General features: G+C 32.9%; 7 protein-coding genes across 7 annotated transcripts; 4 read left to right on the forward strand and 3 right to left on the reverse strand.

Moving 5' to 3' along the window:
* Positions 1-6,084: 6,084 nt before the first annotated feature.
* LOTGIDRAFT_236975 (hypothetical protein) lies at positions 6,085-16,324 on the forward strand (the record flags this gene model as incomplete). Its single annotated transcript, XM_009068589.1, has 15 exons — positions 6,085-6,097; positions 9,543-9,602; positions 9,808-9,975; positions 10,659-10,820; positions 11,244-11,453; positions 12,821-12,928; positions 13,134-13,163; positions 13,561-13,670; positions 13,916-13,989; positions 14,230-14,429; positions 14,722-14,914; positions 15,049-15,216; positions 15,390-15,477; positions 15,690-15,771; positions 16,105-16,324. The coding sequence occupies 14 exons, from the start codon at positions 6,085-6,087 to the stop codon at positions 15,762-15,764; spliced, it is 1,659 nt and encodes a 552-aa protein (XP_009066837.1). The 3' UTR covers positions 15,765-15,771; positions 16,105-16,324.
* Positions 16,325-25,089: 8,765 nt separating this feature from the next.
* Positions 25,090-25,332, forward strand: LOTGIDRAFT_78920 (hypothetical protein; the record flags this gene model as incomplete). Its single annotated transcript, XM_009068558.1, has 1 exon — positions 25,090-25,332. A coding segment is annotated over one exon (243 nt), but the record flags the coding sequence as incomplete, so codon positions are not given.
* Positions 25,333-27,891: 2,559 nt separating this feature from the next.
* On the forward strand, positions 27,892-35,039 carry LOTGIDRAFT_236976 (hypothetical protein). Its single transcript, XM_009068590.1, has 9 exons — positions 27,892-28,608; positions 28,908-28,990; positions 29,189-29,256; positions 29,497-29,657; positions 31,096-31,255; positions 31,536-31,712; positions 32,286-32,418; positions 32,761-32,892; positions 33,383-35,039. Exons 2-9 carry the CDS (start codon positions 28,931-28,933, stop codon positions 33,458-33,460), a joined length of 969 nt encoding a protein of 322 aa, XP_009066838.1. The 5' UTR covers positions 27,892-28,608; positions 28,908-28,930; the 3' UTR covers positions 33,461-35,039.
* A 947-nt stretch (positions 35,040-35,986) lies between these two features.
* LOTGIDRAFT_134508 (hypothetical protein) lies at positions 35,987-37,454 on the reverse strand (the record flags this gene model as incomplete). Its single annotated transcript, XM_009068591.1, has 3 exons — positions 35,987-36,213; positions 36,811-36,924; positions 37,274-37,454. Coding segments are annotated over 3 exons (522 nt in total), but the record flags the coding sequence as incomplete, so codon positions are not given.
* Positions 37,455-37,965: 511 nt separating this feature from the next.
* Positions 37,966-39,249, reverse strand: LOTGIDRAFT_197928 (hypothetical protein; the record flags this gene model as incomplete). Its single annotated transcript, XM_009068592.1, has 4 exons — positions 37,966-38,029; positions 38,306-38,472; positions 38,815-38,860; positions 39,052-39,249. Coding segments are annotated over 4 exons (474 nt in total), but the record flags the coding sequence as incomplete, so codon positions are not given.
* A 19,626-nt stretch (positions 39,250-58,875) lies between these two features.
* Positions 58,876-96,150, forward strand: LOTGIDRAFT_134519 (hypothetical protein; the record flags this gene model as incomplete). The annotated part of the gene is made up of 9 exons (XM_009068593.1): positions 58,876-58,981; positions 61,323-61,486; positions 66,589-66,696; positions 69,387-69,524; positions 71,260-71,416; positions 71,618-71,646; positions 93,426-93,533; positions 94,427-94,512; positions 95,943-96,150. Coding segments are annotated over 9 exons (1,104 nt in total), but the record flags the coding sequence as incomplete, so codon positions are not given.
* A 26,993-nt stretch (positions 96,151-123,143) lies between these two features.
* LOTGIDRAFT_169964 (hypothetical protein) lies at positions 123,144-138,039 on the reverse strand (the record flags this gene model as incomplete). Its single annotated transcript, XM_009068594.1, has 3 exons — positions 123,144-123,401; positions 124,078-124,143; positions 138,010-138,039. 3 exons carry the CDS (start codon positions 138,037-138,039, stop codon positions 123,144-123,146), a joined length of 354 nt encoding a protein of 117 aa, XP_009066842.1.
* Between the last annotated feature and the right edge of the window lie 6,140 nt (positions 138,040-144,179).

Consider the following 144,179-nt stretch of genomic DNA (forward strand, 5'->3'; position numbering starts at 1 on the left):
ACACGTTGTGCAAAAATATATATGCTTGGTTGTCAAGTGACTTGTTGTATTCTTTATAACCATGTTCCGACCGTTCTTTGTCACAAATGATAGCAGTGCTTGTAAATAAAACGATTGCGTCTTTAAATGTATCATAAACCTATATCAAGACTTATATTGGTGCATACAACAAAAGAGATTATATTTTATTTATCATAAACTTATTTCTTGAATCACAATGGATCACAAAAAACCATTAAGCAATTGCTTTACTCAATGACACACAATATTGGGTTAAAAGGTTGAGGACTTTTATTTTTATGTGCACTATAATTTTAATAAAGTTATGACCTTGACTGTTTTCATAAATTTTCTCACGCTAATCGATGTTTATTTCTCACGTGTAACAATATCATTATAGCTTTATACTATATTATAATGCTAATGGTGAATTTGGCTTGTTGGACAGACAATTTCTTGTTGCACTTTCATTCTGTAAAGACACCTTAAACGTTGTTTAGCTAATGCCATGACTGTCCAGACAAGTCAGATTTTGTTTGAAAAAGTGAGGCATGTAGCTACATTTTATTGTGATGTAACTAAATGATTTATGCGGCTCTAATGCTGGAATTTTAATCGAGGTGTGAGTAATATAAAATTATTATGTATGTACAAAAACTGACTCAAACTCAAATTACTTTTTAAATATTGAAACAGTAACACGCTTCGTAACACGTAAATAGTAACGCATGAGTACGTTAACACCAAAAGCATCAAAAAAGCAACATTCACACAGATTTAAAAATGAAAAACAGCCTCTTTTGTACATTAAATACACTTTAAGTTCCCTTCCCTAAGTTCTTAAGTCGTGTGCAACGAGAACAGAAACTGGGGCAAAGGCAAAATCAGCAACACTTCTAAATACTTCTTTATATTCTGAGGAGACTTCAAGATAGGTTCCCTTATTTTCATTTATGAAAATGAATATGCTAATATTTAAATGAATAGAAAGTAGAGGTCTTCTAATGACTTGGAAAAATAGCAGTTTGTCTCACATGCCCATAATTAGCTTAATTAGAAGAGAATTACCAGCAGAATTCCAATAAGTGACCGATCAAGAAAGGTAAAAAAGTCTTTTTTGTTGTATATCCAGACCGTACATACATGAGCATTAAAACTCTTATTTATATGCAATAAGAACAAAATGATATGATTATGAATACATGATAATTCATTAGAAACATCAATTAATCAAATAGTTTGCTTAATTTGTCACTAAAAAAATAAGAAAACCCATCTTCAATAATGCATAGTGCACGACAAGTTCCTTTCTTCTCTGACTTGCATCATTTGAAGATATAAATATACTATATCGATCCAGACATCTTTGGGTGACTTCGATTAGAGCCCGGGTGAGACTCGAGTTATTTGAGTCACAACCGAACTGTATTATTTCGTCACTCACTATTTGGAGAGTCAAAAACGAGTTAACATGGTAGCATAGAAGGTCTATATATGGTCAAAAGTCCCGCCATATTGCATTAGTGTGTCGCTTAACGCGACTTATTATCTATCAGAAGGGCGAAGACGAAACTTTACAAGATATTATCCTCTTATAATATTGGACATTTTTTCTTAGTCGAAACGAATTGATTATCCCGAGTTTCTTATGATAATTATAGATCTTTTTCTGTCATATTTTTGCTATGATAATATTCACGTTTCACTTACTCTACTCACTTACTGACCTATATTCCGAAACCTGCTGACAGATATCAGAAACCCTAAATATAACTTGATGAAGACTATTTATAACTAAATAACACCAATACACTATTGTGATATCCGTGTGCATAAATTGATGTAATGAAATGTATATTCAAACTGATGCATCTTTGAGAATGATATATAAAAAATCGTTTGGCACAGGACGATTACGTGTATCACAAAATTGTACATATTAGTAAAATTCGTCCCGTTTTAATGTAGATATGAGTGCATATGCATAGAACAGGAAAATGGCCAGCATGGATAACCAAGGCAGGCATAGATGACGTTATAGGCGACCCAAGTTTAATTGCATCAAGCAACAAAAGCGATTCCCAACACTAATTTGCAGTCATCGTAAAGATAATTTAATATTATGTCAGAAAAAACGTATCTTTAAGTCAAAATATTTACCAGAGGCTGGAATAGAGGTAGATGTTTCGAACTAGCATACAAGGCAGAACGTTGTTCACAGAAATGCTTAAATGTGAATCAAAATATGAGAAAATTATTCGGACTATCCATGCTATAGGTGTGGCAATATTATTTCATTACTAACAATACCGATTTATAACAAGTTTAGACTTCAATACTCTTATTCAATTCATTGATATTAGATCTTTCTTATTCATTTTGTTATTTCTTATTAAGCGATTTTATCTTTTCGATATTTTATTTGATTAAATTGAATAAAGAAAATTCGACGAAATTAAAGGGATAACTAGAACTGTGAACAGCTCCGAGCGTGGCAACAAGACCTTAAACTATGAATTTCGAATCTTTTGAAACATATTTCTCTTCAATTATGCGTTTATTTTAGTTTTGTAACAGCTTTCAAAAAACATAATGAACTTTGGAAGTTTACACAAAGTTACGTAATCTTTTAAAATAGTTTTGGCGTTAACAAATAAGCGGCTGTTTTTTTTTGGTTAAAACTCTCAAACACGGGGGAAAGGGTCTCCACTAACCTAGATGAGCCACTGACTGTCTTTATGAGGAAAGGTATACAAATTTTATTGAAAAAAAGTGTACTCTCCAGTGTAAGCTCGACGACATCTTAAAAATCAATGTTAATGTTTTAAACTCTATCTTACAGTGATTCTAGATTTGGTTTTTGCCTTTCTTATTATGACTATAATAATATAAGACAACATTTTCAATGTTATTTTGTTACCCATTATACAACTTTCTTAAAACTGATATTGGATCAATAATATTTAAAGAAGGAAGAATTATTTATTATAAAACTTTTATAACATGTTTCAATAGATTTTCTTTTTTTCATTACACAATTAATGACATTCATGTCAATTGATAGTGATTTCATAATGCAACTCCTTTATAAATGTGTTTAAACTCGATTGCAAAAAAGAATTATGACAAAACATGAAAAAAATACACAATATTGCAACACTTAGGTACATGTACAGTATATCCTGGTCGTGCGCCCACCTTTATTAAATGATCACCTTCAATATGCGACCACCGTCATTACGCGACCAGAAATCACGTATTTACACTTCTGTGAGATCAAAATCACTCAATTAAGCGACCATGACACTTCTTTATTCAGTACGAACTGAACAAGACAAATTTTCATAATTTCGTGTGCTTGTGATGAAATAAACTTCTTTGGCAAAGAATGAAAACAGTTTTGAAAATATGTAAATCTGCTTATTTTGAATTAACAATCATATATGGACATCTGGATGGGATCCTTAAGTTGGGCCTCGGGTCGACCGACAATTCAAGCACTTCATTTGAGCTGATAGTCACGAGCAAAACAAACCGACCCATGGTGACAGATAGCATAGAAAGACGGCAGGATCTAATATTTTCTAGAAAGTATACCATAGACAGACAGCCAATGGCAACTGTCAACCAAGACATAATTAAACCAACAGATTGCAGGCATTATAGAAGTTGACATAGTGAGAGCCCATTACGTGCCATGAGAAAGTGTATTTTCGATTCTACATAAACGTTCATTCAACTCTACATAAAGTGTTATATAATAGAATAATGACACTTAAATATAATATCTGGAGATTTAGCAAATCAATTTCGAAAATAGGACATTGTTTGTCACTTCTAGATATATTGTATGTGTTGTATATTTTGACACCGACCTCTCTCTCTCTCTCTCTCTCTATATATATATATATGGAAATGAATAACGGCGTTTTATACTGGATTGAATTGGTAACCTCTCCATTGCAATCAAATCTGTCGGATGTCATTGTGACCACTAACTTATGTTATAAATCTTTCCGCGTTGACAGTTAAGACAAATCAAGTTCGATTGATTGGGGGATTTGCAAAGTACATGTGTAGAAAGTGGGAAATGGTATAGCGAGTGTCAGGGTCTCACACTCTTGAATACATATTGATTAGCGTTCTGTAGGTACAAAACCAAGATATAAGGCTTAGGCTAAAGTGGCTCAACTAAACAGGGGGTAGACTTAAATGGATCGGGGCAGCCTACCTCTCCTTGGAATTTGGGACATAATGAAAAAATAATAAAACTATTTGTTTAAGATGTAAAAGAAAGCATTATTCGCTAAACACAATTATTGGTCAGCAGGTTATTTATCTATAATATATTATAGTTGTATGTTTATGACAATAATCGTCAGTCAACACATCATCTCGCGGATGTTAACGACGAAAATGCTGAGTAAATTTGGGATTAAATTTTCATTTTTATACGCCCACATGAAATGGGACATGTCCGTCCGTACACAATTGCTCAATGTTTGTTATCACCTAAGGATGAACCCTATTGAAAATAAGAAAAATCGAAAAATATTTAGTATGAATTATTGCCGTTGTTCTTGAAAATGCGTTCAATTTTCGTAAACATTCAAGAAGGCACAATTCTTGATATTTTTTGATGAAACTTGGTAATATTATTCAGTATCCCCCCGAAATATAAAAAGAAGTGTATGACTGAAGGTTGAATATTTCATATTGGGGATTGTTACTGTACTGCCAAATATTTTTGTTCAAAATCAAAGCTGCAAGTGGGCGTATGTTACAATGCCTGGCAAGCTATCTTTTTCTGTCGTCTTTCAACATTTCTTGTGAGCACAATAGAGAACATTTTTATTTGATTTGAATGAAACGCGGTGTGGCCATTTATACTGATGAGATCTTTGTGTTGGAAATGCACTACAGTTTTCATCTGATGTGAATGAAATTGGAGTGATTATATCGATGAAACCGAATTCGAAGATTTTTCGATGAATGGGTTTAGAGGAATTCATGGCCTCTGACTAAGTAATTTGGATTTTGATGAAATTTGATCTGATTATTTATATGAATGAGATCTTAGATAATTTCTTATTCAACGATTTATCAGTGAACCGTTTTTTGAGATATTGCCCTTCACTTAAAACGCGTCACAATTTGATCATACACACAATAGAAACTGCAATTTTCAATTGACTTGAAACATGGTGTGTCATAATTGGAATTATTAAAGTCTTGAGTAAAGAGTTGATTACATTTGAAATGAACTTTTTCTGAGTATTGAACAAAAACGTGACAGATTAATCATTATGATTCATACTGATCTTTATTGAATCTAAAAGTCTAAAAATCTAACAGAGCTACTGTATGGGCGTATCTTTATCTTGGCTGGCAATCGTGACAATGTTTAAAAACTTTCAGGTTCGTGGACGAGTTTTGAAGAAAAGAGCAAGTCAACAAACATCCAGATTACCAATTCAGCTGGTTTTAATATTTTATCATATTATTTCGCCTGCTAAGGTATGTAAAATGTTGATGGAAGTTACTTTAGGGGAAAACCAATAATGGGAGAATATAGATTAGTAACTGTACACCATTTATAAGAGTATATAGAAATAGGCCACACTTTGAAATTTACACGATACTATTTCTGCAAAATCCTGTTAACATTTCATTGTTTCAAGGAAATGCAATGTTTTCTTCTGTCTATATCCCTATAAAAAAAACCTTTTTGGTGAGCTTCTGAGAAATGCGGTGGTTTATCGAAACATTTCTTGTTGGTTGATATCTTGATAATTGACCAACGTTTACTGTAGAGCTGTCATGAGGACTGTCAGTGCTGTTATTTTATAGAGGGTAAATTTATACTTAAAATTTGCATTGCATTTTGAAACGATTTATAAGAAAAATGATGTAGTAGTGCACAATAAATTAATTAGTATTGTACTTTCCAGTGGAATTACAAAAAAACAAAACACTAGTGATTTATCAAACCTTTCCTAAATTTCTTTCACATGATAGGATTGCATCATTGGTGAGTTTTTTAAATTCTTATAAAAAAGTAAAACGGTGAGATAGGCTTATGAAATGTCTACTACAGGTATGTCTTTCTGTACTGTCCATTTATATCAATCTAAACAGGTGTGTCTCTTATTCGTTTAATTCATGGTATATCCTTCAACGACATCAACGAAGCGGAAAAGTATTTTAACTGTATAAGGATTTGAACTGTTATTAATTGTAGATGATGGGCAGAGGAGTTTAGTGGGAAATTAAGCGTATATTATCCAAGGTTGTGTCGTGTCAGTTCTTGACGAAATTGGTAGATGTCGATATAGATAGTTTTCACATTTTGCCGATTAACTCGGAACTCTTTTAACCACAATTTTGATTATTTTTGACCATGCCCTATAGGTCCCTGTCCCTAGACCCGTACAACCCACTTATATTCCTCTCGATCTGTGCCCTGTCTTAATTTTCTACACCGCAAGTCTCGTTCGAAGATTGCATTTGTTTGCATGGCAAGCAATGCAAAAAAGCATGTCTAGTCGCGATGCAAGATGTCAAATTTACATTTTTTGTAACTTTCACTAGCGGACACTGACAGCGGGATACTCAATATAAACAATTTGAAGCATATATAAAGGATAGTCCACCGCTATTATGTTCAATGTAATCTTTATGTTGACTACACACGGTATTGATCCATAGTAGGGCCAAATTTTTACGATTAATTGACTACTTTTGGACTCAAGCGTGAAAAATTGACAAACATACTATAGAGGTTTTAACTGATTTAACCGAATTTCCATGGTCGAAATGTTTCCCATTAGCTTGTTTTTTATTTCAAAAAATACTTAATATTATTAGGTCAACACCGAACAGTAGTGGACTGTTAGGACAACTGCTAACATAATTTAGCTTTAAAATACAAGTTTGTCGTGCGATTTAAAATTTTATTTCAGTAAAGCAAAATATGGAAAAGCATTGTATTTGAAAATCATAACACGAAACACTATGAAATGAAATAAATACGGATGAATATTCGGAGGGCAGAAAATGCATGGAATTTGGTGCATTTTAGCATTTATCAAAACAGATTCAAATAATTGACAACAGGAGCTAAATGACGAATTAATATATAAACAATATCGATTTCCATTTCCTAATCGTTCGATGAGATAGATTTGTAGCCATATTTAGTATAATAATGATGGCAAGTTTCTTGTGTGGCCGAGACCTTTGATAAAGGTTTGATCGACTAGCTTGACGAACTATTTTTGGCTCCGTTGATTGCAGACAGTTTCCCTTTAAGGACTAGATAATGTAAAGCTTTAAGGATGCCAAAAGCAAACATTGATGCTATTTACAATATGTATCAAATTATATACTAGTAAATGTTAAAGCCTCCATTTTATTTGGAACAATTGATAACATGCGTATTTAAGAATTTATTATAATAAAAAATGAATAGCCCAATGTTAATAATGGGTTCAAAAAGTACAGATCTGGTTTTAGGGTCCTTTAAATCGGTGTAATTTCTCTATCTATAATGAGGTGAAAATAAGGGGTGTGAGCTATGCACTGAAAGCCAAAGTGTTTATAATCAAATTTTGTCAATTTTATTGCCACGGCCAAAATCACCAAAACTACAATCGGAATTGATAACATTGCACTGCATGATCATGTGATCAGGATTGTCACAGAAATGTATCGTATCTTAGGATTATTCATAGGACTGACTTACCAACATGATATAAAGCATAATTATATAAAGATTTTTTTAACATTTGTTTGTACACAACCTTTTGGTACACCTTCGCATTCTTTGACAAAATTAACAAGACGAATTGAAAGCTTTTCAATGGGTACCAGTAACCCAGGCCAGGTTTACGTCCGAAGATTGCCCGAATTTCTAACCTAGTTAGTTAGGGGGATTCCTCCTCCCCTCTCCTTTGACTCCGCCACTGACCCAGGCTTCTCAGGAATTGCCAAGGTATTTTAGACAACTCAACATTTTACCCCGATAAAATTGTTGATATGGTGTTTCCACAAAGTTGGTAACTATGGACCATCTGAATTGAAAATAATTGTATCGCGAACTTAAGTTTTGCTATTAAAAAATGCACGTTTGGGTACATGAAATAAACTGTAGAAGCTTGCTCCTTAAATAATTTCTTTTCGCCCAATATGTTATATATTATACTGACTATTATTTGTAATAAAAGAATATAATAAACGCGTATCAAACGTCAAGGTAAACACCATATTTTATAGCCATACTCACATAACAAAACAAATCATTATTGTAAAATATCTCATATTATTTAACCCACTCTACTCCACCCTGGTTGTTATTGGGTAAAAAGGACAGAATTTATTTATCAACAAATAAGGGTTAAACAAATCAAATGAATATAAATAAGCAACATTACTTGGACTAAAAAAGAAAGAAATTAATCAAATAAATAAAAGAGTGATTTAGAAGTAAAAAAGACATGGATTAATATATTTATTATATGACATTGTCTATGAAAACATGATATACATATTAATATATTTCTTACAAATTTCACTTCATTGACAAAATTATCACCTAACGGCCAGGATCGTACACATTTATTGTTCGGTGGGTGTTTGCCATGCTTGAATAACTCCGGCCAAGGTATAACTAACGATAAATGATTCGAATATTGCTCAACTCTTCAAATATCACGGTAAATCTTGCCATTAAGAAATACCTCAAAAAGCTGATGCGATGTTAAAAATGTTTTAAACAAGAACTGTGGTAGATAAGTATTAAGTTTTCTTGGAGTGACCTTTCAACAGATCAAATTCATATCATAATGGACTCAATTCCGAATGGCATGATGCCCATGTCCTTGAAGCAATTTTCACACATTTTTGTGCTTTTACTCGGATTCTCACGCCTTTTTTGTTTCCAAAAATAAAAATATCCATAATTATATATCTTAGTGTAGTTAGGGTACATGAGTGAAAACCACAGATAATACGAAACTAGGAATATTTTATATGACCGATCAAAGGCATTATCACTATTTTATTGTATAGCCCAATCCCACGGTTTCAAATAAAAACTAAACGTTTCAACTTTGTTAGTTAAAATTGGGTGGAGTCGTTTCTATTGAATAGGCACACCTATCCATTGCCTTTTTATTCAATAGCCCAAGCTAATTTTTTAATAATAATGGGTACAAGACTAGCCGTTATCGTGTTTTGTGAAGAAACGATCACGATTTTAAGGGTCCGTTATTATGCAAATTAAGCAGCCCACGTCATTTATCACGCATGCGTATTGACTGACGTTATTTCCTAATTGAATGTAATTAATATTATTTCATAGTGTCGTTATTTTACACTGCCCTAGTAACATTATAGAATGTCCGCTTGTCGTGAAAAGTGTCCTTTAGTGCTAATAATTTCATTTTTGTGTGGATAATTTTGTGGATATGAAAATAAGGAAATTTAACACTGTGTTACGTTATTTAAATATTAATTGGATTAATATTATTTATTTTTGATAGAATTTTCGATGAATTTACGGATATCACTGCTAATAGCGGCTTACTTCGTAAACGTTTTCGGTAAGTGTCATGTGTTTATGTAATATTTCAATATTTAAACCTGTACAAATAAAATAATAATCAAACAATTGAAAACATAGTTTTATATTTTCTTTTAACTTTTTAAAATATATATAAGTTATTACTTAGGAGACGCTAATTTTGAAATGGTAGAAACTCAATCGTTTTAAAAAATTTTCATGTTTTTCTTTCTTATTTTTTTCAGCTGACCAATCTAAGTGGATCATTCATGATGAAGTCAATTCACTCAAGGATGACGTCGAATTCATGTCACAAGAGTTACTCATACCGGTTAAAACAAAGACTATTGCAAAATCGAAACCGGTTAAAGTAACTTCCCCCTTAAAACCCCATATTGACCAATCAAAACCAGGTAAGCATAAATAAAGTAAAGCAGAGTTTGACTTTGAAATCCAGTTATGACTCCCATTTCCACATGAAATAGCCCTACTCACTAAATACGCTTCCGTTTCTGGTTCCGCAACCAATAAGGAAATATTTCTTAAAAACAATTTCAGACGCGTTGAAAATCTGCATGTCAACACACTTCTCATGTCTTGATATGCGTAATAGGCAAACAATATTATGACGAACGAACATTATAGAAGCTTGCAGATAATATACTTGAATCTTTGAAATGCAATGGATAAAACACTTTATATTGAACATTGGTTTTCACGATGCTCGGAATGTGGTGATCGGTCACTCTTACGAAGCCAAATACAAACACATTCTTTGGTGTTAAACGCTTAATAAATGTCCAATTCGGAAGATAAGTTTGACAAGGAATAGTGCGTCCATTATTACGCTTACAATTTACCCCATGTCAAACTTATTTATTGTCCGCATTCATTTAAATAGCAACGTTTTTGCTCCGCCTTTCGTGAAAAAAAGTTTTTCGATTAACAAACGAGATCAATTTAACGATACAAGATATCAATTTGAATTTGACCGTCACTCTGAGATTTTTTAAATGTTGAAATTGCAGAGAAAAGATATCTTGACTAATTTTGCTCATGTCCGTGTATTTAATGTTTTCCGTTTTCTTTTTTTCAGAACTTGTGCAATCTAGTAAAAATATAGACAATACTAACGAAAAGAGACAATCGCCCCCGTCCTTGGAAGATGAATTTTCTTCGAAGGAACTGTTGCCTGTGAAATCAAAGCAAACTATTCCGCCAAACCCAGTCAAACCCAAATCTGTTTCAAATCCTAAAGGTTTGTATGTTACTAAATTTTGTGAGACGAGACGTTTTGTTCGTAAAGGTCATGGTTGGCACCCTACTGTCTAATACTACTCACTACCTACAAGACCACTGCGTCTTGTGTACTCTTGCTTAAGTATGCACGAACAGCTTCTGCCTCATAAACCGATATCATATACATTAAACGGACAATTTGATCTAACCTTTATAACTATCAGCCTACGATAAGAAAGAATGTGAAATTAGCCTTATGTGATCAACTAAATGTGCTTAACAGTAGCACTTCGGGAGAAAAGGTAGCGGCTGTCCGTTTACATTACATAAAATTCAGCATTCCGTTGGGACAACGGTTAGTTTTGGTATGTCGTGAAGGGAGCGGTGATACTTATTTCTCATGCTATGGCTACTGAATACAATTTTTCCATTATTTCTGCAGCTAAACAAAGTCTTACAAAGACAACAGTTAATCAACCCTGCAAGGAAAAAGATGTGAAATGTTTGCTAGCCAAAGAAAACCTGTTATTAGCCATCACTCCAAAATCTCTAGGTGCTGGTCGCCCAGAATCAGTCATCGACAATCACTATATTAATTCTGCCACTCATAACAACGAACTCTCGACCCAACAAGCCAACAGCCACATTCAAGGTAAATTGGATTTATTTAACCATTTGTAGCCTACTGAGTACGACAAGAGAAAATCGAAGAATCCAAGCGATTTTTTATATAATACCCACAATCCCTCACCATTCGCCGAATTCGGAAAGTATACATTATGTTCCCTGTCTATAAATTATATGTTACGGTTTTCAGTCGATAGCAGCAAATTGGAATTTTCACGAAATAAGACTGCCTAAGGTGTGGACCATTGCTGCACTTCGAACACTAGGACCTTTTGGGCGAGATGTGCCATACGTACACGTGTCCATCCCATTTAGTCTGTTCGACGTTTACAGTATGTTCCTGGCGGCTACGACAGCCCCGTTTGCCCGAAACGTAGTAGTTCATGAGATTTTGGTCATTGTTGTTTCAATATCCAAGTTTTGTAAGGTTGTGCTAAGTTTCCTCGCGGTTTATACACCTCTCATGACCACTCGCATCGTAGCAGAACTCAGCGTACCGTAATGTCCCGGCCTGCAAATCGTTGACCCTAGCTTGCAGTAAGAAACGTGACAGTTTAAAAATCTGGCCCCGGCATCCACGGCAATTACGGTCTGTTACGTTTGTCTATCCCGTCTCCCCACGTTTTCTCACGTTCATCCTGTTTTCCAACTGTGACTTGAACCGTGATTGTCGTGGCTGTAGAAACATGGTGTAAACGTCATGATACCATCATTTACGATCTTATATATTTTGTGGTACGGGATAACACGGCTTTTGTATCTTTATACCTACTTAAATATTAAAGTACTTTGAATAGTTTCACTTTATGTCCGTTTGACATTGCAAAACGAAATATATCAATTTTAGATTATGCTGAATTTTATCTGCAAAAGCTTATTGATGACATTAGCATTTCACATAATAACATAATTTTTATCGTCTACGCCCCATATTGTACGCTATTTTTTTTTATTATTTCTTTTTACTCTAACTCAGGCATATATGAAAGTAAAGAGCAATATTACATGGTTGTTTGATTTGTGAACGTCTCCTTATTTACTCAGTATATTAGGGACTTAATTGAATACAGCAGATTGGGCTCATTTACAAAGTGAAAATATACATTTAGAATAATGACACATCTGATGATTCGTGCTTAATTTAACTCGTATGTGTGTGCATCTACCTGATGTTGTGATGAACTCGTTTTTATAAATGTGTGTATAAAAAACATCGGGTATCGTTTTTTTTATAAACATATGTTTAAATGAAAGATATTCATATAAGAACTTTTAGCCTTTGGTCACTTAATGCTTCTGTTTGTATCCTTTCAATCTCCAATTTGACGTATGTGGTTTCTGTAATTTTAGAACGATATTCGCAAAACGTATTATTATTATTATTATTCCTAGAGTCGGAAGAAGAAGAGTCGGATGATGATATATTACGATCTATAAGTGATGAATCTATAAATAGATACAGACGACAGGTTGCCCCATCTGACGGCGGATCCGGGGCCGGTAAGTTAGTTATCTCGTTTAAGTGTAGGAAACACATATATAATACTTACATTTTTATGTAAGCGCTTCGGAGGATCGAATGATCACGAACTTCAGCTAATCGTTCAAATATAAGGAACGCAGGCTCATTAGACAATCATAAATTCATAAAATAGACTATATATTTGTATTTGTAATTGATTTATTTTTCACACTTATATTTTAGGGTTTTTCGAAGAGAGTACTACAACGAACGGTAAGACACCACCAGATATAATTTATGATTGCACCAAATTATGAAAATAATTACCTGTTGGTGACTAGCTATTAAACCTGGCATTGATGTGCTTTCTAAACTTTAATCAACTTGGAACCGGGCTTCAATTCCGAGCTCTGAAACTTATCAATGACCTGGTCACCGACCTCTCGAACTTGACGAACATTGACTATATCATGATTAAAAAGCTATGGAACTTGACAAGGAATGGTTTCGAATCTTTCGAATCTTTAGAACTATTATATTTTTCATTGATATTTGTTTATTAAATAAGAAACTTTGTAATGCTCCATTAGACGTGAGCATTTCGGAATTCCAAGACAAACTACGATAATATCATATTATTCATGGATATTTAAAATATTCTTTACTGCAGAAAATCCCGAATTTTCCATCGAATTGGCCATCACACTGGAAGATTCTGATACTGATGGTTCTTTGACGGATGCAGAAAAACTTAAATTACGTACAGATTTCGAAACAGAGGTAAACAGTTATTTCAGTTGGCACAAATAAAGTGTTAGGAACTTATATTATCAGGATTATTCGACGTACGAACGTACCATATGTTCTTCATCCACTACAGTGATTTCAACAATCCAAATTGATTCTGTCCCAACATAACTTTCACTGTAAATACATTTCAATCGGTTATTTTACAATGGCATCATATAGCATGTCTAAAAATCATAAGTTGAATAAGATCATCATGGCTATTTGTATAATTTCAGTTAACGAAACGATTCAGTTTTATGCCTGGATTTAAATATATCAAAGTTAGTACCGATGATATCACCTTGGACAGGTAAGAATAAAATTTTTCCTGGTGTGTTTACGTACAATCAACTCTATCGGGTCATATGACTTCTGATAGTAGTGCCCACTGTTTTAAATGGCATTGTCGAAGAATGTGGAGAAAGTAAGGACAAATTTTGTTCTTCGTAACATGAATAGTCATTCAACTTCTGTGTCTTGGATTGAGATCGCCCAACACTTTCCAGTTGTTTTTCGTTGTCTACAACATCAATTAAAATATCAATTATAGCAAAAATCGTCCACAAGCTAAGTTTGACATCGTTTTGGATGGTAATACTATTGGTGCTTTGGGATCTAACCCAGAAGAAAGAAAAGAAAATTATACCACCACACTGAGACAAGCTGGAGACGTTTTCAGCAGCACTGATGAGATTTCTGGCAGTAAAACATTACCAATTGATATCAAGGTCGACGACTTCATCACAAAACGTAAGTTCTTCAAAATTATCAGCGTTATCAGTAGCCTATAATTCATAATCTCAGATATTTCGCATCCGACCCCTTTGGACGTAAACCGAATTTGTTCAATTTGAACAATTGAATTGTGTAATTGAACATCGCGTGTTGTACCAGGTCGTAAAACAGAGTGAAACTTAATCTTTGTAGTCATCTTATTATGAAATACCTTCCGAACTTTCCTTATGATGAGCCTTCAGCGGATAAATTTCTGTCGTATTATGAAAGTTTTCGAAGATTTCATACATCTGTTCTAAATTTTCAGTTGACATTCTCTTATCCGATGTCTGTGAGAGTGATCAACCTTGTGATCCTGGTTATATATGTTCTCCCGGCAAGACCACAACTGGAGAGTACGAAGGAAGTTGTGTCCACGCCTGTTACGCCTCCAAATTGAATGAACTATGCCAGAATGGAGCTATCTGTACTCTTGATGGTGACAATCAACCTTATTGCCAGTAAGTGGTCTTATTATTTATTCAAATCAAAATTGAAAGTGAAGTTTGCATATTGATACTTATAAACATAGTATATACACTAGTAGGAAGTGAAAGATCAGTTCATTTCATCAACAACATTGCTCAATTTTCAGATGTGGAACTAAAAATAGTGGAGTGTTTTGTGAAAAAGAAGAACCAGTTACCAGCGGTGAACTATCTACAGCTGAAGTTGTAGGAATAACTGTTGGCACACTACTTGCTATAGCAGCTCTTGCCTCATGTTTCTTCTTCATTGTCTTCTGTAGAAAGAGAAGTGAAAAGTAAGTCAATTTAATATTAAATAAGAATCATTTATCCGGTCATTGTTTAGAGTAATTGTGGGTAATGGATACATTTTTGCTTCTTTTTATTATGTCAACCGTTGACCAACACATCCACTGAAGATGATTGTACTCTTACAGTAAGTTTTTATTATTATATTTATTAATTTTAGGGATATGGAATACAGTTACTACGGTGATGATGATAATCTGATGCAGGGCTACTTAGATCAAAGTTCAAATCTTGGTATTTCAAATATGGTAAGTGTTTGTGTAACCTCACTGTATTCGAAACAGAGGTACAACTGAAATCGAAAGAGGACCACTTCCGCATTTCTCCTGATACCATTGTACATATATTTTACTGGAAATAATGTTTTGTGTCAAATACACTTAACTATATCACATTTATGAGAATAGATACAAATACGACAATTGTTCAAAAATATATTTTCCGCTTTTTTTTAATGTAGTATATCGACAGACCCAGAATTTCAATACAGCCTCTCGATATTTATAACGACCCTGCTATGGGAACCCATGCTTAAATATTAGGTAAGTTTCAAGTTTGAATTTCTTCACAAAAATGTAGTGTTTTCGATAAGCAGACGAATAAATTTTTCTGAATGACAACCTTTGAATGACCATGCATATTTTGACATTAAGGACGAGCTAATCATAATTTTTCAGGGGGGTGTGGCTGTTAAAACTAAAAGATAATGCCGTTCTAGTAATATCATATGTTCGTGAGATTACATCAACTGCGATTTTATGAGAAAAATTGTTTTGTTTTATTCTAGCTTTAATTGATTGGAATAAGTATTCGATAGAAAAAAAACATTAATGTGGGCTTGATTTGATATCCCGAAATTTACCTTTTTATTGCAGGAAATGATCTCAGCAGAATAATTCTACCAAAGACTTTTCAATATTCCCGATTGTCTTCCAGTTTTCCCGGTGTTCCAATGTCTATTTCACTGTTCAGGTGATGCGTCACGCATATTAATTGTGCCAACACTCTGGTCGCAGTAAGGATCACGTTCGGAATTTGAGTGTTAAATAATCAAAGACTGTGATCAAAGAATCAAAATGTCATTTAGGAAAACTGAATTTAAATTATTTGAATGTTGTAAATTTCATCGGCATCTTTAATGCATCTATACTCAGCTATTGTTCTGTGAACACTTGAATATGTTAATTTGGTAAATTCCATTCCATTTCGAGATTCTACGACAATTAGAACAGTGCTCTAGACGATTTAGTGGATATAACTGGAAACTTTGTAATACTAGGTTGCCGTATCTTTCTTGCTCAAAAACGGGTAACAAGTGCTCAATGATTGGTTAATATGTGTTACTATTTATACTTTTCGTGCCATATATGAGGTTTAAGGAGGGCAGCATATTGTAAATAACATTCAACTTTCGTTGTTTATTTTTTTAAAAAAAATAATTTTGTATTATTCACTATACTAATTTTGTTTCGAATTCTAACCCAAGTGCTTTCTAATAATATTTACATTAACAAATTTTCAATATTTGTATTTAACTTTTCATTAAAATTAAGAATTCCATATAATATATGATTTTGATTGGTTCATTTCTACCATGAATTTTTTTTCTCTAAAATTTCAAAATAAGATTTTGTACTTCACTAATATTCGTTATGGGGCTAAAATAATGCTTAAATAATCATTATGTCATTTGTATACTGAGGGATATATTTGGTGCATTGTGGGATAAAATGGTTTAGAAATAAGCTTAATACTTATTTACTTACACGTTGCACTAGTTTATTCAAAATGATAGGTTTAGAATATGAATCGTCAAACCATTCGAATACACCTATTCACCTACACAGAATGTTCATCGCGAACGGAATTTGGCGTTTTGCGAATTGTATCCAATTAAGATCAACATCCGCATATAACAACCAGATTTCATTGGATAGACTTCGAATATGCGTTCTGATTGAGTTCGTGTTGAATTTGGCTCCTTAGTGCATCCGAACATTTTCGATACTTATGTTGTTAATCGTTTTGTGCTGTCTGAACGCAGGCGTTCTTTAAGGACAAGCAATAGTCTACTAATATGTTTGTATCAAGTTATATAATATTGTATTTCTGTCAATAAAATTTTAACTTCCATTGCTAGGTTTTGTGGTATTTGTTTTGTAATCTATATCCCACTTCACAGTAAGCTGTGTTATAACACCATAATCACCATTTCGATTCAACAATCCCAACAATTAATGGAGTTGACACATAGGGAAGTGTCAAAATCAATCATACGGTTTGGCGAATAAAAAACGAGGAAATATCATGTTTGCTTGTGTCGCCTCAAATGAGCTTTTCCGCAATATGTGGTAAGTGGGGTCACTTGGGCATCGACCCTCCCTGGAAAAATGAATAAAACATACAAAATTGAGCATGTATTTTAATAGAGTGGGATGTTGTCTGTTCGAGGTGATGCGCATGACACCAAAATATGAATACTGAGAAGATTCTTTTTATTCATTCTTGGAACATTTACCAGATCTATAACTAATAAAATATTGAAGCATATTTAAGTTAATAAAATCATGTATAGAATTATACAGCATACAGGGGAAATAACTCCAAATTGTTTCTCTCTGTTCATGGACTCAGATCACTATTACTTTTGATGTAAATGATTGTATATGAATCTAGTCCGTGTTATATCTAGAAATCCTCTTTCTAGAAACTAAGTATCGGCCAGGATTTTATGTGACATATTGGAAAGTTTTCAACGAGATTTCTGAAAAAAGTTACAGAAGGTTGAATTTCGTGATTTAACATGGAAACAGATGGCAAATGAATTATATTTACCTGCCTGAGTCCTTCGAGCGAAAAAGTGGAATACAAGATGATCGAACATCAAACTGGGCAACTTACCGGTTTCATCCAATTTCAATCAGTTTCGCGTTTTTTATCGTTTTCTAATAGATCACCTTCAATGTAGGCGTGCACATCTCTCTTTCCAATGGGATCTTTATCCACTAATCCTCCACCAGTCCGTATAAAACGAACAACGCTTTCAGCTGCTCGTCTTCCTCCTCTCCACCAGCTATGTGTCTGGGAAACCAAGATGGCGACAACTGTTAAGAAGATCAGCAGCTTCATTCTAAAACATTTACAACATATTTTTAAACGAGACGGTGAACTTAAGTTAACAAAATTCAGGTTTCATAAACCATTAAAATAAAATAAAAAGGCGTTACTCACTCTGTCTCTACAACGTTAATTTGATCCACTTTAAAAATATTTCCAACTTTATAGTGAACGTCAAATAAATAATTGAATCCTTTTATTATACGCCCACATTAAATAGCTCATAAACATTCTAGAAGGCAGATTTTGACGAAACCTGGTGTGAATGTTTGTTATCAGCCAATAAACCCTATTGAAAATAAAAAGGATAGAAAAATATTTAGTATGAGTTATTGCCCTTGTTCTTGAAAAGGCTTTCAATTTATAGCTCGTAAACACTAAAAAAACAATTTTAGCTAGATTTTGACAAAACTTGGTAATATCATTCAGTCTCGCCCCAAAAAATTCAAAAGAAGTGTATGACTGAAGGTTGAATATCATACTGGTGATTGTTACTGTACTGCCAAATATCTTTATTCAGGAGTAAACATGATAGTGGGCGTATATTATCTTGCCTGACAAGCTAATCTTATAGACCATTATTGAAATGTTAATTGCTTGACACCAGAACCGGATATATCACTGTTTAGCTCTAAACAGATATACTGATGTTGAAAATACCTAATTAATTACTGTTAAATCCTGTTGGGTCAAAACTCGCCCGTAATAAACTAATTTCAATGGACAGACAGGGACGGAAAAACTGCATTTAAGTTTCTTGTTGATCTGTGCCAAGCCTCCAAAAAGGGGAAAAATCGCAATCTCCAAATATCCTTACAGAGGACAAACTGGCAAAAACAGTTGTTCTAGATTTGCCCTCAGTCTAAGAATTTCAACAATTCATTGTGTACGTTCTTCGGTTAAAGGGATTGTAAATATGTTCTCTAGCCCTCTTAAATGTATCGGGGGCACCTTTGACTTCTATTTGGAACATTCGTCCTGTAATTCCAGAAATGACGCAGTTCCGGCAAGAGAATTGGTAATGATGTATGTTCAGTCTTGATAAACAAAAAAGGACTTTTGACCTTTCTTGATCGGTCACTAAAGGAAATTTGCTTGTAATTCTCTTATAAGTTAGCTTATTATGAATTGATTACCGCGTGGACATGTGAGACAAACTTGTATTAACTAGTCATTGGAACATCTCTACTTTCTATTCATATAAGTATTAGCATTTTCGTTTTCATAAATAACAATAAATCATTTTTAAAGGTTTCAGTAATTTCTGCCTAACTTCTGTAAGGTGACAAAACGTTCAATAGAAGAAATGTTGGATTGGGGAATGAAAGATATTTCTCATTCCCATTCTCCCATAAAGATATTCAAACTTTCAGACCGTGATTAACACTCTGAGATTAAATATAAACGAAGTTGGTGACATCAAACGTAACTTCCCTTTTTCAAAAAGGATATTTTTGAAAGAAATACTGTGAAAGTTGTATTTATAGATAATAATATCACGACTTAAAAATCGTGACCATATCGTATATTTTAATCTTCTTGATATATGATATTGATATTCAAGTGCAATTTTGTTTGCAAATAATATAACGTATTGTAATCCGAAAAATAATCACCAACAATATGTACACTATTGTCAGTGGTAGAGTTGTGCTAATCGAGCAAGTAAAAAGCTTTGAATTCCTGTCATAAGCAGACTTTGCCTCATCGTATCACGAATACGGGTTTTGACATGGTCGAGGAAGTATGACGAAGCATTTTCAATGAATGATATTCGGGTTATCATCGAAAGCAATTTACCAGTATATAGAATAGAGTTTAAATAGACATCTTATCGAAATATAGAGATACTACTGATAGGCGTTGGCTGTATGGAAATGACAATATGATTATACATAATGAAATATCATTTTACATCCGTGATCGCCGTCAAGTACACAATAGTATTTGCGTCTTGTTTCACCTTTTATCGGTGATAATACAATGCCATTTAGTACATAAATTTGCAACAATTTTACTTGCGCGCTGAAAGGGACAATATGCAAAATTTTCATTTTCAAAAACCTTAAAATATTTATATTTATTTATATCTTTGTATCTACTTGATCAAACTGAATTTGTTTTAAAAGGGTTAATTACAGAGGGTACTATTTGCTAATTAAGCGGTTTGACATAGGCATCGGACGAAGAATTGGAATGTCCCAAATAGAAATCAAATATGTTCCCGATACACATAAAATGTCCAGAAAACGTCTTTACAATCCCCTTAAAGCCTTACAGTAGTTCGAAAAAGCATCACGAAATTTAAAAGTTCACGTAAATCACATAAACTTTTTTGGCGTACAAAATTAACGGCTGGATGTTTTACTTGAAACTTTCAGATACGTTAAGGAACTCATTTCTCTAGATTTTTGTGTATAGTTTTCACAAATTTGACCAGAACAAAATTTCCACCAACAAAAGAAACGGAATGTCCCCTTAAACAGGAAAATTATTATACGAATATAAGTAACCCTAGTTGCTGTTGATTACTGCGTAGTGTTCAGTTAGTTCGTGTACTTTGCTAAGTACGACCTTAAGTGGTGGACTATTGTCAAATACATGCGAGTCGAATAAATTAAAAATGAATTAGCTGTTATGAATTATCCGTAATATTATCTCTTTGTATTCTATGTAGAAAAATTATTTTTAAAGGGCTGCCTACATTAAAAAAACCTTCCTCGTCTATTTTATTGAAACAGGAAAAATTTCTCTTCCAGGAGGAAATCATAATTAAATCTTTAAATCGGCGTTGTGACCTTTCTCAATAAGTCAATAATACGCAAGAAAGTGGCCAGTAAAGTGTTAGAGATTGTATGTCGGATTATGGGGGCGGCGAAGCTTTAAAATGTTATAAGCAACATTTAATGGATATTACATCGCTATAACTATTCAATATATTTCATTTGTTTCATTATCCACTTAGTCTGAGCAAGTGAATATTATGTAATAGTGTTACATAATACACGTAATAAAAACATACATAGCATAATATAACGATATGTAAATGACAGTAGTGGCGCCAGTGGGTGTACAGGGTCGGCATTTGCTCGCCTAGAAAAAGGTTTTGCATCCCCAATTCTACTCCCATTTTATTTCTAACAAATTTAAAATATGGTTGTTTTACGTTTTTGAACCAAAAATGTACCAGAATGCACAAAATCAATTCAACCTTTGCGAAAATTGTCTTGCCAGAACCACCTCAGACGCTCCATGAGTTCTCCACAGAACTGCCGCATTTTGAATTCAGCCTCGACAGTTTTCCCCCATTAGTCAGCCCTATCAGTCTCTGGAGTCTGGCGCCGCCAATGGAAAATGACCGGTAATGTTCTAGCATTCTGACTTGCATCAATAACAAATGACACTTTTTGTTCACACAATCATTCTGAAATAAAATATATCGAAAGATCTAGAACTGTATTTTGAACACATTTCGTAACTATATATATATATATATTATATTCCTACTAAATCATGAGGATTATAATCAGACATTTTCAATATATATACCGAAATACAAGTATCGAAAATTTGTATCTTATGACAGGTCTGTATTGAATCATTCTTGATTATATCGCCCTGATAAGATATCATAAAATTCACATAAAATCGTCATTGTGCTATTGCCTTTATCACTTAAGAAATCGGAATATTTATACTGCATTAAAGTTAAATCCTCGAAACATGGGCGATCATTTTCCAAATATTGTCGACATTTGTTTGGGTTGAAGAATCGTCTTCAGGACAACTTATGAAATATGGATGAACCAAATGAAGTAATATGAACTGACTGAACAAGTACAAAAAGTCAAATCCGAAAATATTAGGTAGTACGAAGATCATACATTCATACCAAGAGAATGAATTCGGTGACGAGGAAATCAAAATTTGTTCACCAGGCTTCGTCCCTTTAATCTCTTTCTTTATAACTGATATAAATCATATTTCCTTCTTATCAGTAATACCCTAATACCACTCCTTTCTGTCGGATCAGATGTGATATGTTCATATATTCATTCAGGATCTAATACCCAAATTATTGGTAAGCATACTTAACTTTCTGCTTATTTCAAATACATTTCTTTCTATAAAAACGAATGACTATTTTTAAAAAGACTAACAATTTCCTTATTAGAATTTTTTGGTCTGATATTTAATGAATAAGTCGACATGGAGCGAACACACAAATATTACACAATTATAAATGGATGAAACCGTAATCCGTTAATCCAGAGCATTTGAATCTGCTATTTAATTTCCATTGAAATTAGTTCAGTTTTTAGACCCGTTTTTATCATATTGTCAAACGGTACTACGTATCCTATCGAAAATCGAAAAGAAAATATCAAATTATATGAGTTATTGCCCTTGTTTTCAATTTATTTATTTCTTTGTTTATGTATATGCTAAATTTGTGATTTGTGAAAAATTAATGAAATGATTTCTTGCTGTTGGATGGCAATCTATCTGTCATTTATTGTTACGTACATTGGTTTTGCGTCTTCGTGATATGAGCCATATTGGAAATATAAGCTACATAATATATCATCATTTTACAGCATTGTTAAAAATAATCTGTTATAACAGCAGACACAGTAGTCATTAAAGACCTGAAAACTATGTTATACTCTTTTAAGCATTGTTTCGGTCGCCATCATTTTTGAAAAGAATTCAAATAGTGACTTGTTTTTTTTCTGTGTCTGGAAAGAATTTTTTAACACTTTATCTGCCAATATAATTCCCCTTTCCAGCTTTCTGTTTGTGTGGAATTTTGTATAGGGAAATTGTGAACCCGGTATGACAACCTAGATATAAAGTGTAGTTTATTGCTGTAAGCCCTTACTGAGTAAACCAATTCTAGGTTTTATAGTGACATTATCATATCATAATGTAATCCAATATTATATACGTAAATATACATACACAGGAGGTCTTCGAATTTCTTTCTTAGTCATTATCCGAAACAGTCTGTTGACTCTTTTATAACCTCTCATTAATATTTATATCTGATAAAAGATTTGATATAAGATAAATTATATTTTATTCTTATATCCTGCTACACTGCGTTGTCTAAAATTTAGGCTTTCCCGGAACATTTTAGAATAATAATCTGAAATTAGATTATAATACACAAACAAAAATACATTAATTTTGTTTTCACTGATGGAAATTGGCTCAATTTTACAATTTTGTAATTTCTGAGAGTGTTAATTGAACTGTTATAAGAGGTGAAATTTTTCATTTAAATTTACTAAGAAAAATACATTAGATAGTAACACAACTGTTGTCGCTCTGTTTTCCTGGCCGTAGCTGGTGAATCAGCGAACTATTCCAGACCAGAGGCGGAATAACCTATAGGCAAACTAGGCAGCTGCTTTTCGGTCCATGGAAAATTCGGCCCATAACAAATTTTGTAACAGTAAAAATTGTTTGAGCCTGATGGTGATGAATGCCGATATCGTGCATACGATTGATGCAGATGAGCTGACTGAACCGTTCCTGAAAAAAGATCGCAAACTTCCTGCCATAAAATTGTAATCACACCATGCCCCCTCCTTAAAATGAGAAATTAGGCCCTTTACTGTTCGTATGCCTACGGCCCAACAAGTCCAAAATCCGCCACTGTGGTGCTGCTATTTTGTTTTGATGAAGTCGAAGCTTAACAAAGCTTTTATGCAGACCATTGCGGTACAGAAATGATTGTGTTCCCTGTTAATTTTTTTCCTGCGTTTTCAGCTTGTTTGAGAGTCACAAATGTTCAGACCCGACCGTTTATCATTATTTGGTCAACTTCTGTTCACTCCTCGTCTGATAAGAAGGTTATATTGTCAATAAGGTCAATATGGGATTAAGTCATTGGGTGAAAAATAAGGGCAAGCTCTTTGTAATAATTTTATTTTTAAGATTTATAAAGTTTAGTTTATTTTCAGCGATAGCCATTGTATGGTGCGACCATCTCTAGCAATCGCACCAATACCAACCATGTAAAAATGATTGATTGCAGTATCAACAAACATGATAAAGACATGATGCTTGAACCAACAGCATAAACAGATATTATGCTAGCATAAACACATGTAAAAGAGATTTAGAGCTAGTATAATCAAAATGTAAAAGAGATATTGAGCTAGCATAATCATCATGTAAAAGAGATATTAAGCTAGCATAATCATCATGTAAAAAAGATATTGAGCAAGCATAAACATCATGTAAAAAAGATATTGAGCAAGCATAAACATCATGTAAAAGATATTGAACTAGCATAAACATCATGTAAAAAAGATATTGAGCTAGCATAAACATCATGTAAAAGATATTGAACTAGCATAAACATCATGTAAAAAAGATATTGAGCAAGCATAAACATCATGTAAAAGATATTGAGCAAGCATAAACATCATGTAAAAGATATTGAACTAGCATAAACATCATGTAAAAAAGATATTGAGCAAGCATAAACACATGTAAAAGATATTGAACTAGCATAAACATCATGTAAAAAAGATATTGAGCAAGCATAAACATCATGTAAAAGATATTGTGCAAGCATAAACATCATGTAAAAGATATTGAGCAAGCATAAACATCATGTAAAAGATATTGAGCAAGCATAAACACATGTAAAAGATATTGAACTAGCATAAACATCATGTAAAAAAGATATTGAGCTAGCATAAACATCATGTAAAAAGATATTGAACTAGCATAAACATCATGTAAAAAAGATATTGAGCAAGCATAATCATCATGTAAAAAAGATATTGAGCAAGCATAATCATCATGTAAAAAAGATATTGAGCAAGCATAATCATCATGTAAAAGAGATATTGAGCAAGCATAATCATCATGTAAAAAAGATATTGAGCAAGCATAAACATCATGTAAAAGAGATATTGAGCAAGCATAATCATCATGTAAAAGAGATATTGAGCAAGCATAATCATCATGTAAAAGATATTGAGCAAGCATAATCATCATGTAAAAAAGATATTGAGCAAGCATAAACATCATGTAAAAAAGATATTGAGCAAGCATAAACATCATGTAAAAGATATTGAGCAAGCATAAACATCATGTAAAAGATATTGAGCTAGCATAAACATCATGTAAAAAAGATATTGAGCAAGCATAAACATCATGTAAAAGATATTGAGCAAGCATAAACATCATGTAAAAAAGATATTGAGCAAGCATAAACATCATGTAAAAAGATATTGAGCAAGCATAAACATCATGTAAAAAAGATATTGAGCAAGCATAAACACATGTAAAAGATATTGAACTAGCATAAACATCATGTAAAAAAGATATTGAGCTAGCATAAACATCATGTAAAAAGATATTGAACTAGCATAAACATCATGTAAAAAGGATATTGAGCAAGCATAATCATCATGTAAAAAAGATATTGAGCAAGCATAATCATCATGTAAAAAAGATATTGAGCAAGCATAATCATCATGTAAAAAGATATTGAACTAGCATAATCATCATGTAAAAAAGATATTGAGCAAGCATAATCATCATGTAAAAAGATATTGAACAAGCATAATCATCATGTAAAAAAGATATTGAGCAAGCATAAACACATGTAAAAGATATTGAGCAAGCATAAACATCATGTAAAAAAGATATTGAGCAAGCATAATCATCATGTAAAAAGATATTGAACTAGCATAAACATCATGTAAAAAAGATATTGAGCAAGCATAAACATCATGTAAAAGATATTGAGCAAGCATAAACATCATGTAAAAAAGATATTGAGCAAGCATAAACATCATGTAAAAAAGATATTGAGCAAGCATAAACATCATGTAAAAAAGATATTGAGCAAGCATAAACATCATGTAAAAGATATTGAACTAGCATAAACATCATGTAAAAGATATTGAGCTAGCATAAACATCATGTAAAAAGATATTGAACTAGCATAAACATCATGTAAAAGATATTGAGCTAGCATAAACATCATGTAAAAGAGATATTGAGCTAGCATTAACACAATGTAAAAGAGATATTGAGCTAGCATAAACATCATGTAAAAGAGATATTGAGCTAGCATAAACATCATGTAAAAGAGATATTGAGCTAGCATTAACACAATGTAACAGAGATAGCCTAGCATAAACATCATGATAAGATGCTAACACTATTTTAATCAGAAAAGATGTCTGATTAACACTACGAAATAAAGATATACATGAACACTTTCCTAATCCATATTAATCACGAACCAGAAAAAAGATTTTCTTTCCAGAAGGTTTCCCATGTCTCCTGGGTAGTATTTTCGAATTGCATAAACTCAATAACACATTTAATCATTTCAGCACGCAAAGAAAAAAATGAAACTACATATTTCCTTTGCCCTTATATCTGGTAAGTAACCTTATTTTCTGCTAAAGTCATGGTTCAACACATCTATGACGTAGATATTTTTCACGGAGATTGAACAAATCTAGATCGCGGGTGCATATTAACAAATTAGCAAACATAATTATGTAGATATGTTCATTCCTAAGAACCTTTTTTCTTTAATATTCGTGGTTTCACCATTTCAGTTCTTCACATTCTACACTTAATAAATGCATCAACCACAAGTGGATCACCGTCAGTCGGATCAAGCGAGGAAAGTACGATAAATGATTCTACAACTTCACCGTCTATGGATGGTGCGACTGATGGTCAGAATACAGATAACGAAGTAACGGGTCAGACAACAGTAAACAGTGGAGTGTCCGATCAGACGACAGATATCGGACAGACAGGCCAGGCATCAGATAACGGAGAAACAGATCAATCGACAAATAACGAAGTAACGAGTCAGACAACAGATCAATCGACAAATAACGAAGTAACGAGTAACAGTGGAGTGTCAGATCAAACGACAGATATCGGAGAGACAGGTCAGACATCGGAAAAAGGAGAAACAGATCAGACGACCAATAATGACGTAACGGTTCAGACAACAGTAAGCACCGGAGTGTCAGATCAGACGACAGATATTGGAGAGACAGGCCAGACATCAGATAACGGAGTAACAGATCAATCGACAAATAACAAAGTAACGGGTCAGACAACAGATCAATCGACAAATAACGAAGTAACGAGTAACAGTGGAGTGTCAGATCAAACGACAGATATCGGAGAGACAGGTCAGACATCGGAGAAAGCAGAAACAGATCAAACGAAAAATAATGATTTAACGGGTCAGACAACAGTAAGTACCGGAGTGTCAGATCAGACGACAGATATTGGAGAGACAGGCAAGACATCAGATAACGGAGTAACAGATCAATCAACAAATAACGAAGTAACGGGTCAGACAACAGATCAATCGACAAATAACGAAGTAACGAGTAACAGTGGAGTGTCAGATCAAACGACAGATATCGGAGAGACAGGCCAGACATCGGAAAAAGGACAAACAGATCAGACGACCAATAATGACGTAACGGTTCAGACAACAGTAAGCACCGGAGTGTCAGATCAGACGACAGATATTGGAGAGACAGGCCAGACATCAGATAACGGAGTAACAGATCAATCGACAAATAACAAAGTAACGGGTCAGACAACAGATCAATCGACAAATAACGAAGTAACGAGTAACAGTGGAGTGTCAGATCAAACGACAGATATCGGAGAGACAGGTCAGACATCGGAAAAAGCAGAAACAGATCAGACGACAAATAATGATTTAACGGGTCAGACAACAGTAAGTACCGGAGTGTCAGATCAGACGACAGATATTGGAGAGACAGGCAAGACATCAGATAACGGAGTAACAGATCAATCGACAAATAACGAAGTAACGGGTCAGACAACAGATCAATCGACAAATAGCGAAGTAACGAGTAACAGTGGAGTGTCAGATCAAACGACAGATATCGGAGAGACAGTCCAGACATCGGAAAAAGGAGAAACAGATCAGACGACAAATAATGACGTAACGGGTCAGACAACAGTAAGCACCGGAGTGTCAGATCAGACGACAGATATCGGAGAGACAGATCAGACGACAAATAACGAAGTAACAGACCAGACAACAGATAGCCAAGTGACTGGTCAGACAACTGTTACTGATGACGGAACAACGAGTCAGACAACAATTGTCGGAGTTACAAATCAGTCAACTAATAGCGGAGTGACAGATGTCTCAACAGGTTCAACTACTGTCGCTCAGTCCACGACACAATATCCAACGAAAGATCCAATTCTTGGTACGTTCATAATTCAATAACAAAGAGGGATATTTTCGAACACGTCATTCGATTAAGTGGGGGATAAATAAGTGGGTTGTTTAGCGGTCAAGATTGCAGAGCTTTCAAAACAACGATCAATTATATCCTCGGTTGTCTGTGGTTGTTGTATGTGAGCATTATTTTGAAGAAGAAATAACCCCTTTTCCCATTAAAACATTGTTATGCATGTACACAAGTATTACATATCGTGACCAAAGGGTCAACTAATAATATTTTCGATACTGGAGCATGTATCTACGCACATATCTCCTTTCCAGATGATGCTGTGTTTAAATTTGATATGGATATAAAAATTGAAATGGCTTTCACTGATTTTAATGAAACAGAATTCTCTTTGTTTGTAAGTACTCTTTTTTTTGTCATACATGAAATTTTCAAGAATAAAATATCTTATCTCATGTGCGGATAGAGGCATGTTTTCAGCTCAACGATGTCATAGACACAAACTATTAACCAGATTCGATGACAGCTGAAACTTTGGCACTCTCAATTATTGTCAATTCTAGACTTTTTTTTTTCATTTTTGGTCTTGTTTTAGATACGTGGAACAATATCTAACACATGTGATAAAAGTTTGTGTAAAAGCTACGAAATTGTGAAGATATGGTATGTATGTTTTAATTATGGGCACCCTAACAAATCATACTAAATGATATTATATTGTGTCAAATATAAAATTTCTAAGAATACAACCTACTTAGTATATAACTGCTTTATACAATAATTTGAACAGAATATCGCCATAGTTTTTGATGATTGTACACAGAGTCATCCGTATAGTAGGATTTGGTTGATTGCAAATTTAATGATAAAAGCTAAACTTAATTAGTTTAATATGTATTTCAGGGAAGGTAGTGTTTACATCAAAAGTATTCTATCTGTTGATGCTCGTGGCTTTCAAGATCAGAATAAAACAAACAGTTTAGACACTCTAAACAATACCTTTTCAAATGTGTCAAGTAGCACTTACCTTAATTACAGTATGTCGGTCGAAAACAACCCACCTTGTAAGTTTGTTAAAACATTTCTTTTCTACTTCATATTTCATTTTGGTGTAAGAATTGTCGATGGCTAAAGCTAATTACTCGAGGTCCTCGTATTTAAGAAAAATAATGGTTAGAAAAGCGAACGTGGCAATCGAGCGGATCTATCCTCGATCATGACGAATATTGAGGAAAGATCCGATCGTCATGTAGGCATTGCCTTATGTTGCTGATTTACAACATTTAATTTACCACTGGAAACGTTAGGTCTTTACCTGGAAGTCTTAGTCAGGAGTTCAAATAATTTAAGAAATTTTGCATCCTGTAAGCGTGCTATTACACCATTCTTTAAAAGTTTTGGGAGCAACATACGAGAAGTAAGATTCTCAACAAACTAGTTGTGTTTTTTTTCTTCTGAATTTAGGACTTTTGCACATTGAAATAAGCTTTTTGTGGCCTGATTGCTTACGGAGATCGTTTTTTCGTCATTTCCTCTCAACTTGACATTTGATTAGTTGCAATATTCTAGTTCTACCAATCCAGTCGTTTCTAATATCAACTTGACCAGTTCATTTGATTGTGCGTCCTCAATTGAAATATGACGAATATTCAATCCAGATACAGTGAATTAATAACGCCGTTAAACTTTAAATAAATACGTTTTTATGAAATTGAGTATGCAGTTGTCATATGGTTTTGATATAAGAAAATCACTCGGTTGTTACATTTTAATATAGTTGCTTTATGATTAATGTTTCGTGAAATATGATAAAAGTATCGCGCCTTTACATTCTATGTGTGCTTGGCATTGTTATCAATTCAAAATCTGTTTTGCATAAAAATTTATAAAGTCAATAAAGTTTCAGAATTCTGGAGTTACATTGTACGGAATGAATTTTAACATATCGCTTCTTCTTTGAATTTTAAATTCTTATATAGTCATCGGTGGATTTAAACAATGTCACGACTATAAGGCAGACATTAACAATAAATCCAATAAATCCACAAACTAAGTAATAATTGAAAAACATTTTACGTGTTTTTCAATAATTACTTGTAGTTTTATGGATAATTACTTGGTATTATCGATTTGTTGGATTTTAGAGGGATATTTTTTGTATCGATATAGGTAAAGCCACTGATGGACAATTCAAATTTAAAGATGTTATCTGGCATGTTCCGAGAGCTATATCAACTAGATTCAAATCAGGTTTTTGATGTTAATTTTCGATGATTGTTCAAAACCAATTTGATCATGATCATTGAGGTCTTCTCTGAAGCACGTTGGTTTGAAAGTCATGTAAACGATATGTTAATAGATTCTTAGATAATTGAGTTATATAATGTATAAGTTATAATTTTATAATATCCTTATATCATTGTCTTCTGAACTCTGGTGAGTAACTCGAAAGGTCCCCTGTACTTTACAATTTTAATAGCTTCAAGCATGTCCATTTTATAGCCTCAGATATGGTGAATGATGTATGTAAAGCTACGAATGTGAAATGCGTCAACGGATATCATTGTGAATCAAACCGGTGTAGAAATAATTGTATAAAACTAAGCTGTGGTGAACATGGAATTTGTGAGTCTTTGCAAAATTACACAATTTTTAGGTGCAGGTAAGATTCATATTTATCAGTCATAATTAGATTGCGGTGGCATGTTGTCATGTATATTGTGATTATGTCACAGTTAGAGTATGAAAGATTGTCGTTTCTAAAATTATACAACCTATTCGTGACAGCAAAGTCTACTAGATTATGGTCGAGTGTCATCGTTAATAAGTTAGAGGAGCAAGTATAGAGAAACTCATCTGATAATACGAACATCTGAGCTCAAGTTTAAGACGATGTACATTTCCATTGTCGTTAACCATTTTTTTCATATTTCATATTTTAGATGTACCAGTGAAACATATTATGACTACCAAGGAACAAATTGTAATGAAAAAGCATTCAAGTGGCAAGTGCTAGTAGGTATCTCAGTAGCTGTAGCATTTGCCATCATCGTGGTAATAGTGATTGCATTCCTATGTTATTGCTACAAGATGAGAGTGAAATATTCTAAACGAAGCCGGTAAGTCAACGAGACAAGTAAATTCAGGGCCTGGCTTTATTTATCACGGTTTCGCTGGACAAAATGACTTCTTTCTTGACTTCTATGAATCATCGAGTGAGTTGTTTATGGTTGAAAGGGACCAAAGAATTGTCAATGTTGTCTCACAGGATTTTCATTCTCTATGTAAACTGATATTTTGTCAAGTAAAGCTTTGTTCCAATAGTCATATACGCCTTAGTCTGAAGTAGCATTATAAGGTTTTATTAAGTGACTATAACACGTTCATAGTTGGTCATAATGGACATAATTTCCGTACAATGTCAAATCTAATTGGCTGTATCGGACTGCCAAAATAACAGCATAACATCGTAGTGTTAAGTGCCTCACTGGTCTTCCTTTTTGGAACATCTTATAACATTTATTGTCTGTGCTTTGTTGTTAACACAGTCGAATTAAATTCTATCAATGTCATTGACTTCCAGCCTTCGCTGACATGGATAAAAGACATAAGAACCTTCAATGTTTAAACTTTCGAGGAGGTAAAATGGTAGTATTAACTTCACACACAATAATTTCTACTGTCTTTTACAGCTATGCAGAATCATTGAACGATGCATTTGGTTTAGATACTAGTGACATGCCACTAACAAACTTTGCTGATAAACAAGAGGAGGGTTTTCAGTTTTACCATAATCAAAATTCAAAGGCTGGAGTCAGCAATGAAGTACATTTTTATTATTATCGCCATGTAATTAATGTTGGAGAAGTGACTTTTATTAGCGAGACATGATTATTCATCAATTGCAGGACACCGACATTCTTCCTTTATGAGCTAAATATTTGATGTTAAATAAACCCACTTCCCTTTTTTACTTAAATATTGCCGTCGGCAAACCAAATTTATTGTAAAGTTTAAAATAATATTATGTGTCCATGTTTGTATTTTTACCAAAATCCATCTAATGACTATTATTTTGAACATCATAAGCCACATAATAAATATACTTATTCATCTACCAACCAAATAATCAGTCATTTCATCAGACGATTTCATTTTATTTACAAGGGCTTTGTACAAGCAGATTATAACAACGCATCTGTAGGACGAAACTATGACAACGACAGTGAGGGATATACCAACCAAACTCTTACATCCAGTTTTACTGCTAATCTCAGTCATATCGACCCAAAAGCAGATGTAAGTATTTGAATGTATATTTCAATGTACATATGTACAGCCACTTATGTTTTAAAATATTGGACAATTATGATATTCACATAAACTGAAACTAATTATCCCAATTTTCTCTCTTTCAGTACTCTATCAGAAGACCAACGTTTTCAACAAATCCAAGAAAATCGGGTAACGTAAATCAAAATGTTTAAATGAGATAATTATCTTAATATTTCCTTCACTAGACGACAGAGGCCTAATTTGTTTTTTTTTTTTTGTATTAATTTCTCTTTATTTAAATCCGACGTAAGGATTCGTTATTATATCACCGTAGACTTTCAAGAATAGGAGGCAGGGTTTTTATCTGGCAAAGAGGTGCAATTTGTTTTACAAACATGGTTAATTCAGCCGTAGCCACAGAACTAAACTTAATATTTCATAATGCTTTCAGAAGTCAAACCAAGGGAGATAATTACCCACGGATTTTATATATAAAATTTATATCTACTTTTAGGTAAATATGAGCAAAGATTGTAAAAGAGTCAAAAATCTGAACTTCATTTTACCAATGTCCAGATTTTTAGGATACTAATGTATAGTACATAATCTTTAAAACAACAGATACAAACATCTTTATAACTTGCAAATTATATCGCCCTTCTTCAGGGTTTAATTGTGTTATTTTCATGAAAACAGGAATTGGGAATTAAATCTTGTATTCCAATAATATATTAGTGTTGAACAATTGATTACAATTTTTAAAAAAAAAGTACGATTATACAAAAGTTTCACCATAAAATTCAGTTTTATATCTGCTTTACGACTATAATGATATAGATATTTCCAAATAACGAAGTAAATCCCCGCATATTCCCACTTTAAGTCAAATTAGACTTTTTTCTTTAAACGTTACCATTGTACGTAGTCCTTTTTTTTATTTCGTCGTTTTTTTTTAACAAAACCCTTGCATATTTGTGATATATATTCATTTTTGATATGTTGCCAAGTTAATCGGGTTTGCTTTGTGTATTATATTGTCCATTCCTAATAAATGTAAAGCAATAAGTTCTATCATAGTCAATATCAATATTTTAGTCAATTTATTTTCAAAATCGTATTAATCAATCGAGTTCAATGATGTCATCTAAATTACTGACAGACTGACAACAAGGTAATTGCAAAAAATATTGTGAAAATTTTATTAAAAAATGCTTTCTTGACGACTGCAGCACTTTTCAGTGTAAAGGTAAAGATAAACACAAAGCCATATAAACTGTACAAGTTATATTATTATTGTGTTTAAATGTGATAGGCTAAATGCTGCTTTATGATAGTTGTGTCAAATATTGTTTTAAAATATTTCCACATATTGTTCTTCATAAAGCCCTTTACTAAGGTCGATACACAGTATTATATAACATGTCAATAGTTGTTATTACTTACCTTTTTTGTTATTCTATTTTACAAAAGTGGCCATCTCGCTTTTATTTTACTTATGATCTATCGATATCGGATTCAATTTTTATTTTTATATATAGTTCTAATTCGCATACCGATGTGACCATTATAATTACTTAAGGAATGACCTCAACATTTTTTCAGTTTATCGATGTATAAACAGAAAAAAAACCTGTGTATACTGTATAAATCCTAGAGAACAGCCAATCAAAAATAAGTACGTCACCTATTTATAGTCTACTGTCTACTGTCAACATGAAAGTTGATGGAGTTCTAAATAAGTCCAGAATTCATGCTATTGTTGAGATTTGGAGTGTGCACATTTGAGGGAATTTGGAAAATACCTTTATCGATTGTGTCGATTTCGGCTCTGTTGAAGTTCGAAGGAACGACAGCGACGCCGTGTAGTAGCCACGCCAATCAAACTCAATGATGAGTTCGTTAAGGGGTGAAGCTTATATTTTCATTCCGTTTACACGGATATAAACCGATGCACGTGATCTCTGTTATCAAATTTCGTGAATCCGTGTAATCTGAATCGTGATTTTATTATATAATAATGTATAATATTTACTCAGATAATCAGCCTTGTCTCTAACCTCTTATATCAAAGTATTATTGTACACTATTTTATATATTTAGCAAAAATCATTCTTAAATTTTATCATCATTTATAATATATTTTTATAAATAAAATTCTTTCTACGTTTCTATGTTTCAAGTGTGAAATTTTTCTTTTGAGAGGGTGGGGGGGGGGCAAATATATTTATCAACGATAAACATAAATAAATGGTCATTAACAAAATTACTGACAAAAAAAAAAATGTTACTACCTAACAAAAGCCGATAGCAACGAACAAAGATAGCTTGTTAGGCAAGGTAACATACGCCTACTACCAGCTGTCAGAAATGATAACAAAGTAACAAAGTCTGTAGTGGTTTAATATGTGAAACCAATCATCCGATTTTTACAAGCTTTACTGAGATCTTATACCAAATTTCATCAAGACCGTATAAAAAATGTAGTCTCTATCAGGCGTACAAACCAAATTAGACGCATTGAATATATTCAAGGGCAATAACTCCAAAAACGTTCACCCGATTGTTACCATTTTCAACTTGACTGAGATCTTATATACATGCATACCAAGTTTCATCGAAATCAGATAATAACTGCACCCTGTATCATGACTACAAGCCAAATTTGTAGGGTTTTGACTAAATCAAGGGCAGTAACTCCAAAACTGTCATCCGAATATGACCAAATTCAAACTTATCTTATCAATATAGACATATACTAAGTTTCATCAATATCGGATAAAAACTGTAGTCTATAGCGTGCCTGCAAGCCAAATTTGACGTGTTTTTACTAAGTCAAGGGCAATAACCCTGAAATCATTCATCCAATTATTACTAACTTCGAACTTAACCGAAATCGCATCAATATATACATGTACATATACAAATACATATACAATATTCGTCCACATTTCTGTGTTGGCGTATAAAAACTAGTAATGATAAGCACAAACAAATTATAGCAGAAAATATCACTCCTTATTAACAGTTAACACAAAACAACAAAACACCACAATTCTCACAATCAGACAAATAGGACACCCATACTACAAACTAAGCTAATATTAACAAACTTTATTGTTTACTTGCCAACAACATGGCCACTTTTCATATAATGTGGCCAAGTTCGTATTAAATCATATAATTTTTGTCCAGGACACAGAGTAGCTCTGACGTCACGATGTCCTTTAAGGATATAGTCCGATCGTATTTTACCATTTTTCACCCCACAATCTATCAGTTGTTTTAATGCATTCAGGGCTTTCGTGTTGGGGACTCTGGCCATGAAATTACCAATCACACAGAAACCTAAAATCATGAACAAATCTTAAAATAATCATCACAGAACTTTAGTATCAACTTTTGCTGGAATAAGTCGAAGCTATACGAAGTCTTAATAAATTTCCATATTATATACATACAGATAATTTGATTGTATGTTGTCTGCAATTCGAAGGTTCTACAGGAACAAAATACATACTTTCGGAATGTAATAACAGAAATGACACCACTTTGAAGGATATCATATCAAATAGCAATCAAGTCAGAAACAATCTCGATTCCATGTTTTATTATTTTATTAGAATAGATATAAAACAGACGTAGAATAGGCAGATTGAATTCTCAATGAGAGGTAGTGACACCTTGCCTGGTATTAAATTATACTTAACACTTAATAGGGTTTTGTATCATCTAGCCAGTTCCAAAAACATGATATATGAGCCAGACATCAACATTTTTTATAGAGTTGTATCTAATCCAATCAATTTTCGCAAATTTTGGAATTTTCAGCAAGACAAAGCCCAACTTTGGCTTGGTCCAAGTTCATCGTTAGGGCGATATTATGAGTTGCATGTGGTAACAAATTACAAAATAATTCAGTATATAAACGTGAATATAGCTTACCATAACCATCTGTATTATGGTTTAGTGTATGAGCTCCAATCTCGTCCCAACCATGTACCTCATAAACATTGCCATCTTCACCGATCATAAACGTATAACCCAAGTCAGACCAACCTGAAAATATGTCCTACCTATAAGACAATCTTCAGTACTGAAAAGTTCCATTCCTCCAGATTTTGACTGTATCATACTAAAAAGGAACATCTTTACAAAGCAACTTTTATCAATACTTTAAGATATTCGGTTTAGTTGTGATATTTCTGATAATATGGGCAAATGATCAATGGTCGAATTATTAACCCAATTTTCACTTCGCTTAAGACCAAAAAGATACCAGTAACTGCATCACAGCTGACCTCCCACATCCGAAGCTTCAACTACATTGAACAACACAAATTTCTGTTGATAAAAATCAGTCTCAGGGTGCTAGGTCACCATCTAAAATACATAAGATCCTACATACCATGACCGTCCATGTAGTAATCTTGGGCGATCCGGGTCAATCTAGAGCATTCTTTAGTATCATGACATGGTGATGAGGCCGAGTGGTGGATGTATAGAAACTGAGGTACATGTGGCATAGGTTTATCAGAATGTTTAGGTTTCCTGGCTCCCCATTCTGATCTTGATACAATATGTGGACATCCTGGTAGCTGTTGTGTTGAGTGTGTGCTTGTTCCTGTGTGCGTACCTACAACGATAAAATCAACAGACAAGCTCCTCCAAAGTCAGATTCTTTGGGAATCTGTAATTGGTATATGCTATGGAGTAAAACATTTAAGGAACCTCAAAAGAGGTTTATCCAGCCTTAATATGTGTATCATAGACACATTAAACTTTGTGGTCTGTGGTTTCGATAATTCTAGAATAACCTGATCAGATCAAGACGTCACTATTTGAAGTGAGGAGAATTTCTTTAAAGGCACACATTGATGGTGTAAGAAAGAAATGATTCAGTACTTTCATTGTGCTGACCACAATCATTCATTTAAATATGCATAGGTAATATTACACGAATTTAAGGCCCAATGGGCGTGTATATTGTACATTGTTCAACTAAGCCATGGTATGTACAGGTATGTTCAGTACCAGGTTTAAGGAAAGCTTCAATTCCAAGTCACAACAAATTACAAAAAATAAATGTAAAAACCTTACCAGTATTGGTAGAAGAAGAACAACCATTTTTAAATGTTAAATATTTTGCAGCTGCCCAGCCATTCTAAGTATAAATTTCAAAACAAACTATTATTTGTAACATAATGTACATTTGTGTTTCCAAAATGGCACTCGGTGATAACAGATACATACATTAAATGTTCGTTTAGACACAAATAATTCTACATCGAGTAGTTTATTTATGTTTACCAAATGGTTAAAAAACTTGATATATAAACTTTATAATCATTTATGTGAAGATTGTAATTTGAAAGATAATTGAAATTTATTTCTGAGGACAAAGGTACATTTATGTGAATTCATATTTCAAACTATTTACCGTGTGATCAAAATCCAAATGGGCCCATTCTAATCCACCATTAGTAACTTTATCACCAAGGAAGGGGGCACAATGTCCTGGTTGTAATGTACCGATTATTGAATGACTCGTACTACTTCCGCTTCTAACATGGAGACTAGTTGTAGTACACGCGCATTGAGTAGTGACTGAAACAAGGAATTAGATTGGTTAACAAAACAGCAGACAAATCAATATTCCACTTCGTATTTTATTTTATGTATGTATAATACTATTTTGCCAAAAGTAACATGTTTTCATCTTTCCAAACAAACATAAGTTGGTTGACAGAACTAAGTATTTTGACAATGCCAAATGCAAGGGAACTTTTAAAGATGGACACATCGACTTAGTCATTGAAAATCCGTAATTGATACAATCTCGATATAAAATTAGAAACGGAACCTTTGGATACCGTTACATTGAATTTTGATAAATTTTATCGATGAATAGTAAATGATAAAGTTGCAAAAAATTTTTGGTTTTATTACCTGAGCATGTTTTAAAATGAAGCCAGTTAGTTGCTACATAGCCTGTCTGAAAAAGAAAATACGTCCATCATTCCATTTGCATTGAACTAAGAATGATCTAGAGCGGTTATTATAAAAAAGTGGATTTATGTGAAAGTAAACAATAAATATTTGAATCGCCGACACATACATTTCCAGGTAGAGGTAAAAGCGCAAGACAGTAGAATGAACAGATACAGAAATAAAATATCATCATACCTTTCCATTATAAGTAACATGTGCCCACTTGTAACCATTAGCTGTTACTTGATTCCCTTCATACGTCAAACATTTTGATTGAGCTAAACTTCCTAGGATTGGATATTTCGTACCAGCCCCAGATCGTACGTGTACCTGTAACGTTGCACATGCACAAGTAGCAGAGTTAACTTCAATAACATATTGTAGGAGAACGAGTACAATTGGTGCTAAAAAATACATGATTCTTGACCCTTGTCACTCTTATCAATGCCTTATCTTGACATTGTTACTAATCAATGTACTTATATGTAGGTCTTTATGGTGGTAAATGTATTCTGCTGGCAACGGTGAGAACATCTGTATAATAATAATATTCTCTTTTAATTTGTATATATTGTCTTCTAATTTATCTGAATGCCATTGATTCTGGCTTTCCAAGAATCTTGTTTTACAAATTTTGAATTCAATTACAGTCAAGTAACCTAATTTCGTGCTAACCTATTTTTCGTGCATCTCCGGAAATGATTAATAATTTACATGTGCCACATTGCGTGACCTCCACATTGGAAGCAAGGTAAAATGTATTAATGTATACTTTGACAAATACAAAATGGCGGATTTCAATTATTACCAAACGTCACAATTTTTTATAGGCCGAATTTCCTTATAATCCCAAGCTGCAATCGGAATTCCAAGTGTCGTCTGCTAGAATGTAGTCCAATGAATGGAGTCATCTGATCAACTAGCGGATTCCGTGTCAGCAGAAACATATTATGGAACACAATGTTGGCCATATTCTTATGTTGTTTCAATGACTTTTAGCAATAAATCACGCTACATATCTTATTTTGTCAGTCACTATTTTTTTTTAAATCGTGGTTCATTGAAGGAATTGTCACTAGTTATAATGAAATGAAAGATAAATACCAAGAAAAGTTAATAATAACACTTGGTATCCATACAACGTGTTTTTCTCGACTTATTTATAGATCAATCACTGTACACGAAAATAGGTGACGCATTTTGACGCCGTTGTCGAGTTGGTTGCACATGAAATATGGGTCAAAGTGAGGGATTCGTAAAGAAAATCGAAACAAACCAATTTTAACTATTTTGTAGAATATCTAAGACATGAAAAAAAAATTTCCGTTTTTTTTTAACTTTGACGAAATTCGGTGTTGAATCATTGTATGCAGGTTACACCACTCTAATAGTTATGTAGCAGTTTTCCAGACTTATTTAACAAATGATTAGATGCTAAGTCCTCAACTGGAAGGCGATCAAATGGTTTACCCATAGGCAAGGCTTACTAAGGGTTTAGTTATTTTAACTCCTATGCCATACATTCAAGTAAAAGACACTATCTTATTCCAGATCGTTTTGTTGTCTGGTCACAGAAAACTGCCATTGTCCCAAGTACAGTTTGTCGGACATTGAAATAATGTTTATGGTTTCATTAAAGATTATGGTTTAACTATTTAATCAGGGAACTAATATCGATAATATTCTCATGTTGATATAAGCGACAAACATGTGTTCGACCAAAATGGACGTCGCTACAACTATCTATCAGCTAGTAGATTAGCCTTTCTGCAATAGTTTTGTGTTGTCAGAATGAGCTTACCAAACTATTGTCTCCAACGAGCTCATTTCTTTCAGTTATTGTTTTTAATTTGGTCATGTGTTATTTTCAAGTACCATGGTGTCTAATTATTTTGTTTGTTTGCATAGTTAGGTATTTTGTCATTTTTGGTCTATATTGCTTATCGAGAGGAACATCGACACTTTTTCGTAACCTATGGCAAATATTTAAGTTTTTTTTTCTGACATTTCAGCTTTGTAGTTCTGTAATTTTTGAAGATGGAAATTTACTTGCATATGAACAATTTTCCTGCAGTTGTCGATTAAAAATTTTATATGTTTAATGCCCGCAAGAAAATTCTGTATTTGTTATGTGGTGTTAATTTATCTCTGATTTTAGGCTTTGCAAGTTTCCAGAACGGATTTCCAATTTTACTCAATAGTATTAAACCTACCTTTAATGCATCATCAAAAAATCCCAAATGACCAAATCCCTGTACACACTGTAATAAATATGTTTAAAAGAATCACAAATTGACTTTGGCTCATTAAAAGGTGAATTCAGGTACAAATTTAACTGTCGAAATCTTACTATCGCTGAAGAAAAACCAAACTAGATTAAATTTTTGTTGTTTGAAAAGATTATTCATATCCGATTTACCTCCCCTTTAAACTGTTGAAAGGATACTTTGAGTTCGATAGCTTTTTGGGACATTTCAAGCAACGTCCGTTTTAATAACTACTGCCATATTATGTGGAACAAGTCTCAATTGTGACAGGCATTATGATCATAGTTTTGGGAAAAGATTCTGTTAGGGTAAAACTTTTCTTTATTAAAGGTTCATATGTGTGGCATGAAAATTTATACTGGTGCATAGATCTGTTGAGAACGACTTTTTCTGACCACCAGAACGCGAGGGAATTAACAGGCCTATTGCTGTATGATAATTGACAATATGTATTCTTATTGGTAAACTGAACTATCTGAAAAAATATTGGAATTTTAATGAGTAAAGTAAAGAGTTTCTTAGTAAACTTAATAATCTTGCACTCTGTTTATCGGTACACTGTGTCCTATTTTGTATCATAAAGGTCATAGTCCCATATGGTAAGGTTAACTAATGTTCTGAAATATATGTCAAGAATTCCCCAATGATGTAAGCTGTTTTTAGCCCATATAATGAAACATAAATCATCCTATAAATATATATACAGGCACTTCAGTTCTTACTAATTATTAGAAATGTATTTAGTAGAAACACAAACATGCCTGTCAAATTGCAGATTTAAATCTTAATTGAAATAAGAAAAATATCCAGGCTTATGACACTGAAAATGAATGTTTTTATAATTCACGAGATGATATCTCCCCGTGAACTTCGACTTGTTAAAGAGTTATTACAGAACCAATTCTTACAAATAAAAATACTACCCATACTGACTTTGAATGCTATTTCGTATGGTTTTCAAGTTATTTTCTCAATGAGTAGAATACCAGCTCTACAAACATGTTTGGTAAGAGAATAGAATAATAAGCAACCATTAGATCAATAAATGTTCGATAGGTGAAAATTGGTCGCCAAAAATAATGTTTATAAACGTTTCTGTAAGATCAGAACACAGATTAACCTACAGTATGTTTTGATTATTTAACTCTTTTAGACGTTAATCTGGAACACGTCTACTTTTAATTCTGGTCCAATGTCTTCCAATGTCTTCCGATGCTTCTCAAAATTATTAAGCAAGAAATAACCATCCAAGGCTTTATTATCGCATAAGGTTCACATCGAACGGGGCAGGGCTTCCAAATATTTACCACAGAGCGGCTGCTTTGAATACAGACAAGTTGAGTTCTATGGTAGCCGTATATAGATGCGCTTTGGCCGCAAAAGTGAACCGAAGCACCTAATGCCTAAGTTCAGAAAGCGTAGGATTATGGTTTGATTATCTGCTGTTATTGGTTGGTAAAATCCTACAGACTGGAAGTCATCCACTTAAGACTGATTTGAGAGATTTCTCCCAATCAATGTCAATTGGTGTCAATGACATTTGTCTGTGACAAGCCATATTCGTTAAAGGTTGAAGCCGTATAACACCGTCCATTAGCATTAAGAATATACCAACCCATTTATTTGTTATCCACAACTTCATTACCATCATTTTAACTCTCAGTATGGTTTTAATTGAAGCCTACTCCAGATAGAAGTGGATATAGAAGATGACCATTAAATCCTACAGTGATTCCAACTTTCTATCATCACAACCATTAGATAAATTTATATATATTCATTCACGCGTAGGTTCGGTCATCATTTCACTCTATGTTCGGTTAAATCACCTGCGAGTTCTCTGGTCGTTTCACAGTTCGCTCTAGCTATTAACGTTTTACAGAAAGATAGGGCTCAGACTCAACGAGAATTGAATTCGTTAAAGTAACGTGTATGTATATTTCATTGTAAACTTGATAAAGCTATTAGCCACAATGATTGACATAATAATAGCATGTGCCATCAATAATAGCCAGTAGCCAGTATCTATTAATTTAACACGAAGTCCCAAGGTAAACTCTTAAATATCCTTACATAGAAATGGCCCCCTCATATATTTCTTTGAACACGATAGAGGCTACAGAATTTATCCGATCTTAATGAATTTTGGTATGCATGTATATATAGATGTGATCAATGGAACATGACTGTTGTGAGTCTTCATATTGGATGAATTGTTTTAAGTTATTGTCCTTGAATAAGTCAAAATTTGCTTGTAACCACGAAAGACTTACACAGTGTTTATCTTAATCAAATTTTTGAATTATTCACTGATTTATCCGATCTTAGAAAAATAGGGAATAACCTGCTCTCCCCAAACCGGCATTTCCAGTAGTCTAGTATACATGTATTGTCTTTAGTTTATTGATATTGATTTACAAACAATGTTTAAAGATAACTCAGTATATACAACTAAATAAATTGAAAAAATATTAATACATTTAATGGTTTTGATTTACCAAATTATTATGAAGTTCTTTAATATGAGGACATTGGTTTTTCAGTTGATAAAACAGTCTTATCATTCTGCCAAGTGTCACGTTCTAATTAAATTGTCATAAGATTTCGGAAAATTTATAGTAAATATAGACACATAAATGTACAGTAACATGATCAAGGGCTTTATTTGATTAGCCCATTAAAGTCCAATAACTACCTACCTGTTTTAGAAGAATTACTTTTAATTTCTGGTTCTTTTATTATGTTAAGTTAAAATATACTTAAAATTGGCCCATGTTGACTTTTTGGGCCCTATTGACTTTTTCAAAGGTTCGTTTCGACCAGCAGTTGGGCCCATCTTGACAAAAACTATCGGGTTCGTTATCCCATTGGTTAGCTGTGACAATAAAACGTTTAATATATTTTAATGACGAAGTCATATGAAGTTTGGGATCCTTGGTGACAGTGAAATGACACGACACACAATTTAAACAGTGTGTTGGTGGAGCTATTTGCAAAAGTGCATGATGTCCAAAGTTTCGATCGTTAATACTCGAAAATTTTATTGTTAACATAGCAACAACACATAAAACAAAGTTTGAAATTCCCATCTGGGCGAGTTCCGGATCCACATACACATTCCCATTCATGGTCTGTAATCATATTCTCATTGATGACACCTCAATCCCCAGTGACCCCGCTTGCTTTGTTAATACGTTGAGGACCCTGTTGTGTAACGTTTTCCACCATATGAATTGCCTTGGTAGGAATTTTTTTATACCAAGATGTGCTCCAGAAAATTTAAAAATATTTTTCGAAGATTGGATTTGTTTTATGAATTGCGAATTAGATAGGAGTATGTCGTTTTTTCCTTTTGACGTAAGGAAGCTATCAGTAACACATGACGCTCAGCGGTGTACAATCATTTCATGGAACAGTATAAAACCATTTATCAATATATTAAAACTATACACAAACCTTAGTCAATCAATATCAATGTAAATAACTCTACTGGTAGTTGACTGAAAGAAGTCGACGTATAGCATTAAGGATATATAGCGATTGCTTCAACATATAGTTTTTATATTTGTTCGTTAACGTTTTCTCTCATATGGATTAAATTAAAACGATTGGATTTAATTTGTTGGCTTGTATTGTGGGATATTTTATGTTACTGTAGGTATGTTATTCCTAGTTTTGATTTTACATTTGATGTTTAAAGACTTCTTTTATCTTCATAGAAAGTTTATAAAAAAAATTAATTTATTTTTGTTGCCACGATTAAACTCTGCGACTTAGCTTTGTCAATATTGGGCAAATTTTCCATTAAGCACATCCCGATCGAAAGATTCGAAAATTTTTTCTTTATCTCATGTTTACGCGAAAGCTGTGTTCATTCACTTCAAATATACACAGATTGTTTTTACTTTTTACACTGGTGATTTGTTCTATCGTCAAATGATAAGACTACTGAAAAGGATTTTGAAGGGCATTAAGATTTCTGTCTTAGATTCTTGATTTTGTCGCCGAGTATATGTGTCATTGAGTTATATAAATGCCCAGTCCCTCTCTTTCGTGTTGTGCTACAAACTTTTGTAATTGGGTGCTTTCATTGGCAAAGACTTTTTAAAAGGTTTTATTGAGAAATTATTTATATTCACCGTTGTAAAGTTGTAAGTTGACAATGTTTTAACTAAGTATCCGTGTTTTTTCTCATATCATATTAAGTGTCATTAGTTTATTTCTTCCTACTTGGAAATTCTCCAGTCAATCTCAAAGAGACAGGCTTCACTGATAGACAAATGGTTTTGATTTCTTACTTTACCATTCAGAACAGTTGACATTGACAACGGATGTCCATTCATACAACTGTTGATGATTTATTATTGATATCATCTTGAAGAATGTGCGACAAAATTCAGTTATTTATATTCATATTCTTTCAAAAAGAGCCATTTTTGTCAATAACTGTACAAGGTTTGTTGGCTTCATTTAAGTAAAATACATTGCTTTATTCATTCTTGAGTAACATGCTGTTTACCTTTTCTCTTTTTGTCTTAAGGCTTGAGGCAGCTAGCCTTGTCGCTAAACTTCCATGTACATTCTTCGCGATGTAGGCCTATGCTTTGACAACTTGAGTTTTATATGGCAGTTGACTCAAGTTACCAACAATTTCCCCACGTTCTACTAAAATAGAAAACCGAAATGTCGACCGCAGCGATTAGAATATGTGACCATCCAGTTGATCGCTGTCGCTAGTACTAGGTCAGTTTTTCAATATTTGAGATTTGTTTACTGCACGGGATCGGGTGGAATTCTGTGCTAAATCGAGTTACTATCAAATGAAAGCTATTTTCTCAATATTGGCGCTATTTCACAACAACAGATCTGAGGAATTCTTTGAAACGCAATTCATCATCGAGCCCTATTAAGCTGTATATTTATCACATTCCTATCCTTACGTTAAGTTATTGTAATTTTATCCATTTAACCAGTTCATTATATTTCGAACCTTGAGGCTAACGACACGTTGTACCATTATCACTATGTTGTGTTTGATAATTGGAGGAAAATAAGTAATTCTATTCCATCATGTTTATGGAAGCGCTTCTTTCATTGTTAATAATATCCGTACCTGGTTGTTATCTAACAGGAATTGTCCGAAAGGCTTCTCCCCATGTGGTGTACTGTTTTTCTTGAGGATGTTAAAGACTAAATTTAGGTACATTGACTGAAATCTGATTTCTTTGGTTGAATATCGATAATTTAAGAACAATTTATATCCACTGATGTTTTTCTGATATTTAGTGCAGTAAAATTGTGAAATACGTGAAATTTTTAGCACAAGGAAAAGATCTTAGACAGAAAATATTATTTAGGTAATGATGATCATTTGGATTTTTTATGCACAGCATTGTATGATCGGCAAGAGATATGATTCATGCTTGCGATAGATATTTTGTTTTTGTAGGTACCTCAATACTAATCTTCATTACAGGCGTCTAGTCAGGAGATGTATAGAGATTAATCTTGCTGCCACTGCTCCTTTTCCGATTGGACACAGTAGTGGACAGTCATGTCAAGATTATACCGTGTTAAATGTTGTTGGGGTGTATTTTAGTTTTCATCATGTGTCTTACATGTACTTTCATGAAGTGTTTTCATTGAGAGGGGAGAAAGTCAATAATCGTATCTGATTGTTATCCTGCCATCCACATCTGTTAATATCGTCTCTCAAGAGGATAACACTCTACTACATAAGCTTCCAAGTTTTCAATGACTTTATAATCAGTCTCAGTCGTGACCTAGGCCTTGTCTTTACCTGTATTGAAATAGTGTTGGTGGTACGATTCATGTTATATTTTTACCCCTTTCAAACTGTGACATTTTGTCTTCTTGTCGTGGCTTCCGGTTGTTTTGACGGCTCATTTTAATATAATTCCCGTCTACCTATTAGCCATAAATTATTTGTTTATATTTAACACAAAAACACATTCACAGTTCTATAATGTTCAAATTAAATTTTGTTGGGGAATGAATCGTGATGGTACCATATACAAGTCAACATCTTCAAAATCTCTTTGCATATATATACAAATTCCATTGGCTTTTTGATTAATTAAAGGTCCCACAGCGATACTGGCACTTAAATATAGAACCTCATACAAAAATGCTCTTTTAATGACTTTTAAAAAGTCAACGCAATAAACCACAAAAGCCATACATTTATGTGTACAGCAAGAAACGGATAATTAAGAAAAGAGGTTATATATATGTTCGACAATAGTTTATCTGGTATTTAAATTGTAAAATGTGAAGTTATGCAATCTATAAACATGTTGTATATTTTTGTTTATATATTTTACTCGTGGTTATCTTATGATATGAAATTGCGTGCTGTGTAGTAAGGTCTATTTTGATGTATAAATTTTGGATTGCACTCTTACAATGTGTAATCATTTACCAGTATAAAAGAAATAGCTCAGTGTGGAACTGGGAAAGGTGAGTTAACATATTTAGTATAATATGTTGGTTTGTCCATTATCTAACCTCAGATGCCTGAACGTCATCAGTTCCATGACCCACTTCGCTTTTACAGACTAGCTTTGCTGTAGAAATTAGTTTAAATTCTTATGATGGCACTGATATTGTTTTTAAAACAAGTTAATGTTTATTATCACCACAGGTTTAAAAACAATTATATATGTTAATTCACTTATGTTTGTATTTCTTTATCAATGGTATGCTTCTGTCTGAAATTACATGTCTATTTTAGTGTCTGCTACCACTTTAAAACATGTCTTGTTTCACGTATGTAAATGATATGATATAAAACACCATATAAATGCCCTATTATCAGTTTCTGAATATTATATTGTACTGGATATTATAAAATAACTTGTAGGTTAAAGAGATTATTTATAATCGTAAAATGAATTTTGCTTCGGAATGCTTTAAGATAGGATCTGACCATCCATAGTCATCAGCATGTTAAACACACATTTATTTAATCTGCAATAGGACAACTAATTATGATTAGTGGGTTGGGTTGTATGAAAGATGTTTTTTGAAACTTTCCCGTATAAAAAGAAATAACAAGAAGTTCTTAGAATATTTTAGGAAATATCGACGTTATGTCGCATTTCACTCATCAACAGATATGTTCTAGTTTTAGGAGAAGAATTCGCATTTTCAATGTTATACACAAATACATATGTGTGTTGGGTTATTATCCACCAACTCTCGAAATTACGTCATATTCAATACGTAATTTAAACAGATTGTTTCGAGCCCAAGGAAATGAAATGAAATAGAGATTTAAAGACATGCACCTTTTAGAGCATATTATGATCTTTAAGGCCTGGCAATGGTATTTAATTGTCTGATCAGTGTCTCCGAGTGTTTGACCACTACCAATAGTTAAAATACCAACTCAGACAAGACTAGGAAAATCTTATGTTTGTAGATCATTCTTTGGAAAATCTCCCCTTCATAACCCATTAGTTATTACCATTCTTTGTGTCTGGTAAATTGTGAAATAGGAAAATCTGTAAATCACTTATTATATTTACCGTCTACCATAGCTGAAGTCACCATCAAAATAATATGTCTTGCTCCGTAGAGCCGCATGAGAATCATTTAACAATCTTGCAATTTCACCATGCCACATTTACCCAGAAGAACCGAAAGAAGGAAGAGAGAGGGCATTTCCTTCTTTATAACAGCATCTGCAAATAGCTCAATGGCAGACTATAAGACACATTGCATCGATTGATTGTTAACAGGAAGGAATTAAAAAAAAAATGGTTAAAACTAGCAACATCCCACTGTTTGTCAATTGTAATAACAGAAATTGTAACAATTAATTTGTTTCAATGTTTAATTTAGCAACATGTTTACGTTTGTATCAGCCACTAGCTATCAGTCTTTTCATTCAACTGACATGTAAATAAATAGATTACATATCTCAAGTTGCAGATGTTATAAACACACCCAGTATCTCTAGTAGTCTCTTTCATAGACATGTCCTGCTTTTGTTTGCATCCCACCAACTTGGTCTCTAGGTCCATTGAATGTGTGACTTCAAATTGGTTTATAGGTCTTATGAATGTTAAAAATTTGAATGTTTAACTACATTTTTATTGAAAGTATGTCTAACTACCTGTGTTGCTCACGATGTCTGAAAGTATATTAGCTGGCGATTCCAAGCCCGTCTTGACAAAAATTATATTTAAATGTATGCCATGTGTGTCAACCAATTTAGTTTTAGGAATCTGGCATGCACTGCTCACTGATCGAAAGTGCGCCAATAATCCTTCATAATCAAAGGAAAGAAAACAGTGTTATAAGTAAGTAATGTAATTAGAAAACCCACTAAAATTTTAGACTCCATTTTACAAGATTAACCTGTAATTAAAGGAATTGCGTCAAACCACTTTCACTCAATAACCGCGAAATCAAGACGAAACAAGACACAGTGCGCATATCTTCATTATCCTCACATTATTACACGAAACCGGCCTAAACGAATTAGATTGTCGTCAGGTAAGATGTCGTAGGTTAGAAAATTCGTGTAAGGATCTTAACTGTAAGCATTGGCATTGGAACCATGAGGATATCATGGGTAAAAAACTACCCAAGTTTGGTTCTATTACCATCAAAATTGTAATATGACCCCAAAATAGTTATATACTCGCAAGAATAGGTAACAAAATTTCAAATTAGGTAATAACATAGCCACAGTTAGCAATTTTATCGAACTGTTTAAGGTTTTGATGCTTATTTAGGTGTTGATGCTGTTTTTTGGTGGAATACAAATCATTTCACAATTTATTGCTTGTTCTAGTTGGAATAATACTACTTGACATATTTGGATTAGTCAAAACCATTTCATCAAGTTCCATGCCAGTCCTTGTTTTTTTTACACTTGAAAAAATGAGTTTATGTGACATATGTTCAAACTACGTCTTACTATATCATTTTTTGTTCTGGATGACAGGTCATAGGGGTTACATATTAATACATTCTGTGGAAACATAGATTATCTTTTAAAGGTTCATGACACCATCTGTGCACTGTAAAAGAAATTGTCTGTTCTTCATTCTCTCCATATATATGTTCAAGAAACAACTATTCTAAAAAAAATAAAACATTTTATATTAAGACTGATGTTTGATAGATAGTAATATGTGAAGAAGTAGTATATAACGTGCACAACCATTTCAGACTATTTTTATTGCCAATAAGAACTTCAGTATCACTAGTTGATTATGGAATAAACCTGGAAGTTCAGATATTTATAATGTAAATATTTATTACAGGTAATCCTAATTGATGGAGTTTATTCCTCATGATGAGGAAACATACGACGGGAATAGGAAACTTTGAAGAATGCTTAGAGAGTCTACGACAAATCAACCCTCCTGAAGGTAAGACATCCTCAATTCAATTAAAAGTTAACAAAAATATACGATTACAAGGTCCATTTACGATACTCGAAAACCATCTTGGATTTTTATCTGAATACAAACAAAAATATATGAAATGTGAGTTTTAATGGTAAGTTCAATTATCTTATTCCGATGCCTGTTCTCTCTACGTGCGAATATTATTTCTTAGCTCGGTTTGGGTACGAATTGATCGGACTTCTCTGGTCCTACAAACCACTTTACAGGTTACACATGAACTGTTCTAAAAACAGACATCTGTATAGTAAGTTCAGAAAGGTCAAGGATTATTATTGAATGAGGGTATGGTATTTTTCTAATTTAACTTTTCAGTACAAAATCACGAAATGTTAACTGTTCATGTAAAAGAGGTTTTCTTCTTATTTAAAGTTATCTCATGTAATGTAAAATTATAGAGAGGAAAGTCAATGAATAAACGGAAAACCTTGTCTTAACTTTGTGTTAGCTCATTTCAGCTGTCTGAATGGAAATCAAATTCGTCAGTAACTAATGTGACGAAAGTCTAAATATACAAGCATTCAATTTGGCCCAGTGTATTAAGACGGAAAGCAAGAGCACACAATTTTTGCTGTTAAAATGTCTGCTAATTGGAATCAAAACAATATCATAAATATAAATGTCAGATGACCCCCTAGCCTGGAGTCACATGATAAATTATATAAGCACCTGGACAGACAGACACATGTGTTTAGTGAATCAACCTCATGCAGTGTTTTTTTTCTACATGTATAAATAAAAACAAGTCAGTAAATGTTAAAGTAGCTACCTCAACTGTATCTGAAGGCGGTGATATTTATATTTATAACTTTTTTAAAGGTCTAAATATAATCAATTATACCATGAAATTATAGAATTCTGAAGCAAATAGTGTAAACATTTCCCAGCAAATAACAGTTAAGAGTATCTCAGTATTCTTTTACCTAAAATTCTGTAGCTTTAGATTAGAAAAACAATTTGGAAAATGTTCGAAGGCGAAAATGGTAGTATCATACGGGTGAAAAATGAACGCATTGGTTATTCAACAACGGGAAATTGTTATCGACAGTGATCCTGTGCAAATTTCCTTGTTCATTAATAAACAATGTGCACATACTTGCCAACTTTTTTTTTATAAATATAATATACATTAATTATATTACGTTCTGATAACAATTACCATTATTTTCAATCAATTAAAATGTTATGTAAATTAGAAATATAGAAAGTGTAATAAAAGCCGTGTAACATATGTTTATGATAAAGTGGAAATTTTGACAGGTTAAATACGGTGATCAGTTTGAGAGTTTCGACTCGATCCTTTTATTGTATTCAAGAGCACGTACTTGTTGTCACGCTATTGCTCAAGTTAAAAATATGTATTTTCTTCAAGATCGGTAACACCAGACTGACAGTGAACATGAGTCACAACCTTTGATAAAAAGTGCGCCTTGTATTTACCGGCAGAGACAAAAAACCTTTACAAGACAAAGTGTGTATGTGTACCTTAAAAGTATCAGAATAGTTTACAAATCTTTGATTCACATGAGAAACATGACACGGATAATGAAGATTGGCTGCGCCATTTACACTGTTATTAAGTAAATTTTGTTAGAAAAGTGATTGAGGGTTTTATTGGAAGAATGTTCAACACCTGATTCATATTGAGACCTATTACTATAATGTTTGTCGTGGTTATATCGAAGTTTGGCACTCTGGCCCGTTCGAAATTCCTGATTCTATTCTACAACTACAGCGACATTGTTTTCGGAGAGCATTCTTGATATTTTTTTAAATTAAGTCTGTATTATAGGATCATTAAGAAGTTCGACAATAAATCAGTAAACCACAGAATGTGTACGTTAAAAGTCTGTCGACATTTTGAAATCGTTGTTTCCCTCATTGTACACTGAATGGCGTAGCCGAAACGATTCAGGTGCAAATGAATAGGACTTAAAACACTGTTTCATTTCATTTGGTGTCAATAAAATCACCCCCACTTCATTTCAATTAAATTAACTCTTAATTTTCCTCAATTTAATTCCAATTTCATTTCCTTTGAAAACACCAAAGAATGTGAGATTAAAACGTCTTGGAAGTATGCGGAAGAATTGTTACAAAACGTTAAACAATGTCAAAAAGAAATCATTACATTAACCATATTAAATTATTTTTTACGAGGGAAAACCAATATTGTCATTCAGCGTTACTGGATTCTAAAGAATATTAGACGTAGTGAAGCGATTATCTGATGATGAACTATTATTTTAAGATGATAAAGATCATAGAACGACTTTAATTAAGCATTAACCGTCAACCCTCTTATCACAGATTGATGCGAGATCGTGAAAATTGATGAATAGACCTACAATATTAAAAGTGTATTATCAAGAAGCTATTCATCTGAATGTGGAATGTCACTTTTTGTAATATTATTTCGAACAAGTTTTATTTCATCTGATATCTTTATTTCAAGATGAATATATTGATGATCGTGATAGTTAGAGTACTTGTAATAAGTGAACGATAAAGAGGGCTTGCGTTGATTTACTGCGGATACGACTTATATCATTGATACAACTAATCACAAGTTTTTTTCACAAATGTTTTAAAAAAGAGAAACTTATTGATTATAAGATGTTAATTAAGAACAATACATAAACAACTTCAATTTCTTTATCAATGTCTGAGAATAGTGTAATTCCGGGGAAATAATTCTCTATTGTTATCGATGTATCAATAATTGAAATACATGTAATAAGTTTAAAAATTGGTTTTACTAATTATGGTTCATCAATTTTTCCAGCAAAATTCTACCCTTATCATTTATTTCCGACAGGTTATGTATGATTGACACCTTCACATGCTTACATTGTATTTGTTCTTGTACTCCATATTTCGACCTTCCATTATTCTGCCGCTGTTAAAAAGAGGAATTCAATATATCAAGGTTTTTTTTCAGAGCGATTGTGCTTCATTTAGATATGATTTGTTGAAGTATCAAAAGTTGAAACTTATATCACCGATAAAGATTTAAAATATTAAAATTTGTAGTGCAGGAGAGTATGTATATAAAGAAGACTTCTTAATTGTTGGCCGTCATTTAGTCAATATACGAATTAATGAAAAACCTTTTGATCAATATTCAATGACTATAGATTCACCGAATTGCACTCGTTTTTTACTGCAGTTGTATCGTGCTAGAACCAGTAAAAATTATATTTATCTCTTGTTTAAATTTTTAATAATTGCTGTTCACCTGTAATTGAAGTCCATACGAGTTATTTATTTATACTTTTGACAGTTTAGATGAATATTTATAATTGTATCAGATTCCAAAATTTTATATATTGACCTGCATTTAAACATAAAATCTATTTTATTTGAATAATGTAAATTATCGTTCAGGAAAGGACATTCGCATTTTACAAGAACAGACGAGCACTTTACTTACTACTTGTTTGCTGGTTTGAATACCAGAAAGTGATTAACAGTATATTATACTCTCTCTCTCTCTCTCTCTGTCGCAGATTTGCGGTAATATACGGGTAACTCTCCGAAATGTTATTTATGTTCACAAGATACTGTTTCAGAACCTCATTCAACGATATGTTCGTGTACAAGGATTTATTTTATAGGAACCTAAATCGACAAGAAACTAACAACATATTGTTATCGTTGGTCACGCTTCGAAGTAGAAGAGCAATAACTTATATGAAATATTTTCGATACGGTTCCTCTTCTGTGAACAAATTCAGTCAAGAGTTGTTCTGTATTGTTATATGGAAATATTATTTAAATACCTATCTTGTTTATTGGATATTTGGTTATATATTCATTGCTTTAGAATTTGAGATGAAAATAATATAAAATCAATCATCAGTGTAATTTCCTTTATTTTTATCCCATTTCCTTCAATCTGCCATGGATTTAGAATATGCCAGTTGACTTTCATGAGCCGCTGTTTGAAATCAAAATTTATGTACTATAAACATGTGGCTAATTTTGAATGCCACATTTTTTTTAATTTCAACAATTTAGAGTAGTTTCATGTCATTTACAATAAAATGTTAGATGTACTTGCTCATGATCAATCGATTTTTCTGTGAAATCATGAAATGTAACTATTACAGTGGAATTGCATTAGTCTGCTCTTTTATTTTATTCCCAATCGTTAAGGGAGCTTTTCTCAAGACCACCTGTAGCAGACAAGCCACAGATGTATTGTGGAGTCTGACGAAACATCTAGAAACTTTTTCTATCTCATTCCTTCCGACTTGCATCATTCAAAGAGGGGAAATCAGGGTATAAATGATGGAACATGAAATGTACGTCAAATACAGGAATTCGCTGTACAAGGTTTTGCACTCTCCAAAATGATATTTCTGATCTATCGGTTTTTATTTTATATAGAGATATATATATATCACAAAAATATATATGCTGATCCAGAATCACCAGTTAAAATGAAATTATTGTTATCATCTGTACGTCTCTTTCTGAAAACCCTCTCTTCATAGCTGTTTATTTAAGTTAAATTTGGTTTTTGATATTCTCATAAAAATACCATTAATTGTGATGTTGAAATCTTTGTTATTCTTAACATGTGAGACTGTTTGTCAAGTAAATAAATAGGAAGAAATGAAAACTGCCTGCTTTCTGCTAAACTGTCAATGTATTCAAGAAAAGTGTAACATTACATGGAAAAACATATTTGTGTTAAAACTTAATACTTAACACCAAAGTGATCACCTTCACACAATATCCCTGTGACGAGAACTGTACTAATCCGAATATGAATTCTGAGTAAAGTATCCAAACTACTCATTTTTTATTAACCAGTTTTCATGGGTTCTCTTTTCTTCGTTTGGCTTAAGAAGAGCTCACAACAATGTTACTCGAGATTCATTTGTTGTTCAAGCTGTCACGTTGTTACCCTGAGGTTGTTCTGAAGACTAGATAATAGTTCTACCCAACCTGGAAATTCCATTCCAAGATTCTACTTTCATGAAAATTTATGATTGAGGAATATGAAATAGGAAGTTGAATCAGATAATACCTCTAGCAAATGTTTATAAAAATACCTGTAGCTAGAGTAAAATAAAAGATATAATATAAATATAACACCTTATAGAGTTTGGCCTTTAAGACGATAATTTCCGAAAATAATTTGGTCCTTTATAATCCTGTTCATGTTTTGAAAGAGAATATTTAAAACCTTCAGAGTAAACTTTGCACGTGAGCAAGCATTTAAATGTTGGGATAGTTATTTAGACGCAGAATATTTTGCTCTTCCTTGTAATGGTTGAATCTTAAGTTTCCGACTTAATAGCAGATCATCTGTGTAACCAATGAAATCTCTTCATGGAACAAAGGAAGTGATCAAGTGATATTCCTATTTAGAAGAGGCTCTCTTGACATCTATCTCACCCCGCAACTTCCTGATTATGGATATTTTAGTCTATTGTCTTTAGTCGGTCGTGTTAACATTAGTGCTTGGAGCTGAAGGGCTGCGTCGGCATCATCGATATTTTGAGGCAATTTTAAACTAAGTCACGTTGCTATCTGGTGGCCTTATACTTCTGAACACTCAACACTCCACATAAATATGATTTTTAGAGGAACATATAAATAACAGTATGATATACTGCAATATACAAATGCCACAGTGGTAAAATCATAATTGAAGAATGAAGGTAAACCAAGTCTCAACGATCTTCGAAATAAGCTGACCACAATGCCAAGTAAAAATCAGTTTGATTCAGCTTTTTGCGATTCTCTGAAATCATACATCTCAAGAATACAGGCTGTGGTGTAGGCAGATGTTGAATACTACAATAGAAACCTTCATAAATTCCAGTCATAAGTCTATCTTAGCTTTCGCTATGACAAATAGGGCACTAATTGGGAAAACCCTGTATATATCGGATGACCCAGATAACACTTTTATGGCCATAAAATTTTAACCTCACAATTATAGATCTATTGGACATTTTTTTTTACGATTAAAAAGCTCGCATGCTGGCATACGTTTACTGCGGAGAAACTATTGCCGATGAGGAACACCGTTCAACCATTCGCTTAATAGTTGGAAACATGACCCAAATTAGTAGGCGATTTTCACTTGTAGATAATGATACAAAATAGAATTTAAAAATTTTTAATTTAAAGGTCCATTCTGAAAAAGCTTATGATTTTGTTTTGGATAAGGGAAATATGGTTTACTAGGTTAGTATCGACATCAATCTTACTAGAAAATTTCATATCCGAGAAATATCATAATTAATATTGGCGGCAGATTTACCCACAGGCAGTACTTAGTATACTTATGTAAAAATAATTAAAGTTGGATTCCTCTCAAAGTACTCAAATTTTTAAACCACAAAATATGGCAGAGTCAAACTGTTCTAAAATATTACATTATACATTGTCCTGCATATGGGACCATGCTTTATGTCTATCAGTGTCTTCAAATAGTCAATGTTCCCTTTCTCTTAAATTGTGGAAAAAAGAGAATTTCTTTTCTTTGCCCTCTCTGTTTGGGAGGTTTGGTTATTAATGTCTTCATTGGCCAGAATGGTGCAGAAAAGAAGGACGTAAAACTCCATTCATTTCATATTAATGTCTATGGAATGCCCAGTTTTTCTGTTTACATGGCATGAAGTCGTGTCAAAAGATAAATGGTAATTTAATATATAAGTTCATCTACAAGTCTGCTAATTAATTACGTGTAGTTGATTATAAAACCACCGAAAAACCTATAAAAACACAATGTATCATCGAGTACAGGAAGGAAATACCACATTAATATAGCTTGAAGGCATTAGGTAGACTGCAATAGTCTGTGTTTTCATCTTACTAATGGAACAATACTAATCAAAACAGAATATGCTTAAAACCTCTCATTAGTTTTGTGTCAAGTGTCTGTGATAGAGCTTCTACTAATTAGTGTGGGGGTTTTGAGACTGAACTAAAGTAGACATAACATGTTACGGTTATACTATTTGAAAGGCTTTGTGGCTTTTAGCTAAATGCATGCCAAAACCTATGCTGATTTTTGATATTTGGTATTGGTGCACGAGCAGAACAAAGAAAACACATTATGAAAGAAACAATATTTTGTATTCACACGAACGTGTGGACAAAAACTAATATGTGTAATTTTTAATCGGACATTGACCTTGTGGATCCAATGTTGCAAATTTGAAACCCCAAAACTCAGCAACCATAACAACATCTAAAAGCAGCTATTTTGATAGCTGTTATCGTAAAACCTGAAAAAGGGCGGGCAATTAACAATATTATATTGAAAGTGCCTTTAATTAACTAATGATATTAGTGGTCTCTCAAATCCTGTTGCTCGCGAATTTTATCTTCAGCCAGGCTTAAAATGATTCGCCTTAAACTTGACCAGTTGTAAAATAATTAATTAGTTTTGACGTTACCTTCACCCATTTTCCAAGGTAAAAAAACTGACGATTAGTTGTAACAGGTGTGTTTTGCTACCTGTTGATAATGTGCAAAACCAATTTTCTGATAAATAAATACTTAACCACATGCTTTGATTGTAATGTACAGATAACTTTTCATTGAGATTTCTCAAAACATTATAAACACAAAATTGTTCTTATATTTAAAGCGGCACTATTGCCAGGAAAATAGGACACGGTAAATATACGTTGAAAACTTCAAGGAAATAGGTTTAAAGAACTCATTTGCCCTTGGTTGTGTAAAACGCTTCAAATTGTCCCAAAATTTTATCCACTCGTGATGAAACTTGGTATGTATGTGTTTATTGATAAGATCTCGCCTAAGCCTTAATCTTGAAATAATTCAGACCGTGTTTTAGTTATTGCTTTAAGCCTGAGAAAAACGTGTAATTTGGCAAATGAACGATAAAGGCTACAGTTTTTAACCGGTCAAGTCCCAGCCAAGCAGTAACGATTTTCAGATAAATGGAGTTATTCTCTTTGATAAAAAAAAACGTAAAATTAGGCTTCTCAGCCTATGGAAACTATAGTTGTTGCATAGGCATGTTCATGATATCTTAGAAAAGATCGAAACTGACAAAGTTACTCTAGATTTATTCAAAATTATTTGGTATATTTGAGTTATTGCTATCTATGTAGAAAGAATAAAATATTATTATTTCATCAACATTGAGCGAAAAAATGCATTATTAAGTTCTTTAATACGAGAAATTGTGTATATTATTTTAAAAAGACACTGTTATCATGACATTTGCTACCTTGTCGGTAAGCAATCATCTACTTATAGTAGAATTTTACAAGTTACAAACGAATTAAATAAAATGATTGTATTTTTCAGGAATATATTGCAACGGAACATGGGATACATGGCTGTGTTGGCCACCAACAAAAGGTGGTATGAAAGTGAAATTACCATGTCCAGACCGTCCTGGGCTCATTCCAACAAGTATGTATATTATTGATAAAAATCTTTACCAATACATATGACATATATCATTTTGCAGAATAGCTATAAGCAAACCATATCAAAGCCCTATATAAGTATATAATACAGGGCTTTGAACCATATTAGAAATACATTAGCAAATCATAGTCGATTTGGGTCGTTGGCACGTATATCAAACTGTCATATAACACAAAGAAAAACGTTTAATTTGTATGACGATTAACTGTATTTATTATATGAAATGATTGTTTGGACCGTTTATCATACAGAATATGATTAATACTAGACAGAATTATAGAATGATCAGTTTAGTTTTTATCACCTGAGATATACACCAGACGTAATCAATGACTGCCAGACAGAATTGGACTGCCAGACAGAATTATTGAATGATCAGTTTAGTTTTTATCCCCCGAGATATACACCATATATAATCATTGACTGCCAGACAGAATTATAGAATAATCAGTTTAGTTTTATCACCTGCGACATACACCAGACAGAATTATTGAATGACCAGTTTAGTTTTTATCACCCGAGATATACACCAGACATAATCATTGACTGCCAGACAGAATTGTACTGCCAGACAGAATTATTGAATGATCAGTTTAGTTTATATCCCCCGAGATATACACCATATATAATCATTGACTGCCAGACAGAATTATAGAATGATCAGTTTAGTTTTTATCACATGGGACATACACCATATGTAATCATTGAGTAATTGGTTTAGTTTTTATCACCTGATAGATACACCAGACAGATTCATTGAATGACCAGTTTAGTTTTAACAATCAGGACAAACACCAGACAGAATTATTGAATAATCAGTTTTATCACCCGAGACATACACAAGACAGATTTATGGATTGATTTGTTTTTTTTCACCAATTGAGACATACACCAGACAGATTCATTGAATGAAATCTGAAGCAGAATTAATGCATGAATTGTTCAGTTTTCATCAACAAGGACATACACCAGACAGAATGATTGAATAATCATTGAGTGGACATTCACCAAATAGGATTATTGACGCAAAAAGGCAGACAATCTTGGAACTTAACTTCAATCTAAAATAGAAATTCTCAGACAGAAAATGTCATTATTTAATTGATCTTAACGGTATCATATCATAAACTAAAAGTACGTTCATGCTGGCTATACCATAATTTGTAATAGAATCTTCATGCAAAACAACCATCACACGTCTTCTTACAAATACAGTATATTGAGTGGCTCAGAAAAAAAAAGATAGCACTTTTGATTTCAGGATTTTTCTTGAAGTATCAAAGCTATGATCATAGTATTTTGACCTCATATTTTTGGGGATATTAAACATCTGATAACTAAATGCCAGCTTTTTTAAGTTGAACAACTGGAATACCAGTTTTTTTTTAAAATTCCTGGTAAAAATATTTAATGCCGAAAATAATGATTATAATTTCACATCTTTAGTGGAATTAATGCTCAATATAGCCACCATTTCAACAAAAAAATCGTCTTTATCCATGACAAGATATTGCCTGTCCAGTTTGTTCAAGAGGTATTTTGTTCCATTTCTCTCTATTTATATTTCTCGGTTGTTTTTTCTGTCAGCTAGAGAAAACAGACTGTAAACCATTTGATCAGGAGTTTAAGGGTTGCCATTCATCCTTTGTTTGAAATTTTAATATTCAGAAGGCAATTTTGGGGGGTTTGTTTTTGCATAAATATCGTCTTCAATGGACATTAGTTCAATGAAAGAGGAGAAATTTACTCTTGGCATAATATTGTTTGACAAAGGATTTAAAAAATAACATTAAAAAATGGTTTAACATAAAATACTGTAATATTCTAATATACAATAGACAGTATTGGAATGCAAGGTGCTAACAATCAAAAACATTAGAACTGAAATGACAAGATTGATTGCGGTCTGAAATGCGACAAAATATTATACATCATTCAAGGCAAGGCCGAGTCACGAAACATATAAAATGATTGACAAAACAAAAGCCAAGACAACATGCATTTTGTACCGAAGCAAGTAAAGTGTAAAATTTAATTAAACATTTAATCATAATCCAATGCCAAAATATCCTGGATCTTAAAGAATTCAATATCTACAAAAACTGCTGGATCTGAAGGAAATTGTTCTTATATCATTCTGATATTGTTCGCAGGTCTTTTGACTTGACTGATTCCCATCTCAATTATTTTGGGATTAATATGCCAATACACGCCAGTGGAAACAATTGAAAATATCTATATTTATCTGTAAAGTACATAACCTAACCTATTTGTTTATAATCCCCCCGGCTATGTCTCTCATCTTATAACCTTACTTTTTCAGATTTTGCCCATCGGACATGTGGACCAATGGGAAAGTGGGAGGGAAGAACGAAAAATGATTACAGCATGGAAAATGGTTATTCCAATTATATGGATTGTTATACAGAAGAGGCTAAAGAAATATATTATAAATATTTTGCCAACAAATCCGACGCACAGAAGCAGGTTAGTGGGGTATCTATTTTCAGTCAGTAGGCGAAAGTCGGACATTTATGAAAATACCTCATTATTCCAGTCAATCCTTTGGTAAAAGGGTATAGAAATGCTTTTAGGCATTTAAGTAAATGTACTAAAACTGGTATTTTTGTTAATCTACTTTCTTTCCCTTTTCTAATTTCCAAAATATTTGTGAGTTTTTTTTTATCTTTGTAATTTTTTTTAAATCAAAACAATTATCATTTGTTTAAAAAAATTAATAAATTAACCTAATCATGTTAGAAAAAAAGTCAATTTATGGAACACCGAAAAACAACCTCTTTCATGTTTCTTATTTTATCCCTTTGTTTTCGAACACAAAATAGAAACAACTGTATCTACGTCTAATATGGTAAAGCATTGCCTCCCCGAAAAATCAATTAACGCTGGGTTTTTAAATTAAACATCGGACATGATTTTTTATGTTATAAATAATAGCGCACTAGCAATTCATATAAAACCATTATAGTGGGCATGTATTTTATATTTTATTTCCGAGTTAGTAGCATTTTACTTCAACACAAATAGGTTTCAAATGCGTATTAAATACCACTTGTGAGTTTGTCAATACTGACATATGTTTTCATATTTGATATCTCATTATTGAACCTTGATCCTTAAAGTGTCTTTGTGTTATTGATTTGTCCAAAGATTAGTGAAAAAATATAAACAAGAACATTCGGAACCGGTTTGATAGCATGGCTTCACTTTGAGAAATATAACATCTGAAAGACAAACCTAAATATGTACAGGGCGTTTGGATTGTTTTAAGGTCCACGAATGTCGACATCAATAGATAGGTTTCAAACTGTAGACTGCATGAATTCGAAGTTGATTATAATGACTTACCGCTCAGGTTTGTGACCCTAATTATAGGGACAGAAGATAGTAGATCACGGAAGGACATGTATTTATTGAGATATTGTGACTATAAATCATTAGTTAATTATAAGATATCAAACATATGATGGTATATCATACATAACTCTATCCCAATTCATACTTTCTAATACGAACGAAACTAAGTTACTTGTAAAGTTGTATTGTGTGGTATAAATATATGTAGTATGTAAAATGCAAAAATATTTATACTAATACTGCTTGCTAGAATACTAGACACGAATTCATGGGACTGCATGCATATAAAAAGCAACAACGACGGTTTTTTCTGAGTGCCCAGCGTTTTCCTTGACCATCTATATTCTAATAGCCAACCTATGATCAGTTGACCTCAAAAATACAAATCATATTAATTACATATACATAACTGTGATAGTAATCTAAATAGGCTTAAAAGATTATCGTTGTCTTATTATTGGAGTGGTCTGATTTTCTGAATTTGTAAAGTCCAGTATCGTGTATCAGTTGTGACGTCGCTCATAAGGCATGATCTAATCCTGAAGTGTAATCGAGCACTTTCAATACATGAAAAATGTACCATGGGTCAGAAAAATTAGACAATGACTTAAAATTATTTTGATTGCTTCATATAACAACCTAATATTAGTGTGTATATCAAAACAAATCGGGTCACCAGCATCCTGACAGAAAATAAGACACCCAGATTGTAACCTACCTTTATCAAATTATCTAGATTGATTTTAAGACGGAACTTGCTTGTCAATGCCTGTCAAGATTGACTGGTGACAGAAGATATTTATATTGAAATAAGTACTGGCTATACGTTATTGATATCCAGCTAGTTACGTCCTTGTCATAAAAGTTCATGGTCGTTTTAGGTATAGAATTCTACGATTATATGTCATGATCGCAAAGACCATGAAGGGTCACCCCATTGAATCAAGTTGCATGTCACTGTAAACAATCTCCACTGTGGAAAATATGATAGATTCTTTTAGAGTCTGATATGTTAAATGTTAACATACGAAATATGGTAATTTTTGAATTATGTCGCTTTTCTTTAAAATAGAATAAAATTTCCAGCGATTTCAGAAAAATTTCATAATGTAAGCCAAAATGTCAAAAAAATCAAAAAGTTTTTTGAATAACAAAATATGGTATCTTGAAGTAATCTGCATCCATGGGTTTTAAGGATGGGCGTTATGATTGTGATACATTTTCCATTTTCGTCTGCCAGGCACGAAGATACCAACTCCTAGTTGAGGCAATAGAATATATGATGCCAAGTCCTATCTAAGTACATATATGATGCAACTACCCTTTAGAGTATCAACTCATAGCTGCCTCCACCTTTCAAGCCGAAAACCTGTGTCACATATGCAGCTCGAAGTTACATTAGAATATATGGAATGCCAAATATAGTAGATGGATGCCAAGAAAAACCAAAATAAGTAGTCACGAAACATACCTCAACAGTACAAATCGTGTCACGAAAGTATCAGGTCAGCAAAGAGTTCGTGTGGAAAGAATCAAATGGGATTGATCCTGAGGAAGGATAATAAAATCATGAAGTAAAAATTAGAATTATTTGTGGTTCTTGGGATCAATATCATGTACTTGTACCGGTATATATACTTGTTGTAAATTCCATCGTATTGAAATAGATAATAGGATTATAATTCCCAGATTTAGTTTTAATGATTCAGATTATTTTAAATCAAAGAAGAATGGGTATGTGTCGTCACGATGTCATTGCCATTCACTTAACTCGTATTTTAAAGGATGAAATGTAAAATGTAGTTTGAAATGAGCTATTCCTTCGCAATTCTGTTCAAATTAATCCACTGTTGCCCATGTCTCAAAAGCAACTGTGTTGTTAATATTTCACCTTCGACTAGTGGGATCTATCTCACAATGGTCATGGCAGAAATTGTTCTATCCATAAATATCGCTTAATGATTAATATTGTATGTGTGTGGGCCGCAGTATTACTCTTGATATTTTGTCTATGCCATTAGATAACAATATTAAGATTAATATACATTATTATCGTCCAATTATTGTAGAAAATGATAATTATAACGATAATAAGGTATATGAACGTACTGATAAACATAATTTCAATTATGTAATAATCAGATGAATCTGCATTTCATAATAAGGTCGTACTTGATTAGTTACCTGAAATGAAGATTCTTTGGTCATTGGTGTGGTGTGATAATTTAAAATAACGTTTCAACCCCAGATTTGTCTGAAACAATGACCCCTTAAGCTGCCCTCAGAACGTGGCGACATGTTTTTTTTTCAATGTCCATTGGCTCCTACCATTGTAGTCCCGATGCTCTATTGTTTTGGATTTCGGTTTAGCTCTGCAGTTCGGATCGTTAGTACATAATCTTGCATGATCGCTTAATCGCAATAGTTTCTATATGAATTTGTAGGAAGTCATCCTTTAAGGTGAAGAAAGTAAGATCTGATAGACATCATTATAATCTGTATTTCATAAAGAAATAATTCCTTATGAAACAACATAGCGTTAAGAATGATAGTTTCTCCGAAGGAATTGCGACAATACATAAAAACGTGAATGAATTATTTAGCATGATAAGTCTTGACAATTATATTTCCTTGATAATGATGAACGGTTTACAACCCAGCTCTCTGGAATAATAAGGAAATGCAATTTACCCAAGGTCATAAATATGATATTTGCTCATCTGAATTCCATCATTTTCCTGAAGGCATTCCAATTAACTAACCATCATGATTCTAATGAGCGAATATAACATTATCTTACCATGAAAGTCATATTATGTAATACCCCCACCAAGACTTTCTTGGGGGCTGAGGCGAAAATGAATGAAAATGAAATGATCGAGTACTACCAGGACCAAAATAATACAAGGTGAAATGGTGGAATACGATTTGTTCTAACTACCTTCACACTTGTTTTTTTCCATACCTTGTATGTGTCATGTTAATTATGAACAATTCCGTACTAAGACGATTTTTTATTGAAACATTTTCTGTTATTAAAATTATATGATAACCATTCCCGTATAAAGCTTTATGAGGTATTGAAATTTTATCATGGTTCAAATAATGGAACTGTCGAATATTAAGGATATCATCAATTTCTTGAAGATTTCCATCAAGTATACTCTTGATGAGATTATAACTAAAATATCTTCTTGGGAAAGTCTTTCGGTACTTTTTGAAAGGGTAGAGCGATATCAATCATATTATAGCTTCCAGAACATTATAACAGAGATGGCGAAAATTTCTTTCCAACTTTTATATAATTTTCCAAAGTACAACGATGTAAGAATTCCAAGAGATGAATTAGAATCAGTGCCCCTGAATCTAGTTAATGTTGTTATTGTTAAGGTTCTGACTAGGTTATCAAATAAATAACTAATGAGTTAAGTTGTGTGCATGTTTTATTTTATGTTTTCGTTTTTTTAAAACGAGATGATTTAGGGTATACGATTCTAAACGTTTGTATTATTTTCAAGCTAATAATTTCCACCATATATCTATAAAGCATATAAATGAGAAAATAAGAGTATTTAGCAAACAAAGACGAACAATATTATGTATGTTGTATGTTTAAAGTGACATTTATGAAATACATGGTACTTGGATTATGAAGCGAATATGTACATTATTGTAATTATTATGTAACTTATTCTGTCGTCGATTTTGCATCTAAAGATAGAAAATTGCGTGACAGATGTTCCATTTTGTGTAAAGTAATACACATTGACCCGTTTGTCCATTTGGCAAGTGTCCAGTATGTATGCGTCTCTTAAATGAGTGTAATATCGTCCAATTGTGAGATAATTACGCGTATCAGAGTAACACGACTTGCCCATTAATCATGTTGTCTGCACTGTAGTTCAGTACTTTTAATATGATATGATATGATATATGACACTATTTAGATACAATTATAAAGTATACTGTTGGTACTATTGTCCATTAATCTTTTTTCCTGACCAACCCGCGATAGTGGCATTTAGTTCTGCTCACATGGAAATGAATGGAAGTTACTACAGACAAAGGACACGGCATTGCTGCGGCAAAGATTGATAAATAAATATTTTAAAGATTATATGAAAATTCTTTATTTAGCCACTTAGTTATAATTTCTGACAGTTTGTAGTGGACGTATGTTACATTGCCTGGCAAGCTATCTTGATATATTTCAGTTACTGTATGATATAGTTAGCAGTACCAGAACTTTAGAAATATGTGGTTTAGCTTTATCTATGGTGACAACATTTATATCTTTAATTATATTTATGTACTTTAGGCAAGTATGATTTTTATACGCCCATGTCCATCCGTCCGTTCCAATTGCTCGTAAACACTCTAGAGGGCACAATTATTGACTGATCTTGACGAAACTTAGTATGAGTGTTTGTAATCACTCAAGAATAAACTTCATTGAAAATCAGAAGAATCAAAAAAATTTAGTATATGAGTTATTGCCCTTGTGTTTGAAAACGCGTTCAATTTGAGTCAACACTCTAGAAGGCACAATACTTGACAGATTTTGACAATCGTGTCGTGAGTGTTTGTTATCGCCCATGGATGAACCCTATTGGAAATCGAAAAACGTTTTATAGCAGATATTGACCTTTTCTTGAAAACACTTTTTTAGCCTTTTTAGCTTGAAAACACTGAAAGGTACCATTCTTGTCGGATTTTGACAAAACTTTGTAATACATTTCAGTATCGCCCCACAAAGGACAAAAGACGTGTATGACTGAAGGTTGAATATTTGATACTGGTGATTAGTACTGTACTGCCAAATATTTTTATTTAAAATCAAAGCTATTTTATTTTGAATTTGTTAAATGGTTTACATCTTACTGTTCTATATATAGGGTGTACGTAAGAAAAGAAAATAATACTCCGTGGATCATTGAGCTAAAGAAATGTGGCGTTTAATAATTATAATTGATGTATTCTATTGAGAACATGCAACAAATGTCAAACATAACATTTACCGTTTTAAACTTTATAAATAGTAGTACCCAATTTAAACGCCACTTTTTACAATTTAAATAGATTTAAAAAAAATGAAATGTGAACCGGCATTCGTGCACAGAAAAATTGGATTTATATGGATTTTATAATTTTTCCCTCACACAACATGTAAACATGCAGTTTTTTTTTTAATAAAAATCATTATTTCACAGTTCTTTTTGATATGCAACTTTGTAAAAGAAAAATGCTGATTGAAACCGGATATATAATTTGAACTGACATGTGACCTTAAATATTTTTATATAAAGGATATAAAAGATTTTTATTTCATAGTATTACAGTTTAACAATCGACCGAAACAAAAAAGGATTGGCTTCACGTCTTGAAAATATATTTTATCTGCATCATTCACCCATTTACCAAGTCTCGATTTTCCACATACGACAGCTAAAACGAATACGGGATCGTGTTGAATCAGCAATTACATTCTTGATCACTCGAGATTGCAAAGATCAGCTTTTGTATTTGGTGAGAATGAACAAAAACGTTTATTTTCATTCGTTAATTTACTCTGATTGAAGTCCAAGACATTGAAACAAATCAGTGACTTTACATATATATATATATAAACTATCAGACGCATTACTATTGTTTGATGACAGGCGATTCAGTGTATTGTATGAGGCAAATAAAAATGTTTTCAAATGGACATAGTTTTTTTTTTATAAAAATAGTATGTTAATTAAAAATATTTTAACTGTATCAGTATTCATAACACGATCTCAGAACGTCCTGAAAGTCGAGTAATGCCATATAAACGGCTATAAATTATACCACCCAGAAGTTTATAGCATTATTACAAGGAAAATGAAGGTACTTAATGCTGCTTTTCGTGACCGTTCTCGTTTTAAACCCACCGTATTATAATATTGTAGTTCCAATAATCTAGATTATTAATCTTCAGTCAAAATCATATAAAATATAGGTTTAGACAAGGAATTGCTTAAATCGTCTACATTTAAAAGGAATCTTCCTTTGTGAAAGTATATAGGGTAATTATATCCGATAAGACTAAAAAGAAAAACCTTACTTCCACTCTTAATGCCCCAATTCATTCTGATCAAATGTTGTTTCATTAGCATTATTTTATTATACAAAATATAATTTATATCAATGACATTGTCGCGATAGATACCCGGAATAAGGCGGACATCTTTCAATCGTGACATCACGGAATAATAATTCCTATTAATACGGTTTTGACTTACTTATTTGACTTTTTATGATGTATATTTAGCTCTATAGATAAAATCTACTCATTGACAACACGTGCAATGTCTATATCATTACATGTGGTCCAAAAAAGAATTGTTTTGTTATTTAACGAACATTTTCCACTCAGGAAATTAATTTCAAGGTTTCGTGTTATTCTGAAATGGATTCCCAAATAATATTTACAGCACTTTTAAAAGTCGGTTCTTTTTACTTAAAATCCTAAGAAGAAGTGAATGTTGACAGCAGACTATAAAGGGTTAATTTGTATCAATTGTCAATGGGCAATTCAATGTTTAGAGAAGTCGGTCATAAAATGGCGATATTGAAATTCCTAAATAAATTTCAAAACCTTTTCTTTGACATTTCTTGACAATTTCAAAGTTCAAGTTTTTTTCTCCAAAACTGACAACGGAAGTTGATTGAGCCATTTAGATTGATTAACAGAAGGTCATGTGTAAGCGTCATAACTTTTTTGATTGTTCAGAAGATATTTAAGTTGCCAACGATCTCGTCTAATTTGACTCATATTTTTATATGATGCACTCGTTATGTTGTCATAATCTAATATTTTTCCTATTTCTCGAGTTCTTTGCTTTATATTTACTTTATCTTGCCAATAATGTAATTTTGATTTCCTGCTGTTCAGAAATTAGTTTGATTAGTTGACAATTTTTTTAAAGTCGGTCACGGAATAATGTCATAATCAACGATTTTTCATTTCCCTTTCAGAAGCTTGAAGTGTAATCGAACGAGGATTCATAAGAATCTATTTGTGTCTATATTGGTTCAGGTTTTGATTGAATTGATCCAGTATGTCGATCAGGAAATTGCACGATCCAGTCTTGGTGAAAATGATGATAATTCTATATCTAACACAGTAGGTATACATTTTACGTTAAGTCAATGGTTTAACTGCATGTAGGAATCGACTGGTTTTAGGTTCATGGAATATGTGTTTCCAGTGATTTGAAAATAACCATGTACTTCTTCCATAACCACAGAACACGTTAGTGACAAGTCAGTCCAAGAATGCTAAGACATTCAATGAATAAACCGTATTGCTACAAACGGTTTGAAGTCCAATAAAAATGTCGAAACGATGACGGTATGTCTAGTATGAAAGTCGTCTTCAGATGCCAAAACAATATACTAAACTGTCAGAGCTCATTTCCAATATATTGTTGTAAAAGTTAATGTTCACAGACGAAACATTAGTATATGTCGTCTTCGATTTCCTTGTAAAACAATTAAAGCTTATTTAAAGTTCTTATGAATTCATCGTGTCGATTCTATTAATTGAATTGGTTTTACGTATATTTCAACTTAGTCAGACTCCTTGTTTTCAGATGACCTGACCTGTAGAAAGTACAATTCAATTCTGGTACATTAAATGAAATGAATGGAGTTTTACGTCCTACTTTTCAGCACCATGTGGGCTAATGAAAACGCCATGCAAGGTGCAATGAGGGAAATTATGCCAGGACAGCGGAATTAGCCTGCTCTTTTTCGATTTCCAACTGTCGTGGGATCTTTAACGTGCACACGGGGCCTTGGTTTATTGTCCTATCCGAACGACTAGACGCTTTTTTCCATGTCAGCACCTCTTACCTGCATCACTGACTGAAGGTATCATCTCGACCTATGCCGGGATTGAACCCTGGACCCTCAGGTTAGCAAGCAAGCGTCTAACACACTGAGCCACCACGGCTCCCTGGTACATTAAAATAGCGTTTGATAGTTCAATTAAGTTAAAGAAGATAGGTTAAAGATTTGAATCAGTTTTGGCGCTTTAGAGCATGTGGTTACAAACATAAATCTTTAAGAAAATGTACACTTGTATTGTATTGATGACTTGCGATCAAAGGTTTCTAAGAGCATGCGATCTGTGTACGAGCCTTGAAAGCAATAGTCACAACTTTGAGAAGAATTTGAACTGAATTTTAGACTATAATGAAAACCTTTTACTGTTTAAATTCAATGGTGTATAAAAAAGAAAACATTAAATTCCATTGCAATTTCACTTAAACGTAAGAAGCAACTTAGTAAGTTTAAGTGCAATCTCATTTGTTGCCTTTCCAAATTATCCTGAAAACACAATAAACTGGCATCTGGCATACTTCATAATTTCATAGACAAGTTAGAACATACTAATATGTCACCACAATCTAGGTTTCTAGTGCTTTCCTTATTTAACTTGATTTAGCATGTCGGTAATTTCATCAATATATCAAAGACGTAGATTATGTTCTTTTAAGATTTTCTAGTCTTGGTCGCTCCTATAACACTCACCTATAATAAACTCTTATATGCCTTTAGCTATAGGAAATGCAATTATTTTACGTTTATTTTTATTTTAAATATATATATATATATATATATTCTGTCTAATGCTTTCTTTCAAGTATCAAATGAAACGGAAAAAGCTTGCTCCAGCATTTGCATACATGGTACTGCTTTAAGGTACACATGTAATAAAATAGTTGTTGGAAGAGATATCATTTCTAATTCAAAGACAAACTCTATATCCTAATAAATATTCCATGACTTTGTCTTCGATATGGAAGGCTGATAAGAAGGATCTTAATCTTAATTCTGCTGTTTTATTATTTCAGCCAGTATTCTGTGAAGTAGTGTACGCTTTAATAGAATATACCAAAACAGTCAAATTTATGTGGATGTTTATAGAAGGATTTTATTTACATAATTTAATAGTAGTCTCAGTTTTTACTGGTAGACCATCCTATCCATTATATTATTTTTTAGGATGGGGTAAGAAATCTTCATATATCAGGTCCATAAGTGCAAACATAGGGTTGAAATTACAATGAGAATCATGGTATCTGACTTCATGTTTTATGTCTTACTACTACTAAAATATACAAATTTCATCTTAGAGATTAAGAAATTGTACCTTTTATATTGCCCAATTTGTTTTCCCATGTATTATTATCCACGTATTTCATATTTCAGGAGTTCCCATGGTATTAACAATAGCCTGGGTGATACCTATGACACAAACACAACATGACAGGTAAGCAAGATTAAAGTTAAACCGTACAGCAGGGAAAATTTGCTCCAAAAATATCTTTTATAGCATATCCCTTGTGTCGCCGACACAACACGTCATCTGACATGCAAAGCAAAATGATAATTCTGTATGATTTGACATCTGAAGGCATGTCCTTAATATTTAATGTAATTAAAAAAAATATACAAAATGCCAGTATTGACCGATGTCACGACCCTTGTCGTAGTCTACAAAATATATCAACATTTAAAGCACATTCAAGCCAACAATATTGATTCCTATTTTTACTCACCATGTGTTCTAATGGTAAATTAAGGAGACCTGCATGAATTTATAAATACGCAAGGACTTGGCGCATATTAATATTATAACCATAGTGCATGAAATAATGGAATCAGGTATATGGCCCATACACGTTCAATAAAACCATCAATATATTGAGTCAATATATTGACGGGTCAAAAATTTATTTAGATTTTTATTGACGCCTCATCGTCCGTGTGTAGAGAATCTGTCAATATATTGCATCAATATTTTCAGAATTTCAATGAACAATCACAAGTTTTTTTGGCATTATAGACGGAAATATTGAATCGTGTGTTGGCATTTTCTGTCAATAGTATTGATGTCAATATATTGACTATTTGATACGTACAATGCAAATTTGTACGTGCAATATTCTCCCGACTGCCCTTAAGTTAAAGCACGTTATCAAAATTTAAGATCACAGCCACCAGTTCGCTTACTAGACCTGTCAAATGACCTTGAATCAGTACCTTTCGGTGCAATGAACTATAATGACGCATGACAACATGTTGCTAGATAATAGTTGTTATTTTCCGCTCATTGATTAATAATATAATGTCTCCAATTGGTAATTACTTGTAGCAATTAGTGAACAATTAGCTCGTCCATTAATTAATTATAGGTTTGTGAAAATACACTGAACTCTAGTTATATATTTTCATATTTCACTGACAAGTTGAAAGTTTTGGTATACCAGATCATTACAATATTTTACAGCTATATTTTGTTCTTTTTTTTGTGCACCGAATATATATCATCCTGTCCATATTTGTCTCCAGGACTTGCAATTTCTAATCCCAGAGGCTGACACGCCAGTAACTTTTAAACAAGTATCCGTAGGCAAACTTCAATGCAAAAACAAACCTTGCGCTATCCGCTTTTTGCTATGTTTTTTCCTTTCCAATACCGTGCTGAACAGACAGAAACCTGTGAGTAGAGAACAGGTTTCCGAAAGTAAAGTACCATTGTCATTTAATTAACCTAGAAACGCAGCCAATCCTTCTGACTACTAGTCACCTCAATGTAAGAATCAAATTAAATTGTCTTGGAGACATTATCAAATTTGACAATCCATTTAGTCTCAAGTCCCAATTCAGACACTGTAATAAAGAAGTCAATACTATTGAGATCCTCTTGTTACAATTATTTAGTCATGTTTTTGTTTACAGTGTTGGTTTGCATTTAAAGTGATATTAATTTATTTATTGTGGACGTGTATGACAATGGGGTCATGTACTTCATTCGAGTCCCTTCGATCTGCCTTTTTACATAGAAAGAGTAAAATATGCAGATTTGCCCTTTTATAGAGTTGTGCTTTTCTAATGAAATTTCCGCTTTTCGGAAATAATTTTCTATTCAAGCAATGTTCTTGAAACGATATAATTCTTGCAGGAGCGTATCTTGAAAATGACTGAGGTAGGGGCCAAAATTAATGAGAAGCGAACTGAGGCCTAAAGCTGCCTGAAACACCTTGAAGCCAACGGATGTCAGATGTTATGATATGAATTTTAAACATTTAATAGGGCTTAATATTCACTTCGAATCAAGACAGTTCATAGGGGTTACCTGCAGGGGTTTAGGTTTGTCTAAGCCGAGGTTTTCTAGGACTATTATTGAAAATGTTATCATAAGCATTATCAAACATCATTTTAAAAATTGATTTCATCTATGCCCAGCACGCAAACTATATTTCTTATCTTTATGACTTGTAGAATAGGAGCCGCGCAAAATATGCATGACATGTGGCATTGTGTATAAAGAAACTGAAGACGGAACAATATTTTTTTTATATTCAAAATATTAATTTTTCATGCAATCATCTAAAGAACAAACTTTTTACCTTACTTTATTGTTATATGATATAATAAACATTTGAATTTTTAAAAATAAAACCATGGTTTATATGATACCTGAATATGTGGATAACAATTATTTTCATATGAAATACCTTTAAGCTAAAAGAAAATGTTGATATCATGTTCAAATCAACACTCGAAGGACAATTCGACTTGATGACTTTAAGTTTTCACTGTCTAGTGTTTTATGTTCATTGTAGCAAAACTGATTATTTTATTATAATTGCAACTAAAAAACATCAGAATGGATCTTGTTATGTTTTACAAGTCAATGGTTCATGTTTTTATCGAATTTTAAACACCATTTTCTTCTCTAAATGGCTCAATTTTCAATGACCTATTTGTAGTTGGGATGATAAATTTCAGTTGATGGTACTTTTTATCGTTATTTCTATTTTAAGAAGACTGATTTATATCGTTGAGAATAGACTTGAGATGAATTTGTTGATACACTAAATGTATATATATTTTTTAATAAAATCAAGAAGTTATCATGCAAAAGAGCCACACACCAGGCAGACAACAGAAACTTTGTGTAGCGTCTCATTTCCTATGTTAGCCTTAGCTGACTAATATTCTTATCATTGAAACCTAATTTTCGCCCTTTACATCGCCTATGCCATTGTTTATTCATCCTATTCACCGGAAGAATGTAGATTACAGGCCAGCTATCCGCTATAACCAAAGCAAATTAAGCAAATATATCTTCTTATCTTTGCTCCATCAGCATTCTCTGGAAACACGATTATGTCAACCTTTTACAACAACTTTAGCTTTGTGACCTGCTAAAAGACTAAAAGATGAAGTGACAAACATATCATTTTTTTAACATACACCATTTAAGCTGTTCTAACATATTTTTCAATTTTAAAAAAGTTAGTTAAAATCTGTTTAAATCTAACATATAAAATGTCTTTAGCTTAAAGCTTCTGACAACAAAAAGTGTGATTGTCTTGAACAATATCTTGGGGGGTAACTGTGGGTTTTGTAAACGATATTTGGATACATTTCTGTGACTTTGCCACAAGGCATTTCCTTTTATAGAACAATTTTGAAAACATATGATTCATTCTAGATATCTTATTGATTGAGGCACATTATAGCTTATCGACTTCAATTCTTAAATAGCTTTGAATGTATGTAGATCTTAGTATCTGCTATTGCGTTGGCATTCAGAAACAATTATATACATTTCCCTGGAAGTCAAATCGTGTCTTATAAAACTTTCTTGTAAATGAATCATATTCTTGTTCCTTTTGCACTGAAGTACTGGGTTTCTCTGAATTTTTATACCAAAGAATTAAGGTCGAGGTGCTACCACGTCGTATTTTCCACGTGCTGATTAATCGAAAGAAAATTATGGCAACAGAACAAAAAAGAATATATTGAGATCTTTGACGTTTAATCTTATCAATCTCAATCTCATTGAAGTCAAAATATTATAATTTATAATATAAATCATGCGTTAATAATTTCATAAGAATAGATCAAGATATATGGATATTGAAACTGTCAAATGCATGTACATTGTAATTCCCTTCAAAATGTTGTATCGGCTGGTTATGAATATGTTTCCGCAACTATTCCCAACTGAATTTATTTCAATTGCTGTGTAAGAAAGTCATTGAGCAAATGCTAAAAATATCTCCAGACATATTTGTTTTTCTTTGATTAATAAAACCTGCTGAGTCCCTGAATATATGAAACCGTTTGAAGAGGCAAATAATTGAAGTATTTTTCAATAAATTGACCATCAGCTGTCTTTTGATTACAGAGGACATGTAGATCTAATAGAAGTTTTACCTGACGACGAATCTATCAAATTTTATTGTCAATAATTACATTCCTATTAATATTGTGTGTCACTCAATCAATAGATGTGTCCTTAAGCTTCAAGTCGCACTTTTGTGGTATCTGTTTAAAATACAGATAAAATTGTGTGGAATATCCTAGCAATGTTTAATTATTTTTTTAATCTGTCGCAGTACTTGAAGTTGGTTTTCGAAGTTTATGTTGAGTATTTTTGGTATTTGTACATTGTTCATATATACGTTTGATATAAGTCTCTTGCACTCGTAATCTGGAAATAGCAAGTTGCCATTTCAACTCAGGAGGAGATCGTTGCTTTTAAATTCACTCTCTAGAGGAATCCGCTATAAAACCATATAAAATTATATTCCATTATTAATACTTAAAAGCAAACTAAATTAGCAGACCAGACATAAACTATAGACGAAGTCAGTTGGATGAGGCTAGATGTCTTTAAGTCTATGATATATTCTTTAATTAGAAACTAGCCTCTCAATTAAGTAAATTTGATCATCTAAAATGTTCTTTGGTGGAAGTTTTCGTCTAGTCTAGGAGGTTCTATAGAATTTTTAATTTTTCATTCTTCGCGAATAATCTATCTCAATCATTAAGACTGTCCAATAATTTCAAATCTGTTTTACTCCATTACACCTCGTCTGTCATTTCTAACTATTTGTACTACTGTCAACTTCCTTCTGCCCCTGGCGATACCATTATATTGAAATCGATACCATGTAACACGATCAGTTTGTGTGTCTTTATACCCCATTCACACTGCCGGGTCTATCCTGGGTATACCAATTATATCACAGAATATTGCAACTGGATATATATACATTCCATAAGCAGAAAACAAAAGTATGTACATTTCAAACTGACAGGCATGTACCGGATATACGTTATCATAAGAACACCATAAGAATTAATGCGTTAAATGTTAAAGCGTTGTAAAGTATGCAACGTTCTTTGATTACGTTAAAGAAAATAGTGACCGTGGTGTCTTTTTTCGAAGGTCTGTTGACCTTGAATATGTAACCTTCCCCATTATTTCATTTCATTCATTAGATAATTCGTGAAAGATCAATCCTTAGAGATTTGGCCAAGGGGCAGCTGGTGGAAAGGATCCTGAGTGAACCTTAGTTGTTTTCCTTGTAGAAAATGGTTCTTTCTTTCTTTCCAATGATTACCCTAAAACCAGAGCTGGGCTATAATAATAATATGATGACCACTGCCCAGTGCTACATAATAGGTATGAATATCGGGAATTTGACTTGGAAGAGGTTTTTATTTTGAACCTTGAAACATTATTTCGGTCCATTATATTTCCATCCTTTAAAAAGCCTCTGTCGTTTCATTATTCCGAACAGCTCCGTAACAATACAATGCACATGAGTGCAATATTTGTAAATAAAATTCGCATTATAGATAACACAATCGTGAATTCAACTCGATCTTAGCCAATCGTTACGGACCCGAACTCAATGTCACCAACCATCATCTGAATCAAAATTGTACCATATCCAGTTGTGTCATCTACAACCAATGTAAAATGGTCTTCATTAAATGGTGATTTATTGGACTATTTTTGGTCTATAGTGTCATTTGACAGTTTACAACTTCCTAGCCGGTCATACATCGTTATTCACTCAATTCCACGCTCGGTGCTGTGTTTTTTTTTTTCTTGAAGCTATCTTGTTATATTATGTGTATGTTATTATGACAGTATTAGTCGTCCTGGTAAAATTACCCCGATTACCTGTCTTCATTAGCCCATAAGGTGTAAAGAATAAGAACATAAAAATCTATTCAATTCAATTCGTGCGATGACTATTTCAATAATGATGTTTATTACGTACATTGAAATATAATCTGTTTGTATCACAAGAAGTAAAAATAAAATCCATCATTAGAACAAAGTATAAGAAACATTTTTATACACACTGTTAGTTCCCTTGCAGATATCAATGACATACAATTTTATAATCTGCTCCAATTTAAACTAGGAATAACTATTTTTCAGATCAATGGTGGATATATTTCAACTAATACACGTCGTAATGTTTGGTTTGACGCAATATTTGTTTCTTGTATGTGTTTTGTGTCATGTGTGTGACTGCATCAACATCGCCCACGAAGTCTTAATTCGAATTCACAATACACGTTGTTTGAACACAGGTGTTTTACTTGTTTTTCACTTCATGGCGAATTTCCACAAAAGCTTTTAACAAGACGTCACAGTTGCATTTTACTTTGTTTGATTGTCACTATTCTCATTTGAGATTTATTTTTAAACCGCTTCGGAAAAACTTGATAAGAGTGGAAAAATTTGTTTCTATGAACTACTTAGCCTTATCAAACCGAGAAATGGTTGGATGAAAAATTTCTTCAGATCATGGATGGCCCTTCAAAATTAACAGGAAACGTCTTAATATGGTATTTTTTTTATTTGGTAAATTAACCTTCAATGTATTTTTTTCTAATGGGTTCAGCTAGAATATTATATAGACAAATTGCGTTTTGTTTTCATTCATAAAGTCTTATTTCACTAAGTTCTCTGCTATCATAGGAGATAACACCCCAAATGAACAGATTAAAGAGAATATCTACCTTCACGCGGAATAGGGGTTATACCATAGACTGTTGACAGGCCTATTATGCGAATTAATTCATATGGAAATGTAGTCCATGGTCTTAACTACAGTGCATGCTTGATTTGATCCTGAATCCTTGCTCTGACTCATAGGTCAAATCAAATTAATAATATATTGTAAGTAGAATCTTTTATAAGACAATTCGTGCAATGATATGTTATGTATGTAATATGTCTGTTTACTCCTTGTGGATCCCGCAATTATCTGTCATAATATATTACTTTTCTTCTAGAGGTTCGCGTAATTTATTCAGATATAATTTGTCATGAATATCTCGGGTTTACTATATTTCAAAACTGTTCCAACAAAGCTAGTCGCACCACAAGGATGATTTTTTAACGTTAAGAAGTTATATTAGAAGGACAATAAGGTTATTAATAGAACGACGATGTGTGAATAAAATTGGTTTTGAAGTATTTCATTTATATAACATTGCTGATATTAGATTTCAAAAAGTCCATTTCTGTGGTTCGTGCATTCCTTCAGGGATTTAAATTCCAGAGAACTTTTATTGAATTAGCTTGTAATGAAATTAGACCCGTTTAGATAATTTAAAGTGGTAATACTGTACAATATCAAAATAATCTCAAACACACCTATCGAGGCATACACTGATTTGCACATTTTGGTCGACTTGAGGGTCGGGTTTTCGACCTGAGTAATAATACAGATGTGGTTTTCCTTATAGCATTTAGACCACCGTTCGTACTGGATAAGCTTATGTATTTATAACATTAATTTTAAGTTTGGATAAAAAAAGATGAAATATAGTTTTAACGTAATATTTTATATAATTTGACGTTTTTCACTGTTGAATTGCTACTATATCGTTGATAAGAAGCTTCTAGATATCAATGTTATCATAGTAAAAAGGAATATATAGAAGTCCGGAAATGGAACCGCTAGCGATCTACTTCCGGTAGTCAATGACAAAATTGAGAGGTCTTCTTAGAAATCTCGTCTGCAGACTATTTATGTTAGTTTCGTGACCTAACTCTCAATTGGTTAATTACCTTTCTCTTATTTATGGTTAACAAGTCGACGCTTTATATTCTTAATAAATCAGAAGTACTCTTTCATTAGCACCTCCACTGCTTACGGTTACAGACTAAAACTGTTTTCAGTGTTAACTGGACTCGTGAGCCAGCACGCTTTCCGACTGACTGAGGGGTTGTTTCAGATGGCTGCAGTTAACCCAACACCTTTGGTGGCTGTGGCTGGCATGGCATAACACCAGCTGACTAGCTCTACTAGTTCTACTTATATCAGATGGTGAATGATTCTCTCTGACTAAGACTGACCAGTTTCATAACAATGCATCGTAGCCTTCTAATATTGCTAAATTAATAAATTGGTTGCAAAGGAATTTATTAACTAAAAAGACCAATGCTGAAGACCAAATTCTAGAATTACGGACAATATTAATTTCCAAATACTTAACATTTTGTTTGTGAGAATTTGCATTCAACGTACATGTCAACGCTTCAAATCAAAATTCACCAAGTTACAAGACATTCAATTAGTGAAAATTCCGGAATTTGGAATTGTCATATCCACCAGAGGGGGCTTTTCATACTGATGTGACACCTGGCGAGAGCCGGCTTAAAAAGCAGACAGGCGACGTCTTGTGGTAGAAGTAGCTGGAGGCTTAGCCGCAGATTTTTGACGACTCACAGGTCTAGTGTTAACGGGAATAGGCCTACCTATAAATTACTAATGATTATAATGTTGTGTTTGAAAAAACTTCTGTAGAAGAAATTAGTCGCGTGAAACTTGTAATCACACCTAATCGGAGAGTACCGGAAGTGTGTATCAGTGCTAACTCGCAAAAATCAAATAAGAACGAAAATATGATGTAAAAAATCTATTCAAATTTCTTATTATTTTTTACATTCAAAACGTCTATAAATCCCTCAATAGATCAAAGTAGAGAAGTTTTATGATACCAACTTCATATATTTTATCAAAAAATTGAGTTCATGTTATAACAACAAATCACAGAGAAAACAGATAAGGCAGACATGAAGATTAAAGAAAAGTACTAATTGAAAAACGTGTTTAATCTCTACTGACTTATTACCACTGATTAGGTCTTTAGTAAATACACGAAGGCTTCGTGAGATTCATTAAGTATTTAATATCTCAGTGCTGTAACTCTTGTTTGCTTTTGACGATCAAAAACTGTAAACGGTTGATTTCTATGCTATCCCTTGCCCCTTCAATGAGTTTGCAATTTGAGATATATCCGTACATTTACGAATGACGTCCAGCCTACCTTCCCAGGTCTTCTGTGCCATCAGCGACCAATGCAAAAATGTCGAACGGTATATTCTTCATTCTAATCAACCTGGAGGTTGCTTTAAGAAGTTCCAAGGGATGCAAATTTGTTGGCCAGGTAATCAAAAAAGATCACCTAATGCTTGGATGACCTTCATTGTGTGGCCACTACAAAGGCGTCCTATTCTATTTAGATTGTCATTCAAATACCGATGTCAATCTATATTGGTTTTCAAAATTGAGTTTTGATCTTAACAAAACTGTTATGGGTTAAATACAACTACTTAATCAGATAGGATTGTTACTACTATACAGTGCTCATTTCCTTTAATACCTGGCTTTAGGTTACATATTATTATACTCCTCAAGATAGATGTCTTCTCATATTTGCTTTTTCAGATTTGTTTTATGCTTTTAATTTTAAGAATATACCATTGTGACTTTAGTTTTTTGTTCATGGATTACATTTATTGAATTAAAAAAATTCACAGTGAAAGGATATCACTAAACCATCCCAAAAATATATTGCAGTGACAATCATATAACTTACAATAACGAGGTAATACACCCACGTGAACAATAAAGCCAGACATTTGGACATATCTAAAACCAGTTCATTAGTTACATTATATTTATAAGATCAAGCAATATATTTTTCTCTTTACATTTTTTTGATTACAGATTATGGCATCTGATATTATGAATCTAGTCGTCAAATCAATATAGATTTCCGACTTTTTTGTCCATTCTTTTAGTTATATAAATTAAAAGATATTTTCTTCTTTAAAAAAATATTCAAAGACCTAGAGCGAGGTCGTCTGGAGGCAAAATCAGAATAAATTTCAGACTTTTTCATAGAAATGTCCAGTTACAGCTCCCAGTTACAGATTTTCCAAACATTGAATGGTACAACCAGACAAATCGTGTTTAAATTCCAATCTAGATTCAAGAAGTAGGTTCAGACACTAACAATGGAAAGTTTCGAGAATTTAGTTAGTGCAAGAAAGTCAACCATTACAGTTCGCTTACTATATAGAACTAGATATAAATTGGCCTTCATTCATACATCTGACTAGTATGTTCTCGTAAAGACAAGCTAATGGGCAAGAGATCTTTAATTGAGAGGTCTTGTTCACCAATCGTATACTAATGGTGTTTCTGTGCTGTTTTTGAACAATACGTCTTATGTAGCATGAAAACTTTAGGCTAATTCTTGTCAGAAAGGGGTAGATAATTGGATTTATTTCGATTTGAATATCACTCGTTAAACGTTTAAGGCAACGTTATAGAATCAAACTAGAAACGAAGAAATAAATACCCCGTTCTTCCCCTGAAAAGAAAAAAATATATCAACCATTTATATAAGGATAACAGTTAAGGTTTAATAGGATTCTGTTTACCAAATATTACCTTTGTAAGACATAACCCTCTATTCAGACAAGTAGTATTTTCGGGCGATGCTTCGCCGGACATCTCAACCCTTCAAAATTTTCGGGAAAACCCAGGCCTTCGGCCCATACGACTATATACCCATTTATCACCTTTCGATTGGCGCAGTTATGCCTTCAGAATTTTTACTTCTCTTCCCACTAAATCGACATAGCCAGTATGTGAAAAAGGCATGGAATAGTTCTTCAGAATGTGATACTTTGATTCGGTTCAGGTAAGCTAATTTCGCTTTGATAAATGGTAGGGTTATGACATGATATTCTAGATTATCAGAAATCAATGATGTGCTGATTTAGTTAATATGTCGGTAGGAACTAGAAAATGACTATCATTGTAATGATTATAATGGTGACCTTATTTTTCTTACTGGCATATTGTCGATATCAGATCATTGCATGATTTAGAGATTATGTGAAATTTGATGATATAAATGGGGCCGATGGTCATAAGTCGTTAGAACCAACTTATAATGTACCTTGCCTATCATCTATCATTTTGCCTCACTATAATAGTCAATGTCCCTTTTTTTTTTAAAGAAACAACACTTAAGCAAGTGTAAACTAACACATGCCCTTGACAAGATTTCTGTGAAGACGGCGGATTAACTTCGTCTAGGAAATAGATTATTAGTAGAATGTAATAACTTAGTTCGTGTCATACTCTAAGAGATAAACAAACAATATTGAATATGTCACCGCCAAATACGGTCATAACACTCTGGACAATAGCCTGAAGTTAATCTTGGGACTTCTGTTGTCACTTTCATCGTGTCTGATATACTTTCCTTCCTCCAACGACAGAGAGCAGAAAACATTCACTAACAATAAAACTTGAAACATCAAATGAGACTTGATATGTAACTAAATAAGATATAATGTTTTCTGATGTATTCCGTTTCAAAGGATGAAATTTCTTTTCAGTACCATAAACATATATACACAACACAGAACTGTGCTTTGAAACGTGTTGGTTTATGATTAATTATTTTGAGTAGCGATTCTCATATTTCAACGATATATCATTTGGAACATATTTCATCCAAAGTTTCAATGGTACAAAAAGGTTATCACAATCTTATTGTACTTTAACAAAATAATGAAGCTCTACGTGGATGTTTCCGGTGCCAATAACTATTTTATGTTATTAATTGTGTGTAAAATTATTTCGTAATAATAATATGTTTTACTCGAAACCGGGAGACCAATTTTCATTTTATTAATAGTTTAAATTCTTCCTTGTTCGGAAACATATACGGATAATTTGCAAGGCACAAGGATGTAAAAATTCACTATTGATAAGATTATATGTATAAAGTTTTTCAAGAAGTGCTTAATGAGCAAAGGTGGTAAAACTGTCTTTCTTCGTTGAATAATAAGAAACCCATTTCAGGTTATTGCATATTTATATTCTAAATGAAAAAAAAGTGTTATAACAATGCTGGAAATATCAACCGTTTGAGCTTCTATTTTATCAACTACTTCTTCTACATTTTTAAGTTCTTCAGTGTATTTAAACCTCTATTTTAAAATCTAGATCTATTTATGGTGTATTTTATAACCGTTCAATACTCTTGTGTCAAGTGTAATGTATTGTTTGTCAACGTTTAAGTGTATTACAAACAATCCTGATAGATCTAACAAATACAAACGAATAAATGTAAGTGTATCAGATATTGATGGTGTACGATATACCAAGAAAGTTACAAAACTACTCGACAACATACTACAGTGTTTGCTATATTATGCGTATCGGTACCATCTCATATAGTCACTTGATTCTTGTTTGACAAAATATAGCAGCAACAATACATCGTCATGATACAATCATGTGACAATTATTGGTAAAACGCTGAAAAAGTAGAAATGTAGGAACTAATAAAACCCAGGAGATTTGTTCTTTTCACCGCCGAGGTAGTTATAGCTTTTACGAAATCAAATATATGTCATAGTTTACGTCATTCTTTTCTGCGACTCATCCACCAATATTTGGTATTTTTCTTAGCCACCTGTTGCTCCACTAATTATAGTTTACAGTGTGAAATGACTTGACTCGCTCAAATTAAAATCCAAAGTGAAGATATTAGGCACAGTGTTAAGAAAGAGATGAACTAATCTGAACATAATAGTGAGTAGGGTCAGCTTAATATTATAGGTCAGGTCAATACCACTAATCAACAATATAATATATGAGTTTACTGTAGGACAGACAATTAAATATTTTATAAATGAAATGAAAAGCAGAAAGCTGTTTAAAATGTTCGTCTTCATGAAGATTCAACGACAATTTTGTTGAAATATTGTTCGCAAATGTACTATTAGTGAAGTCGCTTACAGATTGTTATGTCTTAAGTGAACAATATTTCTTTGATTTCGGTTCCCCAGGGGACAATTATTCCATAGTTTTGGATCGTGGCTTTTTTTATCGCTAGTCTTCCATTTAAATGTAATCACGCATTACGAAATCAGAAAGAAGCTACGTTAGTTTGAAGAACACGTGTAGGCGTGTATACATTTAGAAGTCACTTTCACCAGGGATAAAAAAAGATGCACGAAATTGGTAAAGGTTTAATGGGATAATGCCCAATATTGTCTTGAGGACAAACATTTTCATTAGACTAATTGCTTGCCTATATAGTAGTTTAATCGCATTAGAATTGCAATGTCAGTAGTATATTAACGTCATTGTATATCATAATAAATGTTCTTACTTAACTATATGTGAACTCTCGGAAAGGGATGTTGCGTTGATAATAACGACAAGTGTGGAGTTCAAATTCAGTCATTTATTAGGACTTTGAATAAACAGCTTATAGTTTAAAGAAAATTTTGTACACAGATGTATATGATATAATAATCTTTCAGCTCATGGCATCCAAGTTTCCTCCATTCACGGAGAAGATTGAATAAGCGGGAATATTTCATCTAGTATTGCCAACGCCACCATATTTCTTGGTTTAGAACAATCCTTACATGATTTTTTTTTCTCTTCACTTGTAATGTTTGTCAACAACATCTTTTCGTGTAAAAACGTCTACAACTGATAATACTATGCATGTTTGACTAAAGCCATCATCTTAATAAAATTTTGAAAACATTTTGAAAAGGAATGGGACCTACCATTGCAGTTTAATGTAGCTACATTTAAATTGGTGTACACAGTATCTTTAAATGTTAATCAATCTTGCCTAGAGCCCTGATTGACATTGGTAAATAACTAGCTTTAGTTTAGTCTTTTAATTTGATAGTAACTAGTTTTTGCTTTTACTTCGATGTTAAAACCGGAAGACTCTTTACCTTTTGAGGAAAAGGATAATTCGCGTATTTTGTAGTGTTAAGATTGAAGTATTTCATTACTTTTAGATTAATGATAGAAGAAAGATTATATTTTGTAAATTTTTCCCTAATTTGTATTGTATCGTATTGTAACTATTTTTGAATGGTAATGGATTTATATAAGCTTTAAAGCTTGTTTCCAAAACCATATGTTTATCTATATGTATATTGTAATATGTGTAATTCTTGAATAAATATTGTTTAAAAAAAAAAAAAAAAGATTATATGCAATCTGAACTATAAGTCTATTAAAATGGGTCTTCTAAAGTTTTTAATGATGTAAAATAATTCATCTAATGCCTTTAAGAATGTTTTTGTTGCATCATTTTGTATTCGTAACATGAACGGTAGAAACATTCTAGAGCATGGCATTTATCATTTTGAAGTTTTCATCATATGAATTTAGTTGAAATCCTTAGTTGTTCCATTTCATATAGCGTACATTCTACATTATATAATCTTTCTTCATAATTCGGTTTAAATATTATTTTTAGGGGTATGTGATCCCATTATTTCGTGGAGAATCATTTTCAAAATCAAATGTATGAATACTTTACCCTTTTAGAAAATTATATTAAAACTGTATTAACTTTAAGTGGTAACCTTTGAGATACTAATATAATCAAATTGTCATGGAATCCTTTAGTCTTTCGGATTTCATTGGTCCAATAATGGAGATTTACGACGAATATTCCTCAATATTCTTTTATGGTTCCAGTCTAAATTTGGCATGGCTACCATTGCAACATGCTTATCTGGAACCGCTAGTAGATCTGATCCTTATGAAAAAAGGATGTCTTTTTTAGTTTTAGGTAAATAGCTTAGTTTGGTTATTGTTCATGGACTGGCATCATAGGTTAAATTGTCTTAGATAACGATCTATCAGATAGAAAACAGGCTGTTTATTTCTACAATATGTCTGTCATGTTCATCATGTCAGAAAAAGAGATGATCGAACAAATGGGAAACTATGATGTGTTTATTATGTACGCAGTGATATTATGTCTTCTAGTCGTTAAGGATGTCTGGTCCATCCAAGTTTGGCCAACCCCTACGAAATAACTTTAAAGGGACAGAGGCGCCATTTTTGGGGAGGGGTTGTTGATTTGAGTCTTTTAAAATGTAACTAGTTTTCAGAGGTAGTAGAAATGTACGAAAATCGCATAATTCCTTCAAATATATCTCAAACTAGGAATTTTACTCACTATCTCTATATATGTCCTTTCTATACATCACAAAGTATTTTAAAATGATAACAAAAAAGTTTCTAAGACTAAAGTATGATTAGTCAAAAAGAATTGCGGACCAGTTTCTTTTCTGTAAGTGTTCCAATGCTATCAAAACATGGTTGTACAGCATAACACATTGCTAGTTGGTTGAGTATTCTATATGATTATAATTGCCACTTCTGGAGATTTATAAATTGTGTTGAAACATTTTGATACAAACCACAAAGGACACGAGATCCAGAAATTTGTTTGTTTTCTTGTCCAATTATTCGACAAGGACGTGACCAGAAAAGTGTTTTCATATTTTATTCGTGTTGGCGGGTTAATCGAGTTCTGTTCCTCAGAGACTTGTGGTTGTTGATAACAGGGAACCAAGAACAATAGTCGCCATAAGCTTTGATTATAAGAGAGTGTGTAGTGTAGTGTACAGATTGTTTATAGGTGCCCCTTGGTAATGACATTCCTTTATATGTTAATTAACTGTAAGGGAGTATTCTTTACGACGAGACCTTTTCATTAATTATTTGTGACCCTCATTTAACATTCCATGACTGATTCAAGTAGTTATTACCAATGTTTCCTTGGAGATATCTTATCACAGACCATTTTAAAATTGTTGCTTTTATCCATTATATTACATGAAATATTATGCGATATCTCACAGGAAAAAATAATAATCGGAAATACCCAAACGTCTATGGCCAGAAGGCTTCATTTGTGTATGTACATAGTGTACGAGGATCCTTATACCAGAACAGATATTTGTAAAACTATCTGTATCGAGTAGTCATTAACTTGTCTTCGTTTTTCAAAAGTATCTTTCTCTAAAAATTGAGACTGCAATGTGTCGAAAGGTCTCCTCTGAAAACAGTCTTACAGCAAATATGTCATTTAAAATTACCATGCAAACTGCAAATGTGCAAACATATTCTGAAACTTTTGGTCTTTTGGTATACTTGTAACCCCCGTAACCGTTGAACAATAAATCCCCATGCCTTCCAATATAAAGCAAGGTAATATACGCCCACTGGCAGCTTTGATTTTAAATAAAAATATTTGGCAGTACAGTAACAATTACCAGTATTAAATATTCAACCTTCAGACATACACTTCTTTTTAACTTTTTGAGGCGATACTGAATAATATATATCAAAATCTGTCAAGAATTGGGCCTTCTAGAGTGTTTACAGGTTAAAAATTGAACGCATTTTCAAGAACAAAGGCAATAACTCATACTATTTATTTTTCAATTTTTCTGATTTTCGATATGGTTTATCCTTGGGTGATAACAAACACTCATATCAAGTTTCGTCACAAACCATCAAGAATTGTGTCTTCTAGAGTGTTTACTAGCTAAAATTGAACGCGTTTTCAAGAACAAGTGCAATAACTCATACTAATTATTTTATGTGGGCGTATAAAAAGGACTAAATAAAAATAAAAATAAATAATATTGGAAATCTTAGAAGGCAGGGCACTCCGACCGGTTTTGAGTTAAATGATTGCCCAATTATTCAATTTAATCTCATTTTACTTTATGGAGTGTAATTATACGTCTTACAATTTGATATTTTCCGATTCTACATAGGAATTTACGCTATATTTATAGATAAATCGTGCTATAATAATGTATTTTAGTCGGTGCAATAAGAACGTTGATAAGAAAAGTGAATACCTCGAGACACTGTTTTCATATATTTTTTTTTATCGAAGAATTATATCTGCAGAAAGGAGTACTTTCGTCTCTGAATCTGGAACGTTGCAGTTTATAAGAGAAATTATAAGAGAAATCCCTCATCTCTCCAGAGTTCAAATTAAGCCGCAGCGATACCGATAGTTCCTTTGGTTAGCAAAAATTAAAATTTATCACGACGATCTGCAAACCAAATCAAGGTGTGTGGATAGTTATGGCTCCACAAAGATATAATTATATTTCGGGAAGGGAGGGTTTTTCTTGTTTAATATAAATAACTATTGTACATCATTTTACATAATAATTACAGTCAGGTATAATTGCGTCCGATCTGTGCAAATGGCGGCGAGAACATACAGTTTTTACTAGGGTTGCACCCCTTGGCAGAAATGGTTTAGGACAACTACCACTTCCAAAACATTCAGACAACAATATTTAAATTGTCGGAACCATTCCACATATTGGGGGAGGTGGCAAGATTGCTCAGCAATTCCTTCTTCTGGGCTTCTTCTGTGGAATAGTACTTTGTTCAGTGAAATGATCCTCTGGGTCTGTTGGTTTTACAATGATATGTTCTGATCTCTGCTGCTCGAATTAAACCATCTTGACCACGAAGAAGTTTTTGGACTAGCTAGCTTCCATAGACTACGAGGTAACTCTCGGTCGTGAACCAGAACAACATCTCCAACCTTGATAAATTCAGAACTAGCTGTCCTCTTTTTAACTTGGTAGGTGTGACGTTCTCTGAGTGTTGCATAATATTCAGACTGAAAAGTTTGATAAAGTGGCTATATACGTTTAAAAGCTTTGTTGGGCTGATCATGGGTAGAGTAGTCATCAACTGCTATATCTTGATCGTCGAATGAGGCAAAGCAGTGATTTCATATCTAAGTAAGAATTTCGATGGAGTGATTGGTTGTAAATCATTTATGTTGCCGGAGACGTAAGTAAGTGGACGATCATTGACGACTGTCTGAACTTTTTTGACGAATGTCAGCATTTCATTAAGATCAATCAGAGTTCTTCCAAGCACCTTCTTCAAGACATTCTTTACAACACTAACCAAACGTTCGTACATCCCTCCCCAATGAGGTGACTTCGCTGGGATGTGCCTAATAGAGACATGCTTACTACTGATATACAACTGTACTTTCTCATCTTGAACCAAACGATGGAGATCGTGGATATGCTCTGATGCTTTTTATAAAAGTTCGGATGTTGTCACAAATAATGTTGTCAGGTGTACCATAAGACGCACAATGTCGGCGAAAAGCCTGGATAAACTGGTCAGCTGACTGGTCGTGGACAATCTGTAGAAACAAATGTAGCACTTGAATTTTTAACCTGAAACTGTGTAGTCGATACCAAGTGATGAGAATGGTTTCAATTTAATCGATCGAAAATCTGGTAATGCTGGAGACGGGGGTAGAATAAATGGTTTACCAATTTTACGTTTGCAGATAACACATTAACTCAAAATCTTGGAAACACAGCTTCTAGCAAATGGTAACCAGAAATTCTTTCGCAAGGCATTGATTGTACAGTTCACACCAGAATGACGTTGTGGATGGTGAACAGAATTTACTATGAATTGAGTAAGAGAGATTTTTGCGATAAGTATTGGGAATCTTGATTTGTCGTTGAGCATAGCATGCTCAAGTCTGCCCGGGGCGACAAGAAGACCATTTTCTGAAGATTGGTTTATCAACTGTGGCTTAGGTTTGGTACTAGATTTTCAAACATAACCAATTTCATCAGGAAAGTGTTCTTGTTGGTGTTCCTTTAAAAGTCTAACTTCAGCACCACGAATCTCACGAGGAAAAGGACAATGACCTTCCACTAACAAATGTTGACTTGCATGTCCTCGACTTCTCAGAAATTGTGACGTGTTTCAGGATATAGGCCACTATAATTATGAAATAGACTGGTGTAAGAACTGTAACGTTGATGATCAACCAGTTGTGAGAAGTTACCAATTTTGTGACTTTCATTAACTACAGTTGCTAAAGTAACTTGTTTAAAGTACCATTAACAGGACTCCGCTGTGGCCATAAATTTGGATCTTTTAGCCATGTTTGTCCGAACTGCCATAGTATTGATTTCTGCAAATTACCTGATGAGCATCCTTGTGACAAAATATCAGCAGGGTTGTCTTCAGATCTGATTTGACCATGAATTGACATCTGTAAGTCGACGGATCTTGGACAAAGACAGACTGTTTTCTGGAATAGTAGAATATGTCCAAAAGTAACTGGTTATGCTAGCAAATTCTTTCTGGAGGATACCAATCAGTAATGTTGCAAATCTTGCACCAATCAGCATAGAAATCAACTCCAATCTTGGAACTGTGTGCTTATGCTCAGATGAAGCGACCTTGTATTTTGAACCAATAAATACCACTCGATCTGAAAGGCTTGGTGAACCTGTCGATAGAAGTCTTGGTCAAATCCATCTGGTAACCAACTAAATGTAATGTAATTCCTCTGATATACCAACTGAACATTGTATTGTGTTATCACCAACATCAGCACTGATAGAGGTATAACGTAAAGGTCCAGATAAAAGATATCATAAATTGGAGGCCTGTGCTGTTTGGTATCCGGAGATGACTTCTGGTTTCAAGAATTGCTATACTGAATCTGCACCAATAAGTATGTCGACTGGAAAACTGGTATGCTGAAAGTAATCTGCTAAAGTGAGCCTTCTGAGATGTGGTAACTTTAAACCTTTGTACCATTTCCTTGAAATGAGTCTCAATGGTAACCATCTTCTGTTATGATACTAACTGACCAAACATCATACTCTGGTTTTAAACTTCTACCACCAAATGTATCTACTCTGGCAAAAGGCTTGACATCGAGCTCCGCATTATCCTCTGTGGTGATGAAGGAAAGTGTTGATCCTTCATCGATGAAGCTGTATTATCAAGGTTCTGAGCCATAGCCACTGCAGTTTTCAGAAAAACCTGGCTAGTAGTTGTGTGTCTCTGTAGAAGCTGAGTTCCACCATGAGACGGTAAGGTACAAACATGTCCCTTCTGATTTTCGTATAGTCGGTTGTTAGAACTGTTGATGCAGTTGTACTTGACTGAGTCGACAACGATGACTTCTTTGAGTGGGTTTGCGTATTAAGCAGTCTTGCACCATGTAAGGCTGAGTGATGAGCTTGTCTACAAACGCAGCATTTCCATTCACTGGTACACGCTGTATGTGAATCCTTTAGACAGTTGAAGCAAAAGTTTGTCTCCTTTACAGCAATATAACGTTCATCTGTAGGCAAAGTACACTTTAAAGTACTATGCTGAGCTTTACAAAATTGGCAAATTTAAGCTGGTCTCTGAAAGGGTTCCAGAAAGACTAGTATCATCAGTTGAACTCCCATGGTTGGCATTCTTGGGTTGGTGTGGTTTTTTTTATAGCAGTTTTGTTACCATAATTGTCCAGCAGTGTTTGCACCAACAGTTATCATCAGTGGCTAAAATTCTTTCAACTCTTCTTTTCATACAAAGTTGGCCTTTCAAGTAATTAAATTTGGTTACATTAGAAATATCATGGCATTCATGTATCTCACTGTGAAAAACGTTCAAGAAACTAAAGTCTATTTACGCCTGTCACCAGAAAACATTTGCAAGTTCATTTTTGGCAGTTTCACAGAAGTATGTTTAATAAGTTTACCAACTCGTGGATACACTGGAAAGGTAATCAGGTATTCTTAATGATTATCATACAGAATATCACATTCTTCAAAAATCCTGATCTGCTAAATCACTGTGATTCAGCTATAAATCTTGAATTTCTTCATCCAGACGATGTAATTTTTCGTTGGCTTTCCACCAGTTTATTTTGAATAACTTTCAACAGTTGGACTTCTCCTGCATCTCCGCTTTCGATGGTGGAACTGACGCGTTTATCGTCCCTTAAACTTCTCAGGGTGGCTCTTTTTCTGATGGTTGATTTCAGCGAATCGAGTAAAGCTTTCTGTTCGTCCGGCATTTTTCCAAAGTAACCACTGAAATAAATGAAATTGTCAAACTTTCACTTGATTATATAAACTGAAATTTGGTGTGATAATAAACTCTTTGAATCCAAATTGACCCCTGCCTCTCTGTTTTTATATATTTGACAATCGTCGACTCAAAACCAACACACTATACAAAAAAGTATCTAAAATAACATAATAGTTATAATTGACAATTTTGTTTTTCGAACAAAAATACACCCTAAAGCTTAAACCATTATTTTTACAAGATATTTCATATGAGAGATTGCACAAGATTGTCCCCGTGGTCATACCTCTCCGAGCAGTTTCTAAGTTTCCAGTGTCTTCAAAAGCTTCTAATATTGAACACCACAGGCAATCTTATATATGATTATATTGAAAGCCCCTTATTATTTATGCTAATTATCACGTAATATAAATGAAATGCTTGGCAAATTCGGGATTTGATTAGCTTTAGTGGTCTTCGAGCAATATTTCGCTTAAGTATTGCCGAAATGTGACCCCAAAAATTCTTTGTAATGAAGATTACTTACAGTATTATTTCTTGTTGATTTTTATGAAAGTTTAAACGTCGTTCAATATGTTTTATAATATAAGCATTTATCATATTATAAGAATCTAGAAATATGCCAGGTTTTGGATTATTCTAGATTTATAACATCTTGTAACATTATTGTCCCCGCTTTTATCTTCAAAACAATAGGCACTTGTCCGTATAATATTAAAATCCAGAGTCCTTTATAATCTTAAAAAGTAGGTTGATACGCATATTTTAAAGATTGAGAAAAATTATACATCAGTTCAGATGATCAAAAATATAAGGTTCAATACTATTCGCTACAACGTCCATACTATTTCCTACATAAATACTATTCGCTACGTCTATACTATTTGCCAGATCCATATTATTTGCTAAGTTTCATACTTTTTGCTACATTCGTGTGTTTCTAGGGAGATGCATACGTGCTAACAAGTTATATTGTTTACATAACATCTTCCAAGCACATATTAAGAAATCTCCAAATACTTACTTAGTGTATCGTCTACTATCTATTAGTTTTATATTCTCGGTTTCCAAGCTCTTACTTAAAGTCTTATAAAAAGCGACTCAATTAAATTTTTCTTATCTATATTAATTAATGATTATAGTATATTCATTATGTTCTGTTTTTTTTTTCTATTTATAGATGTTGGTACGCCTATTATAATATGCCAATAATTTGGATTATAGAAGCTCCACGTGTAGCAGTTATCCTGGTAAGCTGAGGCCTTCTGTATTTCCGACATTTGAAATTTAATAGAAATACCAATCTAAACTCTGCAATTATCTACGGGAAAAAAACCCAAAATGCAGAATAATTGTTTTTATTCATAAGAAATGTAACAACCAGATGTAAGATGTAAGAAATGATACAACCAGACTTATAACCGTTGATGATCTCTTAATCCGAAATCATCATCAACTTATCTCATGAAAATTGACTATTGCTGAAATAATTACATCCTTGATCTTTCGAAGGCTATTGATATGAACAGTTTTCTTAAATATCGCTGCGAGGCCTGTTAATGGCGGCAAATACTGATGTTACAGACAGCTTTGATACACTGATTAGCTCAGCTATACTAAGTAACATCTGGATGTCCCGTAAGCCCCTAACTATTTCAATTCATTTTCTCAGAACATCAAAAAACTTTTTAAAATTGTATGACGGGATAATTATGTGAACTGACCTTTTATCATTTTACGTGTCTTTACGTTGGAGGTCTGAAATCGTTATACAATCACATGTCATGTATATGGTGTTTTTAACAAGCATAGATTCGAAAGTAATTCGCGTGGAATAATATGTTAACCTTACATTCAAGCTAATTCGACATCTACATTTATATTCATATAGTAGATTTGACTTACATCCATTTATAATGTGGTCCACAGAATCATTTAATTACATGCCATTAGCCACTAAGCTCCTTTCATCTTGCATAATACCTTACATTGAAAGAAAAGAACACACAAAAAACACTTCTTTCGGTGGATTGAACCAAAAGCCCAATTATATTATACATTATCAGTATACAGAGAAAAATCTTTGCAATATTAAATTACATAAATATAAATAATTTTCAATATATATATTTTGTATTTGCAGGTGAATATGTTATTTTTATTAAATATTATACGTGTATTAATTTTAAAACTGAGAGAAAGTCATACCAATGAAGCAAACCGAGTGAGGTAAGTTAACCTGGTGAACTTCTGCCAATTATATTAGCAATCAAGTACATGAAAAAGGTATTGCCATATAATCGAGGAAAGGACGGATTTCAATATAAAAACAAGGTACCATATAAAACAGTACCACTTAAGATGTCTTTGTGAACTTAATTACTCGAGGTAAAATAAAAAGTTCGCATTATATTAGCAATCATATGGTATACTATTTTTATCCAGCAAATAAATCCCTTGCTTTATTCCAAACGAACATTTAAGCATAGATACAGAAAAATTGTGCAGATCACTTAAAAAAACTGACTGTGATGTACCCCATTTCTAGTTATTCCATTTCGAAAAATAGCGATGGTCATCGTATTACGCCCACTTTTGTAATAGCAGGTAAGTAGTTGTAATAGTTTCATAAAAAACTGTCACAGATATGAGCGTATGTATTAAATACTTACGAAAGGACAATACATCGTACCTGTTCAACATCATTGAGAAAATGGGTGATATGACAAGTGATAGATGTTAAAAGTTAATAAATATCATTATGACATAAAACATTCATTTCAATCCTAGCAATCTCCCATAAAGTAATATAAGTCATAGATATGCTTTATGGGGAGTCATTAATGTCATATTGATAACCAACAGACTGGCCAATAAGCATATAATATCATATTAATATAAGCAGTATTCACAATTCATGTGAACTGGACAATACATAATGGAAGCTGATGATGTCCATATAATAAAAATGTAAATTATATATTAAGGCAAAGCTCATTAAATATACCGAAGAATATTATTAGTTTTGTGAACTGAGGTACTCAGAGTTGAGTGAAATCTTGAGTTCCACAACAGTAAGCATAACTTACATTGCTAACTAGGCCTACATCACAATGCTCATTATTGTGGAGCTGAAGCTCAATACACCTTTCGGACTATGAAACTTAAGAATGGCCTCAGGAACAATCATGCCCACCATCATGACTTGATTGCCCTCAATGTTGTAGACATGGAAAGAACTTTTTACAGCCATTACTTTACGATTAATTGTGTTGTGGTTAATTTCTTGTTGAACTCAGAGTTATCCCGAGAGATCCCAATGAATTATATGGTCTCCATAACCTCATGCCTCAGACTGTTTTTTTCATATTCAACTGTTTAGGGTACTATCTGACTGCCTATTTCATTCTAAAGACTATTTAATTTCAAATGTAATACCACTCAGACATTTTGTTCATATCATTCTTCTGGTCCACAGAGGTGACGGGAGTCAATCTGGTTATTCTTCTGTCCAATAGAATTAGTTGATAGGATCTAACGTATTTGAAACCCATGGCTGTAGAGATACTTATGTCTGGTAATATGTCTTTATATCATACCTGTGTCATTTAAAGAGTTTTATTAATATCATTACCAATGTTCTGTGTTTGTTGTTTCAGAAAAGCGGTAAAAGCAGCCATAGTTCTTCTACCATTATTAGGAATAACAAATTTTGTTGTCATGATCGACCCTGATACAGAAGATCTAGTAAGCTTTGGTGCCTGGGCCTTCATTTCACATTTTTTAATATCATTTGAAGGCTTTTTCATTTCATTAATTTACTGCTTTTTAAACGGAGAGGTAAGCATTATTTTTCATTATTGGTAGTCAGTATGTGAATCAATACTAAGCTGTATAATAAATGCTACAATTTACATTAAGGATACATTTTTCAAGAAACTGCCCAGAACCTTCAATGAAGGTAAAACTATCTAAATATCAATTTATTATATAAAACAGATATGCACGCTCTAGGCCAATTGCAAGTTAAGTATTATTGTTAGAATGGTAAATGTTAAAAATTTTCAGAATATATACCATAATAATGTGTTTTTCAGTATAATGATTGTTTGTCATCTTATGATATATTCTTTAAATAAATACAACTATTTGTATGCCCAACATGCACGGTAGTATCAGGGGTACAACTAGCAGATAATAAGTATTGGGATCCAGACTCCAACTGTTTTCCTCGTGGATGTTGGCAAGTCTATTAAATTAAGCTATGCTGTTAGCATTCTCTTGAAAAATTGTGTCATTTTAATATGTTTGGAATATGCTTTCCTAGTTGTTTAACAATACCATTTAAATCAGTAAATTTCTTTAAGAAGTAACTTGGGTTTTGCATTCCTTCCTTAAATTCTTCTTGTCGCACCCCTGATTCACATACTCATATTTAGCTTTCCTTCTTTCTTCTCGAGTTCATATATAGTCACCCTTTTTCTACTCCTCACCACTGTTACACTGTCGCACTTAACAATGTCATCAATTTGGATTATACTCACTCGATATTGAATTGGTTTGTTTTCCTTTTTGGAGTTTCTGAAGTGAAACAAACAGCGCCTAAAATATATATATATATGTTGTGTTCAAATCTTGTACAAAACATCCTATAAGATTATAGAACTATCTAAGGGTTTGCTTGAAGAAGCTGCGCTGCTCTGTGAGAAATGTTCGCCTAATGTATTTAAAGGAATATAATCAGGCATCCTCTTTTATTCTCCAATATGCAGCGGAAATTATATATTGATGGCCTCTAAGCGAAATCGGATTACCTTCTTAATGGGAGAGTTCTTGTAGTATGCAGTTTCTCAATTTAATTAAATAGAGGTTAAGTTTCGTTATATTTATAGTCAAGTATTATACGACAATAGCTCTGTTAACTATACTGAAATTAGATATCCACACCTCTAACGCAATTTAATTCCGGACTTGATCATAGAAAGTTTGAAATCAATTGCCATTGTGGATTGCTTAAATAATATTGCTGTCCGTCAAAGAAGAAAGTGTGTAGATAAATTATCCCTAAAATGTCTACTGCACCTAAAGTGCACTTTATATTTTGAAAATCCTATCAAGGACTGCATATTTCCTAGAACCGTTTCATGCCACATTGCTAAAAGTTGAACGTCGAGATTTCAGTATGACATGCTTTTAGAAAATTACACTTTTTTTAGTCAGTGATTCAATAATTTTCATTATCACCACCGGAAAGACATAACAATACACTAAAGAAATATATCACCAAAGTTGATTTCCGATTTTGCCTATGCACAACGCTTCGGTAAAAGTCTACTCTGAAAACTATACCATGTAAATTAGGGACAGCAATAATATATATTAGGTATTTATTTATCTATTTATTTACGTCTCGCCAATTACCGTTGTTTAAAGCATTCTCCTTCAGATTATAACATTGCATAATGTTAGTTCTGGTGAACGGCATTTAGTTGTGTATTGTGTATGTTAGTGGGTAGTTGGTATGTCATACGGAAACCAGGAAAAACATCTTATACACTCTTTCTGTACCTTGATAGGGATTCGCTGAAGACAAAAATGGTATACGACCGTGTTCATCATTTAGTTTCTTAAATAGTTACAATTTACTTTTCTACCTACCAACTATTTTGCACCATGGGGTATTATAAAGGTTTTTCCAGATTGGCCTCACGAAGCAGGATTGAAACATAAGATAAATATATTATATATAGATATTAACTCGTCTAAGATAACCCTTTCCTAATGATATTAAATGTGCAGATCCATTAACACAATGAAGTTTCGATATTTTCTTATTAATGCATTTCGACTATTAGAAAGGACGAAATTACTTAGTAAGGTATTAATATTGTGTTAAATGTTATTAAAATCTCACTACATTGTTATGTCTATTTCCAGAAAAACAAATTAAGTTTGAATTGAATCTCACATGTATTATTATATATAATTTAACCAAATTTCATTAACAATGACAAAAAAATTCCCAACTCAACAAAATTAATAGATAAAAAATTAATACGATAACGACGAACTTATTGTGTCACTGTAATTAAGATCTATTTCATTAAAATCATTTAAAGGACGATGGTCGAATAACTTCAATATGAAAACTTTTTGGAAAATATATTATTTTAAACGGTCGAACAGCAAAACACTAGTCAAGAAAAAAATCCTTGAAAAATCTAAGGGAGAGAAATGCTTTTAATCCTTTTGGTTTTCACCAAAAGGACACCTTGTTTCTCATTTGGAAAATTATAAAAGCAATGTCCTTATCTAATCCTCTGCGTTTGAACAAGCGTCGAAGAGTTAGCAACCATACCAGATGAAAATGAGTGATAACTACTGTTACATTTTGACCAAATTTAAATCTCTTGAAAATAAATAACCTGAAAATATTTTTAGTTAATACGAGAAAATGCAACTGTCCCTTATATGTGCGTTTTCATCTTTTAAAATTTTATAATTAAAATTGGACATTTGCTTCTTTATCATCTTTATCAACCGTGGATTAGATTGCCTTGTCCTTTTGAAACCGACAAGTAAAATTACACCTTGCCTGACGCAAACAATAAAAACATTGATAACACTCTTAGATCAATATGACCATATGGGAATACAACGCTGTTATAAAATCTAAACTAATAGATTTAAACTAATCAACAAATTAACCAATAAAATATAACGATGAATTAAAGGAATACTCACGTATAATATGCACAGTTTGAACGAGTGATTCTAAGCGGAACGCGAAATAAACACTTTCGTACTTAATTGTATTTGCTAGTTTAGGATAATTTTGGAATCATAATTTTCAAATGGAATTACCAGTGTTGTAAATACGAAAGTGTCGCGTGATTTGGATTAACCACATATCAATGAAAATGTCCTAAGTGTACCTCAAGTGGCAAACAATACTGATTAATCTATAGATTAATAAATTTATAACAGTGAAAATTTAAATGTAAAGCTGTAGACAAAAGATACAAAAAGCTTTCAGTTTCTGTCTGGGACATTTAAAGGATGATTTATATCGTTACTATTCATTTTGTAAAAAAGAATGAGTATAATATACAGACTGAATGGACGTCACTATCGCTAAAACCGTTAAGCTTGAATGGTTCAATAGAGACTACAAATTCGCGTAAAAAAGCAGCTGCATTACCTTCTCTAAATATCAAAAGTTGGTGCGGGACAAAATTTATGACCTTACTCCTGCGCCTTTATTTGAAATGCTTAAAACCAAACTAACAGGTAATGTGATATAGTATATTTTGACATTTTTTTCGGCTAATGGTTTTGAAATAGTGATAAAATAATAATGATGACCAATATAATTCTGATTATTGTGTCTAATGCCAACAGTAGAGAAGTTTGAATGGTAGAATACAAACGTATCCAATTAATTGAAATGATGATAAAAAACACAATTATGTCTAAATCATAATTAAGGAATTGTTAGATTATATTTATATTGTATTTATTTTGTTAGATTTAATTTGTTGTTAGTGCTGGGTGCTATTTTCAGTCTGTGTTATTTAATTAATAGATCATCTAATGGGATTTCTCATATTAGAAAAATGTTAAGGACACGTTATATTATGATATACGGATTGCTTGCTAGGTAAGATAACATACACCAGCAGTAGCGTGGTGGCTTCATATGTTAGTCAAAAAGGCAAAAATCGAAAAAGAACTTCTAACTTATACTACTTATGGCAGCTTACTTAGCTGCTACGGCAACGGAAAATTAGCTCAGAGCATGTTAAGGTCGCCCTGCCCCAAGCGTGAAAATGAAATATGTGCGCAGATGTCACACAGGTTGATCATTTTAAGAAACTTTTTCTTCAAGTTTGCCGGTGTAACAGGGGTATATGCCCGAGGCCTTACCCGAATGTGTTAATTTGTTCATCGTAGTGACCAGTAAATTTTGTTCTCATATCTCATCAGCAGCAGTCTAATCCAATCTAGTTGGCATGTCTGAATACTCAGAGTCTTCGTTCAATACTTTCAACTTCATCTGCATCAAGATGTTGGCCAATTGACAAACTCTTCCTTTCATATAAAGAAATGCTGCTTCACAGCATACCAAAATCAAAGTCATTATTCGGACAAAATGCTTCCATGGATGGCCATAGATGTTCTGTTGTAAAACAAATTTTGCAGATTTCTGTAAATTTCTGGAAAATTCATAAAGCCTTCACCTGTATGCGTACAAATATTAAAGTGAAGTAACCTTCTAGAAACTAAATTTAAATTTGCAAGTTTACATTGACATCCATGAAGGTAATAACAACAAGACAATTAATACTCTTGGATAAAAATCATAACCTATACATGTAGTTCGAGACACGTGTCATCTAATAGAATGTATGGTAATTGACACCTTAAATGTATTAAACTTCGCTATTAGTTGAGTTGCACTCACCACCAATTAAATTTTCAAGAATGCAAGTACAGGAATAAAAAAGGACGCAATCACAACTTATATTCACCTTCTGAAGAAAAAAAGAAAAAAAATTTTTAATACTCAAAATCATAATAAGAGAGGGCCGTTGTTGTAAATTGTTACAAAAGGGATTTTGGCGCCCTATCCGGTTACCACGCCATTATAACAATATTGCATTTAGCTACCAAATTACAAATTTGCTCTAAAGACACGAGGCCAAACTCCTCTGCAGACGAAAAAGGTTTCTTAATTTGTTCCTTATCAACCTAAACCAGCAGTTATAAATATACTTCTTATTGTTCAAGATCGAATTCAAAATATTACAAGCCAAACTTGTCCCTTGGGCAATTATTCTAATCTTTCATCGAAATTTCTAGCTGCATGAGATCACATCAAATTGTATAAGCATAACAGATATGATAACATTTGTAGTTTGTATCGTGTCTACAATAACTTGGACGGATGGACAGACGGATCGACCCGAAGGTAATATTTGTGTACGCCCACGGTTCCGCTTAAGGCTATTTATAACGTTAATCGACGTATACTTTTAGTAAAATAAAAGTGTTTGCAGGAAGTAGCGCTGAAATAAAATGTTTCCTATTGCTAATAAATTATCGGAAGGTCTTGGTAATGATTGTATAATTTCTATGCTTCCCTGTGAAGAACATGCATTAATTTAATCCATCTAGAAACAAAATGCACTTTGATTTCCGTTCTAAAAAACTATTCACACTTGGTCTCAGCAGGACGGATGCATTTGGTCTGCTACATTTTGAATACCGAAAAGTTATGATTCAGAGTTGTTTTGAATTATTGACAAGCGTCATGCTGAAGATGTGGGATTTCAAGGAGCAATACTTGTTAATGATAGTATTTTATTTATAAAATATTTAATTGTCTGTCCTACAGTAAACTCATATATTATATTGTTGATTAGTGGTATTGACCTGACCTATAATTCCATTTCTTTCTTAACACTGTGCCTAATATCTTCACATGGTCGCAGAGTGGCATAAAACTTTAACCAGTGATTGTTGTTCCACTAAGCTGTGTCTATGTACGATTGTATCGTATTTACAAATACAATTTATATTTTACTTATACTGTTAAATTATAATTTGTTTTTTGGAGTGGTACAGCTTAAAAGTTACTCTGACGTGAACATTTCATTGCATGACACGTCAAGATTAAATTAAAGTGATATCACTCCTTAAATTCCATTAAGCCGACATGCCTAATAATTTCCGCTGTTATTTCCGTCGTTACTTTTCCACTGATTATTCCAATTGAAAACCATCAAGAACTTCTTAACAAATATTTCTCAAACTAAGAAATCCGACTCGGCATTCTCAAAGATGAATAATTATCGATAAATTACGTTGACGGAACTGACTAGATCACATTTCCTGAGCTAATGCACTCATATGAACTTTCCAATGCTCCGAACAACATAGTTGATTCTAACACAGAGAATAGGCAAGTTATGCAGTTATAGTGTTTTCCTTATTTCAATAGTATTGTGCATATCTAGCATCGTGTCTAAATCACAACCCCCTTCGTCATACTTCCTCGGGGCTGTGGTAACACAAGTGAGAAAAATTACGTATTCATAGATTAATATTGCCCAATCAGAATTGGCCCTACTGTATTGATAGCAAATTTCAGCCAATCAAAACAAATCACTCGTAAACAAAATGAAAGCAGCGTGCCATTACATATTTTGATGAATGTGTAGCCTACGGTGCAGAATTGGATAAGATTTTCTTTAAAGAATTGAAGCGGAGAGAAACAAAACCTTAATTTGGAATATTTACTTGGAAAGAATGTGCTCATATCTTTTCAAAGGCGCGGCGGCAAAGCGGTGTTGTTTTTAGTTTACATTACCTCATTTTTGTTCTACCGATCTGATTGGTCAGATTTAAATGCCACCAATTTCATTTCCAAAACAAAGCGTAGTGGGCTTAGTTTAATACGGGTTAATAAGACCATGTCAAAACCCGTATCTGTGATACCATGCATATCTATGTACATTAGGAATTACCTTTACAGAAGAAATGAATTAATATGATGCGTCATTTTCCAATATTGACTCCTTTTGCATAAGCCTAGATGCATTTAAAATGCCAATATCATTAATTTCACTTACAAGTACAACTTATTTTGGCTTTTATTTCATTTTATTTTGAATATCATAACGTTGATATAGAGACTAAATGAGCCGATACCTTTGCACTTATTAGCACCTCTTCTTATATGATATGTAGTAACATACGCACAAGGCATTTCCTTTTCTTTACTTTGAATTTTACAAATACCCTTATGCGAATAAAAGCCATGGAGTGATATTGCAATATTCCATGTCTCAAGTTCTGATTATGCTCTGCTCGATTGGGCACACTTATTTATTTTACTTACCTTGTAATAACCGCTATTTAAAGATGGGTTTCCTTATTTTTTGGTGTCAAATTAAGCAAACTATTTTATTAATTGGTGTTTCTAATGAATTATCATGTATACTTAATCATATCATTAAAAAGTTTTTACCAATCATAAATGTCCATGTATCCAAGTCCGGATAAACAAAAAAAGACTTTTTGACCTTTCTTGATCGTTGTACTTCTGCAGGTAACTCTCTTCCAATTTAGCTAGGGAGCCGCGGTGGCTCAGCGAGTTAGACACTTGCTGCTAACCTGAAGGTCCAGGGTTCAATCCCGGCATAGGTCGAGATAATACCTTCGGATTTTTCAACCCGGTTTCCCCCCTGTCAGTGATGCAGGTAAGAGGGGCTGACATGGAAAAAGCGTCTAGTCGTTCGGATGGGACAATAAACCGAGGCCCCGTGTGCTACAGGCTGTGCACGTTAAAGATCCCTCGACAGTTGGAAATCGAAAAAGAGCAGGCTAATGCCACTGTCCTGGCAAAATTTCCCTCATCGCACCCTGCATGTCGTTGCCCGTCTTCATTATCCCACATGGTGCAGAAAAGTAGGACGTAAAACTCCATTCATTTCATTTCATTTCCAATTTAGCTAATTATGAATTAATTATGGACATGCGAGACAAACTGGTATTTTTCCAAGTCATAAGAACACCTCTACTTTCTATTCATATAAGTATTATCATTTTCATTTTCATAAATGAAAATAAGGGAACCCATCTGTAATAGTACTCGTAGTAATAAGAATAATAATAATCGATCCTTGTTTTATAATATTTATGTAAGTAAGATGACGGAAACTAACACTCCTCCCCATTCTTGTCAACAAAACTAGATTATCGTGTACAATAGATTTTCATTGGCCTTGAAAGCATACCTAAGATACCGATTCAATGATTGTTATGGTGATAATTCCCTGTGATCATCAAACCAAATAAGATTCCACCAGAGTATTGTAATGTGTGTCCGATATGCTGTCTTGCTGGCGGTTGTGAGTACCCGCTTCATGACATGTCCTATTCTGATTTCAAGATGTAAAATTCAGCGCCTAACGGGGTGAACAAGTAAAGCTATTCATATATATTTTTGCAGTCTGAATTGTAGGTTATGGTTTGATAAAAACAAATTTTTGTTAATATAGTCAAATTTAGTCAAGAAGAACAGTAAATAAAGATTCATTTTTAATCCAAAATTCAATAATAGATAACACTGTGTGCGGATTATAGATAGTCCAACTTGTATTTCTAAGAATAGTAAAACTATTGGTAATTAAAATGAGAGTCATCACGGTACTTTAAATTACCAACACAGTAACATGGGCTCTATGCATAATCTATCCAAATAATAAACCGTGCTGGTGAAAAGTGTCAATGAATTGATGATGTATTTCATAACATGTCTGAATCATTACGAAACATATTGCAATTGAGCTAGTTATATAGGTGGGTGGGAAATATGTCATTATTGTATGGTATTTATTTAGACTTTTATTGTTATTTTACGTGTTGAAACATGAACACTACCGAAACAACAGTCTGAAATTGTCGTCGTTTACAGTGGAAATTTAAACATCTTCTGAATTCAGTTGTATATCAATTTGCAGACTTTGCATGCTATTACTATTAGCAACCCATGTTCTCCCTAAGCTTTAATAATATTTGTCTTGTAATCAGTGGTTTTAGCAAAATGAAGATTGCATGTGTAAATGCTTTTAGGAAAGGTTGTGTTGATCTGTATGTTATATTTCCATTCATGTAGTTCATGTTACTTCTATTCCTCGAAAATTACACCCTAGATTTGCAACTCACTATGCAAAATTCGAGGCCCTAGTTGAAATCTAACTATTTAAGATACTGATTTAGGACTTTGGCATTGGCTATGCCATCTGGAATCAAATTCGTTGCAGTCAATAACCATTGTTAATGTTGTTTGTGAACAGAATTTTGAACCTTGAGACGTTGACTGTGTTGAGCTATAGATAATTTTATTTTTCGGAAAAAAAAAAAGTTGCAAATCTGGCGCTAATGAGGTTCGTTGAGTACGCAAACGATAACAAACTTTCCTTTAATGCTTAAGGTACAAAGTGCTTTGAAGAGATTCATAAGTCATCACATGTTACATAGAACCTCCACAGTGGACGGTCCGCCGACAGTGCAGTGGCGACTTAGCAGTAAACAGGTATTTGCACGGTGGCTGTTGCTTAGTAGAGGTGCTGAGTAGTTAACAAATATAGCAAATTGCCTTTTTTACCCTAAGCTTAGTGGCATTGCGAGATTAGAGAGTGTTGGCAACTTAAGATTGGCATTTAAATTCATCATTTTGAAGTACACCATAAGCGATGACGTAGTTAATGTTAAAAGATTAATCGCAGTTGCTAAAGCTCTCTATTTGTTTTTGACCTTAGCTTTTATTGCTTTGTTCTCTTCTCTTTTTGTGTTACAGCTTTAATAGTGCACCTTTAGTGATTGTCCTTATTCTTATTAGACAATATTGTCAGATTGTCAGCTTTGTGTATGTGTCAACTATCTTTTCCTTGTTACTTTGATACATTTGTTTCTCGTTTTTAGATAAAAATTGTTAAAGCAACTTTAACGATTGTATATGGCCATACACATGGTGCATTCAAAAAAGTCTTCAGGCTAACAAATTATTTCTCTTTTGTTTCAATGTTATTTATATAATAATTGTTACGAACATTAGTATACGTATTAGGATATACAAAAAGCAGGTATCCGATTATATTGATTAGCTCCTAAACTTATTGAACTTGCTTATAACGAGAAACAAAAGTTTTAATGTTTTATGTAGTGTGATTCCTGTGTGTTTCTTTCTTAATTGTTTTACAATGCATAACTTATGATTCCAAATTAGAGTAAATTTGGCATGACAAATATATCAATGTACATGACATTTATCCAACAGGTCCGGGCAGCTCTTCGTAGATTTTGGCAGAGATGTAACCAACACCGGAACATCAGAGGGTCCAGTATGAGAAGCCGGTCTTTTAGTGTCTTTACCTCCTTTAGTGAAGTCACACACGCTCATAACAATAATTCACAGGTAGATAAATCACAGGCGTTTGTAATTTACCTGGAAGTCGATAAAGAAATGAAAGAATACGATGTCATATTACACACGCCTGTGGATTACATCATTAGTTTTTATTTTCAAAATAATCGTGACTGTTGTTACCACTAAGTATGTGTTGCATTCCCGTTCATGTTGTCATATAATTGAATGCAACTTTTTTTTGAGAAAAATTTTCAGGTAGCATTCCCTTTATCTTTTGAAAATGTCTGATTATAGTATCAGAACTTTTAGTTGTGGTCTTACCCGCTGTATTCTAAAACATGGCAGCGACCTGACGCCTGTTATATATAATTACTTGTTACCACGCATTTGTGAAATTTGTCTGTAATATTCCTTTAAAGTGACTGAGTTTAATCTTAAATGAACGAAAATTTATAGCAGTAATTTTATCCTATTATATATAGCTATTATACAAACGAAATATGAAGAAACCTTAATTTACTCTGTAAAGTTATTGCTATTCCAGAGATGTATTCAAACACGATTCCATTAAAATACGGTATAATTAGATAGTAATTTCATCTTAGAATGTTTACAAGTAATGTGAATTATGTCCAAATAGGATAGTGTGTAAATATTTTAAATTAAATTCCATTATGAGTTTCAGATTAGTTATCAATTGACTCACAATTTCATAAAAATAGTGTGTAACCTTTATTTAAATCATACTTTAGGGGATTGTGGAGGCTAGTTGGATACTTTTACATCTGATGAAAAGTTTTTTCCCTCACAAATAGTCATAAATATAAACATTTTTAACTGAAACCCCTAAATCTATTTGTTTACTAACGTCACGGAATTGACTCGATGACGTAACAAAATCATCTGTCAAAGTGGTCTTTTTGTCACTACGAGCTATAGAAACATAAATGTATCCTTTGCATTTCCATGAAATGTGATTGCAAGCATAATTGTTATCTAATACTAATCGATTCTATTTAAAATAAGATTGCACAATATCAATTCACATCATTGTTATAATCTAAAACTAATTTACACTCAGATTAAAAGGGAATGTTACGCTCAAATATTGGTCGAATATTGGTCGAATGATTCAAGATGATTATTTCAAAATGTTTTAATCAAACGTCTGCTCACACGTTATGAAAGAGAATGTATTATCACCTTATTCTGGGTTGAAATTAATAGAACTGTCCTTCAATCATTTATTGAATTCAATTTATAAAACAAAATGTTCATGGTGATGAGTCATTCGAGCATTAATTATCAGCATGAATGTTTATTCTCTCTTTCTAAGTTTTTTTCAACACAATGTTTATTCAATAGAAATAGCTTTGTGCTGTATTGGTTGCATTTTTGAAATATTTTAAGTTTTCAATCATCTTATGATACGTTTGAGAATTTTTGAAATTTTTATATCCAATATGTCTTGACTAAAAAAAGCATAATGATTATGTTAAGAAACTATTTATCAAAAACGACGCACAATAATGCTCGATCATTGCAAATTTATAAACCCTTGCAACTTACTTGCATTTCCATTTGGTCTGCCTGTGCTTTGCTCCCCAAATTGTCTCTGAATTGTCTAGTGACTCTGTAAAAGACGGTCCATTATTTATTAGGTTTCTATTTTTTCTTTTTTACAGAGAAGTAACGCGAACGGATCACCCACTTTGGGAACAACTACCAGATTTCTATTACGACCATCAACCAATCGAACACCGCCCTGTGTTCCGGAAGAGGATGGTCGAGAAGATTGTGCTAGTCTTACTGCTGACGCTGACAATGATGCTCTCAATGCTCAACAAGTTTGAAGTCCAGATTTACAACATTGGTCATATTATTTCAAAGTGTTACTTTCTTATGCTCATATTAAGTAATGCTCACTTTAGTGTACCTGAGACTCTTAATGTGATCTATTGGAAACCAAGATTCTTTTGAGCATACTTAAAAATTTGAGTTGTGCATGCTCTTGTTTAATAATAGTGTCGTAACAATCTTTAAAGTATACAGTTGGTGACTCTAATTGACTTAAAACGGGTTAAAAGAAATGTTCTTTCGGCAATCACCATTATATTATATGCCCACATAAAACGGTTCACAATTGCTCGCAAACACTCTAGAAGAGCACAATTCGTGACGGATTTTAACAACACTTGGAAAATAAAACAAACCAATCAAATACATTTAATATGAATCATTGCCTTTTTTCTTCGAAATCTGGTAAAACTCAAATAGGCACAATTATGTTGATAAAACCGGATGTAATTGTTTGATTTATCACAAAACGATTCAGAAATTCAGAAATATCTGAAAGTATATGATTGCAAGTTATTTGCCTTGTTCTCATTTCTAATTTTCTCTGCAGAAATTTTATGAACATTCGATAAGTTTATGATTACAAGTCAGAAAGGTTTATTATTCCGTGTCGTACAGAATGGGGCATCATCGGGAATTAACCCTGTTAAATACAAGAACTAAAGAATGGTTACTTGTTGCATTTATCTGAAAATTAGGGGACACTACAAGCATTACACCAGTTGTAAATATGTATTTACATATGAATATTGTCTGGATGGATATAATTTTCGGGTTTGCTTTGTGTCTGTTTCTACTGAGAGTCGTTTTAAAGTTTAAGATACATTTATAAGTCTGAAAACTGAAAATAGCTGTACTACCTCAAAGATGCTTTAAAATGTGGTACTATTTAGATGGTCAAATACATTATATTATGTGTGTGTATTATATCTTCAGCCTGATTTTCATTTTCATGATTGCCACTTTCCTTACTAACTCGGAAACTCATTTTTAACATCCCTGTTTAGCAATCGACCGATTGAGTTCCATATCTCAATCAATAGTAAACTGATAAAGTTAATAAATATTTTGTGCACGCAATAAAGAATATTTAGTTTGTATTTTACCTGACACACTGAAATTTACCTGTAAAAATTCAATCATTAAATTTGGATAACCCTTTGAATTATTGTAATTATTGACCCATAAGAAGAACCTACTACGCACCTTTACCATGGCTTGCTGATCATCCAGATCTACCGTCAATCCAACCGACCAGACCAACTGAAGAAAGATTATATAGAGACCGTGGAACCTGACAGAGAATGGGATGAAGACAACTGTCACTACCTCAGTCATTTCTTTGTTCTATGTAGGCCTCTTCAGAACATGAAAAAAGTAAGACGGACCTCAAAGACAATTTGAAACTCGTGAATTAAGTTGCAAGCAAATTTTTAATACGTTGAGTTGCTCTGACGGTACAGACTTGATTGATTGCTTTATATCGTCTGTTGACATCGCCTACAGGACTCTTCTTTTGAATTGAGTGTGTCCTTTCAAAATCATACCTAGTAAAAATCCCAACAGTTTCATTAACAGTCCTGTCAACAGAGAAAAGGTACAATGTATATAAAACATAGAAGGCAGAGGAAATACATATCATAAGAGAGAAAATGGACATTGTACCACCAATTCCCTTTCATGGTTAAAGTACATGTCATTATACTATTGATTAAATATAATAGCTCTATTATTCTTTTATGAAAAGGGAACCACCAATTTACAATTTTCTAGTAGACTGCGTTTGGTGTATTTCTAATTGACCTTAGATGCGGTAAGACAGATAGCAGTTCAAGTCTGATTTAAGAAGGATAAGCTAAATAGCTAAGTGTTAAAAGCATACACAAACACGTGTCCACGAAACTGCTTTTGTTTCAACGCTAAAGTATATAGCAATAAAGTCGGGTTTGAACACTTTTATAGCACATTTAGTGGATGCTTTGAGTCGATTTATCCTCGTATTTATTTTTTGAAATCATACTTTTCTGATCCAGGTTTATTACTACATGCGCAATGTAAAAATTTGACAATTTACTGGCTTTCAATTCGTCGCGAGATCTTAGGCATGAGTATCCGAGATCCCAATATGGCCTCACAGCAATATTTAACATTTTGATGACTTTACATAGCACTTATTTCGCAAATGAAGCGATTTACTGCTAAATAACAATCGTGTTAATATACCAAGCACATCAGTTATCTGGAATGCCCGAAAAGGGTTGAAAAGAGTTAATAGCCAGTTTCAAATGCAGTTCTCGTGTTGATTTTTATATTGTAGGGGAGATAATAAATACAAAATAACGTTTAAGACAACTTTCAACAAATACGAGTTATTGATATTATTGTTCTCAGCTTGTAGATATAGCATCATTCTGAATACTCCATAAAAAAAATTCCAAATCTAGACCAAAAATAAGTCAAAATGGGATTGCAAAAAACAGGGAGGCAGAAAGAGGATTTCTAACAATAGCACGGACTAAATAATACAATCATTAGCATACAAAGTTTTAGTGGTCCGAATTCTACAAAGAATGCAAATGGTGTTGTTTACACTTTTGCTCCCTGTGCTCTGCTATATAACAAAGAGTAAACTTGTATAATTCTGAATTGGTAATAACTTTTTTATTTATGGAGATAATTCAATTCTGTAAAAAGATTTAAGATCATTGATCTAAACCAAGCCCGAATAACATAAATACAGATAACATAGACCAAAATGTTCTCTAAAAAGGCCATATATCCATTAGGGAGTGAGTTTGAGTAACAACTATTAGATAACTCATTTATAGGTTTATGATCCCAGAAACCAAGCCTGTCCACCTAGTAAATAGAAATAAATGCTTTTTTTTCACTCATTTCCATTCAAAATGAAAGGCGACAGAAAAAGAAGTTCACAATTTGTACCTGGTCATGTAAAGGAAGTTAGCCAGGTAACACAGACTGATTATGATGTTCCATCTACCTCTCCCGTATCTGAGATCAAGAAATTCACTATTTCAACATGGAAGTAAAATGAAATGAAATGCATTAAGGAGCATCCGCACCAAACTGGCTATATAGCTCCAGAACACGGTATAAATATCATGTCATAAAAACAAAACTAAAACAGTAAACAATATATGACAAAAAACAATATCACAGAACAAAACAAAACCATGTCACAGGAAAAGTCATTTAATGACTACAAAAAACAATCAAAACAATATCACAGGTAATACACCACATGGAGGTATTAAAAACAAACAAAATATTAAAAACAAACAATGACTAATATATTTTAAATTTAAAATAAAGACCTGCTTTATGGAAGGGTTTTTGGGTCAAAATAAGATGCCCTGTTAAATTGTCTAATACTTATTATGATACCGTCAACTTTGTCAAATTGCTTTAGTAAATTGTGATAAAACAAATGTGTTTTGTCATTTTCTCACTAATTACACGTTTACATATCATTTTGGTATTATCATTTTAAACATATCATTTTCTACATATCATTTTGGTATTATAATTTTCGACATATCGTTTTCGACATATCATTTTCAACATTTCTCTTAGCAATATGCAAATGAGGTCAAAAGGCTTGGCTTCCAGAAAAAAAGTTTTCACAAACGCTAATACCCCCCAAGGAAAGATAACTCAGAATAACCGCTCATCGTCATACATTTTCAGCAAAAAAAAAAAAACAATCAAGAGTAAAGCTCTGTTCTTGATGTGAGTATACTATAATGTTCTGCATATAATGTTCAAGAGTGGCAAGAGACGACAAGAACAACACTGAGTGGCAAATTCTTAAGGCTATTTACCACGGAAACTTTGCATTAGTGTAACTATGTGAAAACATTTTTTCTGGAAGCCACGCCTTTTGACCTTATTTGCATATTACTGAGAGAAATGTTGAAAATGATATGTCGAAAATGTATGTCGAAAATGATAATACCAAAATGATATGTAAACGTGTAGGCTAATTAGTGAGGAAATGACAAAATACATTTGTTTTATTAAAATTTACTTAAGCAATATGACAAAGTTGACGGTATCATAATAAGTATTTTGACATTCTGAACATTTCAACAATGGATTAGACAAATTAGCATATCATCTTATTTAGTCCCAAAAACCCTTCCATACTGCTTGTCTTAACCTTCAAGCGGTCACTTGGGGTATTTTTTGACCCCAAGCTAGATTTTTGAGTATAATTACAAAACTTTTTATTTTTATTTGTACAGATTTCATGATAACCTCGAAGAAACATTTCTTCAAAAAATACAACCATTAACTACATGAACAATGACTTTTGTGCCGGAAATATCACCAATACAATGTCGACTTAATTTAGGGACCTGGGGTCAGATTTGACCCCACGGGCTGGTTAATCTAAATATATGAATAAGGGAGATTACTCTAATTAATATTTTGACTAGTCGAGGTCACTTTCCACCATTTTGCCTTACTTCCATTTTATTTGATCTCGAATTACCAACTTCTGCTCACATGGTAAGTTCTTTTATTGTTGCAAATGTGTATCTAACGTAGATTTGTGTATTGCCTATAACAATAAAACTATTTTTTATCTTCAAAAGTATGACAAATATGTGTATTCCAGGAACAAAACATTGGAATGTAATATCTCTATTCTTATAAATTTGTCATGGTGGCTAAGTTGGGGTCCAATTTGATCCCATGTTACACTTTATGGTTTCTATAACTGAATGATTGATTTGTTTCATCGTAGGCATCTACTGCTAAACGGTTCTCTGCTCGAGAAGCCCTGAATAAGATATTTGATAGAGAGTCCACAGATGATGAATATGAGGATGATACTGATAATAATCTTGACTTCCAAGTATTAGAAAATATAAGCAGTAGTGAAGATTCTGATGGTGACGCTGATCAGTTGAATAACCAGAAAGATTAAGATAAGAGCGATGGTGAGGACAACGAAGACATTCATATACCTACTATTCGTGATGCTTTAAATCAAATTCCATCTGAAGATTTAGTTAGTAAGAATGGTAGAGTTTGGAGGCAGACACCACCAACAATTCAAGGCCGAACTCGAACTCAAGATATAATTCGTCAAAGATCTAAACCAAAAAACTGTAATGATGAACACTCAATAAAATCAGCAATGAGTTTATTTATTAATGATTCCATAATAGATATGATTCTGAGGTATACTAATAGATACGCTGAGGATGTTTATGGTTTATGGAATAATGAAAAACCTGAAAAACCAAAACAATGGAAAAGTGCGACTGAAATTGAAATTCGTGCATTTATTGGTCTTATATTACTAGCAGGTGTTTACAGGTCTAATCATGAGAATCTGGATGAAATGTGGTCTGTAGATGGTGGACGGCCTGTGTTTAGATCCACAATACCTTTGAAAAGATTTAAAATGTTGCTACGGTTTTGCAGATTTGATGACAAGAGAACCCGTGAAGATCGTCGGTCAAGAGATAACCTAGCACCAATTAGAGATGTTTGGGATATTTTTAACAGCATGCTCTCTAAATATTTTGTCCCTGGTGCTGACATAACAGTGGATGAACAACTTGTAGCATTCCGTGGTGAATGCCCATTTCGACAGTGTATGCAGAGTAAACCTGCCAAGTATGGGATAAAAGTTTGGTGGGCTTGTGATTCAGCAACATCATATCCCCTGAGTGGTCAAGTTTGTCTCGGAAAACGACCCGATGCTCAACCTGAAAAGAACCAAGGAAGTAGAGTTGTAAAAGATCTTGTTAATCCATGGTATATGACAGGTAGAAACATCACAGCAGATAATTTTTTCTCAAGTATCAATCTGGCTGATGAGCTTTTACAGAGAAACTTAACATTTGTTGGCACTCTTCGTAAGAATAAACCAGATATTCCAGATGTTATGAAATCCAGTAAACATGACGAGAAATCATCTATGTTTGGATTCTCAGGAAATCTTACTCTCGCTTCATACTATCCTAAAAAGAATAAGAGTGTAATACTATTATCTACTTTACATCATGATGATAATATTCCTATTGATGACAACCCGGATAAGAAATCTGAGAGTGTCCTGTACTATAATCAGAGTAAAGGTGGTGTCGACAACATGGATCATCTTTGTAGTATATATACATGTAGGAGGAAGATATCACGCTGGCCTATGTGTTTATTCTTCAATATCTTAGATGTAGCAGGTATTGCAGCTTACATTGTTTGGATTTTCATGAATCCCGATTGGTATGCTAATGACAAATGTAAACGCAGAAAGTTTCTTATCCAACTAGGAACTGAATTAGTGTCAGAGTCAATAGAATTACGCTTACAGAACCCAAGAAGCATTCAGAAGGGTGTCAAACATGGTGTTGCCGCACTTGGATATGATGTTGGTCCAACTGCATATCCCAAAATGAAGACAGGTCCTTCCAAAAGGAAACGTTGTCATGTTTGTCCTAGAGAAGCTGACAAGAAGACCCCATTAGTTTGTGATCGGTGTAATAAACCTATTTGTTAGGATCATAGTACATGTAGGGTGAAAACTATGTGTGATGATTGTAAATAATGTATGAAATATATAAATGATGTGGGGTCATGTGAGACCCCAGGTGATCATTTTTATTAATTAAATGAAAAGTAGTGTTGTATTCTGAAACAAATGTTTTTGAAAATTTGTGTTCTAGTTTCAATATTAATGCTTGCAACTTTATCTAAAATATTGGAACTCAATTTGTGAAGTATTGAAATTTATCAAGTCAGATAGGACTAACGTTAGAATTATAAGCCTCAGTAACTGATTCCAACATAGTGTTGTATATTATAATGTGCCCAATTTCTTTACATATTTCATTCTATTTCACGGTAGTGCTGGGATCTTAAAGGTTTGAGATGCTTGCACTCAATCAGAATGTGTTTTACTGTCCGGCGGACCTGGCAGTGCTCACAGACTGGTTGAGGCTCTCACTTGAGCAGTGAGTATGACAACATGGAAGTAGACTCTCCGGATACAGGGGTTTACGACCGAAGCATGAAAAAGCAATTATGATGAAAATGAAGTATCAGACAACAGAAAAATCAATGTGGAAAAATGTTGGAATTGTGAAATTTAGCCATTCAGATTCAGGCCCATGCTGAAGAAGAGGCCCAAGTGTGTCCAGTACCACAGTTTAAGATCAACACGGAAGAAAAATGGGGAGTTATATGGAAGGGGTGCTCATCTAGTTTGCTACAACAGACGGAGATTCGACATCAGCAATACTTAATATATGATTACTATGACTATTTTTAAGTGTATCCACTATCGGATATATACAACTATTTTCACAATAAACCATTGCTTCTAAATCAATTCACAACATCAGAAATAAAGACCATTTAAGACATCTATTTCAACATACATGTAAAACACTAACAGAAGGGAGAAGTGATGAGTTTAATCAGCTGGACTCACTCAACTAAAACATTTCATGCAAATGATTCTATACGAATGTAGTCCAGGCTATTTTTAGAAATCTTCTTTCTCTCTGCCTGCCTATTTTTGGGTAAAATTTGGTCTAGATTTGGAATTTGATGTCTGAAATTGCATTATCTTTCAGATTTGGTGAGATGATGAGAGACTTAAAGGCGGAAGGCTAATTCTAAAAATAGTCGTTTTGTGAAGTGCCAAACTCTAGCGGATGAGTATAACCGGTAGTAGTCTACTTTCAATTTTAGTAGCTCAAAATTTTCATGGTCATCATATAATGAATTTTTTAGGAGACATTGAGAATTGGTCAGGCTTTCATGCGACATGTTGGAAAGCTTTCAACGAGATTTCTGGAAAAAGTTATAGAAGGTTGAATTTCGTGTTTTAACATGGGAAGAGATGGCAAATGAATTAGTGGAGTGAGTCCTCATGGGTCATCATATATTGAATTTTTTAGGAGGCATTAAGGATTGGTCAGGCTCTCATTCGACATATTGGAAAGCTTTCAACGAGATTTCTGGAAAAAGTTGTAGAAGGTTGAATTTCGTTTTTTAGCATGGCAAGAGATGGCAAATGAATTAGTGGAATGGGTCCAGCTATTGTATTGCTTTAAGAATTGTTGTCTCCCTTCAGTAGTCTGTCTTTTTCAAAGTGGTTTTAATAAAATAGCTCATCCTATGTCTAAAAGCACACATTGGGAGATCAACTCTTTCTAAAGGAATGCACATTCGGTAATTTAAATGGACGAAACTTAGATTATGTTTAAAAGTAATCGATAAAATAGGGCATAATATGGAAAGGATTATAACTTTCTATTTTTTGGATTTTGTGACTTTATTTTGTATTGTCATCTGTATACTCCTGTCTGTCTTGACATGTATATTTCATTTCTCTCCATTTTCTTGAATTAGAACTGCAACTCAATAACGTTGGATTCCGTTTTCCAGAAACTGTATTTTATGAAACTTTCTTTATGAAGATCTTGGTATATTGGCCTTCATTATTCACTATGGTATACCAGTTCAGTGATTATTATTAATGTGTAAGCTTATGTGATAAGGGAGGTGAAAATGTATTAACCGTTCAATCACTAGGGATTCAGGTAATCAGCATGTTTCACAATTCTCAATCAGATTGAACCTATCTTATGATGTATCAGTTAGATTTTGGGAAAGGGAGGGTTTGATTATCCCAAATGTTCAGGCCACGGTTGGAACAAATACTTTATTGAGAAATTGGGATTGGGAATTTCTCTTGAATACCCTTATAGTGGGCAAGAACTATCTTGCTAGCTCGATCTCAGGTTGTGTTGTACGGGACATCAAAGAATCAAAATAAAGTTTTGTCGTTGAAATAACCTTGGTAACTTGGTATGTGGTTTAAAAAACCAAGGTAACTGGGTATGTGGTTTAAATAACCTAGGTAACTGGGTATATCGTTTAAAAAACCTAGGTAACTGGGCATGTCGTTTAAATAACCTAGGTAACTGAGTTTATTGTTTAAAAATCCTAGGTAACTGGATATGCCGTTTCAAAACCTAGGTAACTGGGTATGTCGTTTAAATAACCTAGGTAACTGGGCATGTACTTTAAAAAGCCTAGGTAACTTGGTATGCCGTTTAAAAACCTAGGTAACTGGGTATGTAGTTTAAAAATCTAGGTAACTGGGTATGTAGTTTAAAAATCTTGGTAACTGGGTATATCGTTTAAATAACCTATGTAACTGGGTATGTCGTTTAAAAACGTAGGTAACTGGGTATGTCGTTTAAATAAGCTATGTAACCTAGGTAACTGGGTATGTTGTCAAAATAACCTAGGTAACTGGGTATGTCGTTAAAATAACCTAGGTAACTGGGTATATCGTTAAAATAACCTAAGTAACCAGGTATGTTGTTAATTACGCTATATGACAGGATATCGTTTAAATAACCTATGTAACCTAGGAAACTGAGTATGTTGTCAAAATAACCTAGGTAAATGGGTGTGTTGTCAAAATAACCTAAGTAACCGGGTATGGTGTTAATTAAGCTATATGACAGGATATGTCGTATAAATGATAATAGTTACCGGGTATGTCTTTAAAATAGCCGAGGTAACTAGGTCTGTCATTAAAATAACCTAGATAACTAGGGATGTCGTTTAAAATAACCTAGATAACTAGGTATGTCGTTAAAATAACATAGGAAACTTGGTATATCGTTAAAACAACCTAGGTAACTGTGTTTGTCATTAGAATAACCTAGATACTGGGTATTATAATAGCGGGAACTGAAAGCGCTGTAAGACTATGTTACACGTGTTTGTAAGAACGTGAGCCGCCAATTGTAGATCACGTCTCTCTAAGATCAGCTATGATTAATTCATTCTCAATACACATGAAATAATTTTGATGAATCGGCTTTTTACAATGTGATAAAATCAAAGTCATAAATCACGACGTTGCCACGAGAAAACATTACGTAGTTACTTAGAAAAATTAAGATATTCGAATTAAGTATTGAAGAAGGTCTATTATGTTGCTTGGATTTTGTAGTATAATCTCATTCTTGCAGATCTTTTTGGAAACATAACAGATTTATCATCTTCAGTCCTTAAGGGTCACAAGCCGTTGAAATATATAACCTACATATATTCCCGTGATTAATCAAAAATTTACCACTTAAGGTCATTTTAGAAAATTAGTGCTCGATAGTTCAAGAAGTAATGATTAATTTTGAATTAGTCGAATTTTGAATTTGATCAGATCTGGCTCACTACAAAATGGCACACATCACCATGGCATTTTTCATTCACAGTGGAACGAGCACGATCTTAAGCTATAATCCTTGTGCAAGTGACGACTTATTATTAGTTATAAGACATATTTCAAAATTTATTAATATTTCAGAGTGTTTACAGTGGAGGGACAGAACTTGACGGACCAAGTGAGACTATATCTCATTCATCATTTTACTACCCTTATTCTTTTTCTTTTCATAGCTAGTATAATAAACGACTTTTCTTTTATTTTAATATCAGTCAGCACACTATAAAATCTAATGAAATTAATTATCTTTTGCCAACTTTAGGTAAGATATATCAGATACTTTATAATAAAATAAAAATGACTTGTTTTAAAATCTAGATTTGAATCAAACTCGATTATTATTTCTTTAATATCAACTTTAGTTTTAACATTTTTTAGATTCGACAATTTTAATTATGTTTGGCCGCACAGGTTCCACAAGTTCTTCATATAAAGCGTCTCGCTACTTTGTTTTAATTGGAAATGAAATGAGATGACTGGAATTATACGTTCTATTTTTCAGCACCAATGTTATAATTGGACATCACCAATAAACCACACAAAATAACTCTGATAGCTTGCGAGTACAAAGAGACTAAGGTAGGGTACCACAGGTTACTTCAATAGTAATGATTATGATATCATCATATGATTATCCACAACAAACATCTGAGTGCAACTGTTACGAAAAAGCTTTCAAGACTCGTGGATATCATGGCATGGTAGTTGTTCAAGCCTTGATTTATCATTGTCCATTACACAAATGGTGACATTTACCCATTTGCCAGAAAACGATTAAAAACTAAACACATGTTTTTATATATTTTATTTGGCAACGTTATTGTAATATAACATCTTTTACATACAGATTGTTGATAGATATAGAGTGGTATGTCAAAAGCTCCAAAACAATATAATTTGTAACTATAACAAATAGTTGTCATTTTAATGTTTAAATATGGATGTCAAGAATCTACCTTGAAAACTTGAAATCTACCTTTTTATCAGATTAGCATTTAACATTAGAACTATTACTGTCGTTCTTCTCACTAACATTGTTGGTTCAAACATATACTAAACGTATTCAGAAAAGATCCGGTTTGAATAGTTCAAAGTATATGACATTCTATGCATACTTTTGATTCCAATATCACGATTGATGCACTTCAATAATATATAATAAAAGTGATGTTTTGATACCATAGCGTTTCCGCTTGACTCTATCAAAGTAGTAAATCTTTTGCGACTTCAGTACAAAAACATTGTATTCCTGTTCTCAATGACTCCGGTGAACAGAGATGTGATTTTATCCACTTATATACTAATATTTATATCTGATTATAATACAATATGTACAAATATCAATGCAGTGAATCATATACTGACACCCTGTCGAATACTGATCGTAGTTTGTCATCTGGAGAGTTGTTTGAAATGGATACATCTATATAACTTTTCAATAATAAAACAGATAGAATAATTCTCTGGTAGAAACAAAAAGCAAACGAAAGAAATAACCAAGCCTCCAATTACGATTTTCCTAATATGTGTTACTTTATTAATTCATATAACACGAGGTGTTATTTGATGTTGATCAAACGATCAACCTATTCAGAACGAAAGCTGACACGAAACTCGAGTATTAAATCCTGTTTATCAAATTCATAATTACACAAGAGCTAAATGTAAACACAATTATGTAAAGTGCTTTAATAATGTATGTGCTATCCTGTTGATTTGATTGACATTTAATATATATATATGAATGATTTTAGTTTTATATATCATAGGTATTCGATGGAATTCTTTCAGTGATACCATAAAGAAATTCGAAAATCTAAAAAGTAGTGTATACTTTCATGATATGCTAGTCCTCCTCAAAATAAAACTAAATTTTCTTTCAAATATCTAAGATATCATAGGTGGCTTCACCATAGATCTGTATTGCCAGAGATCTTGGTTTTACTGGCGGAACATGAACGATTTTTATAGCTTGTAGTGAAAGAATGCACGGAGGATTTTTTAATAAACAACAACCTTTTAAAATATTAGCAAACATTCATGTCATTTAGGTTTTTGCAGCTTGGACTGTCAGCATAACTAGCTATACACTTTTCAGGTTAATTTACAGTTTTCGTGTTCGCTTTACAGTTTGTAAGTTCATTTACACTTTTGGACTGAACTTTTAGGCTATATGTATATACAAACATGAATCTATATAAATATATATCTATAATCTATCTTACTATACAAATTGCTTTTCATATGTACACATTACTAATGCTACTTCTTATAATAAATTTTGGCATTTAAATTATAACCAATAATACTTGCTTATCTTATGCTCGAAATACTACATTCAAATTAGTTTTTATATTACACACATCATACATTTTAACACAGTGAGGTATAAGAACTGTGAAAATCATATAGAATATCATACAATAACTATATAAATTAATACGCCTTAAATAATCACATCAGACAAAATGATATTTATGAAAACATTTCCTTTTAGATCATGTTCACCCATTTAATAACTAGAGCGCCATAGGAATAAGCCAGAAGCTAAAACTTCTATAACATTTAAAAAAGCATTAATAATATTAAATAACAAAACGTAACACGTTCTAAATCTGTTTTTTTTCCAGAAGCTTATAAAAAATGGACTAAACAAAAGTACAAAAAGTACCACAATCACTTAATTCTGTTATCACAGTACAAGCACAAAATGCATATCACATAAAATAAACTTAACGGTGAAAGCACACATCACAACATATACGTGGTACAAAGAAACTTTCCCCAAAACGTATTGAAACGAGTTTTGCAATGCATCGTAAAAAACTTTTGAAATAAATAGAAGAATCCAAATAGTCTGCATAAATAAATTTTCCAGAAAAAAGCCTACGTCATATTAACAAAACAGAAAAACATTCAATATAAGTATGGACTTAAGATAAACACAAAAAACCACATCTACCCATACATACATACAATGAAAGCTTTCAAATTAACATGCAAACAACTATCTATATGCACCATGATAATGACGGAGATTGGAAAGGCACCTAATCTGAAATTTTAAAGTGTTTTCTCAGCCAAAAGCGTGAATAGTCTTTTCTGAAACCCTAACGATTTGTAAATACATGAATAATTACGAGGCTTAATGATGATAAGTATAATTAAAAACATTTTGTCCTGAAAGAAAAGAAAATAGAATTATTTGTAAATTCGTATTTTATTATTCATAATTAGATCCCATTATTCACAATTTATCTCTAAATACTTTCCTGTTGACTTGCCATTCTAGAATAAATTTTCTAAATTAAATCTAAAACTGCTATCATTATAATGATGTTATTAGCGTATCATTCTCTGTTAGGGGTTCAGAAAACAGTATCACATAATCTTAAATCATCAAATACTACAACTACTAGTGATATGCCTATGATTTGACCAAGTTGTGTGCTTATCGAAAAAGAAAACCATGCGTACACAATTGGGTATGCACGAAAAAGCTCAAAAGCACAACACATACTTGATACAAAGAAGCATAATAATGAATTATCTAATTTGAATCTACAGCAAACTATCATCTGCTCAAAAACATACAATGTTATTTTTATGTATTTCAATTCACAAAATGCAGTGGATATTTTTGAACGTATTGTAAATCTACATTGCGAATGTACAATTCAAAATTCACTATCAACAAACTGACTCATCTCATAAAAGTAGTTTTCGACATGGTGATTGAAACTTTCTTGGTATATTGGAATACAGTATTTATCAAACAGTGTCATTATAACACTTATCATCATCACTCAGAGAAATGTAATCTAGTCTAGATGAATCTTAATGTAGATTTGTCCCCAATTTGACCTCAGTTCGTTACTACATACAGTAATTAGAATGAACTAATCATACGAACAGAGAAAATGAGTTTCCATGCATGATGTAAAGAAAAAAGTGATTATTTCCACCCTGACCTGTCAATAACTATCTGTTCATGTTCGATCATTGGCTTCCCGTTGCCTTCTATCCATTATTGGACTAATCTGAAGTAGCCTTGACTTTATTTTACGTGTTTGGTAAGGGATGTCGTCTTGTAGGTAAATGGCAAGAACACCTTTTGATCACCTGATGGCATCACGATGAAGTCATACAAGAAAGATTGTGTTTTGGCATTCTTGAAATTAGATAATTAACTTGCCGACCAAAAGATGTGATTGATTGGGTTTTTCTAATTCAGTATATTGGTTTTTTTTTTAGAATTTAGATATTCTTGAATTCAATACATTTTCGGCCACTTAATTTAGCAAGTAACACTCATCGTACCGACTGGGTATTTCTCACAAAGACCCAATAACAGGTCAGATCATATTTGCAACGTTGATGAAAAATCTTGATATGTAAAAGATGCGATATGTAGCAATCATAATGTACAGGCACTCACGTGGGTAATCAACTAAAACTGGAAATATATTGAATTGCCAATAAACGGACACAAGATCAAACTCAACAAAAATTTAAACAAAAAATAGAACAAACTCATAGAGCAACAATTATATTGCTACTGTGCAGGACTCATCAAGCATTATTTCTAATACATGTCATCGGAATTTTCACTTACTCACTCACAGAACTGGGAAGAATAATAAAACAATATGAAAAATAAATAAGGTATGCTGTATAGTTCAACTAACCAATTACAGATAAGCCATACACCCAAATTGTCTGATTGCTATAATTTTCTTAGTAAACGGAAGATGTTATTTAGGGTACAAATTATATTATTTACTTGACACATTGGAAAAGACTAGGTGATTTAGGCATAGTTCGAGCTACTGCATTCGTTGGTGTTGTGACGGCAACTTTTGGTAGTGCTGCTTGGCGTAATTTCAAAATTCTCGCTCGACATATGACACAACGTAATGGTAGGCTGCGTTGCGAAACGGCCACTTGGATAGTCTTTATAAAACATTTTCGGCATACAACTTTATGTGAACATGGAAAGGTTTGCATAGTTGCTTTAGCACCCATACAAATGACGCACTGAAAAGTAAGAATATAATAAATTATTTGTCAAGACAAAGGTTATGAAATGAATAAATTATATTTTTTAATATAAACATGTACTTCTTCTTTCTACATCCATATCCGTGAATAATTTTACACACAAAATTTCTGAAAGTAGAATTTCAAAATAGATATCTAATTTTAGCAACAAAATGAAGTTGTACCTCCTGCTCATTATATCGTGTTAGTTTGATGAACAGAATAACCTCCTAGAGTCTTTAGTCTATTTTTACACGAAATGTCTATTACAGACTATTTTCTGTATAATTTTGCTGTCAAAATATTGTTAGATATTATTTATTGAGTAAATAAAACGGTTAAATCAATTATTTGTATAACTCACAGACATGTCCGATTTGTCTCAATAAGACGGCAGAAATAAAGTAATAACTATGTATAAACATGAAAATTCATATACATGATCTTTCTTGGAGGTGAGGTCTTGGACCTGCAGGAAACTCACCTTGTTGTATTTTTATTTTTCATAAATGTCCTTAGGCATGTAAGGTATCTCATTCTGGACACCTGATCACACTTTAATCTCATAGAGCTTTGACCGTTTTAAATTATATTATAGGATAATGCAGGATATGGTTACAATTGAGCACAACTTCCTTATCACTTATAAATATCAATTTAAAAAATAATTTACCTCTTCGTCATTCCCATTAGGATCGTCTCGTTTATCTTTTTCGTCTAATTTTGCCAATAACTTGCCCTGAAAGTATAAAAGAAACTGGGTAAGTTAAGAACTTCGGAAGTCAGTCAATGAAAACGTTATCAGTAGACAAAGACTGAAGTTGATTTTTGAACGAAAATAAACCTTGCTAAAATGTAGCGTAGGGTTGTTTCTTTTTTTCTTCGGAAATTGCCAGGGTTATAGTTAATTGATTTCCATGTTGTTGATCCTGAAATCTCACTGTTGGTCTTTCATTTTAATTGAAATACAGTCAAAATGATTAATGATTCATTTAAGGTATTGTTATAGGCTGTAACTAAGGACGCTTTAACGTTATAATTTCATGAAGTAATACCTATTGTACCCTTCGTTTCAAAACGTGATATTCACATCAATGTTTCGGTACCGAAAGAGAACAAAGATATGTAAGCAAATTTGAAAACATGAAATTCAGACATTAGCACCTACTGAATGTGTTTAATTTTGATAACAAAACGTAAAGGCTTCTAATCACAGCACCCACACGCACAAAGAACTGTGAATTTTATAACAATTCATAACAACAAGTCATCTTATGAATCCGCACATAAATTTGTGTGATGATGACTGACACTTTCTTTATAGATTTGAATGCACTGAAGTGTGAATGCATGAAATGTGATAAAAAACAGAACGTGGAACTGGTTTATTACTGAGATTACATTGTCCATCAACACTGAATCTGCTCTTAACAGGGATCACCTTTAAGACGTTGGTGATTGACAAGACAATCTTGTGTTAAGTTATCGGATTATCAACAGAACAATAAACCTGTCAATCACATTTCATTCGTATTTTCTTCTTTACAATACTGAAATTGTATATAAGCAGGAGAACACATAATATACGAGTAAAGTGCGTGAACCTCTATACAATATATGGGATATGGTTGCAATTTTTATGAAATAGATAACTAAAAATAATTCACAATTCTTTCCAAGCAGAGAATTCTATTTCATTAAATATATAAAATAACAATTGAGTCGCAATTACGGTTTTATCACGTGATAGTTTATTGGCTAAAATTAGTTACCGGGCGCAAATACACTTATGGTCAATATTTGTTTGTTTAAATAAGAGTATCATTGATTCAACCTATAGAATAGCATGATAAAAACAAATCAAGATTCACATTTAAGATTATATTCAATTGATAGTAAGATTGGGATTAATTAGTTTCTTTTCGTGGAAAACCACTCATGGAAAGATCTTTACATATGTCAGAGGAGAATCACTTTCTCTTTTGCTTTTTTATGAAACAAAACACTGATTATTACAGTGAACAGACCAAAGACCAATGAAGAACAATAAATCAATTATAGACATGTCAACTTTGGTCCTCTCCCACCGGCGCTCAATATGCACATGCATGGAATTCAAAGGGCAGAAGCTACTATCACAGACAGAGTTTTAAGCTAGTCCAATTGATTCTCTTAAATTCTATTTAATATGACTGTGGCAATTGTCTTTTAACTTTATTTCGTGTGAAAAGCTCTCTTTGTTAACCATACGCATGGATTAACGACACGGGACAGTTCTACAATTGTGATCATGGACGATGTTATAATGTAATTTATTAACACAACTGTTAAGACACAAAATCAGTTTGTTGTTCAATTTTTTTAGAAGCTTTATTCGTTAGGAAATACCAGATTACATTGGTTTACCTATTGTTAGTCATTGTGAAAACTCATACATACCAAAAAATGATGAAGAGAACTACAAAACTGCAACTGAAACTGCAGTTAATATGTTGTTTTAAAAAGTTCGATAACTTTGTCTCTTATTCTTTTACTCAAAACCTCCTATGCGTCCGTGTATTCTGTTCACATTCTGATGTCATTTGCTTTAACTGCGAAAAAAGTTGGCCTTCTGTACCCGACCCTCTTTGCACAACAAAACTGTAATTGCATGCCTTTCTTGAAGATAATTTATCCGTGACCAAATACTTTAAGCAGTCTTGTGTATATATCTTTTCTTTCATGTATGAAGCTCTTAACTGTGATATTCAATTTCTTTGATCTAATTAAGAGAACTGACATGATTTAATGGGATGAAAGGGTTGAGATTGGAGCTGCATTAGGAAAATAAAGCTATCTTTTGGGAACCATCGGATTTCGTGATTCAGAAGAGTTGCGATTTATTAGATTGTTTCTATGATGGAATGAGTTTTAATTACAATCCATCGTTTTAATGTGCATTTCATTCACATTTTTTTGTATTTGTTCCTTTTTGGCTAATTCAATTTGTGAAAGTGAGAAGCCTATGGATTAAGTATATAATGAAATACATCTAATGCACCGAATGTACTGGTATGCTAATCTTAGCTTAGAATTGTCCTTAGGGACATTATGAAAATTCTAACTGAAGTAGAGTATTTTAGCTTATCGTATATTGGAATTTAAAGGTACATTAAACTTAAATAACTAAAATCAAGTAGATCACAAGATCGGTATATTTGAAAAAACGCATGTACTATTATTTATGGATAACACTATAAGCGTTTCTTATCTAAAAATACATTGTGATATCAAAGAAATGCTTCGAAACTTAATTAAATATGGTAAACATGGGGATTTAAACGAATGATTTTTAAATCATCCTTTCTTTTATAAATGTCACTTGAAATTCTTTTTACACAGGTCACACAACCCTCGAAGTTACAGCATTCTAGTTAATTATATAATTCAAATGGTCTAGACAGTTCAAACATTGCTTTGCTTTAGGCATTTTCATTTCTTTATTTTAACATTCAAGAAAAAGCACAACAAGGAACAACAATTATGAAAGATATAGGGCATTCCTATTAGATTAGTTATCTTTTTTTTTCAATTGTGGGACACATCCATGAACAGTTTACTTTGATGTCATTTACGTTGCAGGTCAACTTGGATGTATAGGAAACATATAAGTCTGAGCACACTGACTCTGAAAAATATTGTTGGACAAGTGCACCAGGTATTTGGCCAAACAAAACAGGCAATTACTGGTGTATGGACAATATTGTTATCACAAATATATCTCAAAAATCATTTTCAATAACTAGCTGTAAAATTTGGTTTGACATTAGTTTAGAGTTTTTCAGATAAGCGAGTCAAATTTTAATTTCTGAAATCTGATTTGGTAGTCACAAGTACCACAGCACTTGATATATATCATTAAAATATTTATCAGCCACGGACAAGCTTTCCGGGCTATAATATGAATTTTGTTCATGATAAATATGTTATTAAACGTTATTGACCTATTTTGTCAGAAAAACAAAGTAATATTTTACCATAAATCAGGATATAAGCCGATTGTAGCCAGTAGAAATCAATGTAAGCTCTCTTTACAGATCATTTTTCATAGACAACTACTTATAAATCACGCTGGCATTTTAATATTTTACCGATTATTATGAAATCAAAATGCACTAGAGCATTGTAGTTCCCCCACTTCAAAAAATTGACAGTAAGAAGTTCTTGGGATTTTCCTTAAGAAAATACCACCTGACAAATTTAATCTCACTGTACCAACCGGTTGTCCAGAAGAATGTTATGTTCTACACCCAACAATTACATCATATTGGTTTTCAGGGAGGGAGGGTTTGATTCTCTCTCACACTTATAAACACAAGTGGGCCGCTCTTACAACTGAGTTTTTTCCCAATATAGATCAGTCACGTACTTAGCTTGCAGCATGCTAGAATCTTGAGGTCCCTGGATCGATCCCCCAAAACTTCGAAATAGTACTATATTCTTCAATCTGGATCGAATGAGTATTATATTTTGTAACTCTGCTACTTTGTTTCAACTTGCAAACTATGCATGAGATGCTGTATAATGCATTGTACTATGGCTAACGGTAAATCATGATTACATGCGAATTCTTCAAATACAATTCAATTAGTAACATTGATGATACAATCACATCATGTTAAAATGATTACTATCAAGTGGAAAATAATTGGCGTTGATTGACAGCATACTCTTTAAATCTTTATACAAATAACAGTACTATAAGATGATAATATCAAAGTTTTTTCTTATTGTATTATCAATAAAAGGAGTCTAGAGTCGATTTTGTCCAACGTCAGTCAATGAAAGCCAAGAAATGAAAAACAGAAAAATGCTTGCGTTTTCTTTGACACAGTCTTATTTATGAATGTTTGGGTGCTTTCTTCATGACCACATTGAGAAATGAGTACCACAAAGAGACATAAATACAATTAATTTATCAATAACAGTTCACCATGATTGTGAAAGTATCTCATTACAGAATAAACTTTAATGATATCAAGAGCTTTCCGTTTTACCAGTCACGTTTTCTGTGCGATTATGAAAAGCCTCTTTACAGAACAATTACATCATTTTCCTTATTTAAAACGATAGAAAGGACACAATTAAACGTGTGTGGCAGAGAAAAGCGAATTAATTCCAAAGCTATTAAATTCTCTAGACTAGAAAAAATCACAAGGAAGAAAGATATTCAATGCTTGTCAAAGAAGAAAAAGGAGGTAGATAACACGATATTAATGAAAGCACTAAAAATACATTTGATTTCGTGCGAGAGCCAGACAATTGGGTCTTAATAGAAGAGAATTACCGCGAACGCTTTGATAACTTCCAAATCTGATCAAAATTTCCATAGGATTTATTGGAAGTCATAAGGGTCTACTTTGTCTCATCAAGAATTATTTTTGTTCTATTTGTGGACGTAGTCACACCCTGGATATTTAATGTATCAATTAACTAACAATTGTCGAGATTAATTAGAGAGGCTAAAACAAATATCAACAGAGCTAAAGAAAATATTAAAATGTCTTATTTCTGAGTTTTCCTTGTTTAATTAAACCTGTGGCTTAGTTAGCTTCTAAACTGAACTGATGGTAGCAAGTGATTATATTTATGTACACTTACCTTAAAAAAACACTCGATTGCAGTATTTTGGGGTTTATATATGTGTGATGATAAAAGTATTAATTGTTACCCCAAACCAACACCACCCCCCCCCCCCCCCCCTTCCACAGCCCCCTCTTTCCCCTCTCTATTTAATGGTTCTAAAATTGTTTATATTAATATAAAAATAAAGTGGTTTCACAGACACGTAATTTAAGTTTATGTAAAGAAATATGCTAGAAATAATTAAGTCAAGTTGACCTGCCACATATTTCATAATTTCACGTAAATAAAGTGTGTTTTGAAATAATGATTTGATTTATGAGATAATGACATAATTATTATGCCGAGGAAATGACATGGTAATTAAATGCAGTAACTTCTTACTGGTCTGCACTAGCTTGAATAAACTCATTACGTGTGGTGATGGTACTGCAGCATGGAAGTACCACCTTTTGGACAAAGGACGTTCTGATAGTTTGACGGAGACAATGCTACTTATGTAGTGACTGCATTTTAAAGTTTTAAAAAGCTTTTAGTCCCGAAACACCTGATATCTCTCTAATAGTGGGTAAATACCCTCGATATTCATTTCGTTAGAAATATTCCAATTTACTTTCCTGAAAGGGATAGGTAGGCCATTTTTTTGACCAATCATACTTTAGTCTCAGAATCTGGATTTTTTTTAGTTGAGCCAATAAGTGTTCACAGCTCACCGTCTAAATTTAAGCTTTCAAATTCATGTGTTTACAGAATTATCCGCGTTTAAATGTTAATATGACGACTCGTCAATTTAAGATACACTGTAATATACAGAAAAGAATATATAGAAATAGTGACTAAAATTCCTAGTTTGAAGTATCTTTAAAGGAATTATGTATTTTTCGTACATTGCTAGTTCTTAAAAAGTACTTAAACTAAAATTAACCTCCACTCCCCTAAAAAGTGACACCTGTGCCTTTAATCCTTGTTATTTACACACAGAATAACGTTCTATATGTTTGTGGAAATTCAGGGTATTCTATTAGAAAACAATCTCACACCCTCATACAAGCTATTCAGGCAATCCTGGTAATCCTGGTGACATGCGCCATATTTCTATTTTATTTATTAGTTTTTGTATTAATATTGTTTGTCAAGTTAGCAGATGGTGATATAGTTTTTTATGCACCAATTATGTTCATAACTATAGAAGTAAAATTCAGAAAATAGAATAAATAAGATGACTATACTGTCAGTGAATATATCAATTGATGAGGACTATGTAAATAAGTAAGCAGTTTAGCTCGTGTATAATGCACAATGTAATTATGGGGCTACCTGAATCCATTTTTATTGTTTTTATACAGAAAAATAAATAAATTTAATTGGGCTGTATGTAAAGGTTAATGATAACTGCTATTGCATTATAAGTATCGTCTTCACATAGCATGAAGATTAATCTTCAAAACGAACAAAATACTTCAATAAAAATTGTTCATATCGTAATCTTATCCTATCCACTGTAACGGTAACACAAGCAAATACTCTCAAGTAATCAACTCTAAATCTTCACAAAGTAAAGTACCTGATATCGATTTCCTCTTGGGATTATCGAGTGGTCAAAAGGTTAGAGAAACAGGGGTAATAATTGGTGCTTAAATGGAAGAAAAACAATGTGTGTAATTCTCCTATATAATCTATTCTTGCCAGATTTCTATCAAAGATTAGGTACGGAATGATCGATCATATTCCCAAGTTGATCATTGACCGTACCGTACCACATTGGAAAAACCAAGAGATTCATATGGAATGATTAATTATTCAGCCATTAGACTTTGACTGACCACTGAAAGCCAAAGTGGCCCAGGGACTTAATCCTTGCTTAATAACCACATCATGGACCTCTCCTAATAATTTAACATTGATAAATTATATGACTTTGTCTCGCCAATATAATTTCAGTTTAGTATCTATTTTAAATGAAAAAAGAAAGGTATCGCATGTTATCAATTATTTATTCGGTAATATAATTATCTAGTTCTCAAAAGTCTGACCTCTACGTACTTGAATACTTAAACAAGCCACTTTCAACAAGTTTTGGTCGAGGGGCACTAATATTATCTGAGAAAGGTATTCATGATGACGTAGGCCGTTAAGTTCAAGTATCACTATACCCCCCCCCCCCCCCCCTTTCCCGGAAATACGAGTCACTGTTTCGAAAACTGATCATTAAAATTAAGTTGAACCCACCAGATAATGGTGTTCTACTGATTTTCAACCAATTGACATTTTAACTACAATTTGAAGACCGAAGAGCAAATATTTCAATAACGCGACTAAATAAATATACACATGGAAAGTGTGAAAACGATCAATATTTTAACTGTATTATATCAATATTTCAACATATATAATATATACGTTACTGCATAAGATTATCATTTGAAGACCTTTTCGCATCAAGTTGATTTCAATGACTGATGACTCGCTTTCTTATTTTTATTTTTTTTTTGCAATTCGTTTATTATTTCATTAATCTTTACTTGTCAGTATTTTTTTCATCTTCGGAAACGTAAGTATTGTATTTATCTTTGCCAAAGAAGTACAAAATATACACCTTATATGTCAGCTCAATATTATTTAAATCTATGATTGCTTAAGGCGACCTTATTTATTTAAGGCCAGACCAATGGAGTTCCATATAGATTATTTCGGTCCTTCCAACAAATCGATTTTCATGTAAATAGACCTTGGGATTCTATATGCATGTATGTGCCAAATAGGTTAAAGTTATTGCTTACTGTGGGGAATAACGTATTAAAGCCAATATAATATACAACATAGATGTAATTATTGTTACAGTTCTTTGACTCCCAATTTCCTGACCTACTATTGTGATCTTCTGATTTCCCCTGTAGACTTTAGATTGTAGACTGTTAAAAGACAATCCGGTTTTTGACTGTTATAAGTTAATGTTTCAATTTTTTTTAAATGTTTGGTTGTTTTGGTTCGCATATATCGATAACAATATTTGCGTTTTAGGTAAAGTGTAACTGTGAAAAATGCAAGTTCGACCACTCTCCTGTAAATTATCGAACAGACTCAGATCTGCTACATAAATGCAATGAAGCTCACACCACTAGTCTTCAAGAGTCTACGAATGAACTTAAGTGGACTGTGGTTAAACGAAGAGATCGGAAAAATCAATGCAATGTCTAGGTTTCTCACTGCTCGATGTCTTTTTGATTAATTGAAAACTTGGGAGGATGTAAGTGATCCGTGTCTCATCGAGTCCGTACCTCGTTTTTCAACCCAAGTTACATCTGTCTGGCCCGTTTATTACATTTATAATGTATCAATTACATTAAAGGCTGGACTTATTACTTGTAGTATCTTTAAACATAGATGAAAATCAATCTTTTGGTTGAGTTTACAACTTTAATCAATTAGAATAAAATATCTTTCGGCCTTTTCAGTCATTTTGGTGATTAAAAATCATTCAGTAATTTGAAAGACTTCAATGTTAAGGACTGCATGTTTAGGTGAAGTATCGCATCGTTGACCAGTGCCCTTTTCTTAATACATGCTTTAATGATGAATTCAATTGTAAATGATTCATTGGGATTGTTGTTGTACTGTGTCCCATTCCAGATTGCCAGTCTCCTAACAGGTGTAATTTCTATTGCAGGTATTGGGTTCACAACGGAGTGGTCCCTCATTTGATGCCTTCACTGTTGTACAATCACTTTTATGTTTGTGGCTTGGGTATATCTAACATTTTTATGATATATAACGATGTCATAACCTTTACCTCATTGGCGTATTTATGTCGGATGCGTTCTTATATATCTATATCCAATAACACATGGTACTATGGTCGCATAGTCCTTCAAACCACAGTTTTATTGTCGATTAGTACCACAAACCTTTATTTATGATTTATGAGATAATGACATAATTATTATGCCGAGGAAATGACATGGTAATTAAATGCAGTAACTTCTTACCGGTCTGCACTAGCTTGAATAAACTCATTACGTGTGGTGATGGTACTGCAGCATGGAAGTACCACCTTTTGGACAAAGGACGTTCTGATAGTTTGACGGAGACAATGCTACTTATGTAGTGACTGCATTTTAAAGTTTTAAAAAGCTTTTAGTCCCGAAACACCTGATATCTCTCTAATAGTGGGTAAACACCCTCGATATTCATTTCGTTAGAAATATTCCAATTGACTTTCATGAAAGGGATAGGTAGGCCATTTTTTTGACCAATCATACTTTAGTCCCAGAATCTGGATTTTTTTTAGTTGAGCCAATAAGTAATTCGTAGCTATTATTTAAAAGCAAGCAAATTTTAGTTTCTTTCTGTGATATAAAAATACAACTAACGGTAGGACTGTTGATGTTATATTCTTTAAAAGTCAAAGTATCACATTGTGATACATTTACGACGACCGTGACTTGGCACGAATGTAATTAAAGCCATTAATCACAAATTTGATTCTTGCTTGTTGCACGTGACATCAGTGAGTATTTTGGGTCATGTGATCAATATTCTTCATGATCAAAGTCTTGACGAATCAACCATTTTGACCCTGTACAATAATATTATCTCGACACTAAAATAATAAAACTCGGTGATAAAAATAGAAGACGTATCATAAAGCATCAAGAAGCAGACAGTCAATGGAACTGTTGAAGTCTTTCGATCAAATATAACATTTCCGATACTACATAAGCTACTTCACTAACATTCTTAGAACATTCATTGTTACTTATTCAAGATCTTCACATAAAGTGCAGCAAATAGAAGCGAGTTGGTTTCATTTGAAATTCAATATTGTTATCACAATAATCTGTTCGATAATAAAACATTTATAATGTCAACTATTTAAAACGCGGACCTTACAGTAAGCACTAGTATCAAACATCGCCGGATTCAATCAAGATAGAAAAACAACGGGAAATGAGATGAATTTGGTAGATTGTTAATTAGCGATAACTTATCGTGAAGGATATTTTTATCTCCAGAAAAACAGTGAATGGATCTAGATAAACAAGCCTACTGAGAAATTTTCTAAAAATAAAAAGACGAAATTAGTTCAAATTAAAAAAATACACAAAGATCATAGAAAATGCGGATGGTTAAGTGAACATTTTCTTTTCCGGAAGTTTGTGCAAATTTATTTGTGTGTCTTATATGCAATTAAACGTTTGCCTCTATGCTAACGATATTCACAATCGTATTATAATTTAGGAGGTTTCCAATAAAGATTTTATGTCCAAGCACACGTTATTTGATACCGTTTTATAAGAAATAGTGTTTTATGTTTAAAATTTGCATATTCGACCCAAGATACGATGCATATTAATGGAAACCTAAAGCTGACAAATTACTCAATGCCGTCCATATTTGACTTTATGTTCTAGGAAAGAAAATGTGTCTTTCACAAGACAATTAATACGATCCCCCGATAGATGGAAAACGATAAAGAGAAGTCAAATACCACTTTCCATGCAATCATTGCTGTTGCTTGTGTTCATTAGATTAACTGAATCAGGAAACTAGCATTTCATTTACTATAAATAATTATTCACTTAAACGAGTGTGCCCTTGAGTTTACGAAATTTTGTCAGTGTTCGTGTTCCGAATTATTAACTTTATTTCTCTTCTAATGAAAAGCTTTCGAAATCTATGTCTTGTTTTTCTAAACAGATCTACCATGGGCAAATTATTTAGATTTAACATTATCAAATACTGCTTTTATTTCAAGAATGCTCGAATACCGACTCTATAACCAGAGAAAAACAATTTTATTATGATAGAGATAGCGATAATAGTGTATATAATGTATAAACATTAGCATTTTACCATATAATAAAGGTCGACTCTATTAGGATCTAAATCGTAACCTGTCTTATAATAGAAAGAATTAAAGAATACATTAGCATCGTGCATTGATATCTCACTTCATTAGTGAAATGTACAGCCGGATGTTAACGTTGTCATTTCCGTTACAACAGGATGGAGATCTTCCGATACATGTATCACCAAAAGACAAACACAAGTTTCCGCATTGGTCTAATCTTGTCAATTCAATCATGGTATAAGGCTCCGCAAGCGTTAGCTATGTACAAACAAGTTCGATATAAAATGAGCTCTTCTTGTGCGTACTACGAACTTACACGAATGTTAATTATTATCAAAAATCAAACCAAGCTATGTGGTTAAATACAACGACAAACATTATAATATCAAACCATATAAGTTGTCCTACGAGTTTTTGTGGACCCACATGGAGTAATGCTAATATGGGCCATTGTCATTTCACAGGGGTTCGTGCTAAAAAAAAGTCAAATGCTATCAACTTATCAGAAATAAACCATTCTAATGGCTATAATTTCTTTCTGTACAAACGAGCTAAGTGATACATTAATGATAGAAATTGCAGTTAAAATTGTACCACTACAGAAATATAGCGTTAACAGAACAATAAAAAATCGATAGGAATAAATGATAAGGAATATGGTAAATTTAACTGGAAGATTCTAACAATAACTTGAGTTTAAAAATAGATCTCAAATTATTCAAGACATAAAATCCAAAAATCAATATTGTGGCATAAAAGCAAATTAAAAGTACTTCACACCAAACAATATCAAATGCTATTTCCAAACTTTCGATTTGAATCTACTAATGATATTGAAAAAAATTGCTCTTAGGTTACAATAAACTGTAAGAAAATCATAGCAAAGACTCCACCAACCAGTTTGAAACCTTGATGGCTTTGACTAAAACTTCATTCCGGGTATTCTGGGATATATATGCAACTATGTTGATTGTCATCGATTATGGACACGTAAAGTGTTTTTGAAAGGACTTTCCATCTGCTTGGATTCAACAACGCGCTTTGATTAATAATTAACAGCAATTGTTATCTTTTCCCATCAAAAATTGGAATTTAATGTGTCATTCATTAAATGAAATTCAGAACATCAAAGACATCTTTGATTTTTCAAATAGAAAGTAATTGCTAATATCACTTAGATTTTGATATTTAGATGGACAATGCATATTGGCAAGGCACGGCATAGGTAATAAAAAAGGACAAATTCAGCTTCAATCCAAACCAGAAGTTTTCAATCTTTTTCTGTGTATTAGCCCTTTCATGATCCGTGGATCAATTGCTTTACCACCATTTCCCCAATAAATCTTTACTTTTACCCCCTTCCTTACTATTTCGTAATTTTGTCTTAGGTTTTCTTCGCAAAGAGCCTCAATTATTTGAACTCGATCCCTCGGCAGTTTATAAGATTAAAATGTATTTGAATTTGAGCACTTTTCGTGCAGTCGTCCCTTGTAACTAACAATATTTTATTCTCTATAATTGATTTTAATTAGGTTTTAATTTTAAGTGTTTTTTTCAAGTCCCTGAGGTCTAATTAGTAGGAAAAGTCCAAAACATGGGCCAAATCGGTTTCGCAAAGGTAGGTGTTTAGTCTTTATGGCCTATAAGAGCAGAATATTGTTTTCTCAATTTCGTATCGACAACATCAATAGAACTGTTAGAACTATCCCCACGGGATCTATAAATAGCAAATATGGAAAATCCCTGAAGATCAGTCATCGCATGTTGTGTAATACTAGCATGATTGATATTCCAGGTAAAATATTGACACTGAAGAGTTTTAGCTGAGAAACATTACTGTTGATCGTCAGCAGGACAAAAAAATGTCTATCAACCCCAAAAACATTTTTGAATTAAAAATTATTATTTTGTCACTACTAATCAATATCGGTTTAATACTAATTAAAACAATTTCATCATAAGAACAAGAATTTTATTAATTCATGAGCAAGTCTTAAACTAACTTAGTAACATTTGAATAGGAAAATATGAATAATTCTTATAACACCGAAAATTACGTTGGCGACAATCAAGTGTCACACAAGCGTTTCAATCCATTACACTGCATCCAGTTTTGATAGCAAATTATTGTTAGCGTTTATTATGATGAAATCAGGGTAAAGAGAAAGGAAACCAGCGCTATTTAGATTGCAAACTGACAACATTTTATGTTCTGAAACACACACCATTGATCTAGAGATAACCGAGAACCATTTCCGGTGGCTAAATATAGATGATGTCAATTACGAATTTGATTGTACTGATTGCGTAATTCTTTCAATTTACTACTTTAATAAATGTATTTAAAGTGTAGAAGAGTCATTCAGTATCTGAAACCCCTAGTACTAATAATATGGTAACAGCTATTTACATAAGAATGGTTCATTTCCTTTAAAATATCTTTAACTCAGTACTACCGTCTGCTTCAATTGGGACAAAATCAACAAATTTCAAACAAAGACACGGGAGTAACACTAAACGTCTGACCACAATTGCATAAAATCGTTGTTGATAGATATCATATATACAATTTAACATAAGGCGTACAAATAATGGGCTGTAAATTGATTTCACTGGCGAGCAACATCTTCTCAACCACTAAGTAGTATGTGCTCTCCACAGTGGATGTTTAAGTACTTGATCAGACATATGCCTGGAAAACATGATTTGACGTAATGATAGGGCACAAATGAGTCCTTAGGGCAATGTCGACATGTAATAAATGATGAAACTATCACACTGACCGCCTCGGGAGTAACATTTGGTCGCTTGCCAATGGCCATCACAGTTTTCCAATCATTCCTTTGGGGAAACATGTCAACATTCTATCGAGAATGCATTCCCTTTCCAGACAACACACATCTATTTCACTCCATGTGTATCAATTAATTAATCTAAATATCGACAACGTCACTCGAATTCTAAAGAATATTCATCGATTTGAAATAGTTTTTTCTGACTTTTGACATTCGCATGTAGAAAGAAGGCGAATTGAAGAGATGAATATATTTCCTGTTCACTTCAATCGATAGAGGAAATCGACAAATTCGTTTCGTTTATAGAGTAATAGACGAAAGTGATAACTGAAATTACCATGTATGCATTTCCATGTGCTCTCGGCATTTTGGTGTACAGACATGCAGACATTACAAAATAAATCGTAAGTGGTTTAGTGGTTTGCGGTATGAATACAGAGATACAACTGGACATGAAACCTATAAACAATTATAGTTTGACAATAATGACAAAAGCCGGATCTATTCTAGCATGTAAATTTAGTAATTAAATAACAACTTTTTTTTCTAATCGATACAATGAAACAATATACAGTTGATGATTAATAGCGAATATAATAGAATTCGGTTTTAGCTTTGAGATTCAATAAAAAACAGGCTTAATAATCTCACGATCGGATATTGATACTTGATATTGTTAGCGTTAGATTCAACAGATGGTGTTAGAAAAATAAGTCTTTTGATAGCCTGATGTAATATACAGATTCAATTACTTTAATTTGTTTTTACCTTGTCTGGGTTACTGCATTTAAAATATTGACGCCCAACTAAAGGGAATAAGCAAATCAGGTGTTGAATTTGTAAGGATTATAGATGCTAACTCTTGAACAACAAATTAAATATAACACTGGGATACTGATTTATAAAAAAAATTATGAAATGGAAAATGTCCTCATTACTTTCAAAATTATTTTCGGTTGCAATCTTCAATTTCAGTAACAAATTCAAGAAATAATATACAACTTAAAAGACACGATTGAGAAAACCTGTATAGGACATTGACTTTTGTATGTTTGCATAAAGAGAAGATCAAACGACTATTGATTCCATGTTTGCATTTATGTATTACATTTCATTACATTAACACAATAGACAATATTTGTAGTCAATGTAATTATATCCGAACATTTTATTCATGTTTATATATAACTTTCTTAAAAGAAAACATACACCAAAGTCATTATATATTTATTATTTCGTTGTTACTTTATTTCATGAATTATAATAATTATTTTTAAAGCGCTATTTGATGTACATGCATTTTCATCATTTATGATATCGTAAATGTTTGATTTTGAGTAATGTCACAAAGTAAGCCGATGCTTATATATATACCGCCGTTTAATGCGTCCCATCCATGAAGTCCTACTATCAAAGATCGTTTACGTTCCGTGCGATGTGTAGTCTTTATCATAATACAATAATAAAGCACAGCTCTTTGATTTAAGCATTATTATTCATTGCTTGCTCAATGCACAATCTGGCGATTTTATCATTAGCTGTTTCAATGTGCGGAGTTATATTCTAATGGAGCTAGATTTTCCTAATTTCAGGAATGGCTCCATTTTTGTCCCTTTCTTCAGATTATAATTAATCTTTATAAACTTGACCAAAGCGACTAAATATTCCCGATGTTATTAAAACTAAAGATTTCCACAATATTTTTCTAATTTCAGTTAGTAATTTGGGAGTAATAAGAACCCTGGCCACACTTCTTTCTAACTTATGATGTTAACCTATCACATTTAGAACTGTAATTTCAAGTAATTACTATTTACCTACGCCTCTTATTTCGACCTTCCAAAACCTTGATACTACTTTCTAGTTTTCAACAATGTGATTTTGGCCAAGTAATCTTAATACTGTTGACATTTAAGACATTATTTTAAGATTGGTTGTCAGTCAACGATCTGTAAATAAAATGAGCTACACATCTACCCAATTCTTATTCAAAAGAGACATGAATGTTGGTAATATATAGTTCCATTCTGTCGTTTTCTTTTTTTCAGTCAACACAAAAATACACGAGAACAGCATTATTGTGTTCCAAACCAAACAATATGTAAATCAAATCGTGACATTCAAGTGTGAACAAATATTTTAAGATATGCCAAACGAAGGTAAATATTCAGTGAAATATTGCTGAACAAAACATTAATTCAGATTAAGTTCCAGACGAATGGCCACAATAAATATCTACAAATTACGAATAATGTTTTTATTTGTCTAACCATTTATTTTTCATAAATCGACGAAACGTCCTGTAAGAGAGTCCTACAAGTGGATATTGCGTACTCGACTCAAGGCAGTGGGCTTTCAGGTTGTCAGAATGTGCTCTGTAGTGTTGGTCTTTTTTTAATGGAAGGAAGATTCACATTTTTTCTTGAACAAATTTTAGAGTGTATCTACACGAATTACCATTAATAAACTTAATATACTCAAATCAATAGAGTTTCCTGGTACATGTTAATGGAAACTGGCAATTAGCATGAACAATCTCCACAGATGATAAGCTTTAGAAATAGTCATTATAATGTACTAAAATAAGATGAAAAGATAATATTATGATAGTACCAAGTGGTGAATATAGGGTTGTAGTAGTTACTAGTTAATTTCTACCATTGATTTACTATTCTACTATTGATTTGTGACCGTAAAGGCAAGTATCCCCGAAGTGTTAAAGTAAAGATATCATCTGAGATGAAATGATACTTGCTGCAAAAGTCATTAATCCATCAGACGATATTGACATAACAAATCCTTCTTCATATTATTTAAAATAGCAACTGGTTGCTGAATAAAATTAACTTGTACCTCATATTGCACATCAAAATGAAGATATAAACCACTGGTTCTTTGTCATTCAAAAATAAGGTTTTCCAATTGTGCATTTAATTCGTTTTCATCACAAAAATAAATTGTATTCATCATTTCGACCTACTTCTAACAATTGATTCATGACACGGACGGACGTATTGGTTGTTATTGTACCAGTGGTGTTTTTAAAAGAACAAGAATCTGTAACATGATCGACCATGATAAGACACAAGATTTAAGAGACATGATTTCCCTGGCGAGAAAGATGACGTTAAGGAGAGCAATATGATGTAGAAGAAAATAATCTCACAACACCGCATTAAATCATATTTAAGTCTTCTCTTACATCATGGCAGATATTTTCAATATAACTAACACATCTACTATGAATATTATATATAAGCAAATAAAAACTGCGTGTTAGACATGGTCATCAGAGTCAGTGCTATTAACGACCACCTTCCAGCAAACAAGTCTTCCACTACTACTGTGTTGAAAACTCTTTTCATTTTAGAACACGCCACTCCACATGCCTTCTGTATGTGCCTTATTTGAATATATTCTTGTATTGTATGCCATTAGTTTACTAATGATATATGCCTTCTTGAAACATTCTTCGGTGCAAAAGCTACCAGGGGTTAAGTTTGTAAACAGGAAGAATAATTTGACAGTATTAATCTACCAAAGTTTTATTATCTATTTAATTTAACACGCTGAGTGAGTATGTATAATAAAGTTAATTTATCAGGGTCGAGCGTGATGAGTGATGGCCATGTGGAAAGGACACATTGATTACTTGTACTTGATGGTAATGCTGATTAGTTCCTTAGCAGTACTTCTATTTCAGATGTATGGTGAACTAGGTACAATAACTATGGGGCTTAATAGAATATATCATAATAATCGGAATATATTTGCGTCTGATGATAAAAAATGACAAAACCACAACTCTCATGAAGGAATTCTTACGGTCGTTATGCGGAACTCCTGGATAAATACTCTGGCATTTTTGGCTGATTTGTTTGGTCGAGAGTTGAGACCATGCCAACTGTTTTCGAAACACCTATTACTTATCTTTGGAGGAGTCCACTACTACACTACTCTTGATTTTGCCATACATTGGACGGGATTTTGATTAACGGAATTGTCTTGCTTAAATGGATTTTTTATTATCTCAATGCCCAAAGGAAATTTTAATTCTTATGTCAAATTTGATATATAGAATTTCCCGACGAAGCATAGCTAATAATATTATAGTTATGAGGGGAATGAGATTTCTTCATATGACCAATCGGTTTCCACATGATCAAATTTTATCGACTATTTAGTCGCAATATAAGCCGTCCCACATAAATTCCCACAAAGGCTTGAGTTACAATATGATAAAATCTAGTTCATTCATTGACAGGAAAACATCAATTGTCTATGTTTTACACACCACTTCTAAGGAAATATTACATCAGCAGGCTTATAACCATGCCTCTAGATAGTGATCTTCTGGATTCTTATTGAAGATAATAACAAACTTGTCTTGATTGAGTCGATATTTATCCTTAAATAAGACGAGACAGGTCACAAGCAGATATCAAAATAACTCGAGACAAAATGAAGAGAAAAATCAAGGATGACCGAGATAATTTAAAGAAAATATCAAGAATTTCGAAGACTAGCATTTGGCTCCAAGTCATCAAATCCATGGGGGTTTTTCCTTCACACTGTCATTTAATTCTGGTTAAATTGACTTTTGATGAGAAGGTAGAAAGTTCATGTTGACGTCTAAATGAAACATATACTGCTGTGATCGGTAACTAAACATAATTTTACATTTCAGAGATTGTGAGCGTGAAATATGCACACATCGGAAATATAATAATAAACAGATAGCTATATTGCCTTTAAAGCAAGCGAATTTTGAGATGTATATGGAATTGCTTTATAGGATTCCCGTTTGGCATGCTGAAGTATACAGTAATAAGAATTAAATCCCTCGTCACTCGAAAAGTATTTTGTTTCACAAACGTTAATCAGATCATAAAACGTGAATGACAAGTAGAACCTAAAAGAGCAAATCACAGTTGCTTGACAAAATGAAATTAATGCCAATAAATTAACATTTAAGGCTCGACATTTAACTACACAGCATTAAAGTCCCTGAGGTCTAATTGTGATAAGACGGCGACCTTACTTGACATTTAAGTTGCTCATCAGAGAAATTCAGTTTTTACAAATACCTGTCTGGCAATTGGTGGTCGTATTCTATATAGTGCATGTCACTTAGTCCTAGAATGATTGAAGTAAACGTTAAATTATTTTGTTCTTCCTTGTGATCTTTATTAGTCTGACTATTCAAGCTGTTTCATGATTCTAAGCACGCAACGTACATTATAGCTGATAGTACAATGAACATGACCATCCAGAATTTCCTTGCTGAATATGGAATATCTTTGAATGCAAGAATACCATGACTTGATAGAAATTTGTATTATTGTATTGAGATCATCCCACATAAAATGGTTCTCTTTTCCAGAACATCCGATCCCATTATAGCACAATTTCGAGAGTTTTTTATAAGTCAACCCAGTCAAACTGACAACCCAGTTGTAACTCTTCAACCTATTAGTGTCATCCTCTTGAGACAAAGTCTAAATACTTTATCGAGCTGAGATCTATAAAATATAGTACTGTTGTGGGTGTGGGTATTGAACATTTGATGCTATCCTACGCCAGTGTTTGTCAAATTGGTCGTCCATTTAAGTATACTTACACGTCAACTTAAAAAGAGCAAATTAAAATTAGATGTAAAATGCTTAATATACTTCCTTATTTTTTAATATTTGCAACAAGGATGAATCCCTAACGTTTGTCCTGTTGTAAGTGTGCTTAGATATCTTAGAAATATGTAAATAGAAGGTGGCATGTCCTATTTTTCAAGGTTTTCACCCCAGACTTCAACAATGTCGAACATTATTGACTAAAATATCGATTGATGCGGCGACACCAGGTGTGCTCAACAGTTCTAATTAGCGGACGACAAGGTTATAAATAACTTGTATCAGCGTATTTATCCATTCTTTAACTACCTATTTCTTAACAATGTATAGATTCAACATTGCTTGCACGGCCCCATTATCAATATTATTTTAACATCTTTCCTCAGTTTAGATTAAATGCATAAGTTTATTGATTAATGAAACAATGATGCGATATATTCTCTTCAAAAATGTTTGAAAAATATTTTAAAATATAAATGCATTCATTTAATTGTTCTCATCTTAAAGAAATGATATTGTTTAAAAATTGGCTAATTTTACTCGAGAAACCAACTGAAAATTATAAAAAGGGAATGTAAAAAAAGTCAGTGCCGTACTCACAGACTTACAACACCAAAAAGGCATTTCAGTCAACGTTTTTTACACATTTCCGTATTAACTTGAATGGATCAATGCACAATTTCTAATCTCTGACAAATTCCAACTATTATTGATGTAAGAGTTGCCTCTGTTTCTGATTGACAGAAGGTCATAACATAAATATTTTAAATGAAAATCTCATTATATCTCATCTTAGCTACTGATAGCTAATAGTCAGTGTTTGAAATAAAAATGTAAGTAGGCACAACTACGAACAGAACCAGTGAGGTTTAGGACTTAT

Source organism: Lottia gigantea (genome assembly GCF_000327385.1).
Source record: "Lottia gigantea unplaced genomic scaffold LOTGIsca_91, whole genome shotgun sequence".
Lineage (NCBI taxonomy): Eukaryota > Metazoa > Mollusca > Gastropoda > Lottiidae > Lottia > Lottia gigantea.

Excerpts from the sequence above, each read along its gene's own strand:
- LOTGIDRAFT_236976 (XM_009068590.1), top strand. The coding sequence starts at position 28,931 with ATGGATATAAAAATTGAAATGGCTTTCACTGATTTTAATGAAACAGAA. Across the intron at positions 29,257-29,496 it reads TACGAAATTGTGAAGATATG|GGAAGGTAGTGTTTACATCA; the intron begins GTATGTATGTTT and ends TATGTATTTCAG. Across the intron at positions 29,658-31,095 it reads GGTCGAAAACAACCCACCTT|CCTCAGATATGGTGAATGAT; the intron begins GTAAGTTTGTTA and ends TCCATTTTATAG.